Below are 144,179 nucleotides of genomic sequence, written 5' to 3'. Positions count from 1 at the left end.
CGTAGCTCTGGCTAGGTTTGCCCTGGGCTCAGCACAGACATGCTAATGACATCTTTAACACAGCCCTGATCGTAAGCTCACTGCATGGTTCACAGTCATGTTTAGGTCTGATCTGCAATATGTGGGGTCCAAAGGGACCGGAAGAAATGATGTTAGGGCTCTATATATGTTAAGAAACACAACGCAGGGCAAATCTCTGAGAATATAACCACAGAGCTGTTATGTTCGTTTAATCTGTCATTATGTTTCCCCTATTACTTCATAAATTTGCAACAGAAGCAGGAGTTTTAGAACTCTTCAACAATTGGTAGCACTTGATTGCTTTTTAATGTACTGCAATTGCTTCTCTCCTGACTGGTTATACCATCTGTGTTTTTGAAAAAGAATGTAAGCTGAAAATATAGCAAGACATGCACAGGACAAAATGTGAGAGGAAGAGTCATGGTTCCAAGGCAAAAGTTCACAAAGACTCTTTTCTTACCAAATCAGGTTGAAATGTCATGAGCCTGGAGGCCTTCTGGTTTCAGAACAAGGATGCAGAGTCAGGGCCGGTTCAAGAACCCCACTGCATGAGGTTAAAGTAAAAGCCTGCATAGTAGAAGTCCCTGTGGAATCTTTCCAAGGCTTCAGTGATTTGCCTTTTTGTGTGTGTGTCAATGAGCAAGTCTATTTTGCAAGTGCTACTCTTTTTTTCTCTTATGAATTATTGATGTTTAAAAATTGCATGTGTTGTGCACCTTTAATTTCCGTAGTTTATTTTGTCTGTCAGCTTATGTATGGAGAAACATTATAATATTTAAAAATATGTTCAATCCTAATTCAAGAAGGCTTTTGGTGCACGCTAAGTACTTACATTTGAAGCTCACTTCCCCACAAGTTCTACTGGGAGGAAAAACTGACTTCTCAAATATTCACCAAGTAATCTCAAAATAACTTAAACTCCAAGAAATGTAATATATTTTGAGTTGATGTTGATGAAAAATTGAAAGGCAATTCCATGAGAAGTCATGTTTTCTATAGGATTTTTCCCTCATTGGAGAAAATAGTCTTATTCTTTAAACAATTACTCCTTATTCTTCTATTTGACTAAATATTTTGTGTTTAGATTTCTTAAGAATTTCTTTTAAAAATTGAAGTAAAACCATTGCTAGCTGCAAGGTTTCTGAGTTACATTTCTCTAGCTGCAGCATAAAGACTTCAGGAGCATATGCCTCTGAAGAGCAAAGAATTTGCTGTAGTTCCTCAAAGAATCATTTCAGAAATATGTGAGTAGCACCGCTTTACTGCTTACTGAATCTTAGTCACTTGTGCTTAGGCTTTTGCAATAGCCACGTGAAAAAGAAAGGGTTATTTATTAAGAGCAGAACAGTTCCCTTTTAGTTCTGTAGCAATCATGTCTCTTTTTTTCCAGTCCATGGAAAGTGTTATCTCAGGCAGCTTTGTGCAGGAAGTTCTGTTTATCACTTCCTCACAGTTGCAGTTTGTCTAGGACTTAAATATATGATATCAGATTGCATCAAAATGTGGGCCTTTGTGTGCTTAACTCATCAAAGGAGTGGACCCTCAGGACTTGATATCACTTCGCTGCATATGCAGTCATGTAGCAAAACAAAGTCTATCTAAACAGGACAGAACTATTTCTGTTGGTAGTGTAGCAAAGCTAGCAGAATTGGTGTAGTTTCAGGTATCTGCACAGTTTCACTTCTTGTTTTTAAATTTATCACTTTTTTAAAAGTGACATGGTTTGCCTGTTTTTACTATGTAAACCATGATGAAAAACAAAATAGTACTTGTACAACCAAAAAAACAAAAATCAAACCCAACTGGGATTCACTTGGTGTAAACTACTGTGATGCCTGCTTGCATTATAAAAACACGCTAAAAATTTGAATCCATATGCTTTAGGCTGATAGCTATTTGAGCAAATCTCAAATGATAGATAGTTATCTATATAATCATGTGTTAAATAAGCTTAAGGTATGGTGTCCAAGACTAACAAGATCAGCAGTTCTTGTAAGATGTTGGCTAGAGCTTATGAACCTGCTCTCCTACCTTTGTGGTGGTTTCTATTTTCTGTAACCCTGATAAAGGAGTTCCCTCTTCAGTATAACAGGCTGCATTGCCAGATGTTAGTCTTCGTGGGCAGCCACAGGAAGCCTATTCAAACTGTGCAGTAATACTTCTTCTCTGCTCTGACTCTGGTTTTCAGTACCACCCTCTTCCACGCCCCATGCAGTATCTAACTTAACTGTATTGGCCCTTTTACTCAATATGAGCTGGTTTCATGGTGGCTGATAGATGTCTGTCCATTGCAGAGCCTGAGATCTGCTTGCCAGTCAGGGAAGCTGCAGCTTTGGGTGTGTTTCTGCCCCTTCCCACGTGCTTCTGGTGCATGTTTTAACCACGTGATTGACGCAAAGCTGAGAATACGAAGTTTATGCCAGTATCCGCCCTCAAATCCATGATGTAACACATTCTCTATTTACTAAAATCTGCTAGTACTATTAAAAAAAAAAAAAAAAAGTTATTCAGCAGTAAAATGTGTCTACTCTCTTATTGTCTCCTTGTGAAATAACATGTTATTAACAGAATGTGGCCAGAAAGTGCTTTTTTTTTTTTTTTTTTTTTTTTTTTTTTTTTTTTCCCTCATTATTTTAACTGCTGTATGGGCCAATGAACAAGATTAAGAGATTACTCCAAATCCCATCAAACAACTGCTGGGGCAGCCAGTCAGTGTTGTGACCTGAGCAGAGCCCTTGTGCTGAAGGAGGGGGCCCCTGAGGCCAAACCTGTAGGGATGGATGACTGGAGCTTCTGGCAGACCCCTTCCTGTCAGTCCTTCAGAGAGATGAAATAATCCAGTTCTTATTCCAGTGTTTTCCAGCCTGCCTTGGTATGCCAGGGAAACCCTGAGAGGCATTTCGTTGTGCCTTCCTGCTTGTCAGTTCCTGCCTCCCACCACATTTTCCACAAGAGAGGTTGTATAGGCCCTACCAGTCACTTATTAGAGCTAATGGAAATTCTGAAAGGTATAGGATATACGGCTCTGTGCTGCATTTTTGAACATTTTTCAGAGCTTTGTTGTGAACACACTGTTGCTGCCAGATGGAAAACAAGAAATCTCTCAAAACTACTTATTAAAGAAGCTGAACTTTCCTCCCTTTCTCTTTCAGTTTGGTTATGTACCAAAAGTGAAACTTGGGAATCTACCTCCAAAACTGTCATACTGCTCCAAACTTTGAAAATAATAGTATTTTGCAGTAAGAAAATGCATGCTGTTACCTTAGGAAGAATTATTTTCTTTTCACTATGGTGGTGGTGGGAATCTGGTTTTTGTTAGTCAATATAGATAATCAGTGCTCTGAATCAAGTTTATAGATACTAATCAGCCATGTAACATTTCACACGTACATATTTGCACTGCAAAAACTGGAAGTTTTGCATAGTTCTGCTTTGTGGAACATCACACCACCCTAAAAACGCACTCAACTGCCTTTTTGGGAAGGGCAGTGGGTGAAAATGGGGTGTTAGCGATTATTGTCTAGATAAGGTTGATATTTTCCAGCTGTTTGCAACTATAGATGTTGTTCTTGTCTATAGCAATTAATATATATGTACAAAATCTTAGATGTTCAAGTAGGTGCTGGTATTGTATGTGCCACTGGAGATGTCTGATGGGTCCACCTCTCTTGACAGTCTGTGGCTTATGGACTCTAGGGAGCATGAAAATCCTTATCATTTGAGTTAAAAGATTCACTTTTCCAATTAAGGTGAGACTTACAACTATAGAATTATTTCTGTCCGTTCTTTTTTTCCTCTCTCTCCCAGACCCTCGCTCCTCACACACACACGTTGTGTCCTAGCTAAGGAAAGCATGTAACGTGGCGTCACCTTTAAAGTTCTGTTTAAATCCAGCTAAAATCAGCAAGGCAGAAGAACCACCAGTTTAACAGTTTCTTGGCTTGGGGTTGCTCTAGGACTCCCAGAGATACTAATGCATGTTAATTTAAACTTCTTATCAGCAGACTAGCAAGACTGTTCACACATTTTCCAGAGACACCACAGGATTTAGGCTGTTGTCCTAATTGCTATTGTTCAGACTGCCAGCTATTATATTTACCACAAACTGTTTTCATCTTTTTGGGAGCCTGGTGCTAAACTGATAAACAACACCTACCTTGGCAAATTGTTGCCTTCTGGAAGGTGAAGCAATTACACTGTAGGATGCAGACAAGCTTCTATACTAAGTGTGTAAATTTTTGGCTGGGGTTTCAATAGGTGGTAAATCTGTTTTTAGGGAATCTTGTACCTGATTGGAAATGCAGGGCTCCGTGACACAAAACATTGCACACAGTCGTTCTTCAAGTTATTATCTATTATTATTATTTATTTTATTTTATTTTTTAAGGATAAACGTAGCTGATTAACCAAGATGTTTCTATGCCTGATCAGGTCTGAACTTATCCTACTAGATAGTCTAATAGTGGAATCACAGTCTCACTCTGTGTCTGATTTGCATTAATGATTCTGTCAGAGATGAGTTTCTTTATTCCATAGATGTCTTAGCTGCTCAGAAGAATACAACTGTGTTGATACTAGTCCCACAGCTGTGATGATAATAGTCTGGAAAATTTCTCCAGGCAAATATAAACAAAGGAGAGAGATCCTTCTTCCTCTCTACAGTCAAAAAACAAAACAAAACAAAAAAAAACATACACCTTGATCTGTGTCCAAATTTTCCTCATTTAATGTGGTTTGGCATTAGATTCTTTGCTTTGACAGGTATCTGTTGCTGAAAAGCATTGTACCACTCTTTGTTCTCTACCATAGTTTCATGCCCCTTTTCTTGCACTAGGAGCAGTGCTTGTCTGACCTGGCAGTTAGTTCAGAGAATGTCAAACCAGAAGACAATGTTATCAAGAAAAGCAACTTATTTTATTGCATTGTCATTCCTTTGTCCAGTTTAGGGAAGGGCCAGGAAACTTGTGTCCTGGTCAGCCAGTCTAAATTCTTGGGCAATAATTTCTTCATAAAACTATGTTTAGCACTAAGATTGAACATGTAAGTGTCTGACTTCTAAAATTGCTTTCTCCTTTCCATTTTTAGGTGTAGTTATTAACCTATATAATTTAAAGGAAATTTATATCACATCACATATTTTTATGCAAATATTGACTTGCTTTGAAAAAATTATTATACAGACTTGTCCTCAATTTAAACCACAGTTGAGGCTGTAAAGAAGTTTGGTTAGGCTTGTATTTGTTTCTATTTTTTTAAACTCTTCTCTGCTTCCTTTTTTTTTTTTTTTTTTTTTTTTTGTTGGAATACTTCCAGCCCCATCAGAATCTGGAAGTACCAGAAATAAACCAGAGGCACTCATTTCTGCAAAGGTTGGGTGTTACTGTGTTGAAGGTACTGAGATGGGATTTGGGAAATCTGTATTCAATTTTCTGCTTTACCTCTAGTTTAACATTGGGTAAACTATTTAATAAAATAAGTGTATGCTTCAATATCCCACCCATGAAATAGTTGACATTTCCTTACCCAAGAGGGTAACAGTATGTTCATTCATGGTTCTGTGATGCTCAGAAGGTATGGAGATCATTTGAGTGATTTGGAAACACAGGCTCTTGCAGAGTAACAACAAAACGCTGTCATGTTTAAACAAATGCAGGATTTGTTTTTGTTTTCCAAATCAATATCTTGTTTTAACCTGCTGGAGAACAAGCTATCTTGTTTGTTTCTGGATACACATATTGTTGCAGTCCTCAACAGCACTGGTTGTGTCACTCCTGACCTGCTAACAGGGAAAGTGATGTGTGGAATAGTCCATCTTCAGTGGTGATTTTACAGGGAGTTACTGAAGGTTTACTATTTTCATTAAGACATTCATATTATCACTTTTTCCCTTTGAGACGTACAAGTTAGCAAATTTTGTTCAATAAACATTGTTGTGCTTTTATTTAGCAGCGTGGCTTACTGGGTAGTGTGATTATATATCGTACATCTGGCTCTGTATTTGAGCAGGGAAGGAAGGATTTGACTCTGACCACTCCAAACTTAGAGATTGTGACCCTGTGAATCAGTTTGGTATCTCACCTGTTCAGTTGCTGGTGACCCACTCCGATTCTTCACCATGTACAGAACTGTTATTACCAGATGCACAAGAGCAAGGTGTATTTGAGAGATGGATTATGACTCTATCGGAATGGCAGCCACAGATCTAATTAACCCCAGTTAACAATCTGAAGATCATGCTTGTTAGGCTAGGGAATGGTCAATCAATTCACTTGCCAGTTTTAAGGAAGGATTTTTCCTCTTTAGACCCTTTATGTACGAAAACGAGTAGAGTAAGTGTAGCACAGGGCTAGGTGCTGATTCTTCAGTGTTACAAGAACCCTCATCATGCATTGCATTAAGGCTACATCAAGTCCTATGATGCCCATTATAGATAGTAAGCATGGATAAAAAGTTCATAACATGTTATTCCTCTTCATCACTTGGCACTTTGAAAATGTTGCAAGATTTCAGGAGTCAAATTTCTGAAGGGGCTAAATAAGCACACAAAATAAAACACTTAATCCTGTATTTGGCATACTTGCTCTTAGAGATGGAAACCATACAAACAAAGCTATTTGCAGTATAGTCAACAACAAAATACTCTGTAAAAGAAAGCTTTGCAAGTAATGGGATTCACAGGAGAAAATTCATCACAGCTGCCTGAGCAGCTGTCAGATGCCAGTTTAAAAAAGTGAAAACTTTACTACCAATTATACTGCAATTCATTTATATATTGGCTTCTTGATTGTGCTTAACAGAAGTTCAGTCTTTTAAAATTATTCTTAAGCAAATGACAGCTCATTTTTAAGTAACTTTGTACTCACTGAAATGCAGTCATTTTTCCTTTTTATTACACAAGTTGTCTTTTGAATAATAACTACATACATTAAATACGTTATGTACATACAGTACATTAAATACATTATGTACATACAGTAAATACATTATGGTGATACAGATACTTTGCTATTCTACTTTTATTTTTTTTGTGATACTCAATTCTTTTGTATTAAGTGGTCTTCAAAAAGACCATGTACAACAAAGAAGAACATCTGAAGTTGAACTCAAAGGCATTTTCATTACAATAAGTTTTAAGAATCAATGATTAATTACCTTGAACTTTAAGATGTTTGGACATTAAAAATGTATTTTTTTATTATTACTATATAAGCAGAAACTAGGAACTGCAATCATTTCTGGCTGCTTTGGAATTTCTAAGAAACCTGGCAGCTGAGTAAGTAAAGAAGTTGGAGTAAGAAGATGCTTACAGCACTTGGCATGTTTATAGTTCTTAAAAGAATGTTTGCCAAAGGCAGGTATGATAACCAGTTAATGTGTTGTTATGACATTGTATTTAATTGACATAAGGCTTTTGAAAACATGCAAGCTGTTGTTGGGTGCGATAAGATGTATTATCCAAGCACAGTTGTCAGAATATCCACTAGTTAATCCAATGCAGCTATATTTCTAAAACCTGATTCAATATTGAACATAGAACAGCTTTGAGTAGTTCAGATTTAGCTGCATGGTTTTACAGAACTTGATAGTAATCCTTATCAGAGTAAATTCATGTCTTTAAGTCTTCACTTGGTGAACTACGTATTTTGTTTATACTGACCAGTTCTGTTCTTAATGACTAATATAAAAAAGGATATCTATGCCCTATATGATTGTGTAAAATCTGATGTGTGAAAACTTTTTTTTTTTTTTTTATGTTAAAAAAAAGAGTTTCTGTTGGTAGCACACGTTCTTCACCTTAACCATGCTTTCAAAGTCTTTTAGAGCTGTTTTGAGGGATTGAGGTAGAAATCTGGTTGGTTGGTTTGGTTTCTGGGGGGAAGATAGGGATTGTTCTCACATTGGAGTAGGTCTCTGTACTTCTAGCTTGTCAGTATAAGATGCTTCTGACTCTCTAAAAGCCTATACACTCCTTTCTTTACAGCCTGTCTAGACCTCTAGGAATTGGGAGTGTCTAGTGACCTCTTACCTCTCAGCACTTTAAATATGAGTGACTAGGTGAATGGGCTAGCCTTGGCTAACTGCATAAATGCTGCAGGTAGAGATAACTAATTCTCTTCATCTCTGAATTCTTGACACTTGTCAATGAGTGAGTGACTCTTAAATTAACCAGCAAATTCAATGGGGAATATCCCATCAGGTCTGCTTTACCATGCCCTTAGCAGAAAGAAGATGCAAAGTGTACCAGCCTGAAAGGTCTTAATTGTGTGTGTGTTTTTTTTTTTTTTTTTTTTTTTTTTTTTTGTTATGCTTCATTATATTCTGTATAGGACTCTTTATCTCTCCAGGAATGAGATACCAGCTGTGTCCCCTTGCACACCTGAGCTCAAGTATGATATTAAAGTTGTTTAACTAAAATATGCACCTACCTTACCACTGAGGGACTTCAGCAGAGTGGAATAGTCCTGGTCTTGTCTAAAAGAGGTCTGATCCATGTACATACCCTAACCTGGTTGCTAAAATCCACTCCTCCTAACCTGTGGAAAGTTGACCAGATTCCTTCTTAACAACATTTGCTTTAATGTATTTGAAAATGTGTACTTCTGTTTTTGGAGTTTGCGAATTAAGATTCTATGTACTGTGGCATATAGGGGGAAAGAATTAGTCTGAAAAAAAATTGAATCTGTAGTCATGACTCATGATTGCATCAATCGTTGCTAGCATATCACTGGTTCAGCTGTCTTAAAACTAGGTAGATTAACTAGAAAACTAGGTAGAGTAACCAGATTTTTGTAAGGATTGTTATGAAAAAAAAAAAAGATCTTAAATAGGTAAGGAGTGGTACTGGCTATCAGATATATTACTAATGCAATCTGAATATTTTTCTCCAGAGATTATTTCTGTATTTGTGAAATGCTTTGGATGAATTTTAACACTCATTCACCAGTTTTCAAAAATGTTGCTACATGGTTTTGGCAGAGAAGATTGTAGCTGCACCCTAACATAGGTGGAGTTGTCACAAGAGATCATAGGGGGGGGGTGAAGATCAGAAATATGACATTTCTACTTTCCTAACCAGGCATTTCAGAATTTCATAAAGAGCTTCCATGTTGCCTTCCTGAGAAACTTAAGAATTAACATTAACAAGAATGAACCAAATTAGATCATTGGCCTACAAATCTGAATTTTATTGTCTCAAAATCTGTAAATTTGAATAAGGGAAAAGCAAATGAGATCATTTCCCAAAAGAAGGAAGGAATGATGAATGCTTTCATATTTATCTGGTGTCTTAATATTTATGAATTTACATGTTAACTTTAGGGAACATTAGAAGCAAGAAGGCACACTTCTAAAGGCATCCAAAAGTTGTTCAGCAGCTTACTGGCAGTCACAAAAAATCAGAAGGCATTACATCATTGTTCCTCGTGATAGAAATAAGAAGTGACAAAAAATTCTTTTTTTTTTTTTTTTTTTTTTTTCTCAATATGGAAAACAAGAACTTGTCTTCATGTACAAAATGAGAACTTCTAGGAAGATACCCAACAGGAAGAACCACACAATTCCCAAGCTCTTCCCTGAGTCACCCCCTGCCCAGGCCTGGGGATGTACAGTGGTAGCCACTGTGGAGGCCTGGCTTCTCCAGCGGGAGAGCAGGGAGCTGAGATGCCACTGCTGCCCCCCTTCCCGCTGCCTGCCTCACAGGCTTCTCTCTCTGCGATGAGGGAATTTTAAACATAATTGGGAAAAACTTTTGTTTGACTAGATTCTGCAGTGTTTTTAAGTGAGGAGAGCCCCATTACTTTGTGCTGGGACCTTGTGAAAGCTCTTGACCTGGTAGGATTGTTAGGGCAAAGGGTTGTGAGGGTACATCCTCAGCAAATCCTCCCTGCATTGCTCTTTGGGAAATGGTGCCTGTCAATGAGTTTCTATGGCCTTCAGATCCTTTGAAAACTTTGTTGTGGTGGGGGACAGTGGTCATGCTGCCATTTCTGGTGCAATTGAGACTCCAAACCGATCACAGCACCCATGGATGGACATCTGTCTGGCTGCATCTGTATGGACAAAACCAGGGAGAGGGCGCGTGGCAGCAATGTCTTAATTTTATTGTCTGTCATTCTAGTGATTTGCCTGTAACAACCAGCTATCCTCATTGCAATGCCAGGGCATATCTCAGGGCATGGCAGAGGCCACCGGCTGGTTCCTATCCTGTTACACAACAGAGTTTGTTTGGCTGTGTGGATGGGAGCTGTGCTGTGCCATTTGCCCACATAGCCCTAGAAAAGGTCCCAGCCCTGCTGTGTGTAGCCAGGTCTATAGGTGTAGCCTCTGATGTCTTAGTGAAATAGATGTCACTGTACTCTGACTGTGAAGTAACTAAAATGAACAAAAATAAGGTTTCAGAATTCAGAAGCTGAAACCAGCAAATGTTAACTCAGTATCATTTACCTCTTTAATTCCCTCCTCCCTGTCCCCTCCCAAAAGGCATACCTTACCTAAAGGATAGGTTGTGCTTAGAGGTGTGGTGTGCTCATCCTCTCAGGAAATTGGCCTGCAAACGGTGCTGCAATGACCCCTGGAGCCAAGGAAAGAGAAGTGAAAGGCACAGCAAAAATGCTCCTGAGCCCATCCCAAAGATGTTGACTACTACCTGTGGCATGAGGCTTTAAGAGACTCTAACCATAAGAAGCAGTGAGTTGTACTGAACTGTTTAGAGTGATTTTAAAATGCTTGTCATTTTCGAACCGGTAGGAAGGATGAAGTAACAAGCAGGGAACCTCGTTCAGTTATTTTATCTGGAAGATTAGGAATTGTTTGGGCTCTGACAAAGCACATCACATTGTGAAGCATAAGCTTTCTTCAACTCTTCTTGAAAAGAGTTTCAGAAGAGTTGGACTCATCCCAGACCTTAGAGTCTTGTCTCAAACTCCCTACTAAGGTTGCTGTGCTTCAGTCCATTCACAAAAATAGTTGATCAACCTAATAATAAAAAGTGAAAGTGGCATTTTAAACACTAAACTGACCAGATATGATACTTAGGGGCCAACGGATTTTCTTTTCTTTACACATTTTAATCCTATTGATGCTGAAGTATTTTAAGCAGTGCTGGTTAATGTCTTCTTTCGTATTAGAACATTAAGTAACAATATCATTTTGTCTTCACCAATTCCCCCCCATCACTTCATGCATTATATTTACTAAGAACAGCTAGTAATAAGGCAAGCCTGGCATCTGACCAAAAAGATTTTTGAGCTGGTGATTCATTAGTGAGTATAAAAATAGCTATCCTTGTTTAAAGGCACTTCTTACACAAAAATAAAAGGGTTCAATTACCATAGCTCATTCAAAGTGAAGATTAAACATCTTTACCAGGACAGTGCACTAATCCCATGAATCCTATTTATGTTGAAATGTAGTGCTATTGGCAATAAACAGCAATTTGAGAAGTCATAACCCAAGAAAATCATTGTCAAGTGACTTTAGAGCTCCCTATAAATTTCCTCTTGATGACTTCGTCAGTAGTGTTCAACAGCAGAGTTAAATATTTGTATTAGGTGCTCCTGCCTTTAACAGACTCATTAAAAAGATGGAATTCTTTGATTCTATCTCAAATCATTTTAGTTCTAATCTCTCTCAGGCAAAGTCAGCTCTATAAATTGAGCTAAATGTATTTTTTTTATGAATAGAGACTTTACAGTGTAGCAATAAATTCAAGCACTGGGAAAGTAAATGTAACTGAAGTGCCTTTAATGATGCTATTGTGTAGTTGTTATGGTTATAATCCCATTATGCAGACCTTTACCTTAAAGGTTATAAATTCTTTGAGAAATTATTCTAGTGGGAAAGGGCACTACTTAAAGCATTGTGTTAAAATACGAACAAATGGGGGAGGATTTCAGTTTGAAGAACTAAGATACACAAGCTACCGTCTAATCTGTATTTCCTAAGAAAACATGCAGTAGAATTACAATTGAGAGAAATCTATACTAAAATTATCCTTGGGATACAGTTCCAGGTGAATGAATGTTTGTGAGGATAAAAATGTAGTAGCCCTCCCCAGGAGGGGGTGGTTACTGTTATTTGCATCACAGGCATGTCTGGAAATTGTCAGTTTGGATCAGGACCTCATTCTGCTCTATGCCTACAAACTTGTGAAACAGTACCTGCATCAAGATTTATCAGTCTAGAAATCTGACCCCAAACCCAGTGGAGTCAATGGGAGACTTTCCATTGATTTTAATTATTTGGTTCAGGAGCTAAGTAAGTGTTTCTAAGACAAAAATCAATATCGTCCCACAGTGGTAATGTTTTCATGTGTTTCTATTGATTCTTTTGTCATAGATTACAGGATACCTTTGCACTGTCAAACATGCAAGGTTTTAACAAACTGATTTATTAACACAATTCGATTAACATCTGCAGTAGCAAGTATTTAGCAAATGTCAGCAAACATAAGTTCACTAAAAGGATCACTATAGAAAATGACTTGTTTCACAACGAGAGTTGAAATCTAACAGGAACTGTTTTTTTTCTTAAAACCAGTCTATGTCAGAACCTTACATGACGTGTTCAGCATAAGCTGTGTATTCAGAATTTTTTTTCTTAGCCAGCTAGTAAGTCTAAGAAAAACCTCACTTCCCCTAAAAGACTTTAACTTGCTTCCTTTCTGGATCATGGTTAAAAAATAAGAAATAAAATAAATTTCCATGACAGTGTGGTTATAAAAATAAATAAATAAATAAAATGCCAAAATTCGCAAATTAAATTGAAATTGCTTAGCTTGTCAGTTATACTTCATAATTCAATGGTGGATCTCATTTTAATTAACTAAATGAAATACATCATCCTGTTTCAGAAATACACTGCTGTATTTATAATTTCTGATTCATGCTGGACTGCTTATCAGGGTACTAGTTACAAACATGGATTGTTCAGTTGACAGCCTTGTCATTTGGCTTTGTCACTTCTTAAAACCAATCAAAACACTTCAGTCATTTCTTGAGGATGTCTCTGAATTTTGGGTCTCCAATTAAACTTTGAAATAAAGTTATTTGAAGAATAAGCAGTTCATACAAATTAAAAACTATATAACAGTAGTCTAGTAGCACACAGCTTTCCTACTACATGCCTATAATGTACTATTTTAGTACTTCAAGCTCCTTCATGTAATATTTTTTCTTAGTTCGTGAATTGTCACAAGAAAATTCCCAAGTGTAGAATATTATTTCCTTCTTCTTAGAGGATCTTTTTCCTGGAAGAAAATTTGAAGCATTTCTCAGAATTTTTCTGATCCAAGCCCCAAACTACAAGTTGCATCAGATATAGGCCAGGATGAGTCACATTCATTTGAGTTTTCCAAATCAGTGTGAAGCTTAATTTGTTAATTGAATCTGTAATCATTTGTTACAAAACCTGTTACACTAACAATATCTCTAACTTTTCAATCAATCATAACAAAAATGCAGATACAATGTAAATCTTATCAGGATCACTAAAATAATGGGATTTTTGTTTACAAGGTGTCGATTGGTTTTGGGAGCTTTGATAATGACTCCAGACAGTCAATAAATACGGAGACTTTCACGTTGCCGGTAGGAGCCGAACTAAACTATCTAATCTTTTTAAAATGACAGACAACACAATGAACTCTGAACTTAATCCCCTCCAAACACTAAGGAGACAGTTTAGTACTTAAAGTACTGTTCAAACTCAAAACCTACATTTAAAAAATCATTAAGTGTCTGGCTTAAACACACAAAACCAGGGAAATTCAGAGTTAAGGGTGCAGCAGCTCTGGGGTGGTTTTCCTTCCTATGGTGCCTGGCCAGCAGTCTGTGGTGGGCTGCAAGCTGCCAGTGGCCTGTACAAGGTGAGGAAAACACCTGTGTGTCTTTTGAAAGCAAATTTGTAATCAAAGCATAAATAAATAAATAAAAAGAATCTGAAGCCCTAATTATTTTGTACCTGTAGTGAGCAAATTTTCCCCTAAGATTTTTAAGAAAAATGGGGGGGAGAGATTGCAAGAGAAGTTTCAGTTGACAAAATTTACGCAGTTCGGTTCATAACCTCTGAAAACTACATGTGGCCTTTGGGAGAAAAAAGGAACCATAAATGTAAAGCTTATGTAGATGGGGGAGAGGGGTGGCAGGTAATGGCTAATGTAAGTCTTCCTCCCCCATCCCTCCCCATGGGGCAGCATCTCCATGCATTGCTACTCACTAAGAAAATTAATTATGGAAGACACATTTCTCCTTTACTTGAAATCTATGAAGCAAGTCAAAGTTTGTTTTAGAAAGTGACAACCACCACAGTTAAACATTTAAACATTTCTCCAATGCCTGTTAGTAGTTAAAAACAAAAAACAAAAACACTACCTAAAATTATGATATAAATTGATATACCATACATACAGATTCACCATTTATTTCATTTATTTCACTTCTACTTGTTAAAAAACAAACAAACAAATATTATGTCCTCATTGTGGAACTCTATTTTCCACTAGTAATGAAGTAATAGGTGAGAAAATATAAGTAATCTTAATTATTATCTATTTTAAGTCAGATAATTGTTTGCCTTCTAATTTCTTTACTGACACTACATGCAGTGCAAATGTAAACTTGTCCAGTACTGGTGAAGGTTTATTATTATTATTATCTTATTTTCCATGGATTACATCTTGCAAGTCTCTTTTGTTAGTTTGTCTTATAAATGTATCTGTAGCTAGTGAATGGAGGAATTAATGCCTACTAACACTTTCAATATGTTCCTCTTGTTATCTAATGTAATTCCTGAACTGATAAATGCTTTGCTTTCGCTCTTAACAAAGCCCACAAATCTTTTTCATCTTTCCTGGATAAATGGAGACAAGGAGTTGTTATACCTCTGCATTTGTTGTTAATTAATTCCATTGAATACATATTTTCTGAGATCTATATAAAGGGGAAAATTTAAATAATCATTTGGACTTAAAATCATAGCTTTTCAATGATCAAAATCTGTTTACAATGTTGAATGTAATTTGTTGGTCTGCAATTTTGTGTATTGTATTTCTTTATAGGTATACTCAGTGTCATGCTAAATCACGGCATTTACATGTGAATGGACTCGAATATTTTATGTTATTAACAACTAATTCTCAAGTCAGGAATTTCTGAGGCTCCCACTGTCTGCTTTTTGCCATGATTAATTAGTCAAACTCATCATTCTTGCAGTGCCGGTTAGGCAGACTGTAGCTTCACGTTGGTTAATCTGTCATTTAGATGAGCTATGTTATCAGAACAGCCAAAATCTTACGATGTATTTTTACTGAGAGATGTGATGTCTGTGTTCTCATGATGAGATCAACTGGGAGAGGTGAGAGTGTATTTATTTCATTGCATTATCACTGTCTGGTGCTTTAAACCTTTTTCTGAAGCCTATATTTACGTTAATCACATGATCTATATCTTGATTTTAGGACCTGCTTATTTTAATTAACTTTGCTGACCTATCACAACATTTCAAGATGCTGTAAAATTAATCTTAAAATGTTTTCCTTGGAATTTTTAAAATAATTTTGAATGACAGCATTTTGATTGTCAGTACATTCTCAGGTGGTCCTTTGTTGTAAAATTGGTGGAACTCTGTATTTCATGGCAGTTTTCCTTTGCATTACTGTATTTTCATATTGCCTTGTAATTGTTTCCTGAGTCAGAGAAGTGCTATGTGTTTTACGATGGGGAAAAAAAAAAAATGCTGTTCCAAAACCCTGCAAGGTGCAGTGCTGAATCAAAACCTATGGTTGATAACTTGGAATTTATTTTTTCCTTCTTAATTTTTATAAATATTTATTACTCTCTCTGATAAGGATTTCTTCTTAAATATTCCCCTGGTTAGTTACTATGCATTTAAGGACAAGTTCTGTAGAAAATCTAGTAGCAGGGAAGTCTGTGTTAAAGAGAGATACAAATAGTCGTGAATAACATCTAATTGGTATCCAGCAAGAGCAGAACAAGCACATCTGTGTGTTTTTTTTTTTGTTTGTTTGGTTTTGTTGTTTGTTTGGTTTTTGTTTGTTTGTTTTTTCTCAGCCCAATGACTTAAAAACAAAATTAGCTCTACAGACTAGTTTGGTTTCTATATGTCTTTTCCCTTTAAGAATTTTCCTGTGAAAGCAAAGGAGACTGACCACCTGTTAGATACTGCAGCATCTTGTACTCTACTGGGCTCCTTGGCACACGCTCTCTCTCTCTCTCCCTTCCTCTCTTCACCACATGCTCCTGTGTGTTTTTTGGGGGAATCTGAGTTACAGTTGCTTCCTGGATCAGTCCGCCATACATCAAGCTATAATTAAGATACTAAGATTCATCATAGGCATTTTTTCTTGTCTGTTTGCATTGGTGATACCTGTGAAAGAGTTTATGAGATCTAAATGACTACTGCTGCCATCATGGGCAAAACCTCCTTTGCACGGGCTGGATTGCACAGGACTTTTGGACTCAGCACGTTGACCACTGTGGACTCGCTAGAGTGCAATATTCAAACCATTGGGCTTCCCTGTCCTTTACAACAGCCTCCCTATGTGCTACAAGCCCCACTCCCAGAGGTCAGCTCTGGTATGCACAGAGGTGCTGGTGTCCTGTACGGAAACCAAGCCCTGCTCTCCAGAGTAAACCCCAGCCATGCTGTGTCCAATGAACTTCCTAATGAGAAGGTAGATAACAGGACAGATTTTTATTTTTTTCCCCCCCTTGGAAAAGAATAGCGGATACTATATTGTTAATTTCCAGCTGTGCAGTGATTTCACAGGGAGCGTTTACCAGCTTTCCAATTTCTGAATTGATCAGACCCTCCTCTTACTTTGCCAGGCTGCGTGTGTATTTTTAGCCATGTAACACTAAACCAGATCTGCCTTTGTTTTTGTGATTTATGGTTTTTTCTTAAACAGGAAAGCATTCATTATCAAATGTTGTGAGAACAATACAGTAACTGGAGGTTATTTTATATGAAAATATTGTTGATTGTTCCTTCCCTAGAAATCTCTCTTGGCAGCTCACTTCCTGCCAAATGAATCAGCAAAAGCTGCTCATGAAAGTTGTTAATATATAATACAATCATCCAGCACTGCACTTGTTCCTTATCTATGAAGTCCTTTTGTGATCAATGATTCACATCACCTTTTGATTAGTCTCTGAGCACAAACAGTTTCTTAATATAAATTAATGGCCTTGGAATTTCTAAATAAACATTCCCTTTTGTTTAGCATCATTTCCTATTTTCTTACCAAAACAGAGTCTTATTGTAATTGCTCAGTTTTCACTGGAAAAAGTGTTTGCAGACTGGAATGTTCTTAAAAAACAAATTGTCCTTTTCAGAGCTAATATTGTTGATTTACAAGGTTTAACCTTCCATGTTAATTGAATATAACTAGGAGATAATACCAGGATGCTGCTACTCTTGTCTGATACTGCAAGGAATTATTTCTGCCTTCATTTACTAGGAACAAAAAAAAGTTTTTCTCTTGAAGTATAATACTAGTTATGCTTTTTTTTTTTTTTGTATTATTTTTCACAGTAATATAAAACATGTTAGCTAAATGGCAGATACAGCTAACTTAAGACACTTCTTCCAACATTTCTGATTGATCGTTGCTAACTCTAGCAGTAGCCATGTTGTGATCACTGGTGTAACCAGGCTCTTCAGTAAACAGTAGTTCTGAAGATTTCTTCTGGCCAGGTCTAACTAATAGGGTAATTAAAATACCAGACATCATGTAGTGGTTTGCTAATGGTAATTATCCTTTCTTACAAACAGCAGTGAAGCAAGAGTGGAGAATGCAGAAAAAGCAGAAGCCTGACCCACGGAGAACTGGTGCGTTCTTTGTGATCATTTGTCTTTTTCTTTTCTCTTTTTTTTTTTTTTTTTTTTAAAGGAAATTATTTCATTTAAATGACTTAGGTGGAATTTTAACTAAACTGAAATAGGAACCTGAGAGATGGAAAATGCCTGAGAGACATCTAGTTTAATTAATTGTTAGCTGAAGGGATCCAAGAGTTCAGACAAGGGATTACTTTTCCCCAAAGTATTTAAGGAATATAGGCCAATGATAAAAATGCTCAAGCTTCTGAGTGAGTTGTTCCCGGTGGTTTCAGTTGCAGTGCTAAGCTTTGCAGCGAGGACAGGCTCAGCAGAGGCACAGTGTCACTGCAGCCCAGCTGACAGAGCACCTTGCCAAGCAGAGGTCACTTGGTCATCTCCAGTGATGTGTCCATCAGGCACCAGGTCCTAGCCTTGAATGTCATTTCAATTTCTAACTTGCTCCATGTCACTAACAAAGCTAGTGCCTGCCTATGAGGAAGCAAGGCTTCCCATGCTTCTGGGGGCAGCTTTTGGCTCGGGATTTTAACCAACACCTGCTCCGTAAAGGCACTGGTAAGTGCCCTAAGTATGATGAAGCCAATGCTCCTCTAGCTGTCAGCCAGAACTGCCTTTATTGAATCAATAGTCTCAATGGCTTAATTGTCTTCTACAAAGATAACATCAGCAGCAGATGAGAATCTTTCTTGACATTTTTAGGCACTTGTCAGATGTCAATGAAATGTCAGAAGTAGTTAGTGATGCACGGCCCTCCTAGCAGGAGAGATGTATATTGTTTTGAGTAATTTGTTATAAAAATACAGATACAAATGTGCAATAGAATGTTATTTCCAAAGTCTATAAGTGAAAATTTTTATATACACTATCCAATTTTTGAATCCATTGGAAGTTAAACAAAAAGCCATGTATTTACAGATTTTTGCTATAATTCAGGATGCATAATTCACTTAAGTATTCTGAAAAAAAAAAAAAAACAGTCATTTCCCTGCTGGTATGTAATACACTAGCAGTATCCAGTGATTGGGAAAGTCAGGAACTATAAAGGAATACATTTTATCAGATGCTTGCTTAAGAGATGTTTTATGTAGAGACACCATACCAATTCAGTTTCAGTGATGTCAGATTTTCAGTCACCATAGTGCTTCTAGCACATGAATGTTTTCCCAAACCCCTTGGCCAGGATAAATTTCAGCTAGTACAAGTATGATGTCCCAGAAATGGTAATTCCTTTCAGCATGGTGGGTGAAGTCCATTAAAAAAAAAAAATAGAAAGTTAAACACTTAGCACTATCTTTGCTGACAGTCTTTAACTGCAGCTTCTGCACACGCTGTGTATAACTCAGCTGCAAAAAAGAAAAGGTCACATATGACTGAAATCCATTGACTCTGGGCATCTCTAAGCAATAGCTGGCTTCTGAGAGAGAGATGGGGAGCAGCAGCAGCCAGGAATGGAGAGAAGGCAGCAGGCTGGACAGCTGGCAGAGGCAGGATCACCTGTAGCAGGACAGGCTTGTGCACGTATTGGCCTTCATGGACTCCTGCCCATGGATCTGTGGTCAGCTACAGACCCACCACTACATGCAATATCCTTCTCCACATTTCATCATCTAACAATGTTTTGATATGGGTATAAATCACTCCAGTGAGCCAAGTAGCTGGGCCAGGGGTGATTCTATTTTATTGTTAATTAACTTATATATTTACAGGAACTGTGATACCTATGCTGTTGTCACAACAGAATGAGTGCTGTTTATTTTAGTTGGTTTACTTTTAAAGTAAGCTTCTGTGTGAGTTTTTGGGAAAGAAGGGAGAAGAAAAAGTATCCAAATTCTATGCAAGTATCAAACTCACTTAAAATCACACAAAAATGTTCACAAGAACACTCTGTATCATGCTCCTATTGCTGTATCCTGTTTTTCTCGCAAGTCATGATGTATGGGTGTAAGTATCCAAGGTATTGAGGATTTACCTGGCTTTCCTGTGCTCTGCCGCAGTGGCTGCAGATATACTTTCTCCTATCCCATGCCATGTTATCATGAGCCACTGTAACAGGGAATAAACAGTGTTAATCCAGATAAAAATTGGTAGGCACACTGTAATAATAGCCAAGTTATTTGAAAAGAACAATATCCTTAGAAGTCTGTTATTGAAATTTATTGAAATTATTGAAAAGCTTGCCCCAAAATAAACTTTGGCACCAGGAGGTAAATGTTAAATGTCCTCACCATCAAACTCTGTGCTTCCCTCCAGGACATCTGACCTAGGAGTTAGTTAAACTATCTAGTTGACCAAGCTTTGCAAAATAATCACATACATATTGGCAAGAGTTGATCAATTCAAGTGCCCCTTGGGGGAAACAATGTAATCAGTCACATTTTGTGTTAAAGGGAACTGGATTGAAGACGAGTGAAGCGATCAGGCTCCTGTGGCACAAAAGTTAGTGCAGAGATTAATCTGGGTGACATACCTTGCACTTTAGAGGACCTCATCTTTCTCCTCTCTCTACAGGCAGAATCTAGAGAGCCTGCTCAGGTACATGAGGTGCTGAGAGCTTGGTGCCATTGCCCCACGCTGTGCTTTTCAGAAGACAGCTGATGGCCTGTAGAATGCCTACAACAAGTCTACAGCACAGACTGATAAGGCACCACTGCAGCAGGCTGTTAGTTTTCATGAATCTGGATTGCATCACATGCAGGAAATTAATTCACTGGTAATCAGTGACTTTACTTCAGGTGTAACCAGTAACCTCCTCTTAGCTGCAAAGACAAGATGGTTGCAAGGAAGCTCCTAAAAATAGCCAGCATTTAGTTGCGGTGATAAGACTGGTAAGGATGGGGTAAAAGCCAGAGGAAGTTGTAGTACTATGATTTCTTTCAGAATTTATCTTTCAGTCAGAAACATGGCATGAATGGCAGAACCTGAACAAGTGAGTGTACAAGTCAGATACCAAGCTTATTAAATGTAATAATTCTTGCAGATATTAAATTTTATTTTCACATGGTCACCCCCCAAATTGATAGATTAATTTTTAACCTGGTGTCTGTTAAGATTAGGCTGCATAGTTACAGTATCCTTTCATCTGCATTTGTGTGACATCCAGTGGCTGGATGGGTCAATCACAGGCACCTGTTTCTTGCTAAAGGTGTAAAACTGGCTCATACCTCCTTTTGGAACACAAAAGATATAAAATTATTGGCTATTAATGCCAACAGAATAATTGCTTAAATTTTATTTAAAAATAAACGGGTGATTAAAGAAGCTTGTTCCAGGGAATGCTTTTCAGATTTGTAAGCACATAACTCATTGTAGTCATTAGAGCTCCCTGCCACCTGCTACTGAAGTGAACTCACCTCCTCAGTGTTCCTGCTGGGCACAATACATTGCCCTGGTCAGAAATGAGTAATTTATATTTTCCCGCATTTAACTCTTGACTGAACCCTTAGCGTTAAGACTCATACTGATTTTGTCAGGCACTCTACTGAGATAATGTTGATTAAATCTTTTGAAATATCAAAAATAATCTAACATAATAATGCTAACTATGCCACATGCTATAGAATTTGGCTTCCAAAAATGTTGTTTATAATGAAAGCTATAGAACTCTAGTCTCATGTTTGAAATAACTGCCTGAAATTAAAATGTTTGGTGGCAGTTATAAAAGGTATTTTCTTTATCATTATCATAATGGTCATTATTTGAGCCTAGCACTGCTCTGAATATTTGTAGGAGTTTCTCCACACACTTTTTTTTTCAGGTTTCCAAGCAGGTAATGTGTAGTAATGGTATGATTTATTGCATAAAGGCACACACTCATATAAAATCTATGGTTATATCAGAATATTTTACACGCTTATAATATAAATAGCATGTGCTAATACTAAGAATGAAAAAGGTGAGAACATAAAAGTTTCTCTGATTTTCCAGTGTTCTTAACAAGGTCCATAAACCTGCTCCAAATTCAGCAAATTTTTTATATGTGCAGGCTTTTTATACAGCAAATGGAAAAATACATTTTTTTTTTTTAAGAATACCATTTTTAATCACATAATACTTAACAGAGAAATTGAGTATTGATACCTAGTGTTCGAAATAACTTTAAAATTATGTTTTCAAACTGGCTAGATTCCAGGCTTAATACTTATTACTGGTGAACTATTACAATGATGTAGAAATATTTTTTTTTTGCCAGAAAATTTCCTGTTAAAACACATACATAAAAATGACTGTGGTGGCCTGGGTACTGCAGACGAAGCAAACGTTACCAGCAGAGACAGGAAAACAGCAGCTGTGCACCATTCTTGGACACAAAGTCCTCAAGAGTCACGAGGTTAGCGCAGGATCTGTTTTTTCATGCCTGGTTCTGCTGACTGTGGAGTCACTTAGTCAACGATAACAATCAGAATAAAAGTCCTCTCCTAAAGTTAGAGTGGTTTAATGCTGATCTATGGCAAGGAAAAACAAGTCAAATATGTCAGAGCAGTATCTGGAAGAAAACAAAGATCAGATATATGAAAATGCCCTTGCTGAGATCCAGTCCTTTGAGCTGCCTCTTGGAACCACCCTAAGGTATGCATCATTTAGATACTACTATATTGTTAATGATGGATTTCTTCCATTCTTTAGCTATTCTTTCAGTCAGCCTGATATATCAGCAACTTTATTTTCCTGACACTGAAATCTACAGGACAGTGGAATTTAATTTTGGTGTTATTGGCTCTGTATGAAAAAATACAAAACAAGGGCATCTATGCAAGTCTTTACTGGGACAAAGCTTTTTGTCTACAGAAGTCTGGCTGTGGGTTCTCTATAAATTAAAAAAAAAAAATAAAAAAATAAAAAAATACACTTAAACCTGAAAATGAGGAGGAAAAAAACACTTTTTTTTTAAGCATTTTTTTTTTTACATGGTACATTTTAAAATAATTGCTTATTCTTAATTTGTAATAAATGTGACTTTCTTTTCAATCACTCAAGATGGTACTTAAAGTAAATCTTTACTATTGATGTTTGTAAATATCTGAAGATTTTAACTTTTTTTCTTTTACAGCTTATGGAAACAACCTAATTAAAAAGTGATTGATTAAATTAATAAAAAGTGCAACTGAAAAAAAAAATCTTTTGCATATTCATTCCTACAAAAAAAGTAACATATAAAAGATTATGATGTAATGTGCCTAAGTATGTTGTTAGTAGCTGTAGATGAGTTTTAAAAATAGCCTGCCTGGGACTGTAGGCATCAGGTTGCAGTGACTACCAGGCTAAAGAAAGAAAATTTAATTTACCCTGAAAAAATGTATGTGTCAATCTATTAGTTAAGTAATTTGATGACTGAAAAGAAAGGGGGGGGGGGGGGCGGTTATTACTGCATTTGAGTGATTTCTTGAAGGAAATACCGCATTAGTAGCCTGTGGGATTTTTCCTGTTTTAGTTCTGCAGCACACACTTTGTAGGCACTTGTCTGGATTTTGAATAGTTGTTGTTTTAGTAGGTGTCATCAATAAATTCAGCTGAATCAACATTGCACAGGTTAAAACCACGAGCATAGACAAGATGTACGCAGCCTCCAGTGCCCTTTGTTAACTAGCATCCAGGTGAAGTCACACCAGGGCAGGGGGGGGTGAAGAGTTTGATTACAGTAATTGGAAAGGTGGCAAACACCATTGTAGCTGGCTGGTGTCTAGACTTAGATGCACTCATGGCTGTGAACGGTTGTCAGTTTCTCACTGGCGAAGCAGCCGTATGTCACCCTGGAGTTTTACACGGTGGGCCTATTTCTTTCAGTTGGCTTCCCGCTTGCGTGCAGATAACTTTGCCCAGAAAGCAGGTGTATCCTGTTTCCTGAGCATGCAAAACCCAAGGACTCGCTCATCTTCGGCCACAAACCACAAAGTGCATAATTTAAATAGAAGATGAGCTATTCCCACTTCATTGAAAAATGAGGCTTTATTGTACACGTGCCCAAGGACAGCAGAAGACAGCCGTACCAACGCAGGAAACGATGTGCCAGCTCCTAGTGAAGCAGAAAAGCGAGTGGAAGGCAGCAAGGCACTGCACCAGAAGTGCACTCAGGGGAGCAGTGGAAGCTCAGAGACCCAAAGGGGTAAATAATGAAATAGACCAATCCCCGAGAAACAGACCAGAGCTAGCCCACAGGGGAAAAAAAGGCCTTTATTGAGTCTGCAAGGCTTCGTCTCTAGCATCCTAGCACAGCGAGGGCAGCTCCTGGGAGCTCCTGGTGAGGCAGAGCCCTCAGGCAGATCCCTCCGTGAGGGGCTGCGGCAGGGCGTTGGTCTGAGCCGCGCAGCACTGCCGGGCGAGCCCAGGCGATGGGGGGGCTCTGCCGAGGGTACCCTCGGAGCCTGGCAGAGCCCTTCTGACGAGGGCTGCGGGGCACCGAGGACCCGTGCCGGGCGGCGGGGAGCAGGAGGCGGGTCGCGGCTACCGGTGCCCCCCGCCGGGCTCCGTGGCCGCCTCCGCCCTCGGTCCCTCCCCGGCGCCTCCCGCAGCGGCGCGGCCGGCGGGTCCCTCCCATCCAAGATGGCGGACAGCCTCCCCGAGCATGATCGGATCCTGCAGGAGATCGAGAGCACCGACACGGCCTGCGTGGGACCCACCCTGAGGTGAGGGGCTGCGGGGGCCGCGGCAACGCCGCAGGCCGAGGGCCCTCAGCTCGCCCCACGCCGCCCGGCCAGCCACGGCCCGGCCCGGCGCGGCCCGGCTCTGACAGCTCGTCCCCAGAGACCCCGCGGGGCCGCCCGCAGCGCCTCCGCCGAGAACGGCGGCTGAGAGCGAGGGGGCCGCGGCGCGGACAGGGAGCGGCGCTGGGGCGGCCGCGGGCAGCCCCGGGCGGGCTGCGCTGACAGGAGGGCGGCGGGCAGGGCCGAGGCGGCCGCCGTGCCCCCGCCCCCGGCCGGTATCTCCAGCAGGGGCCGGGGCTGGGGCGGCCTCGCTGTGTGATGGGGTCTCTGGGGGCAGGGAGGTGCGGGGCGCTTCTCCGTGTGCGGGTCTGCGCTGGGAGCCGGGCCGAGCCCTCGTTTTGGGTGGTGGCTGCGTTGCTGCGAGGCGCCTCTGTGTGCAGCCCTTTCTAACCGGGCGCAGACGGAAACCGCCGGCTGAAATCTGCCACCCTGGACAGTTTCCGCGTCCTGGGGACTTGACAGCGTCCAGAGCGCTTTCCGAGTGCCGCGAGCTCGTTGGCTTGTCCCTTTTCGATGCCACACTGGCAAATGGCGTGGGATGCGTGTCAAAGAAGAGGTTTAGCTCTGTCCCGTGGGAGAGAGGCTCGCTGCTGCCAGGCCTGGAGGGAGTGAAGCAGGGTATGGGGAAGGTGCAGGGGGCACAGGGGTTTTCACCCCGCGGCTGTGCTGGCAGCCCGCTGGTCAGAGCCCTCTGAAGTGGAAGAGCCCGGGCACCAGCCAAACAAGGAGGAGATGGCTGCAAGTTTGCACAGTATCCCTTTGGGAAGATATGGAGATCTTGTGCGCAGGGAACTGGAAAAAGCGGTTTGTGGTGTCAGCGTGTGCAGGGTGGCGAGCACAGGTTGTTGATTTTCCCTGGAGAGCATGTACTGGAGAGTGCAGGAGGGGGCAGACACGGGGTGGGAGGCTGGGGAACCTTTTGCGGAGAACTTATGGAAGAAAAATATCCATTGCCCATGAAATGGGTCATTTTGCGCTTCACAGCGAATGATGTTGTGACGTGTCTGCAGCAGGTCCTCCAGTGACGAGGGGTCCAGGGGAGTTTGTGGGCAGGGGACTGGTGTGGGGCTGGGGCTAATCAGCCGCTGAGCAGCCCAACCGGGGAGTGTGTTGGAGCGGACCAGACATCACTAGTGCTGCTGTGGTCCCCCCTTACTGTTTCTTCAACACAGCCAGTACAAGGGGTGCACGTGGGGCACTGAAGCTGGGCGTCACACGGAGCTTCATCTGTGAGCTCAGGCTGAGAGACAGCCGCTGAGATGTTCTCAGACTTGAGTTGGGCCTGGAGGCAATCTAGCCATGTTTGAGCTAGCAAGCCCAGGCACATTGAAGCTGATGTCTGCAAAAATACCCACACCAAAACAAAACAAAACTTAGTAACAAAATATTAATCTAAGTGCAGTTTCACTACAGTCTCCAATACAGAGCTTATATCAGATGTGCAATGTGTCCTTATGCAAAGGACATGCAGAGAACCGGGCTGAACAGTGGAAGAAGGCACATTTGGGAACCACAAGCATGGATAGGGGAGAGACATGAAATGAGGAAGGAGCGATATGAGTCTCTTATTTTGTGTTATACATCTAAAATATATTTCCAGTTTTTACAAATATAAATATTTAGATTCTTGGTTTTTATATGCTTTTGTCCTTCCAGTTTATATATATATATATATATATATATATATATATATATATATATATATATATATATATATATATATATATATATATATAATACATATATATAAAATATATATAAATATAATATATATTATATATATATAAACAAATAAATAATATGTGCATATTGATATAAATACATCTTGTTATCTTCATGGCTTTTCAGAAATGTAGCTTTGCATTGGTGACTTTCAGAATTTTTAGAAAAGCATACATTGGTCTGATTTAGCAGCTAGTGCTTATTTACAAACCCATAAATCAAGCTAAAGAACATTTACATCTGGCTGAGTGTTTTGAAAGAAGTCCAGCTGACATCACAGAAATATTCTGCTTTTTTATAGAAAGAGACGCGTTTAAAATCAAAACTGTCTGTCTGCTCAGCTGTTTGTTAAAATTTGTGAGTTGCTGTGTGAAACTGAAAAGTCTAAAATCTCAAATCTAATTTCAAGATCTATTTCAATAAACAAAAGCTTGAACATAAAATGGAGCATTATTTTCTGCACAAGATACAGCTTTTACTTGTTAAACAATATAAACCAGATAAATGAGTTTAGTAATTCCACGTGCAGTTGCCTAAGCCTACCACATCAAGTGATCCATTGATTTCCGTCACGGAATTCATTCATACCAGTTGTGTCATGTAATGACTGAAGTTACATCCATTTCATTGTGTGAAATGGAACATTTTAGTAATTCTTGGTCTGTAATGCTGGGAGAATATTTATAGCATCATGACATGAAATGAAGCACCAACATACGTTTTAAAAATAGCAGAACAATAGAGGTGTGCGCTTTGGATAAGCAGTGTGAGGTAATACTTAATGCTGAAGATCATAGAATGTGCAAGATCTGACTTATCCTGAATTGTTCCTATCGCAATCTTAATATCTTCCTAATGCTTTACAAGGAAGTGTAATTTTTATTTTATTTTATTTTATTTTTTTGGGGCCATATGTGGGTTCCATGGAAACGTGCTTCTGCTCCTATTTTTCTTCACTGTTCTGTTTGCTCGCTTGGTGTAGATGTCTCTGCTAGTGTAGCATTTCCTGTCCTGCTGGAACAGCAACAGCACTTGTGTGTAGGGTATTGATGTATCTATTGCTGAGGGTATTTTATGTGTTACTGACAGATAAAGACCATTGATCCTGCAGGTGATTTATAGTACTGAGATGCACCTATGTATAGGAATGGGAAACACAGGTCCTTCACAGAAGGAGCAAAGGGAGAGCTGGGATTACTTACTATTTAGGACCATTAGCTCCTAAAAATTGTGCAACTTTTTTAGATATCAAATGCAGAGATTATATTTGATTTTTATTTATTTTAAGTATTAAGTGGATGAACTTACAGCTTTCAAATTGCTGGCACTTAACTTGCATCTCTAAATATAGCGGCATACACAGAGTCCTTACAAATGAGATGTAAATCAACTGTACAACATACTTTTCATTAACAAGGTAAACTGTGTATATAGCAGGCCAGGATTTTTTTTTTCCTCCCGCAGACTCTGTGACTGCTTTATCAACATCTTAACATTTTTCTAGCTTTAATGGCTAACTAAACGTGGTTAATGACAACACCTGTTAAAGGCTTGTCACTCTCACATTTTTATATAATGTGTTAATATCTTATAATTCCTTTCTTAAACGTACTATTGGGCTTTGCAAAACCAGGAAGAGATGTCAGTGAATATTCGAATATACAAAGGAAAAGGTGAAAAACACGGTGAAAAGCAATACCCCTGTTCCCCTCAGAAAAAAAATAATCCAAAAGTTAATAACAAAAAAATCTTAGGCCCTACTGAGCTTCATAGGAATACATATTAAGATTTCAACAGCCAATTTTTAAGAGTGTCTTCATACTTCTTGAATACTCTGTTGGACGCACAAGGATAATTAATAAGATCAATTATATTCAGAAGAAAATAACTGACCTTATCTGCTGGTTAGTGATATGTAGGTCCACAGAGGTCAAACAGAGCAGACAGTACTGTTCCAGCAATGTCCTGATGTACTGTACTGAAGAGTCTTTTTCAGCTTGTGGTAATGTGTAATATTTCAAAGTCCTTTTCTAAAAATGTATGAATTAACTCTTAACTCTAACTTGGCAATGTCTAGCACAAGCAGAGAGCAGGCTTATTTTTTCATCTCATCCTTCGCGTCACTGAGTTTGCGGTGTTCTGGGGGCCCCATACAGCCTGTCAAAGGAGTGCCTCCAGACCTGCAAGCAGTAGGCTAAGCAACTAATGCAAAGTAAAATTTAAAAATTATGGGGGAATCAGTGATGGGAATTTTGTAGATAGGTAAAGTTGATAAAGAGGTGCTATGTCATTGCTATATGGGATGGAAGCAGGATGTTCTCTGTGGCTTCCACCCATAATTGCAGCTCAGAAGTACTCCTCCTAAGTCAGTGTAAAAATGCTTGCAAGCAACTTTTCTCTCACCCTCTTCCTGAAATCCATCATCACAAAGCTGTTGCCTCAGTAGATCTTCTCAGTTGCTGTAAATTGTGCTGGCCATGAAACTTCTTGACTGAGTTATTGGGGGGCTTTGTAGGAAGACGTTGCTGGCATATTATCTGAGGCTCCAGGCACGGCACTGACACAGCCGTTACATTGCTGCTTTTCTGCCTGGTGCTGCAAGAGGCTGTGGTGACCTTCCACAGACCTAACACTGCCTTGCTCTGATAATGGCAACGGAGCTGCCTAGCTGTGAAGCAAAATCACTTCTGCCTGATGCTCTTTTTGTAGTATGGGTTGAACAGAGTTTGGAGGTAGAATACAGATTTGTTGCAAGCTTTGTTAAAGAATATGGGTGAAGTGTTAGAAGCCATTAATGAAAAAACTACTCATCCTGAACTTCTGTTTTTGTTTTGCAGGAAAGCTAAAGCAAAAAAAAAAAAAAAAAAAGCATACTCCAGTAAGGCAGTAAGGCATCATTTGAGGAATAAATCAAGAAAGCAAGAGTAGCAAAATGGTGCAAGCAAGGCTGTTTTGTCCTTCCTTGATCAAGATTTCTAAGAAAATTTAGAGGTAGAAATATGAAGAGAAACTAATTCTGCTTTTACTAAGTCATGGTACACAGTGCAACTGCAGACACTTTGCCCAGACTGGGGTCTGTAATTTGTATTTCAGAGATATTCCTATATCCATTGAGGGGCCTGTTCAAAGCCAAGTAAATGAAGTGCCTAAATATATAGCATATGACAGGATGCTCTGAAGCCTCAACATGATTTACTGAGAGCGTACATGATTTACTGGTAGGTATAGTTTACTTATGTGACTCTGTGTTTTTAGCAGTACAGGTAGCAGTAGCATAAGCAGTATGAATGATTTTTCTAGATGTGGGAAGACAAAACAACATCAACACAGTCGCAGGCTGCGAAATATTTTTTCTGAATGCTTGTCTACAGACTGCTGGGATTTGTGATGTGGTTATCCAATGGCAAAATGTGGTTGCCCTCATTTTTGCCTTGTGGTCATATTTGTCAGGTATGATTATCTACAGGCATTTTTCCATGTCCTCATAATTTTGTTTTTGGACTATAAGGCAGCAATTCACATCTGTTCCTTGCCAATAGCTTAGTCTTCTTTTAAAGGCAGAGTAAACATATTGATCTCTGAGTCCCTTGTTTTGAAACAGAACTTATATGGTTTAATAATGTATTTCAATTTAAAATAATATGATAATTAATATTTTAGGTATTACAAGCTATTTTTATGGTTCAAAAGTCACTCTGTAACTTTGTTAATAGTCTGTCTTCAAATTGTGGGCTGTTTTCAGGTTAATTTGTTTCATTCCTTTTCAAAATGAAGTTGCATGGTAGCCCAAAGGAACTAGCAATTACTTCTGTGTCAGCTGTAGGGATTTCTGGATCAGGTCATAGGATGTTCTCGTGTATATGTAAATATCGATTTATCTTTATTATAATAGCTATCTTGTATGTTGCAACTGGGTGCTATAGAGCAAGGAGAATAGCCTGATCATTGAGAAAGCGTATCCTGAAAAACTGGTGGCTTGCTTGTAGCCTGTCTGTTGCAGTTTTGTCACTTGGTGCAGGACTTGGTGATATTACAAATATTCATATTGAAAGGCAAGACTCAGATAAAACCACTGTCTATGTGAACAAATCTATCGCTGTGTGTATTTTTATAAAAGAATAATATATACATATATATATATTATCACTAGCCCACTATATAGCATCAAAACAGTGTAAGAATACTGTATGCTGTAGGCTAATTAATTTGACGTTTATATATTCAGTGGAAGTACTGCCTTTTTTTTTTTTTTCTGTAAGCTAGTCTGATATTTCAGAAATTCTTCAGATTTGCCACTGGTGGAAAAAAAAAAAAAAAAAAAAAAAAAGATCTTAGAAAAAGGTGAGGATTCACTTCCATTCTTGCAAGTTTCAGCACAGTACTTCACTTTTTACAACGGCTGAAACTGTTTGTGGTTAATATCTGCTTTGCATTGCATTGCATTTGTAAAAAAATCTTTAGGGTTGATGCTGATTAAGTCTGTCATGAAAAATGTCTGCAAGTCAGGCTATCTTGATCTTTTTAAATGCTTATGCATCAGCTTCTGACTCAGTTCTTACAGTGGTTTCCAAATGGACAACTGCCAAATGAAGTTTTAAACTAACTAGTAACCCGTGTGGAGAATACTTCTGACATAGATCTCTGCAATTTCATGAGCATTACCAAAGAGCTTGAAATTTTTCCCATGTTTAGGAGACGTATTTCAAAATACATGAAAGCTTTTAAAATAAAGACATCATCTGCTGAGAGATCCAGAATGGTGTACTTACTAGGCGGCTGATGTAGTTTGTATTATTGTGTTGCATCTAAATGTAACCTTCCTATCATACGAATGGCTTACTTGTTGTAATATCAGGTACATTCAGGAAAGCTAACTGTTAATCATGTAGTTTCTTCACATTCCTCAAGCTGAAGTCTGTCAACCCAGATTTTAGACCTGTCCTATAGGAAACGCATTAATTTTACATCCTGCATGAATGTCAGTCATGTGGGTAATTTCCTGCATTTTTTTCCTTAGAAGCCAGTGGCATACGCTGTACCCTAGCTTTCTGTGTGCATTTCTGAATCGTTGCTCTGCGACTTTGCAATTTCCTCAATACAGATGTCTACCTGAGGAGTGCTAGCATAATTCAATTAAACATAAGCCTATTTTTGACCAGTAAGTTCTGGACCATTTGCACATAAAAGTTAGAGCAACTGCAGTTAAGCAAGTTTTGTCATGTTGTGTTTTATGGATTATACTACTAAAAGAAGTTCATAAAAATCTGTGAGGACTAGTCTTTCTTAAATAATGCCAAACGTAGATTTGCAAATAGGAAACTATTTCTATGGGCTGTAGTAAAATATTCAGTACTAACTTGTTCAAAAACATCAAGCTAATTTTGAATCAGCATCAAGCAATCAAATTAGATATTATCTTACTTAAGGGCTTGCTATGGCTAGTTAAAAAACCTAGCTGTTGCCAGTCTTTCTGGCTATTATCTGACGGTGGATGAAATGCCCAAGCCTAATCCCTGTCACCACAGACCTTGGCAAAACAATGACATCATGTTCAATTTTATGTTCATCTTCAGGTGTGCTCAGCAACGCATCTTTTCCTCATCCTGTCCACGTCTGCTAAGGAATTGCTTGTATGCCTGGCCAGTTGCGTCCTGTACAGGAAGGAGTTAATGATCTGTGCTGGAGGCTGGCTGTGCCTCAGCTTTTGCCAGTCATACCAAACTGGCATCGAACTTAATCGCTGATGGAGGTGTTAAGAAGGAAAGAAGCAGCTTTTGGAGTGCATCAGCACTGGTGGGAAGACTTGGGTTTGACAAAGAGGACCTAAAAGATGTCTTTGAACAGTTCTGTACTGGGAGCCTGCAGAGATGGCAAGGACAGGGACTTTTCTTTTTTCCCCTGTTCATAGCATCAGATTTTAAGAAGGGTGTTCAGCTCTAAAACTGAGTGGGATTTTCACTGTCTCAGAGAAAGTAATTTACTTGCAAAACTACAAGTGAGTGTAATTCTTGCAATTGTCCCGTGAATCAGAGCAATACAAAACTAAGAATGCATATGCTGTAGTACATATATCTAGGGGCGCTTGGGACGCTTCAACTTCAAAAAGAAGTGTTTGCACTTTCAAGTATCACATACTTGAATATTAATACCCTCTACTCTCCTTTCTATTACAGAACATTGGATGTTTCTGTTGGTAGCAGCTATCTCTGGGACTTTCACAGTTTGCCAACTTCCTTATGCTTAGGGTGCCTTTGAACTATCTCTACCCCATTGATATCGGCGAGGCAGTGTTTTCAGTTTTGTTCTTAGGTTAATTTCAAGCTGAAGTTAACATAATTGTTTTATATTATGTTTGTTTTGTTTTATGACTTTAGGGAATTGTAAGCAGGTAGCCAATATGCACTCCCTCCTTTTGAAATGTGTCATCAGTGAGTTGTCGGCTTTATCTTTCTCAAAGGAATGGACATTTTTTTCTGCCATTTAGTCTGTTTGTCAAGCAGATGGACTATTGGAGTAAGTTTCATAGAATCAATTTAACAAATACTAGTACAAGTCAGTTAACACATGCTTTTACTTGCTACTCAGCAGAGAGAAGCTCTGTTAATTTTAGTTGGGCTTTTGAATTAAACTGAGAATTAAAAGTCATCTTCCATTTTCTTCAGTGGTCCTGGGAGACAAGAATATGTAATACAGACTGGATTTGTGTGAGAAAAATCATTTTATTTTTATAGAAAGAATGCATCCTGTTACCTGGCTTGCCCTGGACTGAAAATAATACATTCTTAACACAATTGTGTGTAAAACTTCAATTATTGGATATTTTATTAAATCTGAAACTTCTTGATTCCTAAAATAATATATTTACATCTGTGTGGTGTTGATATACAAAGCCAATTGAAGTAAATAACCTAGACATCCTAGTTATGTCTGTGGGCCTTTGTTACCTTAAATGTTCTGTTGAACCTTCATATATCTCACAAGGTCTGTACAGAAACAATTGGTATGTATTTATCTTGAAGGTTATGTCTAAAGTGTCGCAGATAAAGAAAGCAGATTAGTTGTAGATTGTAATAGATGGCTATTTTTGGACCATACAGAATAGAAGTCTGATCAGATCTTTAAAAACCAACTTAGAAGCTAAACTTTTCATTTCTAGATGAATCTCTGTTCGCTCCTAAAATGGAGCAATTTATGTTACAGTCTGGGGAAATAAGAAGGGAAAATAAGAATATTGCTTTATGGACTTGAGTTGCCTATTTTATTTGCTATGAAATAGCGTTGGTTCCACCTATGTCTGCTGTATTCGTTTAGGCACATGAAGCAGATGGCCAGACTTGGCATTCTGTTATGTGTCAATAGCTATTACCGAAGTGAGTGGGGCTGGCACTTTCTTTGCTGTTTTTTAATCTACTATTACAACACAAATTTGGAAAAAAATAGTAGTACAGCACTTGTTTTTCAGTTTCTTGCTTCATACATCAGTAAGTAGCACAAAGGCTTAGCAGGAAGAGGCATCTCCTTGGTCAGCAGTGTAAAAACAGGAAGGAGGAAGTCTATTGCAAATCTGGGTTTGCTGATTATCAGTTCATGTTTCACTGCAGAGGATGTCCATTAACAGCCATCAGCGTCCTACATTGCTTATCCAGAATGAACAATGACTGCCGTAGTGTTGCTACTACAGAATATGGACCCTGGTTATAGGAAGTAATGTTAACTAACAAACTGTACTCAGCCCTTTCCTGCTCATAGAAACAGGATACTATTAGTGAGAACAATTCACAGAAACTGCACATACAGGAAAACCAGGCAAGTAAAGCATACCAGCTAAACTAAGATTAATAAAATCTTTTCTCTGATTAGGCCATAGCTTTGGTTGTGCATTGTTCTGGCATGTAACATGATCTTTTAAATAGAGTGGTGAGAGGTAGTTATAAATAAGGATGGCAGAACTGGACCCTAGGTAGTGTCTGGCATAGAAAGTCTGCTTAGGTTCTAAGAAATGTGCTTATTACCATAACTCTAGTTGAATTACAGGAAACACCTGGACATTATTTTATAAAGCTTTTTAAGGGTGTATGCAGCAACCTATATGAAATTACTCCATGGAAAAATCCATACAAAGTTTGCAGTTTGTGTAAACAGAAAATATCTTTGTATATTGCAGGACAAAGGAAATTTCTGCAGTGTTTCCTGTGAAATTGCAGCTTCAATTGAATATGTGATACAATATCGTGCTTAGGGATGCCATGGTTAGAGTCAAAATGACAGTTCTATTCTAAGGGCAGGATCTTAATTTGCATGGTCAGTTTTTTGCACTTGCATAGATTCCACTGAACTCATCATGCAAATTTGACTTATTATTATTAAGTGTTATTATGTATCTTTATTCAGTTTCTCTCTTTCTCATCTACTTGAATGCCTCTTGCAATGTGTATGTGGGAGCTAGTTGGGAACTTATCTGGCCTCCTTTCAAAATTAGCATTGGTAGCAAGATATTAATTCTAAAAGCATGATTTTTCACAAGCACAGTTTGTTCATTTGAGGGCTGTTATTTTTTTTAATTTTTTTTTGCGTGCCTTGGTTTAACTACTCACTTTAATCACTTCAAATTTTATTTTTCCCCTACACTTGTAAGTGTGAAGCTCTACGCATGAACGTTTTTCTGTTGCATCCTTTGCAGTTCTGGAAGTTGCATGATTAGGCTTACGTTCCCTGTCAAACGTGTATGCCTATTGTGCAGATGTGTGTAATTCCCATTATTGTTACAGCACTCATGGGGATGTGGCACCTACCTAATGGTTATCAGTACACAGCAAGGAATGTGTGTATACAGTTTTTAATTGCTTCATGTGTCTTGTGTAATCAGGAAATGAAAGACTTTGTGGCAATGCAGGCAGGGGTGGGGAACCTGCAATTCTTCCCAGAAATGGGACAGGACGGGATGGGCTGGCTGCTGTGAAAATGGTGGAAGGAGGCATGTCATCTGCGAGGGGCTGCTGCCTTCCAAACCACCGCACTGTCCCTGCTGGGGAACTTCAGTCACATCTTTCTCTGCTTAAGTCCCGCTCCTCACATGTACCCCAACTTTATGAATTATTACTAACATCAGCATTTTCAGTTTGCATCCTCACCACCTTCTGAATGGGACAGAAATGGAGTGCAGAAAACTTGGTGTCTGGAGAAGTAGAACTGTTGTTTTCTCTGTGCTGCTTACCCACTGGCCTGGGTATTTCAAGCTCACAACAATGGATGGAGAAGTGAGGGAAAGCATCATGTTTCTGCTGGAGTGGGCTTGTTGTAGGTCAAAATAAGAACTGAAAATATTTGAGTGTCCCAATGCATTTCATACTTGAGCACTTGTAATGCGTGCAGATGTGTTTTAGCCTTTGGTTTGCTCCCGGAGTTCCGTTGCTCATCAAACTCATCCATATATTTTCATAGTCTGTAATTTGTCCCCTAAAAAGATAGATGAGATTTTCTCTCTTTTCTGATATCTGTATTTGCTATTTTTTAAATAAACTACCTCTTTTGAGAATCTTTGCTGCTGTTAGAACATGTTATTATAAGTAATTTCATTACTAGGAAGAGAATTGTGCACTCGAAAAACTTCCGGTAATGCTGCATAAGCTCAGAGATTTCTCCTGAATATAGGTTGTAATTAAAAATCAAATCATCACCCATGTAAAGCAAACCAATCAACCAGCCAACAAACAAACAAAAACAAAAAACTTGGAGAAATAATGCTTTTTTAAATTTTGCAACCCAAGGTGGATGTTTGTCTATTTGACTGTGTTAATAATGATTTTTCATAGACAATTATTTACCACCAACCAGGAAGTCACATTGTCTTCTGAATCATTATTTGCTTATGAATGACTGGAACTTCTCTTTCTCTCTTTCACTGTCTCTTTTTTTTTTTTTTTTTTTTTTTTTTTGTTAGCTTGTTTTTCCTTTTTGAGTTCATTTTTACCTGAACAATGAGTAGTTGAGTAGTTCTGGCTACCATTTTTTTTAGTTACATCTATTGCCATTTTTTTTAGTTACATCTATTGCCATAGATAAAAAGGACAAAACTATCTCATTTCTCATTCTGATTACTCTTGCAATTCACTCTTCCAAGCTAAACTCCCACCAGGTAGATGACAGTGAAAGTTGTTTTCAGGTTTCTGATTATCCACATTTTCTAGTAGGAAGATGACATAGAGACTGATGGGAGGGGTGAAAAGGAAATTTGGTGTATTGGCTGATTTCTCAAAAATATTTTTAAACTCTTCTCCTTTTACACTTCCTAATCTATTTGCCTACCTTTCCACTAGTCCAGTCAATGTATTAAATTAATCATTATTTTTCTTTGGCCTGTAGCTTTTTTTTTTTTTTCTTTCTTTTTTTTTTTTTTTCCCCCCCACATTAGTGAAATGCTGACCTTTTTTTAATCCACTTTGCAGTTGGGCATTTAATGGCTCACATCCTGGCTGCATTGACAGAAATGATCTATGTGCATCTCTAGCCGAAATGGGTTTTTGAAGCTGTACTGTAACCATCTGTGAAGAGATCTGTGATAGCAGCTCAAAGTGACAACGCATATGATGGAAATTGTCATTATAATGGAATGGATAATATGAGGGTTATATATCATAAAGGGTCAGGTGGAATTCATGGCAGGTTGGATGTTAACAGTTCTTTGCTGAATTTTAGCTCTCTGGAGATTAGCCTTTTTGCTTACTCAGCAGATGTTATTTTTGTGTGTGGAATGGTGCCCTCTGGTGTTGCAGTAGATTTTTGCAGGTAAACAAACAAAAAAATGAGACGTACTAAATATTTTTCTTAGTGTGCTTCAGTTTAAAAATGAAATTAAGAAGTTGTTTTATGGTTATCATTAAAGTGTCCAGTAACCTTTTTTGATTTTAATAGTAAATGATTGCATATGTGTTTGTTTGTTTGTTTTTTCCCATCATTTATTTGAGACCTGAGTTCAAGTATGTTTATGCTCATCATTCTCCCTTCAGTCCAGCTGGTAAGAAAAGACCTGGGCAAAAATAACCCTATTGCAATATCATGGAGTCAGTGAGGGAGAGAGAGATCTTTCTCCCTCTTTACATATTTTTTTTTAATCTTTGTGAGCATTGAACTATTACAGAAAGCTTTACTACTGCACTGTACTAAGCTCTACCTCGATATAATATTTAGAACCAATTTTTTAAGCTGCCTTCCAAGTCTGTCTTTCTCTGGTTTATTTATTTATTTTTTTTTTCCCATCTTTTGAGTACTTTTTGCACTATCTTGTATTTACCTGTTGCCAAATAGATACGACTCATATTGTCCAGTTATTGGGATGATTCAGAAATAATCTCTGTCTATAGTCAGAATTCTGGGAGCAAATAACCTGCTACACTCATTAACAGAACATCCTTCACCTCTGCTTGTGCTCTTCCTGGGTGCCCAGCTTGCCCCATCTGTTGAGAGTGAAGGTAGCACCTGCCCTGTCCTGGCAGCTTGCGCATTGCCCAAATGCACATGGTGATTTCTCTTTAGAGTTGAACTGAAAAGCACAGAATTATTATTGGAACTGCTTGCAGTGCCATAACTTTCAAATAATTATTCAAAGTTCGTAATTATTTAGCTACATCAAGGTCAATTTTGAAATGTGTGCGCAGCAAATAAACTTCAGGAGCAAAAATAAACCGCACTGTAGTAGGGTTACCTACGGGGTAAATCAGGCATGCATTCCTCAGTTCTATTTCCAGTTTTGAGAAAAAGTGTAATTTCTGTTCATGGCCAGAGGTGGCACGGCTCTCTCAAGTACGTGTACACTTCTTAAATACTGCTGCTTTAGGTCAGACTTCTTTCTAAGCCTCTGAAGTTGCATGTGTATAGTGTCCTAAGAGTGCAGAGTACTGAGAAAGTTAGGGAGCGTTTTAATTCATTTTCTTACTTATCATGGATATCAGGGAATTGTGATACAAAGTATGATTTTTTTTTTTTCTAAATACTGTGATTTATTTCTTTAAAAGTAGGCAGTTCTCAGGATTTTTTTCCTTCGTGTGCTGAAGAGGGTTGATTTGTTACTCTTCCCACAAGGTGGAGCTATTTACATTTGGAATTAATATGGAATTTATACCATTAGTGAATCTTAAGGGACTCCATTAAACTATTGGTTTAGATCACAGATTATCATTTAGGTCATAATTTTGTTAGTATCCTTCCAGTAAGCAGTATAATGTAGAACATAAAATAGTTACCCTTATTTTAATAAGGCAGGGTAATCTTGTGGTTAAGTCAGTGTACTGATATTGTTTCCTGACATTAAACACTTACTGTATGGTTTTGAATTAAATATTTTGATAATACATCTGACCTTTTATATATTAATTTTATGCACTGCAGTCAGCAGGCAATAACAAGGTCCAAAAAGACAGTGTGTTGCTGCCACCACAAGCAGAAACTTTGGTGGTACAAATGCAGCTGTGGAGTTCCCCTTCCTCCATCTTTTTACTGTCTTGTTCTCGTTTTAGGTATATTTAGTCTACTGTGTTTTACTGTTTTCACTTACAAATATGTTGACAACTGAGTACACAGTGCTAGAGAGAAGTCCCCTATTTTTGTGATAATTATACCTCTTTTTTTTGGCCTTTTTGATTTTATTTTATTTTTTGAGAACACTGGAAGGAGACCTAAACTTTGAGACTCCTCCTGCTGTTAAAAGGCTTAAGGCAGCAGTAATAAAGAGAGCTTTTTGCTTGTTCCGCTTTAGCACATTCTGGGGGAGCTCATGCATGCACAATATCTGTGAGGGCACTATCTGATGCCTCTGGTCCTCCTAATCTTTTTATTTCTTCTCCAGAATTGGTGCTCTAGAGGAAGGCAGGTGTCCCTCTCTGCCCACCCTGCAGGTTTCGACACCTCTCACCCTTTTCTTGTAGAGCCAGAGCAGAGCTCACATAACCAGCTTGTGCTGTTTTGGAGCACTCCAACATCGCTTGTTGAACCTTTTTCCTCACCCCTTTCCCATATCTTTAGAGGCAGTGTAGTCCACGTGTCTCTCCCAATTTCTCCAGATGCAAAACATCAGCTTGCCCAGCGAGGGTTCACCCAGTGCCATGCGGCTTGCAGCTTCCTCCCCCCTCTGGGCCGCAGTAGGCCGCAGGTGCGGGTCGCTTCCATCTTCCAGCCCAGCCCTTCGCACCGCGGCTGCCCTGGGCAGCCATGAGGTGTTCCTGTCAGGCAGCCTGCCAGGAACCTCGGGGAGCGAGGCTGGCTGTGACACTTTTGCTCCTTCCAGCTGTCATTTCAAACTGCAGCAGTGGAAAGGGTGAGGGGCATTTTTTTTCCCCCTTTGTGATTCATTTCATGGGTCAACAACTTTGGATTTTCCACCGGTGCTCTTAGGAGGAAAGAGCCTGCCTTTCAGCGTGCTAGCCTTCTTTTCCTATCAGAAGCAAAGGAGAATAATCCTCGCAACTTTTAGGGGTTGATTTATCAGACAAACCGGAATATTTTATTGCATGGATAATGAGAAAATATTTAGAGCAAGCAGGCTGTCTGGAACTGTCTTTCTTCCTTCACCATGTGGGACAACGTATTACCTTTCTTATTTCTCTAACTTCAATTGCTTCTCTCAATATGTTGCCCAAGGTCAGAAGGAACTAAAAAAGCATCAAGAATCTAGTTACAGTCTCTTTTCAGTCTTCCTTGAAAGGTCAAGTTCTTAGCAGACACTCAGCCATAGATTTGTTGAACCAGGTGGTGATGACCCCAGACCTTGGTGGAGCCCAGCTGGTCTGGTTAGAAAAGAGGATCTTGACTATGGGAAGTCATACTTCTGCAAGAAGACCAGAAGGGAAGTCCTTTCCCTGTCCTTGAGAGTTTTAGAGACTTTTGCTTACTGTTGCCTGGTTTTTGAACTTCAGACTGAAGTCTCCCACAAGCAGCAGTGAGACCTTTGGAACTTCAACCTTTTTCCCATTTTATTCCCTCATGTTACTATTTATTTATTCTACATTTATGGAGAAATCTTTGCAATTATGGAGAGAAATTAAAGGCTAAAAAAAAAAAACAACGGCATTTTTGAGGTCTTCAATCTCCTGTGTTTTTTTTTTTTGTTTTGTTTTGAATTGCTCACTTTCTTAGGAGACTTCATACCTTTGATTTCCAGGGTAGCAGATTAGGATTATGGTTAAAGTTAGGGGTTAGTGTGAGTGTTTAGGTTAGTGCTTGCATTAGGGTTAAGAGTTAGTGTTAGAGGTAGCATTTGGTTACGGTTAGGGATATGTTTTGGTGTTCAGGTTCAATTGTATTAGGGTTCCTTCTTGGGAAAGGGTTAGGTATAGGGTTAGGAGTTGCAGTTACGGAATGCAGTTCTCTGTAATACCCCTTTTTTGCTTCTTCTACTAAGTCTAAAGCTTTAAATTGCCCACAGTTGTCTTTGCTCTTTCTCATGCTTGAGTATTTTTCCCTGCAGCTTTCTATTTCTGATGCAGCTCAACAGGCTACACTGGTAACTTCTGGAGTCATATTTCCCACTTGAGGTTTCTATGTTTAGCACTCAACCAATCAGTAAAATAAATCAAAAGACATCATTTTAGCCATTCCTGAAAGTTAGATCCCATATAGGTAGCAGCCTTAGGCATGCGCATATCATGATTTTCCTTTAGGACATGTTTTGAGGGGGCTGGAGGATGGGAGGGGAACAGGGTGGCTGGGCATCTGGCCATAGCAGCACACTGCTCGGGTCACGCTGTCTGCGAGTACCCAACACTGGCGCTGCTGGATAACTGCTGTTAGGAGTACTAGAAAAGCAAATTTGTATGTTTGCACTTTCTTATACTGAAGAAATAGTGGAGTTTGATGGAAAAGTGATCCATGCTATTTGAAGTGGTCAGAGAAACTGAATCTTTTGTACCCGTATTTGAGCATTAGGGCATAAACAACAGACCAGTGAGGCTCAGGTCAACCATGATGTAACTGGTTAAGCACCTGGATTAATGCCATAAGGGCTGGGTTCTGTTCTCAATTTTGCACTATCTGTTTGTTTTAATGCTGATTTTGGTGGAGTGCATCACAAATGATGGTACCATAACATCAAGTTTGCATGCTTTTGTGTATTTTAGAGATATTTCAATAAAGATTCTTGCATACTGCACTTAACTGGTGGGTGGGAAAGTAAACTCTGATTTTCTTACTTGTATTTAACAGGTCTGTATATGATGACCAGCCAAATGCACATCAGAGGTTTATGGAAAAACTAGACGCCTGCATACGTAACCATGACAGGGAGATAGAAAAGATGTGCAATTTTCACCATCAGGGCTTTGTGGATGCTATTACAGAACTTCTTAAAGTTAGGGCTGACGCAGAAAAATTAAAGGTAAGGAACTAGTTTCTCAGTGTTTTGTATCATTGTCTTTGAATTCAAGGAAAAGGGACTTGACTTTTCTACTGAAGAATAGTATTTTCATGGCTATCACATACACCCTGGTATTTCCAACAGTTCTGTTTGTTTTTAAAGTGGATTACCTGGGACTTGTGACAAGGACTGTGTTGTCTGATCCAGTAATACATTTATAAAGCTGAATATGTTATTAGGTCCAATTCTGTGTTTTGTTTTGTTTTGTTTTTAATGTATGTTTTTGGAACATGTTACCAAAATTATTTTTGCCATTTCTTAAAGGCTTTCTCACACGGTAAAGAACAACAAATGCTAAAGTATCGGCAAAACCAGTATTGCTTTTGTAGGCCTGCTTTTTCTGATCATGTGTTTATATGTCAGACCTTAGAAGGTTTCAAATCTTTAATGGAAAAATAAAAACGCTGCAATTATTCATGAAAAATACATTTTATTTACTCTGGAAATGAGTAGGAGAGTAGGTGGAGTTAGCAGTTTTCTTTAGAAATGAGAACTAAGATTTACTCACAAATCAGAATGGAGGATAGTGAATTATGAGATCCGTCCCTTTTAGCTCTCTTTACACTTTTGAGAGCAAAATATGCACACCAGACAGAATGAGCATAGTTCATCAGAGGTTATGATTAGAAGAGCATTATATAAAGGATATTCAGATAACAAGAGACCAAATACAGCGTCAATGAGGTCATTGAGCATCTTTGTTCAGAAATTAATGAGATTTTTAATAAACTAGAATGTGCTTCCTTATTATGATGACCTAATGAGTCACTTACTATGTGGGAAAATCTGAGGTCGAGCTTTGCCTGCACCTGCAGCATTAAAATGTTGCTGTGGTTTGGAGATTTCCACGTTTGATGTTAATCAACCACCCAGTGTTTGCATTCAGCAAAGTATGAATGTTTAATTACCATAAAATGCAATCACCATTTCTTACAGACAATGAATGGCCCATAGAGCTCATTGAGGTTATCAAAAAGGGACCAGTGGTCAATTGGGTCAATGATTTGAATTGTTTGACAGACCTACAGAAACAAGGAAAGTTCAAAAATCCCAAGTAAATTTGAGAAGTTTGCCACAGAATCTGTTAGAAAGAACTGTCATAAGTAATTGAAGTTAACAAAAGCCCTTTGCGATCAAAAGTTCAAGTTCAAGCTGTAGAGTTAATTTGAATTTGCATTTCTTTGTTCTAAGTTTCTCATGAAGCATGATCTGATTACAAGGGTGAGCAGTCACATCAGGGCAATATATGCATATTTGTCTAACAAAGGTGAAATTATTTTTAAGGTCCAAGTTACTGATACCAACCGAAGGCTTCAGGATGCTGGGAAAGAGGTGAGAAAATGGTGCTTCCTATATGGGCATTATGAATATTTGTAGCAAATTAAGTTTATTTGCATAATTTAATTGTAATTTTCTTTTAAAAAAACAACACTCCAAGGTGATAGCCCAAACAGAGGAAATCATCCGATGTAGAGTTCAACAACGGAATATTACAACAGTTGTGGAAAAACTACAGTTGTGTCTTCCAGGTGAGTGCCAGATAGCTGAATACGATGGCAAAAAGTAAGTCAAAATAGCCAAAGTGCAAAAGAATTTTATTTTTAAGTTGTGTTCTTGTAACATCCAGTTTAGCAGAAGGATTGCTGGGTTTTAGAAAGCTGTCTGCATGTAGATTCCGCAACTTTACAGTGTTTGACATAGGGTAATTATGTCACTTTGTGAGAAGACATTGAGACAGATATAAATGATGCAAACAATGTAGCCACATACAGCTTCAAATGCAGTCATACTTTTAATATGGTAAACAATAAATTTGTTGCTTAATTTTTTTTACTGTTTGAGTTCTGTGAAAAATACTGATGAGTCCATTTGAACATCTTTTGTCTGTGTCATTGCAGTCTTTTTTTTTAAATAAACCATAAGGGCTCTAAAAAGTGTTTTAGAAAGGTGATATTGTAGGGTTACACCTAGCTCTATAATGTTTGTAATATTAGCGTAAAACAGATTTGAGAACTTTCCTTCGTTAAGTCTTGTTGCTGACTTGCTATGGTTACAGTAGATGGTACTGTTGCCATTTAATGGAGACAGGACATAGACTTGTAATACAGTTGAAGTTATGGTGCATAACAAGTGAACAAATGATGTAGTGTCTACTATTCTGTTTAATCTTAATTGTTTTTTCATTTGAAAGCTGTTAAGATATTGGCATTTTTTTTATTTGCCTTAGCTGCTTTCTAGATTTTTTTTTTTGTTTTGTTTTGCTAGTTTTACTACATTCCTGTTGTAGCAGGAATCGACTAAGGCAAATTTAGCGTATCCTTTTCTGTGGTTTATTTTGTTCTTTACAGTATACGTTGCCTTTTTTTTTTTATTAACTAAAGCCACAATAAGATCCATGGGTTAATCTGCTTGTTTTTATGCAGTGCTGGAAATGTACAGCAAATTAAAAGAACAGATGAATGTAAAAAGGTGAGTGAATTTATTTTTCTTAGCAAAATATGTTTGTAAATAAACCGGTAGATTAGCAAAAGCTAGTGTGGACAAGTCAATTTTCTAAGTCCTGTAGTGTGGTATGAATAGTCTTTTCATATCTTGTCTATGTTTCAAGAATGTCAGTACAAGTGGACAAATGTTATACTAAATAAAGACTTCTGGGACCTTAATGATTGCCATGAAAAGTAATGTTTAGTTAAAAAAGCATTAAATGCAGTGAAAATAAGTTTATAAAATGTGAAATAGAAGGTATTTTTTAATACTTGAAACAGTTTAAAATGCAAGAACACCACAACTGTTAGGGAGTAAAGACCTTTGCAGTGTACATTAATATCTGCTTAATTTATCATAATATATTTAAATCAAAATTATAATTCAAGAAAAAAGGACATTTTATTCCATATATTTTTCCTCAGATCTGTCTGGTATCTGTGCTAATTTTTTGTGTATGTAGAACTATGAGAATGAAGTGCAGAAAGTGTTGTGTTTTTTCATCAGTGTTGAAAAGAAAAAAAAAAAAAAGCAAACATAATCAAAACCATAATGAAAAATAAAATTCTATGATAAAAATAAAATTGTATTATAGGGTTTTTTTTGACTGGTACCTCACCAGTTGCACCTTCCTCTGTTGTGTCTTCATTTTCCGTTTTCTCTGAGCGCCGCTCGTTGCAGCTGTACCCCTTTATTCCCAGTTCTCTCTCCCCAGCCTCTTGTCTGCCCCTGCCTCCCTGCAGCTGTCATCCTGTCCCACAGGGCTGCTGCTGCCACCTTGTACCTCATGCACGCACACCCCAGGAATACAGCTTCTTCTTTTTCTTCTTCCTGCTTTCTACAGGATCATTGCCACTTTGTCCCTTGGTGCGCTTCATGCAGCCCCAGTCACACTGATTGCTCTTTCTCTTCCCTGCTGGATTTGCGGTCATTGTCATCGCCTCTGTGTGCTCCTGGCACCACTGCAGGGAGCTCCTGTTAACAAGTCTGTCTGGATCTAACTGTCTCCATTTAGAACCATTTGTGCATAGTCAGATGTATGCAGTGCAATCTGGAAGTACTTTTTGACTGTGTGTTTGGATTTCTGTGGTCTCAATAGGCAACACCTCTTGTCATACTGCTGGACACTTAAATATCCTAAACAATTGCCTTTGTGTATGAGTAAATCAGCTTGAAAGCCTGTGTGCAGACATGTCCAAAATGGATCAGATCTATGCACCAGATTAATCAGCAGCACTGTAGCAAATCTGATACATCTTCGTCATCAATTAATGTGGTATGTGACACTTGTACACACATACTGTGGAGGAGGTTTTCTGCAGAAATACGAGTGCTTTGAGGAGAAACTAATAGCTACGGCTTTTGCTGTATCACATTACAATCAAAACTTGCTGGATAGGACCCAGTGTGGTAGATCTCACCAGCTTGACTACTATACACAAGGTCTTCTGAGCAAAACACTGGCTTGACGTTTGCTTGAAGTAGCTGGCAGCATGCCGTTGCAGTGATTTTTGGAGCTGCTCAGCAAAAGGATGTAAACAGTCTGGTGCCCCTGCTAGTCTGCTTGGAGAATGTAGTGCAGGGTGTGCTGCCTGAGCTGCACCACTTCCTGCTGCCTTGTGCAAGGTGGTCTGCAGAGTGTGCTGCTTCTTGCACGTTGAAAATTTGGAAACACTAGGATCAAGGTCTACATTCTACCATTCCACTGATCTGTCGGGCAAAATAAAAAACATTCTGGCTGTAAAATTGTGAGGGAAATGATAATTCCTAACATCATCGTGGAGAGATCACTTCAGTGAGATAAAATGGCAGATGGCTTTTAACGTTTTCACTCTGTTTACAAAATAGATTTGCAGTTAGAGTTCACTGATATTTGATGGGCTTTCTGAAAAGCATCAGTATTTGTTAAATCTAAAACTAAATTTCCATTATTTAAAAGATTCATTCATAATTTTCCTGTGGAAGGAGTTGCTAGACTGGAAATCTTAAATGTTGCAAGCCAAATGATGATACACTGAATTGAGGGGTTTGGACATGTCCTTGTCATACCATAAAAAGATCTAAGGGAAAGGGGAGATGCCATAGCTTTGATGTACCATGCCTTGAAATCACTTGGAGTACAGAAGGTTTAGACTGTGCTGCAGGCTACTGCTCCAGCTCAGATAGATCTCATTAGCTACGGTATGGTCACTACTTTGCCTGTGACTTACAATTTTCTATAATACAGCCTAGAGGTGGATATTTCATAGAACTTGCAATTAATTCAAATGATAATTTCCTTGTGGCTTACCAGGCAACAAATCCAAAGGGTGAATGTGTCCTGGTCTTTATCACTAAGTGGTTCAGCAGTGACAAGGACATGCAGAGCATTAGTGCTAAGATTTCACAGCTGATGTGTACAGGTACAAGGAATTTCAAAACTGCCCTTCCTAAGTTCTGCTGTGAGGCTTTCTTGGAAGAGTCAGAGATACAAGCATTCACAATGCCTGACTTAACAAAATTATAGGAGTGTTTATTTTGGACAAACATAATTTTTCACATAAGCTTTCACTGAGATTTGTGAATGCAGCAAAGCTTTCATTGGTTTAAAAAAAAGGGGGGGGGGAGGGAAGACCTCTTTTCTTTTGAGTTTGTTTGAGCCTTTTAGAATATAATTTCCTTATTCCATTTTCTTTAAATGTGACACTATGAGTCAAACTAGCCTTTCTAATATTTGGAAAAAGGGAAGAAGAAAGTGTGGATGTTCTATATTATAGGGAATAGTTGTTCTACAATAAAAATTGGAATTCCATTTCTTTTTTTCTTGATGGCCACCTCTCAAGATAATGTGGGATTTGGGGTCTGGAACACATTCTGCTTTATGCAGACAGAATGAAGTTTTACTGAGGAGTCCAAAAAGTCATCGATTGGTAGCAACTTCTGGTCACTACCAACATGGGCTATGTTTGAACTGATGACCTAGAGGTGAAAGAATCTGTATCCTATTTATCTGTTTCCTGAGCCATGCATAACACAAGTTGACAAGAACTATAGTTGAGAGGAAATAATTGAGGAATCTGCTCTAAACAGACACAGTTGGCTGGAAAGATTTATGGAGGGTTTAAAGTCTTAGAGGAGGAAGCACAAGGGAGAGGCATGGTTTGTACACTGCTCTTCAGAACACCTAGTGAACTTCCTTTAGTTTTAAGTCAGAGATAAGGTCATTACATATTTCATATAGTTCTGTTGGCATGGCCCGTGTGTTTGGGTTTTGATACATTTCACTGGAAAGAGCTCTCATTTTGATACATTTCACTGGAAAGAGCTGCTTCAAGTGATTGTGGATGACCAGTCTAATTGGAATCGTTAAAACTGGTGTTTTTGCAAAAATTCTTTCACAGTAAGTATTACTAAAAACAACAAACAAACAAACAAACACTCCCAACACAAAATGAAAATAATTAAATGATTAAATCTGCAAAGGTTGTTGCTGAATCTTCTTCAGTCTGTTCTGGGAACGACTATGGTCTTTCAGACTGAGCTTTTTGCCCTGAAAAGCTTGGGTTTATTTTCTGACCTTGCTATACCTTCTTCTGAACTGTGGAAAAGACAGACTTATTTAGTCTTTTAGGTTACTAAGGCTCACTAAGAATCATGCAACCTTTCTCTGCATAAACATTCCATGCATTCAAATAAATGTTAAGACATGGAGAATACAAATAGGGAAATTTCATAGTTTATACATGTATAACTTGGTTCTCATATCTGTATGACAAGGGAAGATAGAGCAGATAAAAAGCGATGCTCATTTGTTTTTCTGCATTGTTTTGGAGTGATGTCAAAATGAAGCACTGGACTTTACCAACTACATATCAATGCCCAGTGGCATCCTGCTTCTGGCAACCCCCTTCCCCACAACAAAACAGAACAATAACTACAACAATAACAACAAAAGAAACACCCTAAAAATAGGCATTCGTTACTGTGCTGAAAGCTGCATTCTTTCTCACCATCTTCATAATATTATTTGTTTGATAATTACTGTTTTAAAGAATGGACACCTACCACATCATTATGGATGAAAAATGTATTCCATAGAACTTGTTTTTTTTTTTTTTTTTTTTTTTTTTTTTTTTAACACAGGAGGTCTTCCATATGATTTTTGGAAATACTGAACTTTTGAGTCACTATCCAGAAGTTTCAGAATAGCGGTGCCTTGATCTTCTAATTTGGTTATCCTTTGGGCAACTTTTAACATTAGTATGCTGGAGAACCTTAAAAATCAGGTGTTGAATTATAAAGACAACTGTAAGACAACTAGAAATAAAAAAGTTGTTTGTGTAGTGAAAGGTGACATATTTTCAATGTGTGAATTTGACTCTTATTACTGAAAAATTCTAATCAACTCCCTTAAATTTATTTTGTTTTGATAGAGAACAAAAAATATTGAGTATTTAATCAATGGAAATGTAATAAGAGGGATATATAGTATTTGTCTCCGAAGGAAGCACACAATTCAGATAACATCTTTTTCTTTGTAGATTCTTTCTGTTTCTTAATAAAATTAAAGTGAGAATTTCAAGATTATCTCTTCTTTTCTTTTCTTTTTTTTTTTTAATGGGAAGTTTTAGTTACATGACAGTACATTTCTGTACACAAATACTTGCACGCAAATGCTTTCTACTCAGTGAAATACACAGCCTTTGAATTCATCTTGCTCCCATCCTGTGTCAGTTCTTGACTGCTCTATTTAACGTGGAGCTTTTTTAGTAAGTTACAGTAATTCTCATATCTGCCTCCAAATGACACTCCACTGTTAAAAAATCTCCTGGTTTTGTTTGTTTGTTTTTCAGTCCCACTTTTTGCTGATTTTAGAAGTTTCCATTTTTATAGTGGAGATGTTATTAAAGGTCTGATCAATCAATTTTACAGTGTTCTGGCAGTAATGACAAGATGGATCAGTTCAGTACAGTCTTATTGTATGATCTCCATTGTTGTTTCAAACTTCTATCTTCGGTTTCAAAACTTGTAAGATTTGTTTTGGAAAACATATTCTTACAAGATTAGCTCAGAAGAATAGATAGGTGACTGCTACATTTATATGACAAAAATAACACTGAAAATGCTTCTCATTTATATTTAAATGGACAGTCTTCACCTTTATATGATAATGTATGATATAATGTAAAAATCTTCAGCATTGAGTTAAATCTATGGAATGTTTTTAAAGGAAAATATTTCATGGAATGATGTATTTGTATGATATGCAAAACTTTTTAGTTTAAATCCTGACCTGCAAGTGACCTTCAAATTAATAAGACTTCAGTGCTTTATCTGAACAGATGCTAAAAGGGCAAGGTCTTGAGCTCCATATATATATAATTAGTAAGCGACTCTAGAATGGATTTAAAGTGGATTATGTTAATTCTGAGCTTGGAGACAGCAGTCAAAAACCTTCCAGATGAACTAACAGTGTTCTGATAAGCTGATCTGTATAATTTAAATACAAACCTTTTATACGATTTTGATGCTATTATGGTTTTATTCCCCAGAAATCTCACCATGTGGCCCCTCTTAGTCATTTGCTATTTAAAAAAAAAACACACAAAAAACACAAAACAACAAAACCCACACACATAATACCCCCAGATCCATTCTTATCTGCAACATTCCTGTTGCCTTATGTATATTTTATATAAACCAAGCACATAATAAACAAAAGCACCTAATTTACACTTGAAACCTCTTTATTTGCAGTCTCCTGAAAGCAGTTGTGTTCTAGAATAAAAGAGAAGGTTTTTCACATCCTCTGCCTATGCTGAATTGTTAGCTTAGCTTAGAAATGCATTGACTGAGAAAATTAAAAACAAAAAAAAAAGTGTTTATTTCAGAACGAACCATTAAGTCAGAACTGAACTATTAACAACTTACTATTGCTTGTCTGTGGAAGGGAAACCATCAGCTTGAATTTTATTTCAGTTTGAACATGAAGACCTATTCTATCTATAAAGTCTATCTATCCAGATGAACCACAACTGAAAAAGTACACATTTCCAGTTTCTCTTGAACATTTTCAATGAACTTTGCAGATATTCTGTTTTACCCTTTCAAAATGATTCAGTAGTTTTGCATTACTGATTGTGTAGGACTTCAAAAAGAAAAAGGAGCCAAGGTTGTAATACAAAAAGCTAAAACTGGGCTAAGTACATCGCTTGGCATTTTTGGAAAGGTTTGGAACTAAACAGCAAGTTAACTGAGTTTGATCTCGGTTTTTCTCCTTTTCCCATTCAATACCAAGCTAGAAGACATTGGTTCACTTTAATCCATTATAATAGGCCAAAATAAATGCGTTTTTTTAAAAGCCTCCCGGACTAAGAATGCTGTGTAAAGGAAAATTCACATCTACAGATAATTGCTGTCCTATCTACAGATAATATGCAGACATACTAAACTCTCTGGACTAAAAGTAATAATCTTGTGCAATATTCATATAAAATGTTCTGTTACAATTTACTGGGAGTTCAGATCCTGTTGTCAGTACAGCATTTTCAGTATCATTTATTTTATGTGATGGATACAAGTTATTTTCATTTTTCCTGAAATGCTCCATAATTTCATTTAAATAACTTTATTATGAAAAAGATAAATGAAAAAATACTTTATCATGATATTTTGTGTGTAGACAACCAATTTCAGTATAGCCTGTTTCACTCTTTCCCCTACAGTTACCTATCTTCATAATTTATGGACACGAGAAGAAATATTTCTTGGTGTTTTCCTTTTTCCCCTCTTTCAGGCCACATCTTCTGTATTTCTGCTATGAATAGTCTGTAGGCTAACAGAACACTGAAGAACACTGTAAATTATACAATCTTTGTTGTTTTTCGTTTGGAAAACCTCCTGACCTTAAAGCTTGTTCAAAGCAGTCATTTTGTTGGTGGGGCATACTGTATTTTGTCAGAACAGTAAATTAGATGCATGACTTATAGCAAAATATGTTAGACTGCTGGAAAAAATGTTGCTTAAGATAAGTTATGCATGTCTTTTCGAGCTACAGATGGTGGAAGGAGAGTGGGTATGGATGTGTGTGTGTGTATTCACATACACCTAAATAAATTACATGCATGCAGGCACACTTTTCCAAGATTGTTTTTGTTGTTTGGTACATATACTGCAGTGTTAAATGATTGGCAATTTGTGTTTCAAAACCAAAAATTAATTTAAACAACAACAAAAAATCAATCTAGAAGGAGAGAGAGTTGTTAAAACTTTAATGCCTCTGTTCCACAAGTTTCTACATGTGGTATTAGGAATATATTGATTAGAAGAGCTATGTAGAAGTCCATTTAAAATCTTGACTTGACTGAGTTACTCTGATGTTTGTTTGTTTGTTTTTTCCAAATGAAAACTGTATGGACGACCTCTTGTTTCACATTACTCATTTTTCTAAGAACACAGTAATTTCATGAGATGCTTATTGATTGCATGTATGATATTGATATGCTATATCTAATAAACAATGTTTTATTAAAATTTGATAAGAAAGCTATATAATTTGCTTTTAATCTCTTTGTAGGTACTACTCTGCTTTAAAGACAATGGAACAGCTAGAAAATCTGTATCTTCCTAGAGTTAGCCAATACCGTTTTTGCCAGATAATGATAGAAAATCTTCCAAAACTACGTGAAGAAATAAAAGAAATTTCTATGTCTGATCTCAAGGATTTCTTAGAGAGCATTCGAAAGCATTCTGACAGAATTGGGGAAACTGCAATGAAGCAGGTAAGTCTGCCTAATAGGATGATTTGAAAACTGACCTAAAGCTGCAAAACAAAGATGCTGACATCTCATGTAGTTTCTTCCTCTGGATGTGAAGTTCACAATTCCAGCAGTCTGTGTCTAATACAGGAGGCAGCAGCATTACCCCTCAGTAGCATTCAGTTTTTCCTTTCAGATTTGTGTCTGTGTTCTAGACAAGAAGTATTTTCCTCCCTTGGAAGGGAAGGGAAAGTGCTGTGTATCTTAAGTTGCAATAAATAAATAAATAAATCATAAAATTGTGAAATGCTTTGAGTAGTCAGCTCCTAGGAAGTCTGTAACTCAGCTACTGCACCAAAACAGAGTAGCACATCTGGCCAGCCTGCAAGGATGAATAAGACTAAATGATGCGTTGAGATTACCGCCCAGTTCTTTCTGAAGTGCTACTAATACAGGATATATTATTGGCATATTATCCTTCAGAGGCATGGTAAGAAGGAAGAGAACTGAGGAGAGATTTGGACAGATGGAGCCATTGCCTGTTCTGTCACAAAATACTCTGCCGCATAAAAGCACTGGTGCAGGGCAAGTTCTGGGCAAGCAGTTAATGCTTTTAAAAATTACTTGGAGAGCAAGTCAAGTTTTAACTTGACTTCTTGCTGAGCAGAGTTCATGTTAGGTTGCCATTTTGTCATCTAAGATTTTTAGAATTTTGTTTTGTCTTTCAGAAACAAAATTCTTGTAAAATGCAGTGTTGATTAGTATAAATGAAACTTAACTGTGTCTCTCAACAAGGTTGTTTGGATACTGGATATTGTATTGTCCCGTGCCATACCCGAGGAAAAGAGCATCTCTCCACACTTAAATACAAGATTATACAGTGCTACCTTGGTGCATTTCTTTCAACAATACGGACAACATAGTGCATTTGACTTCTGCAGCTGACTGTTTGCTAGGGCTTAACTGAAAACAGCAAACAAATAGCTGGAAAGTTATGTTATGATAACTGTATGAAGATTTGAATTTTGATTCTGTGCTTGTAGTTTGATTGGGAAAGTTGTGAAGATGACTTTGTAATTTTTTTTCTACTACATTCTGGGGATTTGGGAAAAAAACATACAAAAAATAGCTGTTCTGGTGAATTTGGAACTAGAGTTCACCACCTGAAACTAACTAAGGACAAAATCAGCAGTATAGGTTGAGAGCACATATTCTGCAGTTACCCTGATTTGTATTCAATATCACCACCTGTTTTTCATGGCATAGCATATACTCATCAATGATGGAATTTGCATTACATCCCTCTCAATTGGTACTACTTTTAAAACAGGCACAACAGCAGAAAACCTTTAGTACCACTCTTCAGAAGCAGAATAACGTAAACTATGGTCGGAATATGCATTTAGGTAGAAGCAGAATTTGGGAATCCAAGAACGAAATTACATTGAAGCGAACATTTGAAGAAGATGATGAACATGAAGAAGAGGTGATGTTTTATTAAATCAGTACATCTTATTTAAAGTGGATTTTGTAGTTTTATTGAACAAAACTTGGAGTCTGCTGTCTATAGATGGAGCAATGTTAGAAGGGACAAGAGAACACTTTCAAGGGACACCAGACGGGATCAACATTTTAGGGGGAAAACGCAAAATATTAATTGTATGAATGACAGCTTTAGTATCATGTTTGGGAACATTCAATTGAATAGAAATTTTAATTATTCAGGAATCAAACTGCAAGTGATATTATATAGTACCTGTTCACTTAAAAGGTTATTGGACCCAGTGGAATTTTCCTCTGTTGCTAAAGCCAGCAGTTCTTTGTTCAGGACTTCAGCTTGTCTTAGAAGCGTTTCAGAACACTTAATATCCATAATTTGAATAAAATGGTAAATATTTAGACCTTTAAATCTAAGGTGGAAATAAATCTAAATGGTGGAAAATGCTGTGAAAATAATGTTTTCATAACACAAATAAAATCTAATACTGTAAAAAAAGAGAGGGGGAAGTCAAGCAGTTAATTTACTCTTCTGTGTTAGAACAGTCTTTTTGGGTTCTGAATTACTGGCAAAAAGACTGATTCGGTGGCTGTTCAAGTCATTAGTACAAACTAATTCTACCACTTTGTGTCAAAACAGCAGCTTTTATAGCCATAAAACCTGTCAACATGGTTAATTTTGCTGGACCCAATTTGGCTTTTGTCAACCCCAATGTATTTCCATATTCACTTGAAACTTATATATATCAGTCTGTTAACTTCTCACCCTACTAACTGATCAGTTCTTCCTTAAATATTTCCAAATATTAAAGAAGCCAAATCAGACAGTTTTAAAGATGAGGGCACTAAGACTGAATTTGAAAGTTAGGGACATTTCCTTTCCGGTAAGATGTCTTACCAAGTATGTAGTAAGTGGGCGATTTCTATTGGTATTGTGTCACATTTTGCAGATTATATGCTTTTTAAGATTTATAACTTTTTCCTTTCCTCAGGTTTTAACTGCTCAAGATCTTGTAGACTTTTCTCCAGTCTATAGGTGTTTGCACATTTACTCTGTTTTGGTATGTATGACTTTAAAAGACCTTTTACTTTTTTTTTTTTTTCAAGTTGAACATTCTTCTTTATTATTATTTTTTGCAAGCAAGCATATTTCTTCCAGTAGTTGTAGTTCTGGATGAACCAGATGAAATGTATATACCATGGACACAGGGCATGACTGCATATTTTATTTTATATGCATTATAAAGGACACACAGGAAGACTTACTAATTATGTAAGTGGTTTTAGTAATATGGTAAAATACGTGTCTGTTTTAATATTGATGTCACCATTTTTGCAGTTCCCCCTAGTGTTCCATGTTACCTGAATGATTGGGGGGAGACGATCAATATTGCAAAACACAGGAATATTCATTCTAATTTTTTCTACATACAGAAAAAAATGCTAAGGGCGTATAGATGAAATACTTCTGAGTATTGCTAATGCTACAATTTCAGTTGGACCTGGCTTTGACTATTCAGCCTGGGTTAGAGTCTTCCTGTGGAACACTTGCAGCTGTGTAACATGAAAGCTTTATCTTAAAATAATTTTTAGTGTTATTTCACATTTTTCATAAAGAAGGAATACAAACAAAAGTATCCATAATTACATCAGCAATTATTCATCTCAGTGAAAAGGAACAGAAGGACAGGCTGCCAGAACTGTTATAAAAGAGAAGACCATTTATTTCTACAGAGGAAATAAGTATGAAGTAACATGAGTAATATAAAGTAGACAGCTAACTTTTGCATATTCTTCCTTTAGTGTAATAAAGCAACAGGAAATAAAATTGATAGATGACATTTAAAAGTAATATATGATTATGGTCTTCACTGTGTCAAGGATCGTGATGTTGGGTCCTTGATCTAAGGATATGCTCTTTGGGTTTGCAGAGAAAGAACGTTTGCCAGCTTGCAAATTTACTAGAGGCAGAAAACAACTTTGGAGTGTTCTCTGATGTTAAAAGTCCTTAGCCCCTTAGAAAAAAGGCTTGTTGATGTCTTCAGAATAGGGTTTCTGTCTTTCCTGCCAACATCATCCAATTAATAAGCCATGGTAACAATATCAAGAGATGTGCGTTAACCACTTCTTGGATTCCTTCTCTTTTAGCTCCTATTGTAAAACATTTTTTTTTGGAGTTTACAAAACTTTATGATAACAGCAAAGGAGAGTTTATACAAAATTCATTACACTAGTATATCAAAGACTTATCTCACAGCAAACATCACCTTCTTAGTGAATTCTCTCTCTCCTACAAAGCTGTAGAAAATATTCTTTTAACATAGAACAAAAGTTTTCTACTCCTTTTTATATCTCAAAATGAGTACCTACAATTTTTTACAAGATACATACAGACCAAAAATGAACTTGTATTTATTGACAACTAAGCTTCTTTACACTGCTTAACTTCTGTACAGTAGAATGATGAGATTATTAAAAAAAAAATTAAAAGGTGAATTTCTTATATAGAAAAAAAAATCCATAGTTAAATAAGACTGACTGAAATATTTGCTAGTTGTTCAGATGGGAAGAAACTTTTATTTCACAGCAGCTTATGTTGTACTTACTAATTTTCAGTTTCTTGCAACTTCCTGTGATGTGTCTGAGAAGCATAAAGTGAGAGACAGTTTATATGGCCCATTATGACTGTATATTTCTGGGTTTTAAATGTGAGAGACATCCTGTATAATTTCAGTTGTATACTTGTCACTCTCATTATTATGTCTTAGTGAAATTTAGTCTCTTCATTACCCATTTTTCTCCATTACTCCTTTTGGTGGTGGAAGGAGTCGTATTTTTGATAGGGCAATCTTTACACTGAGACTGTATATTTAAGCAATATAGAATTATATATAACAGTATCATTGTGTGAAATGCTGTATATTTAATTTTTACTGAAATTAAAAGGGTAATTGCATACCCTTTTGTATGCAATAGTACCTTTTAACTAAATGCTATGTTAGTATAAAATAAATGTAACTATGGTGTGAAACATTTGATATATGAGCATATATTTGATATATGTATTCTTACAATGTATAACCTAGCATTAACTGATTTATTATTTCTGTTGATATAAACGCATAAACTTTTGGAAGCTGGGCAAAAGAAATACATTATTTAGGTATATTTTATCTTGGCTTTCCTTTGTTTATTTAGTGCATGAATCACCAGAATAGTTGCTGTACTCTACTGATTGCTTTAGAGCATATGTTTAAAATAGTTGTTATGCCTGAATTGCTGATCTTGATTGCATAAGATAGCGTAGTGTATAATTATTCATGATATATTTTACATCTCAGTATTTGGTGTGGATTTGAGAAGAGCACCTAGTCTTTTTCACTTGAGAAGCTTCTGTCAGGACTGAGTAGAAATTTGGCATTGGGATTAGAATTAAATAATGTCTTTGTGCATCTGAAAACTGTGTTGAATATTTGGGCTGGAAATGACTGTTTAGCATGTCTGATAAGTATGTGTTAGTATGAATTACATCAGACTAAACTTCTCCTGTAGTAGAAAGTGTCCTGTAAAATATACATCTCATTTACAGTGGGTTTATTTTTAAACAAAGTTTCTTTTTTTTTTTACTTTTATATTTTGCTAGGTTTGCATTATTTCTAAATATGACAAAATACTCGTTATGAACTTAAAATATTAAAATTAATATTTCTTTGTTACGTCTTATAAAAGAGGTAAGTAATGCTGTAGCATTACAGTAGCATTCAGTCTCTGTAATATTTTGATTCAAATATATATATTTTTGAAGATTTTTTGGAAGTCCAAGTAATGGAATTCTAAATAGCACAGGCATAATAATTAGGCTCATGATGTAAAAAACAACCTTGAATATACTAAGCTGCGTTATTCTGCTTGCATACAAATTACATTGCATTCAGTAGGTAGATAAGTGAACGTAGCATTGATTTCAAATGGACAGATGGTTTCTACTGAATGGTCATTTTAATGAGATGGTTTGGATGTCACTTGAATTCCTCACAATGTAATCATTAGGCACAGAGGGTGTTGTATTTTGAGGACTGTGATAGAAGAAAAATCCACATCCATTGTCAGTATATTTAGCAATTCCAAAGAGAATAAGCAAATACTCAGTAACTCTGTTGTGCTCTGTCAAAGCTCTTGCATTCAGATGTATCATATAAACACAGAAACAGCATTGTAACTTAGCTTTGCAATGCAGTCAGTTTCTTGAATAACCTAAAGAACCATTTTAAGAGGCATAGAGTTTCAGTTATAGAACAACAGGTAATATGCCGTATCTATTAGCATTACTATAGTCAGAAGGCTGTGGTTTAAAACATAAATATTGCTTAAAATGTCCAATACTGTATGATGAAATACAATAGATATAAGCTTTTTTTTTTTCTTTATGATACATTGTGTAGACTGCACTTTTTTTAAAGTAATCTATATATTTCATGCATGCAAAACTTCCTTGATGTCAGCTGGAAGTCTCTATGTGGAACAAATGCAAAATATGTGGCTTAGTTTAAGACAGAGAATTCTACCATTATTGTAAAAAAGTGTCTTGTAATACTGAAAAAATGTTCTTGTTTTACCTATTTTTGTCCTCTTTTAGGGTGATGGAGAAATATTTGAAAATTACTACAGAAAGCAAAGAAGGAAACAAGCAAGATTAGTTCTGCAGCCGCAGTCAAGCATGGTAACCAATACTTTATTTTTTGCATTGAATTACGTTGTACCTAATAATTAATGGTATTTTTATTCTTAATCCTTTTTTTTTTTTTTTTTCACTGTAAGCACGAAACAGTAGAAGGCTATAGAAGATACTTCAGCCAGATTGTAGGGTAAGTTTTCTAAATGGAGATTTATTTCAGATTTGCTATACTGATTCTTAATTTACCATTTTTTCTCCCATTGTCCAAAAACTTCTGTAAGATTCAGTTTCTGCACAAATCATGTGGGTGTTGGTAGCTGAATCTGAGCAATGAAAAGCATTCATATCCTACCAGTATGGTGCCCCACAGGGACCCTCCAGCACCCTGGGCTCCAGGGGGCACAAAACAAGCTTTTCACAGTTTGACTTGTGCAGGGCAAAGCGGAACACCAAACCTACCGAAGTGTTACTGCTCCAGTGGGAAAGGGTTTGACTATACTCGTGTGCGAAAGAGTTTGCGCTAATGTTAAAAGACAATTTAAGTATTGCTTTATTTTAGTTTCTTTGTAGTAGAAGACCACATTTTACATGTAACCCAAGGACTGGTAACTAGAACATACACTGATGAACTCTGGAACATGGCCCTTTCAAAGATCATTGCTGTTCTTAGAACGCATTCAGTAAGTGAAAAGATTTATCACTATTTCAGTTTAAAACCTTTTACCCAAGAATTCTGTGTGTATAAAGCTGAGATAATAAGAAAGTGAAAAATTACACCTCTCTCATGTTTTCTTTTCCTTGTGATTAAAAATTGCTCAGATATGGGAGGGAGCCTGCCAAGCTTTTGTTTTTTACCAACAGTATCAGGCTGTGATCCACAGCCATGGGCTATTTGCATAATCCTTCACTGATTTACAACTCACTGGGTCTTCCAAACGTTCTCTTAGTCCAGCAGCTTAGAATATGCAGAGTTAATCTGCTGTTATTATTGCAATCCTTCCTCATTAGTCTCAACTGACCTCTTCATTAGATCAGATTGAATAGTTCAGCACTGAAAGCACCACCAGGAAATAGTTCCTAATTATCATTCCAAATGCTGTGTTTCCAAAATAAACTCCACCAGCAAAACCCTTGGAGCTATCTCTTCAGTGCTATACTAGTAATATGTTTATGTTGAAGTAAAAGAAAAATCTTCAGGATGTTAGAATGTAATTTCGTGTCAGCTGAGCATTTCACTATATTCATAGGGTACCTCCTAAAGTTACATTTCTATTCCAGCTCAAATGATACTGTGTGCTATTTCTTATTCCTCAGTGAAAATCAATGGAATACCATTGTTCACTGAGACTGACTTGATAGTGAATTGCTTGAGTTTACCAGTAAGGGCTGGTTTGACATAATATTTGCTATCAGAAAAAGTAGAAAAGTTTTATCTTTATCTTTTTTAAAGTTTGCCAGTAGTGGTTTCTTAATAGAACGTTATTTTTAGTACAATTTTACTTTAATTTGAGGAATATTTTACTATCCATATATACTTAGAAAAACTGGGTAAAAATTCAGATTGCAGCTATAGTTTTATCACAGTAACTTTACTGATCAGTGTTATATGAGATGGTCTAATGACTTCTTAATTCATTTCAGAGGATTGGGATAAATTAAGAGATATTCATGTATTTTTTTTTAATCCAAATACTTTGCAGGTTAGTTGGCTGCATACAGATTTATAGAACTATTTAAGAGTACAGTACTTTAAGCAGTAATGTAATCTCTAATTTAAGAACTCTTCCATGTAATGTCATTGATGTAGTTGATCGTTATTTCTTCTTAAAACACATAACTCCTATCAAAATCAATTCTATGACAGTCTCTTTCTAACATCATCCCAGTACAGAATAATGTTTAGATAAATATGTGTTGTCTTATAAGGTGTTGCAAACGAAACCCTTACTTTATTTAAGTAGACTCAGAGCAAAAATTAAAGAAAGCTGAAACAGTCAAAAACAGTCTCTAACCAATTTTACACTATCATGATGCTTTAAATTATATAAAAATAAGTATTTTTGTACTTTATCCATTATTGAAAGTAATGAAGTTAAGGTAAAAATCAAGTTTCAGTCATTTAGTCGACTAAAGAATTTAATGTCTGACCTTTTTTCATCAAATCTGTAATTTGAGTAAATACTGAGAAAGTATTTTTATAGGGTTTTGCCCTTACATCTGGGAAACTGTCTGAGGTGTTAGCACTAGTTAGACCCAGGCTTTTAGTGTTCAAAAGAAATTCTTATGGAAATCTCTGATGTTAATTTAGCAAAGCATTTTGATATATGCTTATATTCCATTACAATAAATGTAATTTGCTGTTTTTGAATCTCAGCTCAACACTAATTTTTATTGCATCTCATATTTTAGTTTACTTTTTCTGAGCTTTGTACTGCTGATATATAATTTCACATAAGAAATTGAGCAAAGGCTTTTATATAACTACACTAGGTAAAGATAAGTTAGCATAAGTTGTTTTTCACCAAGGCAGTCAGTTAGGTAAATGGAGACTTTAACCTTCTGTGCTAATGTTCTTTGAAAACATATGTCCACTATCTAAAACCATTTTAACAAAACCAGATTTTCTCTCTTTCAGTCATATTGCAGTGATCCTGATCTTGTTCTGGAACTAAAGAATCTCATTGTAGTATTTGCTGATACTTTGCAGGTAGGTATTATATTAGTAATTTAACTGAAATTCATAGACTCATTTTTTTGCTTTTATGTGTAAATACAGTGCTTTGGATCTCTTAGTCACATATATGAATCAAGTACACAATAACACAATATTTTAAATAATTAATTATATTTTTATATTTCTTGCCCTTGTTCCACCTCTTCACTATTACTAACTTTGTGTATGCATTCTGGGCTATCCAGCTAGCATCTAGTTATTCATATGCATGCAAAATCATTGTTAGCTTTGTAATTTTTTTACGTTTTTGTCTTTTGACAATGTTTTACTTCTGATCTTAAGCAAGAATTAGCATTCCAGCTACTGTTAACTGTGTAACTAGAAGACCAGATAAACATCATTAAAAAGTATTCTTGCAGTGTTTAACAGGCTGATGAAGAAGATAAATTTTTGCATAAATAGCAACTTAAATGTTACAGAAAAATGGGACAAATTTCTGCTTGAAAACTGAAAGCATGGCATAAAATATTTACTAAAAACTTAATATGTAATCTTCTAATTGCAATGGTGTATTTACAGTAGAATAATTTGTTTTATAGAAGGGATAAGATTGAATGATGAGTCTCATCGCAGATTTTTGAAGTGATGTGATAGAATGAATGTATTATTTCTTGAATCTTCCATCTTTATTATTATTATTATTATTATTTATTTTTTTTACCTCAGGGCTACGGTTTTCCTGTGAATCGACTCTTTGATCTTTTATTTGAGATAAGAGACCAGTACAATGAAACACTTCTTAAAAAGTGGTCTGGATTGTTCAGGTTAGTATTTCAAAATAATTAATTATGCTTTTCATATTGCATCTATTGTTTTTGTCTTGAAGTTTTCTTGATAGAGTTTTTAAGTCTGGAAAAATTGATTGAGTCTATATGAACTAATTAAGTAGCTAATCTTTAGGGAGAAACCATTGAGGACTGTTTTTATGGTTAATGGGGAGAAGGAACCCTCCTTATTTGGGACTTGACTGGAGAGTCACCAAAGAGAAGGACACTTGTTTTTCTTCGTTAGGAACCTAATCAACCTAGCTAGGCAATTGCTATAGGCCATTAGGTTCCTAATTTAGGTTATCTTAACGTTTAAAGTTAGCTGGTATGTGTATCTCCCTGACAAGAGTCCTGACATTGCCAGTACATCATCACGTTCTTTTAATGCACTTGGGTTTCCACCTCTTCCTTGCAGTCGCTTGGTTGACCAAGCGACTTAAGTCTGGGAATAGAGTAGCCTGGAACTGTACTCAAAAGCCTGTTTGCAGATAGGGTATGATGTCTAAATATGCAGATGTTGTTTACCATAAAAGATGTTATATCATAGTGCAGAAAACCTTAAAATGAACTTGACCACTTAAGATTCTCAAGCTCTTTAGACACCTAATATAGTCAATGGACTAGCAGAGAAGTCCAGAGGATACTTCAGTAAAGCTGTGTCCATTTGTGTAAAGTTCTCTGAATCATCCCTGTTGACTCTATGTACTGAAGTGAGATGTGAGATGTGAAGTGAGATATATCTCCTTTAGTGTAGGCTAAGTGTAGGCTACCATAATTAACAAACATCTCATTATGGTTTTCCTTGAAGTTGACTAGTTGATCTAAAGTTCCTTTACTGTATTAAAGTTCCTTTACTGTATTAAAGACACACATAGTAAAATGTTTTCAGCTATTTTTGCTCTGTGATAATACATGGTTTAAAGAGTTATCATATAAAAGATACTTTCAATTTACTCTAAAAATAGTTTGGATTTCTGATATTAGAATGATCCCAATTCATAACATTTTGTGGTAGTAAAATTTATATTAATTTACGTATTTTAACTCTGGAAAGTATTATAAATAAATTACACATCCCATTTTTTTTTTCCACTTTACCAACAAATTCACCAGGGATATTTTTGAAGCAGACAACTACAGCCCTATTCCTGTAGCAAATGAAGAGGAATACAAAATAGTTATAAGCAAATTTCCTTTTCAAGATCCAGAACTTGATAAGGTAAGGAAAAGTTTTATGTTATTAAAGTTTGCCAAAATCCAATTAGGGACTCATAGGACTGTAATGATGTTTATAATTAAAAAATAATTAAAATTTGAAAAGCTAGGTAGATTAAGAGGCTAAATCACCTTCTCTGAATGTAATTATCTAGTAATAAATATGAAAATTAAAGCTTTAGTCATTTGTTCTGATGCATGAATGAATAATGAAACCTATTGTTTTGTAAACAAATTAATAATATGGTTTAACTAATACAATCTGCCTTTAATTACTTAACTTAAATTTTGTTGCAAGACATTGGGTTTTGTAACCCAACAGTATATTATATATTATAACATTGCAAAAGTACAAGTAATGATAAACAAGGATCTATGAGAGACAGCAACTTCTTTATTTCACTTTGTAAATTAATTATTTGTGTTTCGGCATGTGGGACAAAGCAGACACAAAGAAACTGTAAATAATTCTGCTCTACTGGCATCCCAGTAGGATATTCTTTCATAGCATCAGCCATTCTGTCACTAAAATATGCTTTCACGGGAAGATTGCTAGTAAGTTCTGCTTTCTAAATATGGTTTTGGTAGTACTTATCAAGTAGTATTAGACACATGGTGGAGTCTGCAGAGGGGATCTAAATATAAGAACCACATGACAATTGGAGTAACTGGTGTAGAGGGAAACTGGTTTATTCAAGATCCATCACTACAGACATCTGCAAAAATAAAGAGATATTAAGTCCGTGATTCAGCAGTTCATAGAGAAGAATACATGTAGACACCCCAAAGGACTAATTCCATTTTGATGTATCTGTGACGCCTATTACAGATTAAAATGAATTTCACTTCTGAAAATGTGTATTTCTCTACAATTAATATAAAAAGAGATGAAATGTCTAATATTGCATTATATATTAGGATGAATCAAATTCAGAGCTTTACAAGTAAGTTTATTATAGGAGTTGCTTGCAGCACATTAAGCAGAACTGAAACCAGAACAAGAGTAAATATTTAATATACCAAATCCAATCTGACTAGACAAAAAATTCTTTTCTGCACTCCACTGTTCAGAAATCTAAAGATGGAATGTGCCAAACTCTCATGGTTTGATTATATAATCTAATGTCTGCACTTTACTCCCTGTCCACATTCAGAAATGAAACAATTGGCTTTTCTTTTTTTTTTTTTTTTTCTTTCTTTTTTATTTTCTTGCTGGTTACTATAAGAATCTGTTGACTGAAAGAATGTTGTGTCCTTCTGTATTGACTAGACACTGTACAGGATTGCACAACAAATTGCTTCTCCTAGATTGTTGACTGTATGAAGGTTGATGCTCAAGCACTGCTGTTAGAACACCGTGAAGATCTTTATAGTTGAATACAATTGCCCTTGTTTTATCGTAAAAATGCATTGCTTGAATCAGATGCACATATATCTGAAGTCAATTTTATCATTAAAAATGTTTTCTATCACTGTTGAATGACACAAACGCATGCACTTATACGACATACATGTCACATCATGTAATTTTAAATAAGGAGCACTGGTTAGAAGGGTGGAAAGTTTTTTTTAATATAAAAACCTTTGTTTTGTTTTTTATGTTTTGTTTTTTAATATAAAAACATTGAGCTGCTGTTGATTTACTCTCTTATTTAGAGAAATAGAATTCTCCTGGGATGATACAGATTGTTAATTATTTTTCTCTTGGATTATGATCTTTCTGTAATAAACAGGAAATTGTTTTGCAGATTTAAAAAATTATATATTCAATAACGAAATACCTGTTTTGTATGTGTAAACATAGTTGAATTTTTTTTGTTCATCCAAATGCAATATCAACTTTAAAAATGAAATGAGAAGTGTAATTTTATTACTGCAGATGACTAGTATTTCCCATGTGTTCATCTAAATTAATGAAAAGAATCCAAATTATGTTAAAATTTTGTGAATCATCTAGAGGTAAATATATGTCTAAACATTCTTAAGATGCTTTGAATATCTCAGACACATTGGACAACTTCTGATTTTTTTTCCTATTTCCCTTGTCAAACAATAAGCATTTTTTTGAGCCTCTCATCACACTTAAGTCTATATCTTGTCTATTCAGACTGTTTTCTAATGTGTTTGTAAATTGCTTTCTACAGAGGGATCTTAAACTACCTACTGTCTCTAAACTTTATTGCAATTAAAATAAGTGATAATATATTTTGCTTCTAAGCTATTTAAAAGATTCAGAAGTTAGCTCAACACATACCACTGTTTATATTTGATGAAAAACATAAAAGCATAAGAGATTAAAACATTGATAGTGTTAAGTGGTTTTCCAGTTGTTGTGTTTAATGCCAATCTCACCTTAAAATTAGAATTTGAAGTATAAGATAGCATTGTCTTTTATTTTTACAGCAATCCTTTCCAAAGAAGCTCCCAATGTCTCAGTCAGTGCCTCAGATTTATATCCAGGTTAAGGAATTTATTTATGCAAGCCTTAAATTTTCAGAGTCACTTCACCGCAGGTAAGCTTTAAGTCTGACGAATGTGAATGGGTATAAAGTAACCTATAACTTCCAGGTGAACTAACAATACATATTAAATTGAAAATACATTTTCCTGGGTACTTTCTTGTTGTGCTTATTTAATAATTTACATGTATACAATTTTTATATTTAATCTGTGATTTCCAATGCTATAACATATTTCATATGTTTACGTGTGCGTATGTATGCTGTGTGTGTAGGTGAAGGTAGCTTGGCATGGTGAATACTCTAAAGCAGTGCTGGGGCTTTTTAAACACTACTGGCTAATTCAAATAATCTGGAGATTTTTTCTTTAACAAACCCTGTAAGATTTTGAAAATATGCGTTTATACTGATCATTTCAGAAATAATTGTGTAGAACCCCTGATTACTTCAATCTAGCTTTCCCTCTATAGAGCTTTGAGTTTTCTTAGTGATGATTTCTCTTGCAATGAACTGCTGCCTGCATGCTAATTCCCTCTTCTTTTCCACCTTTTTCTGAAGGAAAACATCACAATTCTCCCATCTTGTTTACTCTTGTGCACCTCAGAAGCTCAATTTTAATTACGTAAAATAACATTGTAGATCTGAAATCTGGGTGGTATTTGTGGCTGCTCACCCACTTCTGCACTGTTAAAGATGTAAATGACTCGCTTTCACACATTCTTAATTGATTCAGTTTATAATTTACACGTACTAATTGGCACATGTTGACCTCTGTGGTAACTCATTAAAAAACACAAATTACTCTGTCCTAACTGCTGTGTCAATAAACATGTCCAAAATCTAAAAATAACAAGTTTTGCTTCAACATTGAAATTTAGTTAATGGATAATTTGGTAAGTTAAAGAGGTGTTTTGTGTGTTAGAACACAGACGATTTGAAGCAACCAGATATTCAATGCATATGGTAATTCTGAACATGAAAAGTTCTCTTTGCAAGGAAGAAAATAAGTTTTACTTACACGTGTTGTCATGTACAGCAGAGTTATACTACATGTTTTTTTCAGCTCAACAGAAATAGATGATATGCTCAGAAAATCTACAAATTTGCTGCTCACCAGAACTCTAAGTAGTTGTTTACAGAACCTAATTAAGAAGCCTCATATAGGTTTAACAGAGGTAAGTTTTAAAATACACACTCAAAACTGTGCTTTTATAAGAAAATTAGTGCTAAAACTATTCTTGTGAATTTTGATATAATATAGAATTCAGATTGTGTAATAAAAGCAAGTTGTGTTTTCTTTAGAGATGACATTTTTAAAAGGTGAGAGAAGTATGAAGAATTGTCAATATCTACTACATAGATAAATAAAAAAAATAAGATACAGCGTTGGGTCTAGTTGGAAGTATATTTACATAAGGATGCTTACTGAGAGTTAGGTGACAATGAAAGAGCTTTGTCTCCTGTATGATAAACAGGGGGTTGCAAGAAATTACCTGAAAACTCTTACCACTTTGCTTGTATACAGGACTCAATTCTTGTGTTCTGCTTCTGTCTAGCACTTATCGGGACATTGCCAAGTTTATTTTTCCCTTTTTTTTTTAAAAAAAAAAAAAAAAGGGAGAAATAGCAAATCACTCTATAAATATTCACTGCAGGCACATACAAGGTCAGGAGACAGCAGGTACTGACATACTGTTATGTCAGTTACTATGCATTATCTGTGTTGTCTAATTTGTGAACTGAATGTGAATAAAGGTCCTTCTTGTAAAAAGATTTATATTATGTATATCAATATCTATATCATATATTTATATCAAAAGCAGGATTGTTACTATTTGGGGGTTTGGGGAGTTGGCAACCTTATTTTTGAAGTTTCCTAACTTCTTTATGCATTGTGTTTTGTTTTTTTTTTGTTTTTTTGTTTTTTAATTGCAGTAATTGTGTTTGTTTTGTTGTTTGTTTACTTGTTTTTGTGGTACAAGTTATTGTTTTTATTTTGGCAATATATTGTATTTTATTTTCCCTTTTTTAAATCTGAATTATCAGTTGGATTCATTTCACTGAGTAAATGTCTGCAGTCTTCATTTTGAAAATGGCATCATTTGTATGTAAACTGTGGTATTGCTCCTTAATGGTATTTGAAAGATAACTTAAAAATTGCCAGTTAATAGCTGGTAACTTGAAATACTGTAATTAACTTTTAGAACTACCCTTTTATTAAAAAAAATGGCAAAGGGAAAAAGGCTTTATATAATAACTGTTTGTTTCTTGCAGCTTGTTCAAATCATCATAAACACAACCCACCTGGAACAAGCCTGTAAATACCTTGAGGATTTTATATCTAACATTACAAACATTTCACAAGTGACTGTTCACACTGCAAGACTTTATGGACTTTCTACATTTAAGGTATAGTTTATGTCATCTGTTACATGACCATGTGAAAAGTTAATTCATTTATAGTGATTTTAATGTTTTTTAAAATAAAAGGGAATGAGGGGAAAGCTGCACATTTATTCATTTTGAACATCAAAAAAAACCTGAACTGTTAAGACTTAATTTATAACACTGAGCAGATAAACACCTTTTTATGTTATCAATATTATCTGAAATATGTCATTATATGAGAAGCGCATCCCATTTTTACAGATGCATCTTTTACTACGTTAAAAAATCTTTCAGTAGATTAAGCTCCAAGCAATGTAACATCTTCCATTTCTGAATGGAATCAGGCAAAAACAGCAACTGTAATCTGAAATGTTTGTAATATTTGGTTGTTTTTATTCTACAATAGAAATATTTGTAGTATATTTTCAGACTATGTAATGATAATATAAAAGCAGTATTAAGAATGTTATACAAAGCATAAATTATTCAATTCTTTTTAGAATTCATATTTCATTTATATGTCCTTTAAATTTGTATGTGCAGTAATGGTCATTAAAATAGAATATGTAGGGGTAAATATAAGTAATTATTTTAATGTATAATTATCTACAAAGAAGCTGTAGTATTTTTTTATCTTTAAATAATAAGAGCTATTCTAAGTAGGAAGGGGAACAAATTGAAGAACATTTATTCCAAAACACTTATATCTACATGACCAAGTGGTTGAGATTATATTCAGTATTGTATATTCAGAAAGCAAATCTATATATGATTGTCTATCCAAGTAGCTTTTTTGGTTTAGAATAGAAGCAAATGTGTGTGTGTCAGGAGGGATGGATGGACTTAGGGGTTTCTTTCTGAAGAAAAGATTCCTACAGAAGAATAATCCTCTATAAGTCACATTGTCCAGTTAGTGCATTCGTTAGTCACCATGTTCAGCCAGTGCATTATCTTCTTAGTCACTTGGGACTTTTATGTAGAAATTTTTGGAGGAGAAATAAAACATTTAAAAACAAAACAAACAAACAAACAAAAAACATAAAAAAGCAGCTGTAACTTAAACTTTAATGTGTATGTGTTGTTTTTTAAAGATGGGATAAGGAGAATTAATCCTATTTAGAGTAGCTCTGTTTTCTGCACCTATTATTTTTTTTCTCTTGGTACAATATGTACCCTATCCTACTATAGTATCTCCTCTGGCATACATTTTAAAGGTGGGTGAGGTAACACCAACATTGCCATGCAGTTCATATTTCCAGTTGACATGCAGTAATTTTTCCATTAACTTTTTTTTTTTTTTTTTTCAAAGGGTTTAATGAACAAGGCAAGGCAGAAGGGTTCTGACTTAGTAGCTGTAGCTAGGTTACCATTGTCCTACTAGTATGGTTTTACTAAATGTTGACCTATGTTGTAGGTATAGGCTGAGTAGTTTTTTTGTTATATACCAGTAGTGTATGTGTATATTTTAATTTGCGTGTATATGGATATTTTCTTGTAAGGTCAGCTCAAGCTCTTTTTAACAGACAAAGCAAAATGCTTAATGCAGCCATAGTCTAATTTCATTGAAAGGTAAAATGTTCTTTGTCTTTGAATTTCATCTGATAAATGCAGTTTAAAGTTTGCATTACATTTTGTGCTGATTGCTTATGCTATAAGTTATGCTAACTCTACTAAAAACTATTTAAGTTTCATTGGAGAGAATCACAGAATATTATACATGTATTTAGTGAGCATAGGGCCTAGGCACTGTGGCAAAGTACAGAGTGAACAGTGACAAACATAAGAAATTTTTTCTGTTTTCTCTCCTATCTCTTTCCCTTTTCTCCCCTTTTTTCTCTCCTATCTCTTTCCTTTTTCTTCCCTTTCTATCTTAATGAAAAACTACATGTGGTTCCCCAGCTAGCACCTCATGGAGTTTGGTATGCTATACAGTTATTAAATTCATCTCCTGGTAGCAAATCATGTCACATCCATTCTTTCTTGAGTGATCAAAAATTTCCTTTTATTAGCAGTGTTGATCAGATTTACATTCCATGAGATGATCTTACAAATACATCTACACTGTACTTTTTTTAATAGAAACCCTCAGACCTATTTCATTGCTACTATATTAGAGAACTGTTTTTCCCATGTTATTATTGTATATAAGATGTCATTTTAAAATGCCATTCAAATTCTCCAAGCATTGTTTAATGGTGCTAGAAGGAAATAATAATAATAAAAAAATGCTAGTTTATTTTTATCAAATTAAACAATTGTGTAGCTTTCAGTATTTACAGCTACACTTTCCAGCTTTGGATGACTGACTGCAAATGTGGATACCATTATATTTCTTTGTCTCTTGAAAGCAGTTTTTGATGCAATTCTGTCATCAAGTTAAGAGATGGAATACTTCCTCTGCATCTGCTTCTTGGAGTCATCTCCTACTGCTAATTCACTCTTTATCGTGCATGGGATTCACAGTGCTGCTTTTCAGAAGTAATTTCTGGGTTTCTAATCTGTTCACAGTTTTCTCAGGGAACAGTGTACAACATTCCTTGCTTAAAGTGTTGGCAGCACAGTGCTGCTGCTGTAACCCAATAACCAAAGCAAAATAAAGTAGCCAAAACCAGGCTTCCAGAAACAAAAACCAATGGGCTGGTCTTGTTGTTGCCATTTAGTAGAACCAGTTAACTGTTGAAGATGATACAGCCACTCCATAAATGACTTGGGTTTTGTTTGTTTTATAAACCAAGTAATCTCACTAAATATAAGCAGATGTATTTGCTAGCCTTGTTCTTATAGACTGTTGAAACATCATTAATTAGAAACTTTGAACAAAGAATTATCTTTAATTGAAGCTGTTACATTAATAGCCATCTATAAAACTGTGAATATCAACGTACTTCTTTGTTTGAGACATTTTCATATGTGTTAGAGGAGAGCTGTTTAGTGGAAACTTTTACAAGTTGGTTTGGCATTACAGTGCCATTTTTAGTGAACCATACCTTGATATTGTTAAATGGCAGGACCATATGCTTGCTCACTTCCTCCTGAAATGCCTCACAACCTGGAGCCTGGCAGAAAATTGAATTTGGTGCATACCTTTGGTGCCACCTTTAGGCTCAGGGCCTTTTGATTTTTCCTTTTTTTTTTTTTTTTTTTCTTTCCTTTTTCTTTTCTTATCTACACCTTGTCTGAACTGCCATGATTTTGGGCTGGTTTATCTTAGAGGAAACTTGCAATGGGAATTTTATCCACTTTTATGTTGCTCCAGTGTACCCAACCTATTTTTCCTCTCTAAAAACCCTCAGCAACTGACCAGTTCATTTAAAATTAAACCTCTTTATTGATTTGTTTCTCAAGATCACTGAAGAAAGTTTCATCCTGAGCTTGAATCACAGTATGGAATTTTTCCAGTACCATTAAATTCCAGTCTGGCAAAAACATTCCTTTCCAGCAAGATACACTTTATCAAGCATCTGTAGGTAGATCCCATTGCTTCTAGGAGGATCTGTCCTAAACAAATCAGGCAGATAGCATCATAATCTTGCTTCACAGTAAATGCTAGATGTTATCTCTGATCAGATCATTTCTACGTTGACCGGCACAAAAGCAGGATCTAGATAGTGGCAGAACAAAAAGGAGCATGAGGAAGTAGGGGAGTGGTCTGCATCAGTGTGTTATGATCAGGATATGTACGGGAGGGTGAAAAATGATGTGTATTCTTCAGATATACAGCATTAAATTAATTACATAAAAATCCTATGATTGCCGGACCTCCTGCCATAACAGATAAAATAACTACGTTCTTTTGTTATTCTCTTTTTTAGATAGGGTAAGTAAACCTTGTATCAGAGAAAAACACAAGACTTAAGTTTAACTGATGAGAACTATTTATGTTCTAGTAGTATTTTAGAATTCTGACAATTGTGCACTATTTATTTGTTTTCAGGATGCAAGGCATGCTGCAGAAGGAGAAATATATACAAAACTTAACCAAAAAATAGATGAATTTATTCAAATTGCTGACTATGATTGGACAATGTCTGAATCAGATGGAAGAGCCAGTGGATACTTAATGGACCTTATTAACTTTTTAAGAAGCACATTTCAAGTTTTTACTCATTTACCTGTAAGTGTTGAAAAATACGTTTAATTTCAAGCCATTGTAGCTTTATTTTATTTTAAAATACTGATGTTTTGAACAAATATGTGATTTTTGAATTGCATACATGCTAGCAGATTAATTTTCCAGTATTTTCAATACAGACGTGTTTTCAGATGTTTCACTATGTTGATGATGCTTATCTATCATAATTAGAAAAATGCTTCTGAATACTTTAGTAATAATTGTAACAACAGCTAATTTACAAAACAATTTGTAAATAGGTGGTTTTCTAGAGCGAGCTAGCCCTCAACTGGCCTTCTGTGTACAGTTCTGTATACACATTCATTGATTTAAAGGACACCGAATTGGTGTAAGTCCTGCAATTGTGCAGAATATTCTGGTTCTCCAAAGTTGTTTTTAGTTAAATAGTCATTTGATTCTTGTTAAATGAGCTTCCTTGAACCAAGTCCTTGTTCTTATTCAAATATATTCTTTGTCACTTTGTTCTAGGTAAAAGGGCATTGGCAACCTGTTCTGTGTGTTCATTGTTATATTCTGTTGTCTGATTTCCCCTTGCTTTAAGATAAAAAAGACAATTTCTAATTTGAGTTATCATCATAATAGTTTATACCTTTGTAAGTATGGAGTAACTTTAGTAAGTCTTTTGAGCTGCATCTGCTTTTCATCAGCTTGTCCTTGGCTGCTACCGTCACACTGATGTCTGATTGCTTTACCCACATGCAGTGCCTATCAGGAATTAGTTCTCAATGCATAGAATGTTTTGAGGCTCCAGAGTGGAAATAAAATATAATTTATTTATGTGCGCAGCAAAGTTTGAAGTTGCTGGCATAGCAGGCTTCTCAGGTCTTCTAAATCATGTTAAGTGGTTGTGATTCTTTAGTCTATTTTTTTTAATTACTCAAAGATATAACCAACTCAAAATGTATCACATAATGTTTATGTGAATGGAAGTATGAGGCATGTACTTTCATGCCAAGTAAGTCAAGCATTTTTTTTAATAAAGAATAGCATGTTTGTTAGTTAATTTCACTGTCACTTTTTGTCACTCTTTGAACAAATGGCATTGCTCCTCAATGGCCATATGCATATAGCAGCTGTGAACAATGATGTACAGCTTCTAGAGAAAGATGTAAAGAGGTTTATCATGACTGTATGTTGTGATATACCTGTTCTAAAATGGGGCCCAGACAGAAATAATGTTCTTCTATGAGCTGAAATGAAAATGTGGTTTCCTTGAATGAGATAGTTTGTTAGGAGGGTTGTGAAGATGCTACTATGGCATTAGGACTTGAAAAGCATGAAGGGAATATAAATAAGCGCCTGGGGACACAAGCCAAACTTTTGAGAAAACTAGTTCCTATGAGGAGGTTATTCTATAATTTCGAACTCTGGCCAGGTAACAGGCTGGGGCTGTACAATTGACTAGTCTGCTCTTGCAAGAGGGTTCTTCTAACTTGACTTATACCGTGCATCACTTACTGTTCTGGCTTGGCAGATTGTAGAAAAATACAGTCCTATAAATGTTGTTGTGCATGAGCTGTGAAGATTATATGAAAATGTGCATACAGTTTAATTTTGGTGATTCTAATTTTCATTATTTTCATTAAAGATATTTTCTGTGGCAAGCTCAAAAGTAGGTTCTTTTCATTAAAGATATTTTCTGTGGCAAGCTCAGAAGTAGGTTCCATAATTCAGGAAAACATTAAGTGTGGAGTCATAGGCAAAACTAGATTAGCATATGGCACAGTTAAAATTTAGAATAATTTTAGTATTCATTTTCATTAACAGAATAAGGATGTCACAGTGTCATTTCTATAACAATTTTTGTATTGCTGGCAGAAACAGCAAAATAGTTCTTCAGAACCATGCCTGTAATCAGAAATCAAAGAACAAAAGTTCTGACCACTGGTTGTAATTTTACTAAAGAAAAGAGTGGGACAAGTAGAGGAACCTCTTCTCTTACTACCATAGTGGATCCAATTGTGCTATAGTGCTAGGGCTTGGGGAACTACTTTGCTGCATTCATTCTCCATAGTCTCATTCAAGGGTTACTCACATTCTCTTTGATACTGTTTCAAAATCTAGTCTTATGGTAAAAGTGTTAGGCTATGTTCTTTAACAATTGTTTGGCTGCTGTCAAATTCCTGCCATTAGAGTCCTGTCTTGTTTGAGATGTATGTGTAAGCTGTGTAAACACATGGGGATGTCTCCTTTTGTGCTCCCACATGGGTCTATACAGAATTATTTCTGTAGAAATGTAGACACATGGAATTGCTAGAAACGTCTTACACCTCCAAATGTTTTTTCTTTCAAGTTTTATATCATAATTTTTCTTCTCTGTATTTATGCACTGTGCTTTAGTGTCAGTTTGGGGAAAGAAAATACATTTATTTAATCTTCCAGTTATAGTACCTTTTTCTTTATGTTAAAAAAATATTAATGCATTGTGTTACATTTAGATTAGTACTGTCCTAAACCATTCTAAATTTTGTGTGAAATACGTTAATAATGTACAGATAGTCTCTATAGGCCAAGACAGTAAGCATGGCATTTATTTTAAAACCAAAGTATTTTGGAATTGATTATTTGTGGTAATGAAAACTTTCTGGAAAGGCATATCAACAGATGTTTCCTAATTTGAAGGATTGCTAATTTGGTATTTTGGCATACTTGTCCTTATTACAGAAAAACATTTTATTATTGAGTTATTATTACTTCAATTATAATCTCTTTGTTGGGCCTTGACAAAATACTATAAAAGTTCTTTTGTTTTTCTTTTTTTTAAAGAAAAAATGAATTATGTAGATATAATTGTTATTTTTTGAAACTTTTCCTTACCTTTTATTACTACCAATTTTTTATTCTTTTTTTTTTTTTTTTTTGATGTTGACAGTACATCTTAATTTTTTTTGTTTTGATTGCCTTACTGGTTTCCTTCTCAGAATAACAACAATGACCATGCAGCTATGTCGGTAAGTAGATGAAAGATGAAGAAAAAGCATGTGATCTGAAAAACTATGAACTGCCTGCAGGCTTATTGCTTCAATTTTTAATCATTTAATAAAAAGATATTTCTGTTTTGCTGATGACTTGCTGTGTACCTTGTGTGATTGCATGCAGGAATCAGGTTAACGACTAACGCTGAGTTTTCATGCACTTGAAGGGCAGGAGCCCTAAAAACCTTGCAGAAGGGTGGTGGGGTGTGCATTGCATCCCAAATGAGATCATTTAGAGGAGGCTGAAACCTTTTGGAAGTGAGGTCAGGTATCAAAATGCAGCTATAAGGCATGCATACAGAATAGAGGTGGAGTGACAAAACAAAATAAAGAATCAGTGAAAGTTCCATTGTTCCTCTGCTACATCTGTCAGAGGTCAAGGGAATGTGTATGCCCAAATATATATTTGTTTAGAAGATGATGAATTACATTTAAAAATTCTTCCAAGTTCTGATTATTTTTAGGTCATCAATTCATTTGGCATAAGCATTTTAATTATAATGAAAATGTTGAAATTCATATAGTTACTTTTAGTAGTTTTCTGTGAATATAGAGTTCTGGTTTATCAGCTCTGATGTGTTTGAATCTTATTGCTGTATGCTGCTTAATTGAACAAATGTACACTGTGCCATTCACTATTTAAGTGAATAAATTTATAAGGCATTACCATACACAGTGTGGGGATTCATATTTTTACAGTTAAAATTACATCTCCTCAGGGAAGAAATAATTAACTCAAGACATTGTGTGTTTTAGATTAAGGGTAAAGACTGGAGCAAAAGCTTTGAAACTCAGTATCTAACTGTTCCACAGATCTATTCTCTGCATTCAGTAAAGCATACACTTCAAATAGATGTGTAAGAGGTGGGCAAATACGAAGCAGTCATTTTATTCTATTAATTAAAACCTTCAATTTATGTTAAAACAATTTAGAAGTAAAATAAAACATATCAATCAAAAGGGAAAATAACAAACAAACAAAAAAAAACAACAGTAGTACCAGTGTTATTGTCTAGGACTCCTTGCTGTATTTTTCAGTAATTTTCAAGAGTAGCATTAGAAAGCTTCAGTTATTATATTTGTGTGTGGTGTGGATTAGAATGTTTTATCAATGGTAGCCAGACATCTGGACTATTTTCTAACAGGACAGCACTCTTAGACTAGATGCCAAAAACAGTAGAGGGAATCTTGGTGTCCTGATTTCCAAGGAAGTTGGAAGTGGATCCAAAGTACCTTGTGTCAGAGTGTGTAGAGAATGTCTTTAAAGCTGACTAGCATACATTAAGTAGCAAATCCTGTTCCTGACTGCCAAAAAAATACGTTGGATGTATATAAAATTATACTACGTTTGCTTTTTTTCCTTTTAATTTTGGATGGTTATAATGTTTTCTCAGGATTTTTAGTTTGCACCTAAATTTATCCTGGTATTTTACATCAGATAAAACCAAAGCTTAATTCAGTTACTCAGCCTGGATAGAGCCTATCGCACCAACTAGCATGCTTCCTCTACAGTGTCATCAGAAGAGTGTGCTTTAAGGAAAGTTGTTAGAAATTAAGTATCAATTTCCAACATTAAAGGTCCTTAGTAGTGTGCTCAGTTTTCCTTTATTTCTGATGGGGTGGTCTTAAGATTGGTGATCTCATTAGAAAGTCAGCAGTGCCTTGAGGAACTTGCCTCCTTGTCTTACAGAGGCTGGGACACTGGAGCTGAAGTGCTGTGGCTGGGAGTCACTGCTGAAGCAGTTTTAGTATGTGACCCAGTAAGAGTGAATTCCAGCCACAGTTTTATTTTAGTCTTTCTGTCTGTGCCTCTAGGGCTGTTCTCATCTCTTTCCAGTTAATTTACCACTCCAAATAATAGAGAGGATGTGGGTTCCATACAGCAGCTTCTTTAAAGCTAGTTCCTGTGCCACCTTCCCTGTCAGGAAAAGTTTAGCTGGCTTTATTGAAAGACGTAGTACACGTTTCACTAATCAAAGAAAACTCAGTTCAGTGAGTAGCTTATGATCTTTTTTTCCTAACTTTACACACTTGCTTTAGTAGATTGTGGGAAATTCCACCTGTCTCATCATCACTGTAGTAAAAAACTGTATTAGGCAGAGTTCTTCTGAGAATAGGAAAAGAGGAAACAAACCTTCACATTTCAAAACCTTTCTTGGCTCAGACGGGGAAAAAAACAAACAAACAAACAAACAAACAAAAAAAGGGCCTAAACTAGTGTTGGAAGTAAACAGCTAAATGAGGCATGAGTAATCATACCTCTTGTTTTAGATAAGTTAATTTGAAATTATAGAGGGTATATAAGGGTTTTTAACTGAAGTTTAGAATGATCTGAACTTTTATTCCAGACACAATTTACATGCTTTGTCAGTACAAAGTTAGTATTGGACAACTCTGAAAGAGAAAATGAATGACCAGTGAAAAGTTAAAATTACAAATTACTTTCAATTAGGTATTTTTGACTGTTTTCATTAGAATGTGGAGATTAGAAGTAAAATTGAGTCTTAAACTCTATTTGTGATTTTGAATATACTTGTTTTTTTATCAATAGTTCAAAAATTGTATTTTATTCTTGCTTTAGTTATTAGAATCATAGAATCATTTAGGTTGGGAAAGACCTTTAAGATCATCAAGTCCAACTGTTATCATATGCGTATGCAATGTGTGGGCTGCTATAAGCAGCAAAGAAGCAGATAAAGCAAAAATTACAAAATCTATGCACTTACCAGTTATTATAACTGATGAAATCTGTATGTTTAAGGATTGGGTGTTGGTTTTTTTCCAGTTTCAGAAAGTCTTTTTTTAATTATTTGTCATTTCATAATGTTAAATTAATTCCTAAGCTTAACTTCTTAGTTTTAACAGATAAGTTTTGTTATCTCCTTTTATGCTGAGGATGGCAGTTTGTGTTATTTTATTGTTTCTGTGATTGACAGCAAAAGCCCAATTTCACAGCTTGCAGTGAGGGTGAAGGGGTGGTGGTTTTCTGCAGCTATATTCAAAAACTGTCAATCAAAAGCCTTCACAGGCTACTTAGTGAATGGTGTTTTTTTCCCTGATTTCTCCAAATGCCACTTCATGCTGTCTTTGATTGGCACAGCCTGGCAGGGAGGATGGATGAATCTGTCACTGGACGGTTAATTGTGTTGCTGGTCTCAGCCTGACATCAGGTCTTTGACTCGTAACTGGCTCAATACAAAACAAATTAGCAGATTGTAGTCATATTTCTCATTCTATATGCTTTGACTTTGTTGAATGCAGTCCATAAATCATATTGACTGACACCATAGTGAATAATGAAAGCTGCTTTTGAGACGGCTAGCGTGGGTCTTAGAAAGCAGCACCATGAAGGTGCCATGGAAGGATGCATATGGCTGACCCTTTGGGAATTTCCTAGGAGCCAAATGTCTCTTTACTGCAATTGTTCTTAGGAGAAAAGCTTTTGGGTCCTATAAAAAAGGATTTAATATGTCAGCAGATTCTCTTTACAAGCTCCTTTGAAATATAAGCAGTTTGTCTAAGGGGTTTCTCTTTTTACAAACTTGTATTTCAGCAAAATGTGAAGACGGGGTTAAAAAACAGTTGCCTTTAATACAGTTCGCAGGTGTTTCTGCTTATAGAATAGGGTCCTTGTTTCTTAAACTTTACATTGGTTGAGTGGAAGAATAGGTTTTGTAGATAGCAGCAATTAACATAGGCAGAGCAGAGATAATAGTAGTGTTTCCCAAATGGGAGGCAAAACTGGAACGAATGTGAGAAGCATCCTGAATCTCTGCATGCTACTGAATATAGGTATTTAATTGCTTCATACAGTAGCCACAGCCACCCCCTCTTAAAAATAAAAAGATAAAAATTATGAATGTTTTAAAACTGAGATTTGTTTCATTCTGGAAAAGAAACATGTTCTTTTTATGTTCATAGATCATTAAATTTCCTGCATTATGAAAATGAATGCATTATGAAAAATGGCAAGTAATTGATTAATTGGGGAAAGATGGAAATTTGGAAAGAGATTTTAACTGGAACTCATTTGTCAACCAAATTTGAATTTAATTATTTTTGGTATGTTGTACATCCAGCATATTTTGCTCTGGGAAGCCCTGAATTTTGAGGAGGATAACAGTAAAATCTGTATTTTTCTGAGTTAAAATTCAGCATTTAGGTTGATACGTTTAGCTTCATTTTTTCCTCTAGTCTTACAAAAATCAAGTGATATATCAAGTATAAACTATGCATAGTAAACTTCTATTATTTGTTGATATACCTTGTGAACAATAAGCCTGTAGTTCAAGTTGCATAGTTGGAAATAGTTTAAATGTTAGGATGTTTCCATCTTACGAAAATTGAAAAGAAGCATTAAATGTTCATGTATTGATACTTCTTTAAAGTCCAAGTAACTTTTACCATGTCATTTCTGTATTGTAACCATTATTTCTTGTGCTCCAGTACTATTGATATTTGCCAGATTGTAGAAACTACCTACAGATGTTTGTCAGAAAGATAAAATTCTGTCTTTTACTTATAATAACAGGGGAGGGAGTAAACATCATTTGCATATAAAACAAATTAAATGTTAATTTTTTTCTTGACAACCTATCAATCTGGTTGAACTTTTATTACATTATAGTGGCAGCATAAATAGGACATGGAGCTGATTTGATGGAGCAGTACATTAAACGGAGATGCACTAGTTGTTCCATTAAATCAAAATGACATTTCCATTAAGTATTTCAAACCTACTACATTGTAATTAAATGAACTGTGGCCCATTAATTCCCCTCTTCACCCCCTTTTTCTCTCCTTCCCTCTTCCCCCCCCCATTTTTTGGGCTTTTTTTTTTTTTTTTTTTTTCATTCATATTGATATTGTTCTGCTTGGGGAATAGAGCTGCATGTCTCCCAGTGTAATTAACATTGGGTTTGGGAGACTTTTAAGCATGCTGTTCTTGCATTGTTTCTTACATTCTTTGTTGTCAGTTCATCTATTTTGGTCAAAAATGTTATTTGCTTTTTTGAGATGTTCAATTAAGAAACTGACATCTCATTTTAGATATAAAGCTTCTAACAGTTCAAGGTGTCTTAATGCCAAAGAGGTATTAGCAAAAGCCCTTTAATGTTTCTGTTTGACATATGAAGAGAATGAACATTTTACATTGTATTGTCTACATTTTATTATGCTTTAACAAAGCATGGATTTTTAAAGTACACAATGTTTATGGAGAAATGTGCTTTCTGCAATATGTATACATGTACATGAATATACAATGCTACGTACAGGTTGTCTTATTAAGGGGAAGGTTGGGCTCTTCAGATGTTAGAGCAGAATTTTCCAAACTTCTGGAAAAGTGAACTGCTGTCAGTCCTTCCCATTTTTCATTGCTTATATGTGTTTCTCTGAGTCAGTAGTGAATTGATCATCCTGACCTTGCAGAAAACAGTTGGGGAACCATTGCTTTAGAGAATAGGTGTCATCACTTTGCTGATGGATATAAGGAAAACAGTAGTGGTTTGTAGTCCAGTAGGTGGATTACATAGTTACGATTTCTTTCATATAAACATGTTAATAGTTACTTTTGGTTCCATGTATACCGTAACATATGTCAATTGAAAAGCGTGGTTTAAATACATGAAACTACAGAGACAGAAATTCATATAATTGCATTTGCAAGGTGTCTCTGCTCTTAAAGATCGCAGTGCTATGAATAGCATGTTGCCATCTAATCAGGTATCTGGTCTTAACTGATTTTTCTTCTCTGGTAGAACTTCTATATTTTTCTGATTTTCTGTATGAAATTGTTAGTAATTTATCAAATTAACATCTGATTTGGGGGATTTGTTTTATTGGTCTCTGGTTTGGAAAATTATTTGTCTCAATTACATATACATTGTAAAAAGATGAAAAAACTTTACTTGCTAAACTGTGATTAGAGAATTATTTCTATTTTGTACAGCAGAGGGCTGCATTTCATTTTGCAAGTTGTTGATTACCAACAGCACTGATTTATTAAGCACCTGAAAGATGATGGATAAGCATGAATATTTAAAATAATTTAGCAACAACCTTTGAGATGGAATTCAAGTAATTAAGTGGCACAAGCTGTAATGAGAAATGCCCCAACTGAAAGCAATGGTTTTGGTTTATATATATACACACGTTTATTTATTTATTTATTTATGACTGTTGTTAAGAATATGTGGCATGTTGATTTACATTCCTGCTTTCATTTTGTTTGGGTTAAAAAAATAAAAATAAAAATCCACTCTCATGCTTCTGCAGCTTACATTGTTATTATGCTCTTCCATGTTGGGAAATGTCTTTGTATTCTTAAAGACTGTTGGATTTCTGCAAGAAGTATCAGTGATTGTTTGATTGTTTAACATACATTTAATTTAGCTCCCTAATTGATATAATAGAAATGAAGCTAATGGGCCAAAGAAATAACAAGAAGTGTGATCATTCCTCTTCTAACCTAAGTCCTGCATCATTAAGACTTTGGCTGTATAATAAATTCAAATCAGATAAGACGTTCTTTACTGACATAACATTTGTTTCTATCTTAAAACCTGTTGCTCTTTCTACTAGGGAAAAGTGGCACAGACAGCTTGCATGTCAGCCTGCCAGCATCTTTCAACATCCCTAATGCAGATGCTACTGGACAGTGAATTAAAACAAATAAGCATGGGAGCAATTCAGCAGTTTAATTTAGATGTGATACAGTGTGAATGTAAGTAGATATCTCCATATTCCTATCTATATCTGTCTTAGCGTTGCAAAAAAAATCTTTAACGTAAGCTATATAGTGATCTTTTTCCATTATCTACTAAAACTGTCTTTTTTTTTTCTTTTAATGTTATTGCATTACAGCCTCCTGTAAAAGTATTTATGATTAATTATGTTAACATTTCTGGGAAAATTTATATATATATATTTTTAAAACTTTAGTATCTGATTGAAACGTCCATCTGTTGTTACTGTTAATGGCATCATAATGAGTACATCCCATAAACAGACCATAGTCTAGCACAGAATTGCCCCAAATCACTATATAAATATTATGGTCTAATAGTTGTGCACCAAAAGGTCAAAAGTCTGTAAAATTTAGTTTTCCCTCCAGGGAGTATTTATTACAATACAAGTTTTATTTGTGTTGTTACATAGGTTTTGTCTCTCTTAAAACTATTGCCTTACTCACTGTAAGTAGGGGTATTCACTAGAGTAGTAGTACTCATTTAATAGATGTCAGACATTGTTTTATTCTCACTATTCAAAATACAGCATCAGAATTACTTCATAAAACTGGTTGAATCCAGCACTGAAGGCAGGATTAATTTTATCATGTTTTACATGGAACTCGCCACCGTAGGGTGAGCTCATACTCTGTATTAAGGAAGTTACTTTCATAACATTGTGATATGAATAGGTTTTATGGTCGATGACTGAATAGGTTATGAATAGGTTTTTATGGTTGATGACTGAGATGCAACAAAAAGGCAGACTAGGGCTTTTTAAAATTCATATCTTTAGTTTCTTATACTCTTTTTTTTTTTTCCTTTTTATTTATTTATTTCTAAAATATCATTCCTCATATGTTTGAAGCAGAGACCTCAATGATTTTGATGACTGCTTTAAAAAGTGGCAGTTTTGCAAATCCTCAGGTGTGTTTAGTGTGGGCATATGAGAAAACTGATGACTACTCAATTAGCAGCCACCATGGGAAACTGGAAATCTGTTTTCAAGTAATTTAGTGAGCATCATAAAGGATTCTTGTGGGAATAGAGTTAAAGGGCATTTGTGACTTTTTCACTACAAGTGTATCTTTCCTCCTCCTGCCCTGTTTGTTGCATTCCATCTAAACTCCACAACAAGGCAGGCATCTTTCTGACAGTCCTTCCTTGTGCAGCCTTGAGGCCTTTCAGTGCAATGTGAGGACCTGACAGGATTATCAGTCTGTTTTGAAAAAAAATATTTGTGATTGTGATGTTAAAGTTTGCCTCATGATTGCACAAGTTGGCCAAATAGAGGTATGCAGATGTTTTGACATTTTTAGTACAAATTTATATATTTTTGCATTGCAAATTTGATAGAGTTCTTTTCAAGTAGGTGAATAGGGGTATGTATGCACATTTGTGTGGTTTCTTGGTTTAAAAAAAAAAAAAAATCCAGCTGCAAAACAAATTCCATAACATTGATAATACTGATACCATAATCATTTATCTAGACAAGTCAAATTGGTGCATCCACTACATAGTTATCTTCTGAACTAATAGTATAACAGCAGAGAAAGCTTGTTACCACCATGTTATTTTTTCTAGTGCCTGAAATATATACAACTGCAAATAGAATAAACTTCAATTCTTTCTACGCTTTTAAAGCATGTTAGAAAAAAATGGTTTTGCACAGAAACCTTTTGAGTAGCTTAAAGATGGCAGCTTGGCAGAATAGTATGTTGCAGCAAATGATGCCTTACAATCTGTAAGGGATTGTCACAAGATGATGTTCAGAGTCTGCTTTGCTGTTGCAGTTCATTCATAAGGTCTGTCACAGGCACATTCCAGGCCTGGCTGAGACGCCTGTGATTTATGTTCTTGCTCATCACCCTCCCCCAGCTTTATTCTTTGACACTTTGGATGTAATGGATACAACAATGACATTTCAATTAGTGCTTAGGGTGTGCAAATAATTCACAAATGTTGGGTAATTTTCTACTGTATTTTATACATGGATATGACACTTTAGTTATAGACAGGGTGCATTCTGAACGAATAAGTTATGTGAAACATAGAAAGTTATGATTATTTGAAGATGCATTTCAAAACATTGTTGGCGATATTCTACTTATTTATTCTAATTTTTAACGTTGCATTTTTATTCTTTCTAGTATGAAATGGAGGAGACCTAAATAAAAACAGGAAAATGTGATTACTAGTCAGAAAAAGCAATCAGCAGCCCAACAAACAGCCCAACAGTCTGTTAATGAGCTGTTAAGTCAGTAAGTGCTGAAGTTCTTGAGTCATAGCAATGAGGTAGAATGATGAGTGGAATTCCAAGAAATGGAGGTGGAAGGGGTTCACAAGAGGTTATCTTGTGAACGCTGAGATTTTGTTATCCTGTGCTGCATTTCAGTGCAAAGTACCTAACTCTAAGAAGCAGAACAGAAAATCTGGGAGTACCTGATACTTTTCCTTGAGAATAAGATCAGGTGATCTTATGTTTTTAAAAAAGAATAGTGATGATCATCTTGTTCTGCTCTTCAGTTTCATGTGTTCCTTCCAAACGTTCCAAAAGCCTTAAGTTTGATTTCAGGATGTCCTGTTTTAATTGTAATGTTTTCCACTCTCACTACCTATTTTGTAATGTAGAACAGTGTTCCACCTTTGGTTTTTACGCCATTCTTTCTCAATTCCGATCTTCTGCTATGATGACTGGGTTTCGTACAGCAGTATTCAGGAAAATAGCATGTACTAGACTCCATTGAAAAAAAGCTGGAGAATGGCCTTTTGTTTGCACATTGCATTTCAGTGTCCCAAGGAGGAAAATGGATCGGTGAGGAGAGGCATTTGCCATTTCTTCAAGATGAAATTCAGGTGTGGGTTTCTGTATCTCACTTTATGAGAAGCAAGTTGTAAATAATAGCACACAGGCTTTTCAGTGATGGAGTTGACTTTGGGAATGTGTACTAGTTGTGTTCGGGAATCAAAAATTCACTGCGACCAGGCTTCTGATCTTCAGTACTTTTGAACTGCAATTGTAGTTGTATCTTTCTGATCTTCACAGAAAAGTACTGGTAAAATTCTGTAAGCCACTTAATACATTTAATACATTTACATGCTGTAAGCCACTTAATACATTTTACATTATGAGGTTTTTATGTAGAATGTATTAGTTATTGTATATTTTTCTCTTGTTCAGTCAAAATGATTTATAGCTGCACTATCAGCAAGTTGTTTTGCTGAAGAGATCTAACCATACAAAAGTATGTGTCTCTTTCTTGGTACAAATATTTTATACTTTTTTTCAACTTTCACAGAAAAAAAATCTTTTTGGGGTGAAGCTGACATATGAATACTAATTTAGACTTCTTCTGTTTGTTTTAATCCTTAAAGTTTACACTTTAAGGTTAAGTGGTCATAGTGCTTTAATTTAGAACATCATCCAGATCTAGATATCTTACATCAGCATTTTATTAGTTAAGTAGAACTGATCAGAAATTCTGATTGCTGGAAGAGTTATTGTTAACTTTTGTAATTTATGTCTGTTTTAAAGTAATGGAATTGTGAGACAGGATTAATTGGCAGAAGGAGGTACAGTTGAGTAGTCAACCTTCTTCATCCAGCTGTGAATCTGTGCGAGGATGGAAAGGTTTTGAGCCATGACAATAGGTGAGGGTGAAAGAAATCCTGAAACAGCATCAGCTAGCAGAGAACTAGCACAAAGCAAATTGTAATATACCTTCTTTACCAGCCCCACCTGGGGATTCCTGCCAGTCCCTCCTTTGTCACACACTGTGTTGAGAGCTGCAGTGTCCAAGAGCAAGAGAGAATCTTGACCCATGTACTCTCTGTTGAGGAGGCCCCTTGCTTTACCTGCCTTGTCTCCCTTCTGGGAAGTCAGGTTAACTTGGCTCACTTGAGACCATCCTTCATCCCATGGTCTCATATGGCAGCACAGGACCGAGGGTAAGCTGCAAGTCCTGGGCAGCGCTGGGGGCTGCTGCCCTGCCAGCTGGCAGCTCCCTCAGCAAGGCTCCCCTCCAGGCGTGTTTGAACAGCTGGAGCCTCCAGCAGGGCTGCGAAGTGGATAAAGGCTACTGTGATGGTCACCTGGCTTTCTGCTCCTCATTCCAAAATACATCTGCAGCTTTGCTGTCCTGCCTTTGAATCGAGAACTGATGCTATGAGGCTAAAGGAAAGGCTGCCCTAATTTAGCTTTTAATCCAAAATTTGGACGCCAATTGTAATTTTTGCAATTGAACTACAGCTATCTGTCAGAAAATAAGTAAGTGAGTACTGAATTCCCAAACAAGCACAGGCACACACAGATTGTATGTATCTAAAGTCTGGGTTTTGAGAGAATAAAATGAAGAGACTGGTTTATAAATCTAGAATTGCATAGAAATTCAATGCAACCTACAGATGTCTTTAATTCCATTTTAGCAGATGCCAAGCTTTTTCTTAAGATAACCATCAACACACATATATATCAGTTCACATACATCCTGTATACAAAATGTAATGAAAGAACCAAAATGAAGTACTCAAAAGAAAATGAAGTCATCTTTTCAATATTTATATTTATCATTCTTATGTATGTGTTACCTCAGAGCCCATTGTGGTGTTGTTACATGTTGTTTTCATTGGATCCTACCTCCTGTAAATTACCAATCTGGCTGTTACAGGAAGCACATTTTTGTGCTTAATAGTAATGAGATTGGGTATACCCAATACATTCTGCCAAAGATCCTGTATTTTATACACAGAAAAGAACTACACAGTATTAATGAAGTGCGGGAAAAGATGTTAATAAAAACCTTTTGAACACCAGTCATCTAATGCCTATTTTCATTTTTTTTTCCTGAAAACACTGAGGTTTTTGATTCAAACTGCTGAGCAGTTAGTTATTTGCCCTTATATGTGATAGTTTTATGGTAATCTTTGCATTTTCACTCTCAGGTATTATAAAATTCCTGAATTTCCTTATGCATACTAAAATAAACAACCAAGTAGCCCCCTATCCTTCCAAATCCTCTTTAAGCCTAGAATGAATGTAGGGGGTGAATATTTTAAAAGACGTTTATGTGACAATGTTTCATTACTATCTGGAAAGGGACCCCTAGGACACAGACATTAAGAATGTTAATCCTGTTCTTATAATATCTTCCTAAAATGCTGTGCAGCAGAAAACATTTAATTAGCTTTGTAAAATTGTTAGCAAAACTTAAAAGCCCTGAGCTGAGGGGGTTGAACTGTCTGACCATTACCATAAGTGGATTATCTTTTTGCCCTTTGAACTCATGAAATTGTAATAATGAAACAAATCCTACTGTAGGCACCTGTCAAAAATGACCAAAATGTGAGAATAAATTCTTATGCTATGGTAAATGTCCCCAGAGTTGTAAATTTATTTATAAAAGGAAATTGTAGTTAAAGAGAAAGGAGCATATACAATAATTCAGTTTGTTACCTTGTTTGCTCCTTGTACTATAGCTGCCACTGCAATAGGTGCTTTGCAGGGAAGCAAACTAATTCTGCATTATTAAATGCATTAGGATAATTTCCAGACGATGTTAACCTGATGAGCAGTATCTATTTTGTTAAGAGCACAAACTGAAGAGCCTAAGAAAAATTCACTTAAACTCTTTTAAAGGATACCTTACTTGAGTGAAGAAGTGAGGCAATGGGTTTTTCTGCAAATGTCTGTGTTATAAATGTGTGACTGGGGCAAGAGCATGAGACCTACCTAGTGAGGCTAAACCTTCCTTTAGCCAAGTGTCCTGTCTCCAGTGGTGGTCAGTGACAGGTCTTTAGAGAAGAGTGTAAAACCCTGGGCTGTATATTGAGTGGTCCTTGCCATTGCAGATCCATCTTCTGTAGCTTAGGGATTTAATGAACAGCTGAATTCAGACTGTTGTTTTATCACTGTTGAAGAGCCTGTATTTCACGTTGTTTGTTTGTTGTGTGGGGGGGTTGGTTTTTTTTTTTTACATTTATATTTTCTGCCTCATTTATACTTCTGCCATTCACAACTTGGCACAAGAATGAGTCCTATAATTAATTGTATTGTGTTCTATAAACAAGTAATCTATTTTGGTTTGCATAATTCTGCTGATTTATTGAATTGCCCATTATTTCTTATATTATGTGAAACAGTAAATCAATGATAGTTTCCTTTCCATCTTTTTTATGCAATTAATGACTTCCTAGAGTTTGGTTATTAGGCTTCTGCAGTGCTGCTGTCTGGAGGGCTCGACTGAGTCCATGAGTAAGTCCTCTGATTGTGTAATAGACTCTATTGATTATGTACTGTGTGCTCCACTGCACCTGATCTACTTCTTAAAGTGTTGTCATCATGTATTCTATTTTACTTACTCCCCCCTTTACATTTAAGAGACAGTGTCTGGAAATAGATTCATTTGGACACGTGGGCATATCGCATCCCAGCAGTACTAAGTGCTGCTTTTGAGTACAACCTGAAATCATCTGAAATGTCTACGACGTTTTGCTGAGCTTGCGTTCATGTGTTTTTCAAAGAAGAAAGTGGGAAATTGCTCAAGTCTTGATTTAATGGAGCTCTGTGATGTGGACAAAGGGAAGGGGCTGCTGGAAAACTTGTTGTCTTCTCTTTCCTGGATGTGCTGGCCTTCTCCGTAGTACAATTTTTTAAGTTTGCATCATTGCTCCCTGATATTTCCTGGTTGATAGTTCAACTATGATATAGTGTATTGGAGATTTATAGTTTTAATGAATTTTCAGTGTAATTGTTTTTGCCTAATAGTAACAGAAAGTTGTGACATTTCTCTGCCTTTGTAGATGCTTTTATTTTCTTTAGTTGCCATCAAATTGTACTTGAAATCAAAAAAATCTTTTAAAAAATTGTTTACAATTACTGATAATTTCCCAACTTAAATGAGTAGCTAACTTGTTTTGTTAATATTTTACTGTTTTCTGTATTTTGAAGATAGCTTTGCCTTCCTATTTTGAGTCTATTTTGGGGTTCCAAAAGAACAGAAGTTCTTGATCAATAAGCTAGCTAAAAGGCATGAACAGGCATTTCAATTATGTTCAGACTGTAGCACTTTGAGCTTTCCACCTGTCATCTGCACATTAAACTAACTCCCACCTTAGTGTCTGTCTTTTATTGCTATTTGGCTAGAGGTGGGGTTTTATAGAGCGGATGCTATAACAAAAGCAGGTGTTTAAAAATATGTTGACAGCCATGGAATTGGTATTATTTCAAAATACTTCAGTAATCATTTACCTCAGGCTGAAAATGTAAATGTGTTGGGTTTCACGCTTGTAACTTTATTACTGGTTTAGAATTTTAAGCTGAATTCGTAAGTGTACTCCTAAAGGTATTTTTCCTGGAAGGTTTTGTTTGTTGGTTTGTTTGTTTTAAAACAGGGTGGGTTAATTAGTTGTAATGTGATTGTTTCAACCTAGTTTCATTTTCATGCTAGCTAGCATTTATAATGCATGTATTGATTTTCTGTTAGATTTCAAACAATATAAAATCTGCATCCATAATATTTTTAACCTTTCCTTGCAGTGTTTGCTAGTTCTGAGCCTGTGCCAGGATTCCAGGGAGACACCCTGCAGTTAGCTTTCATCGACCTCAGACAAGTAAGACACTAGTTGTTGTTTTTTATCCTACTAATTTCCCCTTTTGACCAGTGCTGGAGTTATTAAATTCAAGAACCTTTCATGCTTTAGAATTCCCATGTAATTAGTTTTGAAAAGCAGTTATTTGAAGTGTTATTAGTGGCACTATTCCCTGTAGCTTAGTATAAAAGTTTTCTCCAGTGTGATGTTAGGGGGCACTGTGCTACTGGTGGTACTATTGCATGTATATAACATTGAAATTTGGTCCAAACAATTTTGTAAAGATCCTGTGATTTTTTTTTTTTTTTTTTTTTTTTTTTTTTTTTTTTTTTTTCCCCAAGAGTATACATGTTACCGTGTTGTGCTGTTACCCTGATTTCATTTTGAGCAATTGCTCCTTTCTAGAAAGTTGCTCCCTGGAGAGTAGAATCGGGCACGGTGTTATCTAGTGCTTATTTTCCTTAACTTGTTACATAAATTTATTTTAAACAGTTAGAAAACAGATTTATTCCATCCTTCTGATCTTTACTCTATATAAAATATAATTTTAAATGCCCTAATATTGGAAGCACTTCTACACAGTTCTTGCCAAAAGGAAGGTTTTTCTGGACTGAAATCTACTTATCTTAATTTCATGTAGTTATTTCTATGCCCTGCTCTCTAAAATCTGACACTATATCCAACAATAGCAATCACATAACACCATTATGAGTCTGCCAAAGTCATCAGAAAAGAAGAGAAATGCAGAAAGAATAAAGTATCAAATTATTTATATAGCAAGAATATTTTTGCTTTTGATGGTTTAGGATGTTTTTTTCACAGTAAGATAATTAAAAGACATTTCAGAATGGAAAATTCCTGTAGCAACAGCATTCCAGTTTCTCCTAGTAGAAAGGATTTAATTAAACTGTATTTTAAATGAGAAAGTTCAAAGTTAGAGTTGTATGTTATATTCCCACAGCAATATAATATAATGAACGATATCTACAATAGGATAAGCCTGGTCTACATGAGGAGGATACAGGATTGTGGCCATAAGATTCATTAATGTGCTAACTATAGAGTTCCAAAATTCAATATGTAAAGATGTGCTTTGCCGGATTTAAACTACTACAAGTCTTGCCTTGACTAGCAGCCACCTTCTTTGGGATTCTGTTTTATTCTCCCTTTATTGCCAGTGTTAGAATTGACTAAACATCTTCCAATTTGTACGACAACAATTTAGTTGAAGGGAAAGGACGTTGAGAGATTTTTGGCATCATTTCTTTCATCCACCTGAGTGCTATAAATCCTTGTGGAGCCTATGTTTGTTTCAAGGAAAACGTGATTTCCAACTATGCAGGAGGGCAGGGTGTGTACATACTTGCTACAGGAAATAAATAATATTTTTGTGTGTTTAAAGTACCAGCTGCTGAGCATGTCACGTAAATAAGGATTATGTTGCTTATGATAGCAGTCAGTTTATGTTAGCAACTTATATTTAGAATTCTCTTGATGCAAGTAACACTTTATAGAGAATGCTCTGTATGCCATGGGAATCTAATTGATTTCAGATAATTTATAAATAGCTAAAGTCTGGGCAGCTCTCTGTACCAGGTTGTAATGTGAGCTTGTGCGTGATCTACTATATTTGCTTTTTTGTTGTTTTTACTATATATTTTCATGCCCTGCCAGAAGTGCATACATATTGCAAGAACACATTAAAAATAACACTTACCATTTAGTATGGATTTGCAGTGTTTTTCCTCTCTTCGTTATTTGTGATCCATTTCTATCTTAATAGGGTGGATGACAGTTCTTTTCAAGAATACTTAGAAAGGCAACAGAGCCTTTTTCAGAAAGTTCTTATAAAAGGTCATGCTTCTGTTTTTTAGTTTGAATTTGATACTTCTTCATGAATTGCAGGATATGAAAGATAAGGAAGTAGGTCCAGTGGTCAGGTTTTACCTGCCCACCCGGACTGTGCCCTGAGGTCAAACTCCTGATACTGGCTGTTTGGTACAGAGGAGCTGATGACAGGTAGGGGCTGATACAAGGGGGAAAGCTTGAACCGTATCAAAGCTAAAAGGCAGGAGATTTGGGACTCAGTGAGAGACTGTAGCTAAAAGATGGATCAGCAGGATTGCCCTCTTCTTAAAAAGCAGCTGACCTGCAAGGGAAAAGACTTTATCGTCCTGCCAATCACATGCTTGCTAATGGAAGCCAGTTATCTCAACAACAGCTTACTCTCTCTGTGTTGTACCAGGACAATGTGTAAGATTAATGAGGATAGGGTGGTAGAATATTATAGCACATTTTCTGAAAGAACTAAAATGGCTTACGAGGAACCACTAGCTTGGAAGAAAAAGAGGGAAGAGCTACACTTGGATGTACCACAGGGAGAGAAGCAGCTTTGAAAAGAATTGACTTAGGTATTTGCATCCCGATGGTTCATGGAGGCAGTGTATGAACAGTATGTTTTTCTCTGCAAGCCCAGTTCCTTCCTTTTTCCTCCCACGAATGCAGAAGAGCCAACAGAAACAGTTTATGTGAGAGAGAATTGCTTCTAAGAAGAGAACAGTTCTAAGTGAGAACAGTAGCAGAAAGCTGTAAGAATCTGGGAAGGATGAAGGGGCAATCACTTAGTGTCCCCTTTAATGAGCCACCTATTTCTCCTTATATTATCCCCTTTTATGCTCTTGTACTTAACATACTCCTTAAAGAAGCTTAGTAATCTGTAGAAACACTAGTAAATAAAGATTTTTACTCTATTCCCATAACTATAGTATCTCAGCATCTTACATATATGATGTACCTGTTGCAGTTGGCTAATCACACATGGTGCATTTATTTGCAATTCTGTTTTCTGCTGCCAAGAGGAAGACTTTTATGTGCATAGACTTCTTTCTAACTTTTATGTTTTGACTGTGCTCTGCTATATGTTTTTGGCAGGCAAAACAAAAAATGTTGGGTGGACACAATTTCTGAAGAACTTGAAAGCTTCTATATCACATGAAGTAATCTAGAAAAAATGAATCCAGGATAAGTTTATATTCACTCTCTCTGCTCTGTTCAAGTGAATTACTTCAAACGGCAGAGTCCATTATATTTGCTTCATGCTGACTAGTATGTAATGAGCATAGCCAAGAACATGGTTGGCTTTTGCATCACTGCAAATTTTTGCATGGCAGCCAAAGGATATATGTAGCTATGTAGTGTCATCCCTCTGCTGGTAAGATGGGTTTGTAGTTCAGACTTGGGAATACAGGCAGTGGCTGTAGAACCACAGAATCACATACAGCAATTTCTTAGAGTTACCTGAAGTTCAGTACAGGGAGAATACCAATATACAATTCCCTGTACTAGTTAAGAATCAGGTGGCCATGACCATCTAGAAACTTGCAGCTCTAGCTAGTTTAGCACTAGTTAAAGCAGCCAGCAGCTGTTAAGAAAATTGGGATAAATTCATGGTGCTGTACGGCTGCTGTAATTGTATCATGTCTCCTGCCACATGTCTTACCATATGACCTGAGTTCATACTTGGGTGCACTCTTTCACCCCACTTAACACCACTGAGGTACAAGCCAGCTCACCAAGGCAATTATCAAAGCGGCATGTGACTCTATAAAGAAACTGGTCTTTGGCATCTCTTGAAGATGACCCATCTCTCAGCTGACCTGCCTTGCTCTCTGAAGATAAGCTCTCGCTACTGACTATATAGGGAGCCTGGGTAAATAATGTACTGGCCCAACGTGAGGTGGAATGAACTTTGGGGAATTCATTACCATTTCAAATCTTAGGTCAATTGGAATTAAACTTCAAAAGTGAACAGATGCTAGTTTGTCCTACTTGAATTAGTCTCCAAGGAAGCTCAGCCTCCTACATGAATTAGTTTTGTCCCGGTTATGATCTGTTCTTTAGTGTCTAAACACTAGGAATTTCTAAGCATGTTCTGTAATGTGAGGCAGTTTCCTGGATGTCCTGGACAGTTAAAGGCTGTGAGGAAAAGACCTGAATGTTACAATGTGTACTTTTATTCTTTGCAGAACCAGTGTAGTGTGTAGTAGACAATAATGATAACCTAATGGTAGCCTTAGAGGTCCTGCTGTATTGTGTCGATAGTTGATTTCCCAGGGCAAATTTCATGCTTCTTAACCATCTGGGAGGTAATAAATGCTTATTCTTGAAATAAAATTATTGCCTGCAGACTTGAAATTTAGGCTGCCAATTTAGTTTGACTTTTTTTTTTTTTTTTTTTTTTTTTTTTTTTAACCTTAGACTTCACAGGTGATCTCTTGTGTTTCTCTCTGCCATGAGCACTACTCCAGATTCAAACAGGCCTTCTTCCTCTTCTGTCTAATCTCAGACAAGTACTCATCTAGTTTGATGATTGTGGAATTTTCTTATTTTGGCAGGGGTGAAGAGAACTGACTCATCTGTGTTCTTTTGGCACTTAAGCATATGATTTTAATATCCTCCAGTTGCCCTTAGTGCTGGTCCTGTGACAGGGACAGCATTTTGAAGTGAAGCAGAACGATGTGCTGTTGGTAATCCCCAAGTTAAGTGACCACCGCAGCAATATCTCCACCCATGTGGTAATACAGAGTTTACAGTCTGTGAAACTGTTTAAAGACTGTGAATGATAGGGTCCATAAATTCAGGAGAGGTAATGAGAGAAAATACTCAATCTTCTGCAGCAATTTCTGTTAACATTTTGATAGAATTAGACAGTAATTATATATAAAGCTGTAATACAATCAATGCAATCAATATACAGAATAATGTACCATGGAAGCATTAGTACATACATTTTTCTTAGTCTTCTGTTTGTGTTGTGTATAAATAAGCATGCGTATAAGCGTTTCCAATAGATCAAGTTATTGTTAATATACAATATGTATTCATTTTAAAAAATTATATTGCATAATTAAAAGTATAGTATATTTCCTTCTGATTCCAAAGCATAATGGAAACTGGATTGCTAGTTTCTTGGGTTGCTTTTCCACTTAATTTGTAATACATTTTCTGGTGTACTGTTGATGAGAAATATCGCTAACCTTCTGAAATGTGGTGTTGCATGCAGCAGATGTAAATTTATTTCAAAGAGAAAATTTAGTATCTTAATATTGTCCTTCTTTTTCTTCTGCTGCACACCTTAGTTTCTCATTCATCACTGAGAGATGTTACTGTCCTGATAACTCAGTAGCAACTCATAGGTAGAAACTGTGAAACAGATGGCTGGAGTTCAATCCCAGCCACCGAGGTGTCTGCCACTAAAGGCAGACTGACAGCTTGGTCTTCTCCACTGTTTTGTTTGCAGTGTTTAATTTGATTTAATTTCTTGTAGTAGTACAGCTCTACATTTCAGCTCTGGCTTCTCTCTGATTCCCCCAGTGTGCAGCGTGCCAAAGCTCCCTGCCATCTGTAAGGAAAATGCTCTCAAGTAGACATCAGAGAATAAGTTGTAGGCTGTTGCCAAAATGCTCTAACATGATTCTTGAATGGCATGGGCTCTAAAGGCATCCTGCACAATCTGCCAGTCCATGCAGTGCCTAGGCGTTGAAGGGAGTCAGGTACTCCTAGTCCCTGCTTCATGAAAGAGTCTTGACTAGAAGGACCATCAGGGTTTTCCAAGAGGAAGAAATCCCTAACAGTATGTTTAGAAGCAAGTCTTAAAAACTTCGGAGTTTAAAGATAAAAGTAAGCTTCTCTTTTTATAAGACAGCAGTTTGAATTTTTAATTAGCAGGTATTATAGAATATTTCATCTTTCCCTTCCTGAGGGAAATGATTGTTGAGACTTTCATCTTCACAGAGGCTCTTTCACAATGCTTACTGATCCCTTTCTCCCCCCACCCATTCTCCAGCTTCTCTGAACAAGCAGAGGAGCATGTTACATCTGTAATATGAAGCCCAGCCTCGGGGTGCGATGTAATGGGATTTGCGCTTCTCTGAGTTTTCAGTGCAATGCTGCTTGTTCAGCTAAAGAAAAGAGCTCAGATTTCAGACAGCAACAAAACAGGAGTTGCACCTCTCTGGATTTCAGGTCACAAATCTTCACTTTGCTGGGGAAGGAAGCAACTCCCTTGCTGACCGTCCCCCTTTCCATAAATTGACTCCACACTAAAGCAGGAGGAGGTCTTGAGCCACGCAATGAGCAGAACAGAGACACTGAAAGGCTCAATTTCTCACCAGTTTGTGTCATATTGGGGTAACATGCATATATATATATATACCTGTGTTCAAAATAACACAGTTACAAGTATGACTGTATGGTAAATGTGTGCTATCCAGCTTGCAGGGAGCACACAATGTCTTCTGAGTACTGTAGTCTTACAAATAAATGGGAATTCTTCTCACAAACATGACAATCTGCTTGTATGCACTTATATTCCCCAGTGGAAACTCCTGGTTTTGACTTTTCCTTTTCACCTAGATTCTGTAAAGCCAGTAGGTAATCGTGGTAGGCTCAGATCACAAGATGTGTGTGTAGAAATTCATGAGGAAGATCTCAATCAGTGCTCTGTACACAGAAACCAGCTCATTACTTAGATGGGATTTATATTTGCCAGCTGGTAAGAATTAGGAAGCTTTGGAAACAAATGCATGGTAATTAGCAGTGGGGATGGTCAAAACTAAGCATGGCTTTGAATACACTATCTTGATAAGGATTTTCAGAATCAAAGCAGGATGGCATGTCAGTCACTTCCTGGCAGTAGGTGTTCTTACCCAGTACTGCCAGGAACTAAGAGACACGTGCCAGTTATTAGATCTGTGTTCTTTGGGACATTGAATCATTTACCAAATTCAGTGTAAAACAGTCTGTATCCAGGTCAGCTTCTGAATGCCCCTTTTTCATCAGAGAAGTGCAAGTAACATGGTGATATTGCACCAAGTTTTCATTCTAGATCCTGGATTATTGACAATGAGGGGACATAACTGAAAAACAGATTAAAATCCTCAGTATACAAATACTGTTACTTCAGTAGCCCTATCAATAGCTTACCTAACTAAAACAATATACATATAGCCATTTGCCTACATGATACATTATTCTACCTCTATCAAAAACCGTAACAGTTTCTCCAGAGGAAAATACAAAAGATTATATACAGAAGACTTCATGGTGATGGCTATAATGTTTAAAATGAATGGCATTTCCTAACTGACAGTAAAGAATACTGTAGGTACATGTAACTGTGGAAGTTATCAAAAATAAAAACATTTCTTGTTGTTTCTTTATGCTAGTTCATGTAAGGGATACAATTATTGTAGTTATCCACTTGTTGAACCAGAAATATGCAAGAATTATTTGAGCTGCCAAGCAATTGGCACTGTGTATTTAGAAAATGACATAATTCATGAAGCTTGATGTAGAGACTTGCAGATAACACCTTTGTATAAGATCATGAGCTTTTCTTGAACAAGTGGGGGTTGTTGTTGTTGTTGAGTGAATTTATAGTTTTTAGAATTGAGACAGGAAATGTTTTTTGTTGATCTCATTTATCATATGCAGATTAAACATTTGACTTCTTACAGCAGTGCACTGGAGCTTCTAAATGCAACCATCATAGAAATCAATAAAAACTTCACTGGAGAGGCTGATCGAAGTGGATATTACAGAAATAAAATTTAAAAAGGGCAAAAGCTCCTGTCAAGACTCTTTAGGTGGGCATATCTCAGTCACTTTCTGAAGACTACCAACTTTCACAATTAATCAGCTTTCAGCTTTTCTAGTCATCAGAACGATCAGAAGACAAGGTTTAAGAGGAGTCAATTAATTCACTCAAAAACTACAAGGCTGTTATGATGAAAACTCCGTATCTGCGGAAAGCCTCTCTCTCCAAGAAAGTTCATCTCTGAGTTACACCGGAATTCTCTTCAAGATCATAATGTAAATGGCATTAAAACCATATCCTTAGTAGTTGAAGTGCATATACCAGTTATGCCCTCTCCATAATGGCATAATGGTCTCAGTTTTCTCAAATGGAATACTAGATTTCTTCAATAAATGGCATGCTATGTGTCTGGAAAACTATTTATGAAGCAGTCAAGTTTTAATTTGCAGTATCTCCAGGACGTTATGAAAGAAAGCACAAAATAAGCCTTATCTGGAAACATTTCCATTCTTCTGCAGAAGTACCTCGTACTAGAAAGTTGCAACTGGGTTGACTTTCAAATAATTTCTCAATTAACAAATCTCATGGTTGAATTAGAAGAAATTGATCCATTTGCCTATTATATTTATTAATTCCTACATTCACTTTCTTTGAGTCACTGATATATATCCTATTCAGTGGAAGTTATTTAGTAGAATGAGGAGTTTCTGAGTTTTCTGCTGGCAGTTTTGCTCCCCAGCTGATTCTTGCCTTTATCTTAATCCCATAGGAAATTACATAAATGCAAACTGAAGGCTTTGCTTACAGGAAGATTTGGGTGCCTGACTTTCCTGAAGTTTAGGAATACATTATATCAAGCTGTTGTCTTCCTGCTGACAGCCAGTTACTGCAGGATCCCTGCCTTTGTGTCTGAGCCTTTCTGAGCTGATGGATGGAGTTCAGTTTTTGAGCCCCACACCTCCACAGGACTTCCTCTGAATCCTGTGGGTGGTATTTGGTTCCTATGACTAATGAAGGAGCATTGTTAGTTGAACAACACAAGAGAAGAAAACTGTTGTTTTCCTTCAAATTACTTGTTATTTGTATTCTTTTAACATCTATGAGCCCTAGTCACCCATCAGGGAGCTGTGGGGCTCCTAGCTGCTTCAGTGGATTCAATAATTTCTGCTCCCAAACTCCTTACATCCTCCAGCCTTAGCTAAGCAGGTAGTATCACTGATATGTAGTACTATATGTTGGGCTAGACTACTAACCCCTTAACCCTGAAGAGTTGCCTTCAATATTTTTTCAGTTGCATCTATCAACATATTTAGATTCCATTCCTTCTATAAATTATCTGTCAAGCACAGGCAGCAGGCAGAATACGCCCCCCACCCCCTCTTTTTCTTTTGCTACAATTTATTCTGTGAAAAAGAAAGTTAATCAATTCTACATCAATTCCTTGGCCATCACTATACAGGCAATGTAAAATTCTGAAAAATCAAGGAAATCTTTTATAACAAGGAATTGGGGAAGGAATTGAGGAATTGGTTTGGTTTGGCTTGGTTTTTGTTTTTAAGCACAAAATACCTTCATAAGTAAAAGGCTTCCAAAGCTCGCATAGATGCAAGATTGCATAGATGTGGCATATTCATTTGGAACATAGCTTTCCATACGTTTCGAAATGAATGTATATTCATTTGAACCACAGTGTCATAGAACAAAAGGTTATATCTTGAAATGTGTTTGTACAATATATACCATAGTGTGACATTGATGCTCAGCTGGGTGTTTCGGCACTGCAAAAATATAAATAAAACAGTATTTTCCTGGCTGTTTGACTACCTCCAGACAGTCAGTGAAAGCTGGGAGAAGAAAACTGACCACCCTCATATTTTCTTCTTGTTAGTCAAGAGATACTTAATAGGATGACAAAATAAATGAATGAATTTCATACAGTTATTTAGCTAACTGATTTCTAGATGTTGTGAACTAATTACAGTATAAGCAATTTGAAGCACTGGGTTCTTAGGCACAGTTTGATATCGTAGTGGCTTCTACCTTTTTAATGCATGTTTCTTGTAGGTGTGTCTGGTTTGAAGCAATTCGTCATCTTACAAGGTGCACTGTTTTCAATAATATTGATAAAGTGTTTTGGAACCTTTAAAAAAAAAAAAAAAAAAGCCCTCTTTGAGAGGGTGTCCCCTAGATCGTTATTAGTGAAGGAACAGCACAACTTAGAAAACCCCACAATGCACAATGACAGGAAGTGCTGGGTGGGGGGAGAATGAATAAGACCAGAAATGTGAAGAAATGGGGGAGAACATGAAATGTCAGAAGATAAGTAGATGAAAGCAGTAGATGATTGAGGGGATGAAGGGGGGAGGGAGAATTTAAAGATACTGGTTGAAGGACAAGAGGAAAAAAATGAGAATAAGTTCCTGCCTACAAATGCACTTTGTTGTTATTCTTTTTTCTTTCTGTGTTTATCATTTTCTACGGTTTTATACTGAGACCCATTAAGAACAGTGTTTTGTTTTGTTTTGTTATGTGTTTTTTTTTTTTTAACAGTAGAAGTTTGAAGAGGTGTTTTTACCCAAAGGAAAGAAAGGACTTTCAGTACACAGTTAATGGTGTATAAAGCCCGTGAAGCCGTCAGGTAGTCTTATTCCCCAGAGAACATCAGCTTTCCTGGTTTCAGTGGCAAGCCTCCAGGAAATCGTTCCAGGAGGACACACAATTAGCCCACACTCTTCCAGAGTGCACAGTGTAACATGATGCAGTTAAACCAGAAGACAGTTTTCATCTTTTGACCCTGTGTCAAACATGTCAATTGAGCAGCTTACCTGAGATCTGTAAGAGCACATAGGCCTTCAGAGGCTTTCCCATAGACAGGAACATGCGGTAGATGCACAAAAAAATGCAGTTTTAAAAATTGACTTACTTTACCTTACTCAACATGTATGAGGACAGTAAAAGTTGCTTGCTCATTTTAAGCTCTGACAGGGTATTAGGTCCTATGGAAGTACAGATTTGATCCTAATTTTGCTAATGTCATTGAAACACATATCCAGATGATAGTTTGGGGGAAGGTTATCTGTTCAGTATTGTGCCAAAGTCTTGCATCCATTCACACAGAGGACACTTGAAAAAAGTTCCTAGTGAAACAGAGTAATGCAGAATAATTCCTGAATTGAAATAGGCAGGCAATGGAGGAAAGCTGCCTAACTGGTAGGTTGGAAAAGGCAAGCTGAAAACTCAAATGACAGTGTAAAACAGTCTCCATAGCTTAATTAAATAAAACCAATAATGCGATTTAAACTTCTTTTGGTTAAAATTACTTTAATAAGGGTGTTAATTACTAGAGGATTAACACTGCTTACATGTGATAATAGATGCAGTCAGTCAATAAAGGGTGAGAATAATGTTCATTTAAGAAGCAAAAGAATCTAGCACAGGATTACTGACCAGAAGGGGATAACATTTCAAGGTAGCAAGTAAGATCAGGGGAAGAGTTTTTCAGATTGCAGGAGGCATTAGAGGCTGAATTGTGCCATCACTGCCCAGCAAGGTTCCACGTGTATTGGGATCTATTGGGGCTAATGTATGAAGAGTAACTGTTACAAATTACATACTGTGTATAGTTTGGAAATTTTCTCTCTTCTGGAGCAACTGTAAAAATAACTTTTCAGATTAAAAATTTTCAGAAAATGTTGTCACCGGAGAATTGATGAGAAAAGGAAAAGGATCAGCTTCTAAGAATAAATTCTGGAAGATGTGTTTCTTAGAAATGAAGTAATATTAGGTATTGACATTGAGCAGACAGGGGTTTTCGTAAAACATTTGTAAATATAACAACAGGAAAAGAAAGATCTTTTTCAAAAGCCAACAAAAACAAATTCTGAGTTATCCAGGTTTCTTGTTACTGCAACTTACTAGGCTCAGAGACCTTTGCTAAACCAAGTTATCTAGGCAAGAAAAACAAACAAAAAAACAAATACCAAGATTTTATATAGGCAGCAGTGTTTGCAAAATATTTTGAGTCATCTGACAGATATAAATGTGGAAGTAAACTACTTGTGGTAGCTGAAGAAGAAAGTGAAGGTTGTCCAGGAAAGAATAGGAAACTTTAGTCAAGTGATTTTGGCTTTGCTTTTAACTTGTCTATATTTACATTCCTGAGCTACTGCTTGTGGAATTCCTTGTCCAGTGGTTCCCAGGTCTAGTATAGCTTTCCCTAAGGGATGTAACTTCATCTGCTGTGAAGGGTGGGTATGCAAGCATACTCTGAATGCACTACTTTGGAAGAAACAATTATCTGTTTACAGTAAAGTCATGGTGAGCACATCTGTAAGCATCTGTGCCTTATGGATTGCATTGGATTTTTGTTTGTTCCTGGATGCAAACAAAAAAGATGCTGGTTTATTGTCTGTTATGCCTTAGATTTCGGTTCTGGTTGAAACTTACTTGTGCTACTGCTGATAATTATTTTTTTACACTTACAAATACCATTAGTATGCTATACATGTTCTTTAAAACTGAAGTGTAGACCTTATGTAACATGGATGGTATGGTGGTGGTGCTCTGAGACAGAGTCACTGAAAGTGACCAAAGGCAGAGCAAATACAGCCTCAGAGGAATATTACATTAACTTGGATGTGAAACGCTGGAGGCTTTGTTGGCCAGGTGGCCAAGAGAAGAGTCCTGAGCACTATGATTTTTAAATTTAGATTTGTTGCTTTTCAAGAACTGTGCACATCTTAAAATTAAACAAATTATAGATTCAAAAATTACTAAAACTGTTGCATTAAAACAATTTGTCCGTACCTGCTGTAAAAGCTGCAGTTACCTTTTTGGAGGTGATGTGTTTCAGTACACACTGGAGATCACTGAACTCTGTGGAGACCATGTGCTGGAACAGTCAGGAAGATGTTCATAAACTTTATAGACCTGATGTATATCCTCCTGTAATGTTGAAAGCCTCAGTCTCTTTAACAATGTAATTTCAGTATTTTCCTGAGATAGGTTATTCGATCTACTGTTTTTGTTTGAGTGTGAATATGGCAAGGAATAACTTGACAGCTAGGAAAAGGAAATATTTCATCCTGACACTAAATAGCTAACTCTCAGTAGCTAGGTTAGCTGCTTCCTGGGTCAGTTTTGCAAGCTGCAACTTCATACAAAGGGCGAACATGGTTCATCTTGGCATCCTTGTGAATGCAAGCCTGATGCCATGGCTCTGTGTCATGCTTACTTGTCTACTTGTAGGCATCCATTTACATTGGTGGGCCAAGACTGTGTTTCTTTAACTCCTTCCTTCAACCCTAGAAGTAATCAAACTGAAATTTAAACGTGAAGGTACAATTATACTTGGACAGACCACTACAGATGTATAGTTCCAGAGTACAACAGCCTGACTTTATGCATTAGGTGTACAGGTATGCAAGGACAGTTTGGATTAGTTAGTTCAAAACAGCAGTTGTCAGGAAATGACTTCCCATGGTACAATATGTATCCTAATGTTTGGTGAGATTGTCAATATCTAGGGTTACTCACATAGCTACTGCTAAATTTTAAATGTGACAGATAGGACAAGTGTCTTCACTTCCACAACACATTGTGAAGGATGTTTTGTGTGTAAGTTTTATTCCAGTTACACCGTTAGATTATTTTAACTAGTCCTGCTGTCTCTAAATTAGTTAACTTTGACATTTGATTTAAAAATTTTTGAATATACCTCAAATGTATTTGTACAGGAACAACTGAGATAAATTATAGCTTAAGTCTCCAAGAAATGCGTTTAAGGTACTGTGCCAAGTAACATGCTATTTAAGGCCTTATTTCATAGATAACCAAATAGTTGAAAGCAAGCCTGTTATAAGTATCATGCATTTAAAAAAACTGTTTATTGATAATTTAAGTTTAAATAAACTGTGCTGCAAAAACTCCCTTGTCAGATACTAGTGTTCGTGGTAAGTTTTTGTGTTCAAGCACTACTCACACACCTGTCTGTGTTTAAAAACGAAAAAAGAAAAATGAAAATGACAGCTTTAAATTTAACTGTGATATATCAAAGACTTCACGATTCTAACAACTGAAATTATATTTTCAAAGTCCCGATCACATCAGAGGCAGAAGCTCTGTTTTGGGGGCTGCACTTGTTGCTCCCTGCATGCTACTGGTAGGAGTACGCCTTAGCGTCAGGAGCTCAAAAACAAAAAAAAAAAAAATTGGTGAAGGACCCAAATATTGCATAATACGCAATTTTTAATCCACACAAATTTTACCACTGACATAGTTTTATGCTTTGTCTAAAGGCACTGCATGTACAGGCTGATGGGCTTGACAGGAGCAATTTGGCCAGAGCCCGTGCCCTCTGGAGCCTGACTGTCTGCCAGGCTTCTGCTTTTCAAACACTTGCCTGTTTCTGGGCTCAAAAGACAGTTCTTTTGCTACTAGTCCAGTTTATTCGTTAATGATGAAGAAGAACGCACTTCATAATAAACATTCACACCGTAATCAAACGAGTCTTCTTTGAATATCTATTACTTGTTGCTACATTCTATATTGCTTGGGACTTAGCTATTTATATTTGCCTCAATGACTGTACTTGAGTGACTTTCTTGGGAAGTTACATCTTTGGTTGCTTGAAGTCTTGGTGTTTGTTTTAGTCATGATAACAGCAACAAGCTTGTTCACATGTCCTCAACAGTGTGCATTTTATTTTGCAGGCAGGAATATGTTCATTTCAAGTGCCAAAAAATATTCATGTACATAACAAGATCAGGCATCTGTCAGAGTGTACCTGAAGGTCCAGATTTTAGGAAAGTATTCTGCCCTTTGGGAGAACTTAGGTTGTAAAGGATATATTTGAAAACAAGTAACTTCTCATTTTTTCTTAGCATAACAACAATTCCCAGCGGTTTGGCTGTCATAACCGCTGAGTTTACATGTTACGCACATGTGTTAAAGATTGTAACCCAACATTCAAGATAGTGACAGATATGATTTTCACTTATAAATTCGAAACAGATGTAAGCATTTAAATATAAAACTGTTTCATTCTTGTAAACATTTAAATGTCCCCAGTTTAAACCCAATTTGTACATGCATAGTGCTTAAAAAATAAAAAATAATTAAAAAAAAGGAGCGTTTTAATGCAGTGGCTTAAAAACTTAAAGAAACTGCCTTTCTAACACAAACTATCCTTCCTTTGAAAATCCGGGGCTCAGTTTTCAAAGCATTGCCTAGGAATTTAGCCTGCGACCCCCATTGACACTAATGGGAATTGCATAGCTAAATCCCCATACCATCACTTTGAAAATGCATTTGCTCTACCAATCCAGAAAAAAAGGTAGCATAAACTATAGGGAGACATTCACAGATCAAGAGATCAATTTACACTTTGAAATACAAAACCAAAGTGTGTTATTCCAGTTATGTGATCAGTAGGGGGGGATTTTAAAATTCACCACGTTCACAAAATTAGTCACCAGGAGTAAATAAAACAAAATATTTTGGCAAGTGGCAGGCAGACTTGCTAACCAGGCTAACAAGATATTTGTCAGCAGTAAAGAACACCAACTGATGAAGTGATAATTGCATTCCGTTGGTGCAGTGTTATTCTACAGTTAGCAAATGCTGTCTTTTTTTTTTTTTTTTTTTCCTTGTAAACCAGGTTTAGATACCTATGTTTAAAATACTTCTGTTGTTCCTTTGCAACATGGAAATGTTTAGAGTGAACAAGCTTTGTCTTTGTCCAGTTCTGATTCTGGTCCTTAACATTTTAGTTCCACTCTAGTAAGAGTTTTCATGGAGCGCATGCTTTTATAAATAGGGAGCTAACATTTTGTGAACTAATGGGGATGTTACCTTACTATTCATAGAGGGTTGTTTATTAATTCATTGGAAATAAGTGTATACCTGTTTAATGTATATTTGTGTGTACTTGTGCATGAAATGGAGACAAAAAAACAACTTTGTTTTGTAGCTGTCTTACTGCAGACTGAGTCCCTGTCATAGCCCATGGCCCCATTACACTGGGCAGAGTATAAATAAGTGTTTTAACAAAAGGAAGACAGTGTTGCCTTAGAGTTCACAAGCAGATGAGATTATAGCTCCACTGAAAGGTTAATACTATGTCAAAAGTTACGAAATAACAATTTTGGTTGACATGTTTCCTCTTCGGTCAGCAAACTCATTTGTTCTTCTGAATAGAAGGTGCCTATAAGTACAATATGAGCTCTTTGGGGGGGGGGGAATTTTGAGGAGTGAGATGGTTGTGAATGGCTTCTGTGAGTTTGCTGTCTTTAAAACGAAAAAGTCCCATTCATCTTTGGGGCAATTTAGCTCCCAATTCCAATACAAATACTAATAATAGTATTGTTAGTATACTTGTTATTATTTTATCTAAAAAAATTTAAATGATACATAGATGGCAGTCACAGTGATTTTTTTCTAGCTGTGCATCCTCAAGGAAAAAATTGTAATATTATTTTGGTATTCTGTTTTAAAAAAAAAAAAAAAAAAAAAAAAAAAATATTTGTAATAGCTTGTAGTTGTATATGGTTAGCATCAATCCTTTCCTAGCAGAGCTCAGCAGTGTCCTAGGCTTTGGGATTTTTTTAATTAAAGAGGTCAAAATCCATTATATCTAAATTTCAAAGAATTTACCAATTAGCTGTAGTCTGCAATGCCCAGCAGGTGGCTTTTATACTATTAAAGGGAGATTGTTTCCATCTCTGATCAAAGTAAAAAGAAAACAAAGGAAAATATAGAATATTTTTCTGTAGACAATGCAAACCACAGGCGGTGTAAATTATAGGTGAAAACTGTATGTAGGAGACTGTTCAGCTGTACCACTTCAAGCAAAATTCACTGTATTTTCACGCTGTTCCCCGTGAGCATTTCAATGGCAATGTCTAAATCTGTTTAGATCAGAGATAAGCTGAGAAGATTAGACAGTTTGCTATTTCCTAAAATTAAGATTTGAGCTTTTGCTTATTTATAAGTAAAAGTAAAAATGCACAATTAGGTAGATTAATGAATGCGATAGAAGTAAAATTAGAGAAAGCTGTCTGTGCTGGAATGCCGCAGGATTCAGGAAAGTTCCAATTTGCACTTTTCAACGAATCTAAACTTCCCAGATTTTTACCTACTTAAAAGAATGTTTGCGACCTTTTGACCCTTTTGTTATCCCTTACTCAGAAAGGCCTTTATTCTGTAAGGCTTAGGTATAAAAAAATAAAAAGAGCGTTAATGGCATAACAGTCCTTTCTGATCACCCTGTGTAAGATGTTTATGCAAAGTGTCAATAGAAGCAATTGGCCTAACAGTGTGACAACCTGCTTTGCTTGGAAATGGGCTAATCTCCTGTTTGGGTTATCCAGAGGTCAGGTAAGGATTTCTTTTTTTGCATTCCCCATAGTGTGTGGGTGCATAACCTGCAAACACTATAGGGAGCAACAGAGTCCACGGATGCCACAAAGATGTTGGGAAAAAAAAATTCCTGCCCTCTTTGCTTTTCCTGAATTTTGTTTGGATCTGCTTTTGATTTTTCCTTTACTGGTCCCATCCCAGAAGTCTACGTGAGCGTGTAACATGTAATGCAGACAAGGCCCAATATCAGTATCTGTGGCTTCACTTTGGGTTTTTTGTTTTTTGTTTTTTGTTCTGACCTCAAACAGGCATCATCTTTTTTTTTTTTTTTTTTTTTTTTTTTAAGTTCATGTGGAATCGTGCTTTAAATCCCCATTTTTCAGGGCTGCCCCCGTTGCCCTGTCACAGCAGGCTGAACTCAATGAGCGCTCAGGCAAGCGGAGCGGCCACGAAATAGGCCTTGGCTGCGGCCTGCTGGGAGCTCCTGCCGGAGTGAATCAGCTTCTGTGTGTTTTTATAACTGCCTTTTTTTCCCCCTGTTAATTATGCCCCAAGGCTGTGGAAAGACAGCATTTATCTGTTTCAACAGACGAAGCAGCAAGTGTTCTGACATGTTTATCAGGCAAATTGTACCTGACAAAAGGTAATTACACATGCAATCAAATTCAGAAGTAACAGGGTGATTAGGGGTTAATAAACTGTTTAGCATTAGAAATATTCTGCTTTTGAGCAAGGAGAGGGGGCCCAGAAGGACATAACCAAGAATTATATGTTATAAGAATTACTTTTCTTTTGATGGAATATTGGGATTCACAGGAAGGTAAGCATGATGCTGAGTGCACAACTTCTCATTTTTATCTCCAGCTGCTGAATCACTGGTGCCTACTTGTACAACCAAAGCTTTTTGCTGACGCTCTTGATAGTTCAGAAGAGATAACAGCACCATTCTGCCTTGTACTAAACTACCTTGATACTTTTAAATTAGACATCACCAATAGTGTTGGTTATACTAGAAAAATGCGAACAGACACTGACCCCATTTCTTTCTGCAAAGCCCCTTTCGTTGTCTTGTGTCAGTGTTGACTCTGTGGACAGCTAGTTCCCAAAGTTGCATTCTCTCCCAAGATTATTCCTGACAGTTGCCTGAAAGTAAAAAGGAAAGGGCATCTGTATGATAGCCAAGGATGTGACAGAGGTTCAAACAGCATTGAAAGGGCCGGATGGTTGATTCCAACAGTTTTCAGTGCATAACATTCTCAAGTAATTACAAGATGGCCTAAATACAGGAACACAGATGAGATACTCAGGACTTAAGGTAATATTAAGGCAAAGCTTTACTAAGACGTGATTACCATTAATTTCTACACAAACATGGCCGTATCACTTAGATGGGGGGGAAGGCAAGAGTTCTTGAAGAATAGATGCAAGTGCCCCATTTGAAACAGAATCTTAAAATCCTAAAATTTTCCCTGAAATCTCAAGATGTTTTTATACCCATGGCATCAGTATTGTAATGCATTGTGTCAAAAACAACAGCAACAAAAAAAACACGTTAGCTATCAAGTCCTTGAAGTGGGACTTATTTTGACTGAAAAGTAGTTTAGTATGTCTTACAATAATATCATTGTGTTTAAAATGAAAGTTTTATGATTAAAAATAGCAATTTTATCTGCATGATGTAAGAGAGTAGAAAGGGAACAGCCTTTATGTATACTTACATAAAGCACTCTAGTGCTTTATGTAAGTATATTTAAACACCTTTTTTTTTCCAAGTGGTGTATATTTCAAGCAGAGGAAGCTTACATTAGACATGCAAAAGGTATTTAGAAAATACATAGGCATGTACAGAAAGTTAGAAAATCCAAGTATTTTAGGGTATCACTCAAAATGCAATTGTAACGCAGCAACAAGACACTTAAGCTTTATCTACCTTGTCAGTGTCAGTAAGCGGACAGTCTATTGGACACTCCATCTGGTCTACTGGAGAGGGTAGAGCTTTTCTCATGTTCCTGTCTTTCTTGGTAAAGATTCACGCACACACTTCTCTGCAAACTCTTGTTAGTTGTTCCCTGTCAGAAGGGCTTGAAAATCAGTTCCCCTGCTCCTATGGAAACATATTCTGCTTCATTATAAAATTCTCAGGTATAACATTGCCTGTCTTAGCTTACTCTTACCTTCCATGGTTGTTATGGGATAAAGAGCGTGCAAGTGCACAATTGTTCTGCATAGCAGAGTAAGTATGCTATACAGGAACAATCAGGTGGCTCCTTGGGTTGGAGTGGCTGGCTTTCTAACAGCTAATGGGTTGCGCTGCTTCCAGACTCTGAGGGTAAAGGGAAAGATTTCTGTCCAGTTTGAAGTATTTCCTGGACACATTAAGTTTGGAAAGATACATGTACAAAATAAACATTTTTTTCTGTTGTAATTTAAATACAATAAATGCACATTCTAACTGAAGAAATAGCAGCCAGCAGTGCAAATGTGATGTGCTATGCTATAGACTTTGTCTAGTTTTTAAGGCAGGAATATATTTATTGCCAGGATTTGCTCTGTCCGTGTATTTCTCTTAATACAGTGCATGTCACTGTGGACTATTCCTTGCTAGCTAGTACATCATGTTTTCATTTCTTGTGACAGTAGTAACAACCTTAGTGGGTAGAACAGCAGTGGGGAAATGCTGCTTTAATTTGGCCACTGACAGGTTGATTTTAGTTGCCACAATAAAGGCTATCACTGCACGAGCAAATTCTCCTGTACCTTATACCTTACAACTGAGAAAACATGCAACAAGCTCACCTGAATTTATATTCCCAAAATGTTTTGTTTTATTGTAGCTGATACGTTTTTTGGCAAAACTAGTATTTATACAAATAGACTTGCCCTTGATACAAATAGTATTTTTATTTTTCCGCATGAGTAGTAATTACAATATTTAAAACCTCCGAAATTTACAACCTTCTTTTATTTCAGTGGAATTTAACATACCCCTCATATTACATCTCTGTAGTATGAGTTACATCAGCATGTCAAGCCAAATCCACAAAATATTTCCATTATATCTTCACCTTGAATACTGTGTAATACTACCAAAGGCTGTTCCCTTTCCTTGTGGTATTGTCCACGCCTAGGCCCTGACACATTGTAAGATTATTTTAATATATGTCTATTTTGAATGAAAATACAGCAAAAATATAGGGAAAAACTTGTGTGTTTTTTTTTTTTTTTAATTCTCTATTGAAGAGTTGGCCATGTGTTAGTTTTCTTGATAAATTTAGTGTAGCTATTTGTTTGCATGAATTAAAAAAAAAAAAAGATTTTTAGATTTTTTGTATCTTCTTGTTCTTATTTTCAAGAGTCTTTGTACATAAAGTTCAAGATATCTTTATCCTTTACTAAAATCATATTCATCTACCAAAGAATTAGGTAGGCCAATGTTTCATTATGTTCAAATTATATGTAGTAGTCCAAATATTTGTCTGTATCTTTGAATGGATGGACTGTTTTCCAGATCATACGCCTGTGATCAAGACAGTCACAGCTTAATAGAGGTCTTTCTGTTTTTATCTAAAAGAAATATTCTTTATATAAGGCACACATTTTTTATAGTAGAAGACAGTGTAAATGAGCAAAGCAGCAGAAGTTGAAGCAGACTGTGGAGTTGATGCCTCTGCAGCATGGCTGGGGGATTGAAGATAAATTCGTGACGGCACTAAAGGGAAGCGTATGGGAGGACTGAAGTTATTTCCCATACGTGTGGTGATCCAGGAACTATCATTTCTGCTAGACAGTCCTGGCTGCTGGTGGCTGCTTGCCAGCACAGTCCCCTCGCAAAGCGCCTGCGCTGACTGTACGTCTGCCAAGTGCCAAGCCAGATGCAGGTGATATGAATGGCCAGGACACAGATCCGAGGAGCTGCACACCAGGCAGCTCTTGCCCACCCACAGTGTACAGTACATGCTGTCAAAGCCCATTACACACAGCAATATGCTGCAGTGCAGAACTGCAGCTGTAAGGGGGACAAAACACACAGTATGTAATTGTGCACAGCAGCAGTCCAATCTTCAGCAATGTCTGCGGTCCTCTGTCACATTTACTGCAGCAGCAGGGCACATTTGTCATGATGTAGCCCCTAAACGTGTGCAGGAGGGAAGGGAGTTATGATAGGATAGCATGTGTCAATTGATTGCATGTCCCTGGTCCTTCACGTGGCCTGCCACATGTCATGACAGCTGCTTTAACTTAGGAGACTTACTAGCATGAGGCTGGTTGTGTGCAGCTCTGACCAAGTGCGGAGAAAAGAGGGAGCTGTGTTAGTGCTGGGCACATCCCCCTTGCTGATAGTGTTTTCAGTGCTCACTCTTCAGAGCCAGGACTGCCTTGGAGCACACAGAATGTGCTTCATGTTGTCTTGGGACATTGTTTTACCTCACGAGTTGAAAAGCAACAGACTGCATGGTCTGTTTAGAGCCCTACATGCCTATCTGTGTTTGATCAGGTGACAAATTAGGTCTAATCTTCCACCCCCACCATCAGTAGCACTAAGATGTCCCAGAGCCACAAGACAATCAGATGGCTGATTGAGATGCTGGAAGTGTGATATGAAAATCACTCATGCAAAATTGACAAGAAAGTTTCTTTGAACTTGACAACACTATCAGTGATCAGTGGCTTTGTTGCTGAAGGGACACCGAAAAAGTTGTTTAGAATGTATCCACAATCAGTATCAATGTTACAATGGGATTAAGAAATGAAATCTTTCACCTTTGATTTGCTGAGAACATTGGCATTCTCCCATGTGGAGCCCATGACAAATGGCATTGTAGTTGGTAGTAATTTATTAATACATTCCATTTGCTTCTCTGTGAGAGAGAGGGAACATGAAGTCTCCAGATTACATGGTCTGTGTTCCTGTGGCTGTCAGCTTTGTCCTCTCTAGCTTGTGTTGCACATCTGATTGTCCTACTTTCTGCTCTTTTGATCATGCTTTGGAATATAGTGCACAGCCTCTGTGGCTGGGCGCTACTGACTGGTGTAACACAGGTAATAAGTGGTGAGTAACATGCAGCAGCAAGTGAGGCCATGGGTTTCACAAATGCCACTAATTCCTGAGTTATCAGAGTGTGATAGCTCAGGCCAAGTCTGTTTGCTTAGTGACTGAAGGCATAGTCTCTTCTCTCCAGATCAATAGGAGAATTGATGGTGATCATCCTGAGAAAGGACGTTATGAGAAAGAACTGCTTGTATTTGACCTTGGACAGTTATCATGGATGTGTAGTCAATAGAAAATGAAATGGGCTCCTTGCCTTTTATATGCTTTTCACCCAAATGGGGTATGAAAATGTAAAGCTAGGGGTGTCATTGAGGTTTTTAATGGTCTTTGGTGGACTTTGGAAGGACTGAGCAATAATTATTTCAGAAGTCTGTTATAAAGCCAGGAAATATTACTGCGTGTTCATAAAAGATTTTATTACATATATGGGAGGATTAATTAATTATAAAGTAATTAATTTAAATCAGATGCTTTATTTGAAAAGAACATAAGAGGGGGGTTAGAAAGGTGACACAGTTAGAAACCATGTAAATTTGAAGCTGCAGAGTGTGTCCTTGCTGTAACAGTTCTGGTTTGGCTTAGAGGCAGCAGAAGCAAATGTTTGAAGTGGCAAGGATTCTTTATTTAAACAGTGAAATTATACAACCCGCAGCAGTCTGTTAAGTTTCTTAGAGTGGTTTTGTCACAGGCAGTCCTTTTCCACCTCACTGTTCCAGGCACCAACTCCGGGCGAGCAGGGGCTCTGGGCTGCCCTGAGGCCCCAGCTCAGCAGAGCCACCCTGGGCCCCTGGAGCTGGGACATAGCGCTGCTAATGGCTCCCCACGCTCGCTCGTTGTAGCAGCAGCTTTGGCTAACACAGGGCAGCCTGAGAACAAGCCCACATTAGCCCTCAGCACCAGCAGGATGAGGCCGGGCACCAGACACAGGGGGGAAAGCTTGGGGGTGTCCTACCGTTGATGTTTCTGGGAGCGGGGCCCCGGCTCAGCCTGCAGATAGCTGTGGGAAAGGCTCCACCGAGCGGGGCTGCCTGCACCCATCAGTGCCTGGCCTGTTTGTCTCATGGCTGTCCTGGGGGAGTCAGGGGTTTGGGCTGGCTGAGGGGTGATTTGGCTTTGAGGGCTGCTAGAGGTGAGGCATTGTGTCTGCTCATAAAAGTGAGCTGCTGTGCTGAATGGCAGCTCCAAGATCGTGAATGAAAGGCCCAGTCTGAAACTGCGGCCAGACATGGGGCTGTGCTTGGAGGTTTTTTGACACACACGCACCCCACTCCCCACCCCCCAGTTTAAGTGTTTTGAGTTTGTTTCAGCCAGAAGTGTGCCCAGCACTCGGGGCTGAGTCATGGAGATCAGTCACCATGGAGAGTCCAGCAGGGGTTGTTTAATTCACTTAATTGAGACTACCTGCCCCCCTGGTTTAATGTACTGAGAGCAGCACCAGCCGCGAGTGTCCCCTTCTACCTGCCCACGGTGTATCAAGCCCCCAGACCACCAGAGAGGGAAGCCACGAGCATCCCCTCCCAGGGCTGACCCTGCACAGCCGCCTCCCGACACACAGAGGGAGAGGGAAAGGCGCTCAGGAGAGAAACCAGTGTGGGATGCAGGGGTTCTAGGGCCTGGCCCGGTGCCTCCTGCCCACAGAGCAGGGGCTCCAGGCTGCAGCTACATACTGGCTTCCTTCACCTGCCGTTTCCCCCCCAGCTCCTGGACCTCTTCATGGTGTGGGACTGGTCCACCTACCTGGCTGACTACGGGCAGGCCACCTCCAAATACCTGCGGGTCAACCCGAGCACAGCCCTCACGCTGCTGGAGAAGTAAGTGTGGGGCTGTGAGGTTGGGGCTGGGGCCGGGGCCACCCTCCCCAGCATCTGAAAGCCCACGGCTGTGCTTGCCCAATGCTTAGGACCCTGCAGAGCTGCTGGCTGAGCCTGAGCGCTGGTCGGAGCCACGGCTTCCTAAGCTGCCGCTGCATGGGCAAGAAATGCGGGAGCTGTCGCTGTCGTGGAGCCAGGGCAAGCTTTCAGCCGCCCCGCGAGTGGGCTGGGGCAAGGGACGGCGCGGTTCCACCAGCCGAGCATCAGCCTGTTTTATACAGCTGGATCCGCGCGCTGGGATGCAAAGGCATTTTCTAACGGTGTTTTCTTTCCTCTCTGGCCTGCCGCGAATGTGTGTTTTGCAGGGTTCACAGAGGGTACGTATCACCGCTATTGTTACAAAGTATTGTTGCTTCAATTTATTTTATTTCACAAATTTCGTTTTAAACTCCTTTGATGCTGGAGATTAGCAATAGCAGTATCAGGTAATTTGATGATAACTAAAGGACTCCCGTTCACTGAGTCTGAACTTAACCTGGAGCCAAATGATTTGTACAAATTTTGTTTTGCTTCCCTCCTAACGCAATTGGTAGACTCTGTTTCTTGCTAAAATGATACTTGATAAAAAGATATTTGCTTAGTACTTACATGCAATTTGTGAAGTAATATTTGTTGAAATGACTTTTGTATGGTGGAAGTTTAATTTAAGACCACAGGTTTTGTAACCTTTTGGTTCTTATTAGCACAAAGATCAAAAGAGAAACAGAAGTAAACCTAATGAAGTAGATGGATTTTTTCTTTTCAAACTGTTTCCAATGTGTTTGTATCTTTTGCTTTTTATTTCTCCAGAATGAGAGACTCTAGCAAAAAGAACAACATTTTTGCTCAGTTCAGGAAGAATGATCGTGACAAGCAGAAGCTAATAGAGACTGTAGTAAAGCAACTTAGGAGTTTAGTGAATGGTATGTCCCAGCACACATAGGCCTGCTAAATCAACTGTATCTCATCATGCCAAGAGGTATTTCTTAGCCACTATTTCTACTAAGCAAAGAGTGGTATCAATTAGGACATTTGTTTGGCCAAGTAAAGGAAAAATGCAGTAGATTAGTTGTATACAGATTCCTCAGTAAACAGTTCTTTGTACGTATTTTTAATGGATCGAATACTATTTTATATATTGTAAACAAATGGTGAAAAATGAGACTGTACAATAAAAACCAGCTCAGTCGCATTGTACATGGAACAGCTGAACTGTAAATACATTATTTAAATGTCTGTAGACAAGATGTTCAAAATTTTGCTCTGGGTAGGAATTATTTGAGAAATGATCCTTTAGTTGCTGTTTTCAGGATGACTCCTAATTAAATGTTTGGTTTTTTTTTTTTTTTGGCGTTGATACTTGCATTTCAGATACTGCCTGTCATTTTCCTGCATTAAATGTATACTAGCCTTAACGTGATTGGACATAATTTTGTATACCACATTTTGTAGTCTGGAGGTATGAAAAAATCTTCTGATTTTTAGTACCTTTGAAAACTACCTGAGAATTAGACTTGATATTTATTTAGCGTTAGGACTTATAGGCTTTATTCTCCGAAAGGGTTTAATCTTGAGTTTGTGAATGTAAATAACCATTTGAGTTCTTTATGATGTGACTTTTTTTGTTTCTGTTCCTCAGGGTTACCATTTCTAACTGTACTTTTTTAAGACCCCGGGTTCTTTCCCCAGGCTGCAGTAAGGAGTAGACTTGCCACTGTTGGTTTCGTGCCGCATCTGTTTGTCAGAATGCGCTTCCTAGAGCCAGCCCCATCCTAGCTATTTACGCTATTTAGCGTTTGTCCCACAGCCGGTCTCTTTGCACCGTCCCCTCCTGGCTATTTTAGACACGAAGAGAATGTCTAGCAAATACAAACCAAATGGAACGTGTAAAAAATACTGTACATTTCGCTGTATTTTTAAGTTATTGACGGTCTAAATACAGTAATATAAACCTTACCCGTGTTCGTGTTTAATTTCACGCCTTAAAACGCGCCTCAGGACCGCGTTTCGCTGGGACCTGCCCGGGTCCCGGTTTCGTTGCTGATTTACCTCGGGGCGGCCGGGCGCGGGGCGGACAGGGGCCGGGACCGGGGCTGGGATCGGGGCCGGGGCTGGGATCGGGGCCGGGGGGCGACGTGCCGAGCCGTGCCGTGCCGTGCCGAGTCGAGCTGAGCCGAGCCAAGCCAAGCCATCGGGGGGGCGCCCCTCGGGGCCGGGCGGGAGGCGGGAGAGGGGCTCCGGGGGCCCCCGTCCCCGGGGGGAGCTGCCCCGACCGCCCCCGCTCGCCCTCCGCCGCCATCCCCGCGCCCCCTCGATCGATCCCCCCGGCTCTCCCGCTCCAATCACCGCACTTGGCCGCGCTGCTTAAATATGCAGCGGAGACGTCATCTCCGAAGGTGGATCGGGCGCAAGTGGCCAATATCTATATAAATGTGGCCGAGGGGCGAACCGGCAGCAGGAGGCGAGCGGGGCCGGGCGGGCCGGCAGGCGGCAGGGGCCCATCGGCGGAGCGCCCGGCCGCTCGCTGCCTCCCCCGGTGCTCGCCTGGCGGCGGGGCAGGGACCGGGCGGCCCCCGGGCGGCCCCCGCAGGAGGATGCCGGCGGGGCTCTCCTGGCCCGCGGCGGCGGCGCTGGCGCTGGCGGCTCTGGCGCTGCTGCTCGCCCTGTGCAGGCACCTGTGGGCGCTGCGCTGGAGCCTCAGCAGGGACCGCGCTAGCGCCCTGCCCTTGCCCAAGGGCTCCATGGGCTGGCCCTTCTTCGGGGAGACCCTGCACTGGCTGCTCCAGGTGAGGCGCGGGGCGGCGGGTGCGGGGACGGGACGGGGACAGAGCGTTGGGAGCCCGGGACTGACCCACGGCTCGTCCCCAGGGCTCCCGCTTCCACAGCTCCCGGCGGGAGCGGTACGGCAACGTCTTCAAGACCCACCTGCTGGGCCGCCCGGTGGTGCGGGTGACGGGTGCCGAGAACATCCGCAAGATCCTGCTGGGCGAGCACACGCTGGTCAGCGCACAGTGGCCCCAGAGCACCCAGATCATCCTGGGCTCCCACACCCTGCTCGGCTCCATCGGCGACCTGCACCGCCAGCGCCGCAAGGTGAGCCTCGCAGGGCACGCGGCCCAGGTGGTACCTCCTGCCTAGCCTTGGGCCTCAGTGGCATGTGGGTCCCCTGCTTTAACCACCTGCCTCTCTTCCCCCTCCTTCTGATCCTAGATCCTGGCCAGAGTGTTCTGCCGCACCGCCCTGGAGAGCTACCTGCCGCGGATCCAGAAGGTTGTGAGCTGGGAGCTGCGGGGCTGGTGCATGGAGCCGGGCTCCATTGCAGTTTATTCCTCCGCTAAAACCTTAACTTTCCGCATTGCAGCTCGGATTCTGCTGGGACTCCGGCTAGAGGAAAAGCAGTTCAAGGACCTGGCCAAAACTTTTGAACAGCTGGTGGAGAACCTCTTCTCCCTGCCCCTCAACATACCCTTCAGCGGGCTGCGCAAGGTACTGCCGCCTGCCCCGCGCCTTCTTGTGTGGGGGCCGGGGCCAGGCTGTGGCGACACAGAGCCCCTGTCCCCAGGCCTGCTAAGGGGACCCACAAAGGGCCAAGACCGCTGCAGCACCTGTGCCGGGCTGAGGGCCTGATGTTTTGCTCGCCCTGCTCCTGATTTGCTTCCAGCACCTCCCTGCATGGCCTCCAGTACAATGCAGGGTTGCCGTGTGCATTGCTGGAGCCTTTTCTCCAGGATGAGTTCCAGCTCCCCTGAACCTCTGCTTTCTGCTGCTGTGCAGCTGTCGGCTTGTCAGATCCCTTCTCTGGAGGTTGCCAGCATGCCCCTCGCCTCTTCTCACTTGTTACATACATTGCTAGTTTTGGCTTTGGCTAGTCCATCACACCTGGTCCTGTCCCATCTCATCCCACCTGGACTTATGCTTGCCCATGGCAGAGGCATCTTTGGGCATGAGGAAAAAGGTCACAGCAGGGACCTTCCTGTGCACCTCAGGCAGGCTGAGGACTTGAGATCCACTTACGGTCCGTGGTCCCTTGTCCCCCAGCAGCGGACAGACAGTGAGGAGTCCTGGAGGGGATCATGGCAGAGGGACAGCCTCCTCTGCCTCTTACAACCCCCAATTTCTTCCCTGCTGTCCTGCCCCTTTCTACCTGCCTCCCCACACTCCCACTCTAGGTTTTGGTCCTGTGTCCCACCCCTCCTGTCCCATTTCAATCTGTTGTCCCTCCCCTGGCTTTGGGCCATTCACCCAGCCCAACTCTCCACCTCTTCTTGTTCAATCTCTTATTTCCACTGGGAGCTCTGCCCCACCGGATCACCTTACCCGGCCAGCCCCAGCTCTCCCCCATCTTCCCTGTGGCTCTTCTCACCAGATTAAAGTTCTTGTTCCCCTTGTCCTGCAGGCTGACACCACTGTGAGCTTCCAGCTTCCATCCTGTCTCAGGTCAGCCACAGCTTGTCTGGCCCCAGACCAACCTCTTTAACTTGCTTTTATCTCTTCTTGTCTTTCCTCTTGCTTTCCCATTTCCTTTGTCCAGTCCTTCCTAACTCAACTCCCATCCTTTGCATCTTCTTCCCAGCTTCTGGTCATCCTAACTATCCGATCCAGGCTTTTGCAGGAGGCCTCTTGCTACAGATCCACACTCTGTGACTTTGCAGCAGGTTGCTTTTCAGTTGGCTCACGAAGGTCTTCCTAATGTTTTGCTGCACAGGAGTGCAACACAGCCGGAGATCAGTTGGGTGTGGTTAACATGAATCTGGAAAAGCCACTCGTTTTTTTACTGTCGGATGTGCCTTGCCTCCTGGACTCAGTTTTATTAAGTTACTGCTTCCCCCCCTGTCGGACAAGCTTCCTTTGGACCTGACAAGACCGTGAGTTTGTTCACTGCAGGCCCCCCTGGATTCAGTGCTGTGGGCTTGCTGCTGTTGTTTCCTCTCCAAATGTTTCCTAGGACTTGTATTTGATTAGCAACAGAAAGCTGAAAGAACTTGCAGCAGTTCTCACCGAGCTGCTACCTCTTGTGAGGCTTTGGGGCTGGGCAACAGGTTAAACAATTTTTGCTGTTACAGATCCTGGGATTAAAGATGACCACAGAAGGGGTCCCCTGGTCTCTCTGGAGAGGGGGGCATTCCCAGGGCTCCCCTGACCTGTGTCTGCCTCCCACAGGGAATCAAAGCACGGGACATGCTACATGAGTTCATGGAGAAGGCTATACAGGAAAAACTGCAGAGAACCAACTCAGAAGACCATAGTGATGCTCTGGATTTCATAATAAACAGTGCCAAGGAGCATGGCAAAGAATTCACCATGCAGGAGCTGAAGGTAACCAGAACCCTTCAGACTGGATGTCTGTGAGAGGCTTGGGCTGAGGGGTAGGAGAAAGAAGGAGGGCTGTGTTGGGACAAAGACAGTTGTGGTGGGACAAGGACGGTGTGGAGGGACCATTGTGAGCTGCTGGCTCCCTCCCGCCTCTTGCCAACCCCGAGGAGCCCATCCCCAGTGTGAGCAAGACAGCCTGGGCCCAGTGAGCTCAGCTGTGTGCTTGCCACAGTGTCAGCACGCGTGAAAAGCAGCTCATCTGCCTCCAGAGTGAAAAGTGCTGGGGAGGATGGGAGCCTCACCTGGAGTGGGTGCCAGGGTGGGTAGGTGTGTAAACAGCCCCTAGCGCTGACGCCAGCACAGAGGTGGTGGGTGGTGCACTACTCAGATGGTCTCATAGGGTTGTGTCTTTGCATTGCAACAGAGCTGGTATTTAAAGAGGAAACAAACACCTCTTTTGCCTTCCTCTTTGTGGCCACCTGGCTTCAGCCTGCCTTAGTGTGTGTTTAGGGTTATAAAGCTGTGCTCAGGCTCTGAACTTGGTAACCTCCCAGATAAAGTCTTGGATATACATAGGGCTAGTCGTGTGTTCCTCAGGCAACCCCTGACATCTAGCACAGTGTGGCATGGAGATCATGTCACTGTATTCCTCAGGGCTGGGAGCCCAGAAATCACTGAGACAGTACATCAAAATGGGCCCAGGGATGGAACGATGAGTTCTGGGTCATTCCCTATCACCTCATTAATTATATCACGTAGCTTGTGGATTGCTGTGATGCAACATGACTCGTCGCTGTGACTTAGGGATGAACCCAGCAGTCCTCACTGAGACAAAACCCAGTGAAAAGTACTTTGCCAGAGATCCTGGGAAAAAATTGTCATTAGCGCTGCATCATTCATATGTCCAGGTCATTCTGTGTCGGTCAACAACACATGACGCTGCATTTATGTAACAAGTTTTGAAGCAGTTTTGTATGGGTACAGCAGCTGAATATAGTTTAAAAGTAAGGGACACACAGTTTTAGTGTTTATTTAGATATTTAAGGAGAGTTATCTAAAGACAAATGTTTTGTATGTATTTTGTAAAAATGTAATCTCTAAATTCTGAAGTATTTGAAAAACATTACAGAGATTATCAAGTACAATTAGAAATAGCGTATATTCTTAAAATGGCTTCATTATATTTATTTATATTATTTATTATAATATTTTTATAATAATATAATTATTGAAAATATTTTCCGGATTCAAAATGTGATTGATAAGACTTGATTAATCTCTGTTAGTATTCACATGTATATTGCACAAGGATAATTACGCGATCTCTCATTCTGGCTCTGGCTCTGACCACAAGTGAAACAATAACAGTAGGAATAAAGGGTTGTTAAACATAGCATGGAGTGACCTAGGGCCAGCTGGTTCAAGTGACAGTATATTTATGTGCAGTCTGGTACCTTTACAGTTATAAAACTTTCTATCTTGCCTACATTTAACAAAATGACTTGCAAATCAAACGCCTATGCTTGCAAATATAGCTCTATTATCTGCTATTGTAGAGCTCTTATCCATTGCAGGTGTAATTGGGTAGAAAGTTCAAAACTGTCCTAGAGTCATGGATATATTCAATCCTGAGAGACACTGCAAAATTTGTGACACTAGTTACTAATTTGCTTTTTTTTTTTTTTTTTTTTTTTTTTTTTTTTTTTCCCTTGCATGATTTGGGAGGAAAATTTTCTCAAAAATTTTCCTAAATATGCTTTGGTTTGCACTAGTGACCTGAACTCAGAAAGAGCCTTGAAATATCAAGGATATTACAAATATATCATTCTGTCAAAACTACTTTTTTAGAAAGTTTTAAACCTTGGAAGGATAGAAAAAAGCATCCTGCATAACCATGCTGTCACTGGCTGAGTGGCTGAGCAGCAATGCTGTAGGTCCTGCATCACAGGACGGGGAGCTGGGCTGCAGCATGGGGACAGAACCGACTGTGGGAGGGTGCAGCCTCACTGTCATGGCTCATGTTGGCATTGTAACAGCTGGGATAGAAAGTAAGCAGCTGTGTCACAGCTGGGGTGGCAGCACCATCAGAGGTTGATGCAGAGAGTCATAAGGGCCATTGTTTCAAAATGCAGAGTCTCACATTGTACTGTGGTGGCTTTTAATTGCACGCTGTGGAACTGAGAGATTTATTTTCATCTGGGTCTGCTATCTTGAATGTAAAAGTTCCTACTGATGCCTGCAGGAGGTGCGATGGGGTCGGTAGGGACTTGTTATTTCAGAGGCTTCAGTTCAGCTGAAAGATGCCTTTGAGAGCTACACTTTGGCAAAAACGTGTAGTTCAGTCAATATATGGTGCTGGGGAGAATAGCAAAGACCGGTTCTTGTTACATGACCCTTGACCTTACCAGACTTTGTTCCAGGTACCTTAAGACATCAGGTGTCCTTTCCAATGCTTTTGGTTTCTCCTTCCAGACCCAGCTGTGGGTAACTCTTTAACTTCCTGCTCTTGAGTGTCGGTTTGAGTCACCTTCCACATAAGTAAATGGTCAATTATAACTGGAGATGGATTAAATGCAGCCCATTTTAGCTGCTAGTGCATCTGTTTTCTATACATAAACATGCTTCATAACCCCTGCTGGCCAGAGAGGCAAAAGCTGGCGCAACAGGGAATCGGCAGATGAAGGTAAAACCCATAATGCTTAAAGTGAATGTCACTGTATGATAAAATGTGTGTTAAAATTCTTGTTAGGGTTTGTAAATCTTGGGAGGAGAGCTGGGAAGAGGGTGAGCGGGTCTGTGGAGAGCAGGGGCAGAGGCAGGGAGAGGACCCTCTGCCCAGGGGCAGAACCTGTGAAGGGAGAGGACAGTCAGGCAATTCAATCACAACCAGCTTAGACTGACATTCAAACTTGTCACATTCCTTCCCTCCCAGGAATCAGCCATTGAGCTCATATTTGCTGCTTTTTTCACGACGGCCAGTGCCAGCACCTCTCTCATCCTCCTGCTACTAAAGCACCCCTCAGCGATCAAAAAAATCAGGCAGGAGCTGATGTCCCATGAGCTGTACCCACAGTGCCAGTGCTGCCCTGCAGGACCCAGCCCGGACACCCTGCCCACGCAGGGCAGGGACAGCAAGAAGCAGCTCCCCGCCGTGGCCAGAGATACTCATGAGGACCAGAGCCAGTGCTCAGGCCCCCTGGAGGAGGCAGAGCCCAGCAGTGGCCTCTCCCCTCAGCCCCCAGCCCTGTCAGAGCCCACACAACCCCAGAGCAGTCCCCAGCCCCAAGCCTGTCAGTGCCCCTCAGACATCAGCCTGGAGAAGCTGAGCCGCCTGCGCTACCTGGACTGTGTGATCAAGGAGGTGCTGCGGGTGCTGCCCCCAGTCTCCGGAGGCTACAGGACAGTGCTGCAGACTTTCGAGCTGGATGTAAGTGCTATGCACATAGAGGAAAGGGAGGGAGGGCTGTCCCTGGCTGCCACCATTCGCAAGGTGCCTAACATTCCTCTCCTCTGCCCTCACAGGGCTACCAGATCCCCAAGGGCTGGAGCGTGATGTACAGCATCCGTGACACGCATGAGACAGCCGCCGTCTACCAGAGCCCCCCTGGTGGCTTCGACCCTGACCGCTTCAGTGCAACCCGGCCAGAGGCCATCAGCCGCTTCCACTACATCCCCTTCGGTGGTGGGGCGCGGAGCTGCATCGGCAAGGAGCTGGCACAGGCCATCCTCAAGCTGCTGGCCATCGAGCTGGTCACCACAGCCCGTTGGGAGCTGGCCACCCCCGCCTACCCTGCCATGCAGACCGTGCCCATTGTGCACCCCGTGGACGGGCTGCAGCTCTACTTCCACCCCTTGCGGCCCGGCTGCAGCAGTGAGGCCTAAGCCATGGTGCTGCCCTCAGCCCCAGCTGTGGTGCTGATCCTTGGCTGGCTGGGTCACTGCAGAGCAAGACCCTAAAGGTCTTCTTTTTATTATTATTTTTTTTTTTTAATTTTTTTTTCCTCTGTAGGAAAACACAAACCAGGTCTGCCTAATCCACAGCATCAGCTGTAGCTAGAATAATAGTTTGTAACATGTTTTTTATTGTAAATATTTCATCTCTTTCCTGCACTTCCCATTAGAGCCAGCACAAACAGGACATTTGTTCACCAGATCATAGTAGCAGTGGCATAAGCACCATGCTGCTGCTTGGGGTCTGCCGTGAAGCTCCCTGCAGGGTACCTACAGGATGTGTTCTCCAGTCAGGGAGCGGCCTGAAGCAGGGGAGGGACCAGACCTATGGGGAATAAACATTTGGGAAATGGACATTTCTGAGTATGCCTGCTTCATGGTGGCATGTCCCATGTTCCTGCTTGTGTTGCTCATGTGGTAGAAGGGACATCATCACAGTGGCAGAGTGGGCATGGGCCTGCAATGACTGTCTGGCCGAGTGACAACTGTGCCCCTCCTGCCTGGCCCTGCTGGGGAAGTGCCAAGCCAGGAGCTCATCCATGGGTGGTCCCTGGGGCTGAGGGCACCTTCCCAGGCACTGCTGAGGCACGGGATGTTTCTCTCCCGTGTAAAATGACGTGAGTGCTGTCACCTGCACTCCAAACATCCCACTTTAGCACCAGGCCAAAACCCACCCTGCCCAGGTCTGTACTAGGGCACTGCAGTAGGGCATGTGCTGCCTCTTGCCGTCAGGGCTGCACAGTGAGCACAGTGCTACCTGGGTCAGAAATGTGGCTCCCAAATGTGACAGGTCAAATCTGGAAGAGGTTGAACCACGGTGCTGAGTTAAGTGCTGTTGGCAGCTCGACCCCGTCATGAACCAGAGCCTCTGCCCCTCCTGACCTTGTCCCGAGAGGTGAATCTCTCTGGCTATCAGAGGTGAAATCAGTAGGCGGTGGCTGCAAGTGGCAATGACTAACTCTGATGAGCAGGCACTGCTGGCGTGGCCGTGACCCGCGGGAGATGCGGGGTCCTGCCGTGGGCAGGGCTGGGCCAGCAGTACCGGGTGCAGGAGTGTGGAGGGCTCCCCCAGCAGGGTACTTAAAAATTACCATGGGCACTAACGAGCCCCACAGCCACCCGCTGAAAAATGTAACGTGAATCTGGTTAAAAAAAAAAAAAAAAAAGACTTGAAACTGATTTTGTTTTCAGATAAACACGAGCATTTACAAATGAAGTGTAATAATTGTTACTTGTAATCAAAGTTTGTTCATATTAGGCTGTTAATTTCTTGACCTCCTTCCAAGATGTTTTTAATTATCCCTTTCACTCTTTACCATTTGATTCTTTTCGAGCCGGTGGCTGTGGAGTACACAGCTGGGGAGATAATAAAGCCTTCCTGCGGCAATTATCGGTGCTCAGGCCACCGTATCTCGTTATTTTGATAGACAGTGAACTTGGCGCGGTTGCCGGCCGGGTTCACGCAGATGTCACGGTCCGTGTTGTAGGTCACAAGCGGGTCAGCGCCCGGCAAGGGGAGGGCGCCGGGTCAGGGCGCGGCCGCCGCTCCCGGGCAGCGCCGCCGGGCCCCGGGTGCCGCGGAAATGCCCCCGGGGGGCTCCCTCCGGAGCCGGGGGCTGCGGGGACCGGGCAGCGCCGCGAAGCATCGCAGTTGGAAGGAGGGTCCCGTCCGACGCGTTGGTTGTCGGAAAAGTAGTAATTAAAAATGACACCTCATCCCCCCAGCACAAACACACGCACAGCTTCCAGCGTTTATTGAGTTTGTGGTAGGGGAAAAAAAAAAAAAGAGAAGAGCAGAGAAGAGAAGAGAAGAGCAGAGAAGAGCAGAGAAGAGAAGAGAAGAGAAGAGAAGAGAAGAGAAGAGAAGAGAAGAGAAGAGAAGAGAAGAGAAGAGAAGAGAAGAGAAGAGAAGAGAAGAGAAGAGAAGAGAAGAGAAGAGAACACGGAACGGGGAGGAAGAAAGGAGGGTAAAAAAAAAAAAAAAAAAAAGGAAAAAGCATAAAAAGCGGGCACGCCAGTTTATTGGTAGCAGCGGAACGGAGCGGTCCGTGGCTCCGTCCCTCCCTCTGCAGCCCCGCAGGGACCGGCGATCGCATCCCTCGGACGGCGCATCCTGCAGCGGGACCCGGCGCTACCGCAGCGCTCCCCCAGCCCTGTCCCGCCGCTGTCCTCCCGCCGAACGGGCTCCGGGACCTGCCACCGGCCCCGGGAGGGGAGCGGGACCCGGCCGGGCTCGGTGCCGCGGCTGCAGGCGGGGTCCCGGCCGCGGCAGCCCCGACGGCCCCGGGCGAGGGCGGGCAGCGGAGCCGGGCGCAGGGCAGGGTGTTCCCTTTCCGCGCTCACCTCCCTTTCCCTCGGTGACCCGCGGGTGAACCTGCACCGGGAGGCCGAGACGGACTGCTGCCCGCCGCTCCTTCCTCCGCAGCCGGGCAGAAACACAAGCCGGCCCTTTCGAGGTGAAGCAGAGGACAGCGGAGGAAGCTCCTCCGTCGACGCGGCGGCTCCGCTGCGGTTGTGCCCGGAGCTCCGCGCCCCAGGCAGGGGCACCCCCTGGCCCCGCTGCCCCCGGCTCCGGCTTCTCGCTCCCCCGCCGTCCCCGGCCGGCGACGAGAGGACGGGCGAGAGAGCCCCGCAGCTGGCAGCGAGCGGCGGCGCCGGGCTGGCAGCGCCCGGGAGTAGCTGCCTCCGGAGCGGGGCATTTCTGTGCCAGGCGCAGCCTGCGGAGCTCCAGCGAACATCGGCGATAAATCCGAGGAGGAGGCGACCGGCCCCAGCCGTCGGCTGTCGGCAGCGTCCCTCGGCCCGCTCCCACCGGCACGGCTCGTCCCTTCCCTCCCTTCCCCGGCGGCTGTCTGCGGCGGGCAGGATGCGCCGCGCCGAGCAAACGGTTAAAGATTTCGGGGGGAGGAGCCAGGCCCCAATCCGCAATTAAAGATGAACTTTGGGTGAACTAATTTATCGGACCAAGGTAGGGTGGGCAGCAACCTGGGAAGGGTATAAAAGGCGGCCCGCGGCGAGCCCGGCCCGCGCACTCGGAGCTCCCGGGGGGCCGGGCTGGACTCGCTTCCCAGCCATGGGCTTCTCCGCCCTGCTCGCCAGCGCCCTGTGCACCTTCCTGCTGCCCCTGCTGCTCTTCTTGGCCGCCGTCAAGCTCTGGGACCTGTACTGCGTGAGCAGCCGCGACCCCAGTTGCCCGCTCCCGCTGCCTCCGGGCACCATGGGGCTCCCCTTCTTCGGGGAGACGCTGCAGATGGTGCTGCAGGTAAGGCGAGGCGATGCCGCGGGGAGCGGAGCAGCGCCCCGGCTCCTCCTCCTCGTCCTGCTGCTGCTGCTAGGGAAGGGGGCGAGCAGCGGCTTTGCCGAGCTCCCGTGCCCAGGTGGGGATGAGCCGCTGCCCCGCCTTATTTTTATTTATTTATTTTTTCCCTCTCCAATATACTTATTCTCGCACCCCTCCCGTCCACCAGCGGCGGAAATTCCTGCAGATGAAGCGCAGGAAATACGGCTTCATCTACAAGACTCACCTCTTCGGGCGGCCCACGGTGCGGGTGATGGGCGCCGAGAATGTGCGGCACATCCTGCTGGGCGAGCACCGCCTGGTCTCCGTGCAGTGGCCGGCCTCGGTGCGCACCATTCTGGGCTCGGGCTGCCTCTCCAACCTCCACAACGGGCAGCACAAGCACCGCAAAAAGGTACGGCCCCGGCGGCGGGCGGGGAGCTGGGGCAGCTGCCCTGCACAAGGTGGCTGAGCCCGTGTCCCCTTCCTCCTCCTCCTCCTCCTCGTCCCCCCGGGCAGGTGATCATGCGGGCCTTCTCCCGGGACGCCCTGCAGCACTACGTGCCCGTCATCCAGGAGGAGGTGAGCGCCTGCCTGGCGCGGTGGCTGGGTGCCGCTGGGCCCTGCCTCCTGGTGTACCCCGAGGTGAAGCGCCTCATGTTTCGCATTGCCATGAGGATCCTGTTGGGCTTCCAGCCCCGCCAGGCTGGCCCCGATGGTGAGCAGCAGCTGGTGGAGGCCTTCGAGGAGATGATCCGCAACCTCTTCTCCCTGCCCATCGACGTGCCCTTCAGCGGGCTCTACCGGGTAAGGCTCCCTGTCGGCTGGGAGCACTCCCCGTGCCAGTGGGGAGTGGGTGGGAGGGATGGTGGCACAGCACAAAGCCCACCTTGCCCCCCCACTGCCCGTCCAGGGCTTGCGGGCACGCAACATCATCCACGCCAAGATCGAGGAGAACATCCGTGCCAAGATGGCCCGCAAGGAGCCCGAGGGCGGCTACAAGGATGCACTGCAGCTGCTGATGGAGCACACACAGGGCAACGGGGAGCAGCTCAACATGCAGGTGAGGTTCCCTGGGACCAGATCCATCCCCTTCCCACCTGCTTGTCTTCCCAGTCAGCAGCTCGTTTATGTTGTGGGGCTAGAAGGAGAGAGCAGGAGGTATTGCCCCTTCCTGGGCAATAAACCAGCTTGTGCAGTGCACTGGGGTCCTCTGGGTGGACGATGCAGCCAGGCTGTTGGATGGGGTGTGCAGGACTAAGGCCATGCCTATAGTGAGCATCCCCCACCTTGGCTCCTGCCTGGGTGCAATTACAGCATTAGTAGCGGGGTGGGTCTGGTGAAGACAGCACGTTTGGGGCCTGTTTTATCCTTCCTCTGTCCTGTGCAATAAGGAACTGAAAGAGTCTGCTACGGAGCTGCTGTTTGGGGGCCATGAAACCACCGCTAGCGCTGCCACTTCACTGATTGCCTTCCTTGGGCTCCATCACGATGTCCTGCAGAAAGTGAGGAAAGAGCTGCAGGTGAAGGTGTGTGTCTTCCCCCTGAGGCATTTCACAGGGGTGGGTGGTAGGCAGCCCCCCCAAGGAAAGGTGTTCCAGACAGGGCTCCCCCTGACCGAGGAGGTTCCCAACTTATAGGGGTGGCAGGAGAATGCCACTAGCAGGGGGGCAGCCATTTTGCACTGCCGGGAGCCTCTTCCAAAAATGTGATGGTAGCATCTTCCTTTCTAGGGGTTACTATGCAGTCCCAACCAAGAGAAGCAGTTGGACATGGAGGTCTTGGAGCAGCTGAAGTACACCGGCTGTGTCATCAAAGAGACCCTCAGGCTGAGCCCTCCTGTTCCCGGAGGATTTCGAATTGCACTCAAGACCCTTGAGCTGAATGTAAGTGGGGCTTGGGCTTGCTTCTCAAATCACCTGCAAAATTATGAGCACACTGACATAGCGTACCCACCACACAGTGACCTGCAGGAAGCCAGGAGGGAAGGCGAGGTGCGCTAACATGTCCCACACTGATATTTCAGTCCCTTTAACACAGCAAGGCATTTCATGTCTTCTCTCTCTTCTTTTGGTAGGGTTACCAGATCCCAAAAGGCTGGAATGTTATTTACAGTATCTGTGATACCCACGATGTAGCAGATCTCTTTACCAACAAGGATGAATTTAATCCGGATCGCTTCATGTCTCCATCTCCAGAGGACTCCTCTAGGTTCAGTTTCATTCCTTTTGGTGGGGGCTTGAGAAGCTGTGTGGGCAAAGAGTTCGCAAAAGTCCTTCTAAAAATATTTATAGTGGAGCTGGCTCGGAGCTGTGACTGGCAGCTGCTGAATGGACCTCCTACAATGAAAACAGGACCCATAGTGTACCCTGTGGACAATCTGCCTACCAAATTCATAGGTTTCAGCGGCCAAATCTGAGAGTTCAACACTTGCCTCTGGATGAATTTCTATATAGCATCTAATATGTACATAGTAATTTTTATAGTAACAAAGGCCTTTAAATATTTAAACTTGTAAATGTACAATAGTTATTTATGTCTTCTAAGTATTTTAAATGGCTATGATATTTTTTTCCCCAAGCACTAAAATTATGGATCTCTGATTCATAATTAGATAATGTTATTTCTATAGAAATAATTTTTCCCCTATTTAAAAATCTTATTGAAAGCTGGCCAGATAAGTGTTTGAAGACATTTCACAATGATGTATGTATTAAATATTCTCAAAGGAATTTGAAACAATGGTAACTAGCTATTCATCCAAATTACTTAAACGGTTATTGTTTGAGAATGTTTTCAGTATTATTTGTGTCTAGATCTTACATTTAATATGTGAATTTTAAGTTTGATAATAAAGTTTATTTTTGAAGATCCTCTGTATGAAGATCTGCCTGTATGCTAGAGAGTAGCATAACCATCTCACACAGGTCTAAAGTGTTTGGATATGAAGTTGGATCTGTTTTTGTGAATGAGCTGTTTCCAATTTCTACTGTCCTCATACCTCTGCCCTACCCTCCCGTCCAACCCGTATATTTCCAACTTGTGCATAGTAAATTGTTGTAATAATATGGAATGATAGCAAGTGGTAGAGGTCTCTTTGCCAGGCACATAATTTTGAGACATAGTAAATAAGAAGCAAAAGAGAAGAAGAATGTGTAACAGGCTTTCTCTGGAACTAGAGAAAATAGGTTGGGGGGAGAAAAATCCATAAAGGTTCTCTTCTCCCATATTCCTACAGACTTGTATAAACAGACCACTGGATTTTGTTCTGTGTTGAGTCTGCAGTCTATGAATCTTTACTTACGAAGGTGTCTCTTATCAGCTGTTAGAGCAAATAAAATCTGCTGTGATTTCTTGCTAAAATGCAACAGTTCTGCATAGGGCAGAAATAGAGTATGCATTTGGTTTAAGAACTTTCCTGGAATTCAGCAAAGTGAAAACTAAAAGGCAGGCACTAATGTGAATTGATTAACAGGGAATCAACTGTTGAGATGTAATTCCCCAGGGGTGTGTAAGCAGGGCAGATAAAATGCCCTAGGCATGACCCCTGTTTTGGCTTAACCATAAGTTTTTTTTTGTACACACCACACCCCCACCCCTGTCCCTATTACTACACCTATTAGTCTTCTCTCAAAAGTCAAACATAGGGTGGCTCTGTAAACATCTACAAAGTAAACTCATGTAATTTGGTGTCATGATCACTTATAAAAGTATATAGACTTTTCTTTTGTTTGTTTGTTTCTGGAAAAGTCACTTTTTCATTATTTTCTCCCAAGATCAGAATTAAGGATGATGTTAAGATAATCAAAATCACTGCAGGTGGTTAATAGCACATATGATGTTTTTGGATTTTTTTAGGGACTTGTTCTATTATGTGTTTGATATGTATTTAAATGCTAGCTGGAAACAAAAACTTCTCGTGTAATACCTTAGACATGACTTACACACAAAAATGAGTGTAGCTATCAAGACTTTTTCATAGTTTTTTTTTTTTTTTTTTTTTTTTTTTGTAGTCTTTAAATACAGGAGACATTCATTTTAGATTGTGCTTGGGTCTTCTTGGCAATATTTAGAATCTTAAATAATTTTTATTATAATAACCTCCTGTACCATTATGCTCTTCAGTGATTTGATCAATAATCTCAGTTTAAGACCCCTTTATTAGCAATGCAGTAGCAGAAAATTGCAAACTGATCCTGATTTTGAGGTGATCTTGGAGTCTGGAAAGCATCAAGACTCTTGTTTTGGTATTCCTTGTTAACATTTTCCTCATTAACATTACAACACCCTACAAATCCTGATAGATGCTGATATCCTAGAATTTTTTTATTTATTCTTAATTGAAGTTCTTCATATGTGGGAACTCTTTGCTTGTTGTTATTTGGATTATTTTAGTTTATACTGGCTTTTTATGAAGAGTGGGAATCTAAGTGGTATATGGAGAATATATACTTAATTCACTGTGTAAGCCTAAGATAATATACACATTTCTGTTTCCTTATTTATTTATTTATCTATTCATTTTATTTATTTATTTATTTAAATTCTGGTTTACAAGGCTACTATATTTGTAGAAAAAAAATCATACACTTAATTCTATTTTGTCTTGACATCTGGGGGCACATCCTCAGCTGTTGTAAATCATGACAACATAGCCTATGTTAGCCACTGCCCCCATATAATTTATCTCTGCAGTTAAATGGTCTGTCACTGCTGTATAATTTAGGCATTGTGAAGCTACAAGCTATCCCAAAAAATGGTAGCAGTGTAGCTGCAGTAATATGGAGCTCAGCGTAGGTTAATTGCTAAAATATTTGCCCAACTTCTTGAGCAGGTTTTACAACCCTTGCTAATCTCCTCTATGCAGCTGTATCTCCAGAGTGTGGATGCTGGCTGCAGACCAGTTTCAGGTGAGCTCTGGACAAGTTATGCAGCTCTGCCTGCTCAGTAGCAGCTGGTGTGGGTACAGGCTAGGACTGTGGCTGCTGTTCAGGGGCAGACCTGCTTGTCCACCCTCAGCCCTCACTCCTGTTGTTATGCTGGATACAGGAACTGATCCTGCTGAAAAATTGCCTACCCAAAAAGCTATGACTTCTATTTTTTCTAGCCAGACCAGGTTCTCAGCTGACTGCAGGAGTAGTAGTTTGTGCTGGGGTGTTACAGCAGGCAGAGGAGGTAGGAAGAGGAAGCAGCTGCTTCAGCCTGCATTGATGCTAACAGTGCCCTGCTATAGCTCCTTTCGCAAATGTGGCCACGTGCTGTTGCATGTTCCCAGTGCTCCAAGACTTACAGACTGAAACACACCAAAGGGCTGCATCTGGCAGGGAGCACTTACTACTCTTGTCTTGTAATTGGGCCTTTTGGGGATATTTCATATTCCTTCTCTTCAGTAGTCTGTCATTTAAAATATGTTTTTTAGTTTCTCTCTCATTCAGGAAAAAAAAGGCACATGGCTCAGTACTCTCAGTACTACATTTTAGTCCTGGAACAAAAAGCCATGCCTTATTTGTAGTGTCCTAATTCTCTGAGGCAACTGTGACACACGCCTCTCCTGAACCCAAGTAACAGCAGCTCCTGCCAGCCTGCAGAAGCCCAGCACTTAGAATTTCTGAAGCCTCCATGCAATGCTTAATGAGGTGGTTTGTGTCAATAACGCACATTTATATCCATTCTTGAACCAAAATGACATCGAAGAATGACTTCGGTGTAAACTGACAGAGGAATGTTATGGGTAAATCAATTCGTTATTGAAAGGCAATAGTATTTCCAATTCAGGACAGAACAGGTAACACTTACTTTAGGGGACAGTTACATAAACAAGAAAAAAAAAATTGTAATTGAATGCTGTAGGTTTATTGGAAATAAGAGTATGTAGTTTGAATAATAAAAGATCAAATAAATTATTATTTATATGTAAATAAAAATGTTACCTTTAGCCAATAAATTATTTTATTTTTTTTTTTCTCTTCAGTTCTTAAAAGCACCTATTGAAGGAACATTATAACTTTAAGCCTTTTTAAAGTTATAATACTTAAGGTTTTACACTTTTCTGATGCTTTGAGTTTATGTTGTTTTATGTCTTTTCTTCAGGAGTCTTCCTGGACCTTGCAAAATGAGGGGATGACAATCAGATTGCTCTTCTTTCTAATCCATTTCAATTGCTTATATTTTCTTATTTTACTCTGGTCACTGATTTAGAATGAACTTTGGAGGGTTACCCAGAAAAATACTCAACAATATGTAAAATATTCTATCCTTGACATTCAAGTGGCAATTACCTAAGAGCTATAGGAAGTTTTTTAAACTGTTTTTGTTGTTGATGATGTTTGATTGTTTTTACAAACCAGCATCTAGTTATCTTTGAAAAAGAGAATACTGCTCTGCTTTGTTAATACTGCACGTTGACAGAAGTTTTCAGTGTAGATGCTGATGAAAGAGTTAAAACCAATTGGTTAAAAACCAATGTGCATAAAATTGGACCTTATGGTTCACACCTTGATACTTTTATTTCTTTGATATTAGAATTGCTTTTGTGAGGTATAAGTAAAAGGGGGAAAAAAAAGAAGAAAAAAAAAAAAAAAAGAGAAAAAAGCTATCTGTCTTAAAGAGAGCTGCGCTGCTGAGGAACCCTGAAAATCCAACTACTTCTCTCGAATTAAGCAGCCTAAATGCAAGCCACCCATTTCAGAAGTTTTTTGTCTTCAAAATGTTACATAGCATCTTTGCTAGGACATTTTCATAAAATCCCATACAGGACTATGTCTCTGCTTAACATTTACAGAAACTAAAGATCAATCTATATATTTCTGGTAATGTTTCCAAAGTTACAAAACGCAGTCACAGTTCTTGTGTATGGGACATATTGCTCAGTAGGATATGTTCCAGTCCCAGATTAGTTACTTTTGTTTACCGCTAAAAGGTACTGTGTTACATGTAGTTGTCTTTTCTAGTGTAACAAAATAGAGTGCCTAGGTTTGGATGCTATTTGCTAATGCAGATAGTTTTGTTTGCCAGGTGGTTTGTATTGTAAATTCTCTGTCAAGTTATACATCCAGCATGCAATGCAAAACATATACAGATTAGCAGCAAAGATTCGAAAAGTTTATTAGTTGCAACCATTAGAGTGATAGATTAGGAGAAAGGAAACATAACTGGCAGCAAGTTTAGAGAAGGCTCATTACTAGACTGGCTTGCTTCACTTGTTTAATAATGTCTTATGAAAAATGTTATATGAGAAGTTCAATGAATAATGCAGCTTTCATTAAGTTATGTAAATGAATGTAACTTCGTGGGTGGGTTAGAAATAAAATATTTAACATATCTGTTTATATTCAAAGAGTAAGAGAAGCAGAGACAGCTTTTAATGAATCTCAGATTAAAATATTTAAAAGGTGACAGATGAGAACTTTGGTAGTACAGCATAGTAGTACTGTTTTAATAGATTTTTACAGATGATCTTTCAGTTGTAACATAGGCAGAGCAATATTTTAAGTATTTTCAGCTAATTAAAGTGTTATATATTCCTTTATCAGCAGTCCCTATGATGTTGTTTCACTTGTGGATGTTGCTAGTACCCCAAAGCGACATGTACAACTTGGGTGATTTGCAAGGTAGAAGGATCATTTTAGCAAAAGTGACTTATGTACTTGTTTGCAAGGTCATTTTGTTCACAAACACACAATCATTCACAGACAGGTTGATTTCAATGCATTTTTGTTTTTCACTTTATGACTATTTAAGAAAGCATAAATCTCCATGGGTTAAGCTTACACTGCCATACTGGATAACTGCCATAGCATAAGAAAATTATAAACCAAAAACTGAATCAGCTGTTGACAATATGCTTTCCTACCACACCCACAAATGGCCAACTTTTCTCATGCCTCTCCCTGCACAAATCCTTGGATTTGGGCCTCACAGCTTACTCAGAAGGTCAAAGATTATGGGAGGCTGTTTTTGAGCAAAGTGGGGAATAAATTCCAGAGCTGAGGGCCCCTCAAAGGATCTTTCAAGAGATAAAAGTAACCAAAAGGCAGTCCCATTTGCACACGTTAGGGTAGGAGGCAGGTCAGTAACTTCTTGCAGTGGCTGGGAGCTGAAAAGATCAGTATTGATACAGAGATCTAGGTCCTGAGCAGTGGTCTAGCTACAGCTGAGACAGTTCAGGATGTGCAAATAAAATGCATATGCTTGTACCAAGGTTATGTTGTTGTCATTGTTAATGCTACTTAAAATAAAAGAGCTTCCTCCAGGAAACGACATTTTGAGGGAAAAACACCAACTTGGTTGTTTTATTTTCTGCTTTTTAATTATATGCATAAGGTCATTGTTAAATTAATATGTCTGTATCTCAGAAATATACTGCTTTTATGTATAAAATGTCAGCAGAACAAACATCTTTTCAGGATTAGACCTGAATTTGCACTGGAATGATGGTAGGTCTTGGCTTTCTTGGCTGGCTGACTTAATTGACTGAAAGAAGTAAAAGGCTGTGGCATGCTTTGCCCTAATAGCCTTTATTTCATACCAAGGCCCCTCTGAATTAACAACCTGTCTGTATCCCACGGGAGAGGAAGGAGGGGAAAGGGTGATGCCCTGCCAGCTATAGCAGCGCCAGCCTGCCTGAATAGGATTGTTTTGTTTCCTCTTGCAAGTCTACGTTGTCCACCTAGTCATAAACCACCACGCTTCTCTCAAATGTTTCCCTTGGAAGCCTGGGGACCACATAGTAAATGGAAAATGCTCCCTGACCTGGCAATAGCCTCCTTTTTGTGAATTGGTCTTAACTTCCACGGGAATACAAGGAGATAGGGTGGGAACAAAGGGGAAGGCACCGTGCCGTGCAGGGAGGCAAACAGCCCCAGCATTGCAGCACTGCTCCATCACCCTGGCTGCATGATGTACAGGTGATTTTCACTCTGGTGTCATCCTTCTTGTCCCAACTTCTTGCACCCTTGTCTGTAGTTATAGTAAATATACATTATTGATGATGCTAATGATGCTGTCTACAGCACTGTAGCAAACTAGTGCACGCATTATAAATCTTGCAGTTATAAAGTTCATTAACCTTATCAGCAGATTGCTTGAAGTAGCAGCATGTCATGACCTTTTTGATCATTGTATGAAATGAAATGGTTCAGGTTTGTGTCATTTTTGAGGGAGCCTTTCCTGTGTCTGGGACAGAGGGACTGCTGATCCCTGAAACGTACTGATTATCAGTCAGCATCTATAGAAAAGATCAGAAATTCCAAAAGAGACAGACACAGAAAACTGCATTTCATGGAGACAAATTACATGCCCACAAAGTGGAACCAACTGCATTTTATGGAATCATCATTTGCCTGTTTTGCACAGTGTCAATTCTTTATTTTTATTTTTATTTTTATTTTTATTTTTATTTTTATTTTTATTTTTATTTTTATTTTTATTTTTATTTTTATTTTTATTTTTATTTTTATTTTTATTTTTATTATTTGTAATTAGAGTATTCACTAGGGGAGAGAGAGGAGATGGACAGAGCACGCTGGGTGAGGAAAAATGAGAATCCTTAATCAGTCAAAGGTACTATTTGTTTATTTTGGTGCCTCCGTGGTGATTGTTCTTTTCACCTTTTATTAACCTGCAAATGGATTAGTCCTTGTAAACTAAAGAGGAGAGACCAGTGCATAACCCACTGCCCCAGAGATAAGGTCACAAAGAGGGGACGTGTCCTGAGCACAACCTCGGAAAAGAAATAGAAGTCTGAAGGCATTTACACTAGGCTGCCATTGCACTTTACTAGCACTAGTGTGATTTACCGTATCAGCTCAACTGCTGACACCTTTATGTCCCTCCCTCCTATCCCAGCAGGCCACAGAGACACAGTCCATGATAGATGCTGGTGAACTTTTCCTCTGATCACCTTCTGAAGAACTTTCCCATAATCTATTGTTTTCTATCACAGTGGAAAACAAAACAAGGTTTTTTTTTGACTTTCAGTTACCAGCTATTTTGCCCTAACTTTAAAGCAATGTACTGAATTTATTACATCAGTGTGAAAGAAGTTTTAAACTCCTGTCTCTTTATCTTACTCCCTGAACTTAACATGGTCCAGAGTAAATCAACGTAATTGCTGTTAGACCTACATTGTTGCAGGAATGTTTTATATTCCATGTTGTCAGTTACTTAGAACAGTTAATTGAAATTGCAAGCATAAAAGAGGAAAGCTACAGTTAAGAAATTAACTTTTTTTTTTCTGTGCCTGTGTCTACTGTATGAATTTATATGAAGCACTAATGTTAATTTCAGCATAAGACCAAAAGTGTCCAGAATACCTAAGAGAAAAAACACAGGTTGTAGATTCAAGGCAAGTCTTTCCTTTAATTAACCGTATAAAATATGAGAACTCATTCTGGATTGAGAGAAGGAGCTGACCTAGCATAACTCTAAAATACCTATCTGGTCCTTACTGAATGTTGCATTTGCTTCTAAATAAATAAATGCGATGCGATGCACCTGTTTTTCTCTCATCAAAATTCAGCACCAGTACTACAGCATGAAGGGAAAAGGAAAGTCACAGCAATGTTACATGTATTGAAGAGAGTGCACTTGAAAGATAAAAGAGGAGAACTGTGCTGCAAACTGTCTCCTGCAAGGGTATGTCCTGAGTACGCCCTGCCTCAGCTGGCCTCCTTGCTGCCTCAGCTGGCTGAAAGAGTGAGCAGAGAGATGCGTGTATGAGCAAGCTTGTCTCGCATACAGAGGAATCGGTATGTGTGTAATGGTGAGGTAACTGGCAGCTGCACTGGGGAGGAGATATCTGAGAAATTACTGGCAGGCACTGAATCAGCCTGTGCTGATCAATTTCAACCTTTGAGCAGAGAATTATATTTGAGGAGGTCTATGCTCAAGGTGCTTCCAAATATGCTTTTCCTGTCTTCCCCAAAGCTCTCTGCACTCTCTGGCTTGTGACAATACAACAGTACATTAATCTTCCAGATCAGGTATATGGAGGGCAATGAGTAATTTCTGCCAAAACGGAATTTTCACTGCAGTGGCCTATGAAGCCATACTTTTAGTGTGAGACTCTTTCCCTTCAGAAGATCCTGCTCTATTGTGGGGCAGTGGTGAGCTTAGGAAAGAAGTGGAAAGAACAGTGTCAAAGACTTGGGCAGGACTTAAAATTACCTCTCACTTTCCCCAGAACTGGGCAGCCAGTCTTACTAAACCAGAATGTGCCAGGTTGCCACCACATGTCCTACCTCTACCCTGTGCATGGTAGAAGTGGTGCCACAGCCACAGCGTTCCCCTGACAGCGGACATGTTCTCAGTGAGCCCTCTGATTTACGAGCAAGACTTGTTTTCCCTGAAGGCTGGAGGAAGCCCAAAGATTTCAGAAGAAGCTTCCAGAAGAGATGCACTGACCTTGCAGCTGAAGCAGGGAAGGGACAGGAGTGAGGTCAGACCACCAGCTGGGGACAACAGCCACGAGGGGATGAGGGCCTCCTGCCTGCTCAGCACCTTTGGACAGAGAGGACTCAGGTAAACTGAGGAAACAGTAAGCAGGGAGAGCAGAAACCTGGCACTTGCACACTGCTGCTCCTGTAGCGGATCTGGGGCAGTGTGAGACCTCACCTCCCTGTCAGCTCCCTGTGCCTCCTTTCCAGTCCTTCCCTGGCCCCTGCACGTCCTCGGTACCTGTTCCTGCACTGTGCTGCCAGTGGTTTCCCTGTGCTCCCTCAGATCCCTGGGCAGAGGGTAAATGTGGTTTCATGTCCCCTCATGCTCCCTGCACCTTTTCTCCCTGTAGCAGGCAGGCTTTCCTACTCACAGGCTTTCCCTTTCCTCTCACAGCCCAGAACAGTGCTCTGGGTGGCCCTGGCTGCCACCTCTGCCAGGAGGCTCCCATCTGAATTCCCAGTCTCCTACCCTTGCTGAAGGCAGTCTCTCCAGTCTTTATTTGTCTGGGAAATAGCTCATTTAACTGGGACAGGGAGGATGGGCAGAGATGAGAAAGAGCTATTGTTATGCTGAAAGCAGTTAATGGGTGCCACCAGACACTTGTGTGATCTACAGACCGTTGCAGAAGTCCCTTCAACTGTGCTGGTGCTGCCCAGGGCACTTCTCCCTTCCCGTTTCTCTGATTTTTTTTTTTTTTTTCCCCGTTGAAGAAGGGTCTGGCACTAATCTACATCATTCCTTGGCATTTTCAAATGGATTGGATGGGGTAGTCATGACACACCATAGCAAAGGGAGAAACACCCTTAAGAAAAGGTCTTACAATGTGTCATCAAAGACCAGAGGCCCTGGATTTGGTGATGGCAGGAGCTGCCCTGCCTGGGAATGACTGATGGCTGTAGCTGCAGACAGGGCTCCCACCATGTCCCCTTGGAGCTAGCTGTGCACTTGCTGGATGTGTGGAGGAGAGTGTGGTTTGGTGGCCTGGAAGACCCTCACTTTCTCTTGAGTGTTTAAACAAGCTATGACGAAAACAAACAAACAACAACATTTTTTTTTTTCAAGAGAAAATGCGTTTTTCACAGGAAGATGCAGAGCCTTCAGCAGATGTGTCTGTCAGCTGTATGTTTGCTTATTTGATTAAGGAAGTCTTTGTGTTTCTGTATAAATTTGTCTTAACTCTGGATTGAGCACTGTCAAATAATTTGAAAGCCTAAATTATAATTTAACTCAGGCTTTTACACCAAAAATCATTCACTGTCATATTTCTTCAGTTTTTCAGGGGTCTGCCTCTTGGAAGCAATGTGAATTGACGCTTCTCAGGTTTTCAGTTCTGCTGTCTGAAGACTTGGAAATGACTTACATTTTCCCCCTTTCCTATTTTTTCTCTCCTTTATTTTCTGTCTGTCTCACAAATGTTGAATATGGTATTTATTCCTCCACAAGTAATAAGCCTATCAGAGAGGCCAACAGTGTTTTCCTTGTGACCAGAAATATGGAATATGGGTAAGACTTTGCTGGTCAGAAATTGAATGTTAGTGATTCATCGAAACAAACCCAAGTGGCTGGTGGGATGTCTGTAAATGTGCTGTAATGAACCACTAGTGACCTCTAAGGGGAGAATAATGTGTCAGAGATTGCCCACAGGTACATCTTCTAGATTGGCATGGAAGATGGTTGTTTCCAAATTCTCTGAGAGGGACATGAAATAAATCTTGTATGAAACAGAGTGGCTGGCATATGGTGTCAGTCACCTACGAGTCACATCCAGCCCAGCTCAGCAGTGGCTGAAGTTGTTAATATATCATTGCCCTTTAATGGTCAATGAAAATGAACTTTTGATCCCAGTTCTGTTTTAAGTAAACAGATGACCCCATCAAGCAACACCATCCCATTTGGGAGCTCAGCAGAGGCTAAAGCTAGCAGTAAAAGATCTGCCATTTACAGACATTACTAGTCAGCTGTGAACTTTTGTCCAGGGGTTGTGGTGGTAAAAGGACACAGGAGGAAGAAGGAGGAGTGAAATTTGGGCCTGATAATTTCTGGCAGATTTTTTTGACCTGTAGTTCCTTCTATCACAAGATACTTTGGAAATTAAAAACATTATTCATGGATATGCTCTGGAGGCAGAAAAGGTTACTCTCCCTGCTGTATCTCCTAAAGGCTACCTGTGTGGTGGCAAGAGAGAGGTCATATGGTTCAACTGTCCTTTGCTGAGAGGACTGTAGTGGCAGTCTAACATCACTGCTTTTAGTTAGAGGGATGCTAAAAAATGACAGCACACGTGGCTGTGGCCTTGCTGATCTGAACTCAGTGATGAAGTGAGTAAGTGTTTCTATCACAACTGGCCTGCAGATTGAACTTTCCCATTTCAATGCTAGGAACCAGAAAGGTATTGCAAGATGCTGCACTTCAGGGATACCACAGGCCACTTCTAATTTGATCTTAAAACCTTTTTTTTTTTTTTTTTCATGAACAAGAAAATTCACTGTCTATAAACCAATTTTTGCAGATTGCAGTCTTCTTTGGTAAGCCCAAGTCACTAGTTTAAAGTTAAGAACTGCCTTGTACCATAAAGCTGGATAACCCTATTTTGCTGGGGGGAGGGAAGGGAGCTGCACGGCCTTTCACCCTCCAGCTTTACAAGCAAAGCCAAACTTCTGGGCAATCACTGCGTTTTCTCCCTCCCCCCCTTCCAGTGATGGCTGCAAACAAAGGTCTTTAGGGCTGGCTACCCCAGACTTCAGGACTTTTAAGGGTCTTTACTTGACTGGAGATCAAAGGTTTCTCCTTAAAGAGTTTATCACTCAGACAAATACTCTGCAGTTAGCATTTCAAACTGGGTTTACAAGTCAAATAATTTAGCAATTTCTTCCAACCATGTGGCCTTATGCAGAGGCTGCTGGATGCCAATTACAGCACCACTTTGACATGGAGTGCAGCAGTATCTATTGACAAATGTGTGCACCCTTTTCACCATTCTTTGCCACGGGGAAAAGTGTTTTCCACATGTTGTGAGTAGGTCCCAGACTGCTCAGCTGGGGCTTGAGTTCCCTTCCTTGGATTGCTGATTCCTTACTTGGCACCTTCACGATGTCTCTTCACCTCTTTCTCCCCCCTTCAGAAAGCATTTTTCTCCTTCAAAAGCATGAGAGCTGTGGAGACATAACTGGATGGTTGGCAATATTTTAGTAGGTGTACAATGCAGTAATATGACTAAAACGTCTTAAATATAATTGCTCAGATTTCCCTTACTATGAAGCTTTCTCCGCTGAAAGTTATTAGAATGTCTTTCATGTTAGCTGCCTGAGTCCAGAGATCCATTTGTGTTTTCTTCTATTATTGTCTAGGTAGATTCTCTTGTCCTGCTTATTACTTTCATCATCTTTCAGAAGTGCACTGAATTATGACACTAGCACCTGTCTTGGATTCGTGTATTTTTTTCACCTCATCAGGCAGAGAAATGAAGTCAATGGCTTGTTTTGGGGAAGGTAGAACTTTATTTCTCTTTCCCATTTTTTTTATCTTGCATCTTGCTTCACCAAAAAACAAACAAACAACAAACACAGAAAAATGTGTTTACACATTTTAATCTGAATGTAAAATTATGGTTGGGATATCAGCTCTCCATAACATTCTGAAAAGAGTAATAGAAGACATTAATTGAAGAGAAGGTTCATATGTTACATGTTGATATTAGACAAACAGTGTGCTCTACCTGCAGCTGTAGGTATGTGAGATGCTGGTTAAAGATTGCTTTTCATTTGGAACATTTTTTTCTTTGGGGATATTAGGTACAAAACACCACCTCTAGTTTTGTATTACTACGGTAGTTACCAATGCTAAACTTGTAGGATATGTTTTTGATCAAAAGATCCTTTCCCACTCATCATGTCTCACAGACAGCATGGTTATTTTCTCATTTATGGAAAACTGCATGGCTTTCATTCCCCAGTCTAACAGTTCCTATAGGAAGCTAAGGCCATTTATCCAAATGCATTGGCTAGACGAGAATTGCAGGTTGAGGAGCACACTGTTGTATTTTGACTAACTTCTTGCTTTCCTTATTCTGTTCTTGCCTTCTCATCCATTACACAGGTCTCCCAGTGCCATATCAGAATGGTGTCTCCACCATGCTGAAGGCCTTAGCAAAACAAGTTGAAGCGGATGGGGTAACTACATCACTTCAAAACCAGGACGATCAATTTCTGGAAAGCTTTCACATCCAATGTAGTTTCTGAAGATCATAATGAGATCAAAATCTTGCTTAGTTCTACTGAGAAAAACTGATGCTCAGTTGTTTCATTTCTGAATTATGAAGATGTATTGGGATGGCCAGGAGGCAAGATTCTAACATGGGAGTTGGGGTGCTCGTCTGAAAGTGAGGGGGCTTGGCTACACCTTTTATAAAGTTGAATGCCTTTTGATGAAAGCCTGATTATGTTGATGATGATTTTGTTGCTGCCATTTTGGCTAGCGTGGTGGTGAGAGGTACAGAGAAGTGTGGAGCTGATGTTTTTACCTCTATGTACTTTTTACATCTACCGTAGCACTGGAAAACACCCAAACATATTAATGATGAGTGGTTTTAATTTTTGAGATCAGAATATTTCAGAGAATGAAAGCTAACCTGCCAGGACAGTGTACTCCCAAAGGCTTAAGCCTTACCCTCCATGACTTAGTTCAATTTTTTCCTATGATGACATTAAAGACCAATGCACAGGAAAGCATATATGCACATCGTGGTCATGGGAACAGTAGTTAAAACTGATGAAAATGTGTGAGGCAAAAAGCAGTGACACTGGCTTACTGTAGATGTACTCAGATTTCCTAATGGACTGTCAATGTTTCTGTGCCTGAATACAAACATTGTCCACTTTATTATCTCTGTCTGGAAAGAGGAATTGAGTAAAAAATATTCATAGACCTGAAGCTTTCAGAGTGATTTATCAAGTCATAGGAGAATGTGGAATATGAGGGTTAAATCTGGAAAACAGCTGCATTATGGACTGAATCGATGCAAAATATAAATTCCTAGTGCCTTTATATCCTATTTGGTTTGTTCATTTCATTTCAATGTAGTACATAGAGATCCAGTTTTGTAGTCCTTAATGAAAAGCACAATTAATGTAAAAGAATCACAATGTCTGAAAAGGAGTTATGATAGGTCTGAGTTAAATAAGACAGGATGGGGTAGTAAGTCATACACTACAGATTAATAACTCCCTAGCATAATATTATTACATGCCACAAAAAAATAGAACTAAAATATTCACATCGACTGTAAAAAGATCTTTCTACATCCCACCACATCCTAAGCTATGTTTTCTTTTGGAAGCAATGACATATTGAACTTTCAATAAAACTGGGTCAACATTTTGCATAATATATTCCTATCATTGCTATTGCTTTGTGAAATGTTTCTTGTCAAGTTTAGTACCTGCTGAAGCAAGTGGTGAGAGCAAGAACAGTTGTTCCTAGGTTTTAGCTTTGAGAGGTACAGTATGAGTATGTAAATACTTTGCAGTTGTTATTTTACAGATAACTTTATTTTGGCAATGGCGTAGTAATTTTTATATCAGAGTTAGTATGTTTTATCATAAGCAATATTTTATAGTGATGAGCTGGAAGAAACCCTCTTTGATACTGCTGTTGCAGGTAACTACTATCTGGTCACAAAACCCATCCTCAACATGCATCAAACTCAGCCTTAACAACAGTAAAGATTTTTGGTGCTTCTATTCTTAATGGAAAGTTCTTCTTGACTGTCTCTTTTCTAACAGTTAGTACCTTCTTTGAAATCCAGGAAAAAAATGCTGAGCTAGATTATATCTATTTATCCTTGCATTAATTTTTTGTTTGTTTGTTTGTTTCATTTTGAGTAATATTTTTTTTCATGTATTTATAGAGAATCATCCTAGTAGCCTTCACTCTGTTGCACTACACAAGCCTTTTCATTCTCATCTCCTGGATACTGTCAGTACAACAAGTCTTCTCTCCAGTCATTCAATTGTGAACGAAAAATAATTTTAAAAGCGGGCTAATATGAACAATATTCCAGATGAGGCTTGAACAACACCTTCTCCAGTGTTCTGATTATTTGACTATTTCCACTGGAAATGCCTTGCCTCATATATTCCAGGATCACTTCTGGCTTTTCACAGCTGTATCATGTTGGTGACTCAGTCTTTCCATGAACAGGTAATACCTCCTGATCTTTTTTTTTTTTTCCCCTCTGTTGTTTCCAGCTGATGAGCCCTTCAACTTAATTTACTCTTTCATTATAAGTTTTTAAATATATTCTTGTACTTTATATATTACTTTTCATCCAGCTTCTATTAGGTTAAACTTCATGAGCATCTGTTTCTCTCGTGTTGTTCTGATCATTTTTATGTGCATACCCTCGCCTTGAAGCTTTTTGTCATATTACAAAACAAGATAGGTCACAAAACTTCATAATTGAAAACTTACAGTAGTAAAGCACCTCCAAGCAAATATTCCTCCTTTCGGCACCTCACCCCTAGCAACTTTTCATCCACCTTACAACTCTCTCTGCTCCACACTTTCTCTACCTTAATGACCAACTGCTCAAGACAGGACTGAAGCATAGCATCAAATAGTATGCCATAAGCCTTGCCTGTGCCCACAAGTTGTACTATTTTCTGAAAACAGGCTATCATAATGTGTCTCATCCACTCTGGTATATTTACTATAAATTCTCACAAGTAAAGCTGAGCTTCTTATGTTAGTTCTGTACAATCTCCCAAGACAAAATGATCCTTAATATATCAAGAAAATGGAAATCATACAAGAATTGACTCAAGACTACCACAGAACACAAAAGAGGAGAAGAGATTGCTTTCTGTCAAAACAAATGATACAGATTCAATTTTATCAATGTTTTCAAGTTTGGAACCTTATCATATGTCCTACTGGGACAAAGACATAACTGAAAGGATATTCTAGTGAATGTTATTTGAGATGTGCAATTGTATGCATTTCAATTATTGGTGATAGTATTATTAGCAGGTACAGCTTTGCAATATGTTAGTGAAATATTAAAAAAAAATTATTCCATTGTAGAGGGGATAAAATGTGGTAGCAGGATAAATATTATTATTATTTTTTTTTCTTTTAAATGCTTCTCTGACTTGCTTGTTGTCTGGTGGTTTCTTCCAGACTGTGTGATGAAATTCTTTCAAAGCTGATGAAGAAATTTTCATGACTAAATATCTTTATTTACTGACTGACAAAGTCTTTGTAATAGCTGGTCT

The 144,179-nt window shown here is 38.8% G+C and overlaps 3 protein-coding genes across 3 annotated transcripts; all 3 read left to right on the top strand.

The window, feature by feature from the left end:
• Positions 1-24,400: 24,400 nt before the first annotated feature.
• On the top strand, positions 24,401-114,884 carry EXOC6 (exocyst complex component 6). Its single transcript, XM_032191264.1, has 23 exons — positions 24,401-24,494; positions 41,487-41,658; positions 42,982-43,029; positions 43,136-43,226; positions 44,121-44,166; positions 51,737-51,941; positions 53,248-53,403; positions 54,407-54,475; positions 58,051-58,134; positions 58,233-58,279; positions 58,649-58,769; positions 60,725-60,796; positions 61,490-61,587; positions 62,704-62,809; positions 65,209-65,318; positions 66,328-66,439; positions 67,539-67,673; positions 71,587-71,766; positions 81,342-81,483; positions 89,022-89,095; positions 112,777-112,889; positions 113,255-113,266; positions 113,739-114,884. Exons 1-23 carry the CDS (start codon positions 24,412-24,414, stop codon positions 113,869-113,871), a joined length of 2,409 nt encoding a protein of 802 aa, XP_032047155.1. The 5' UTR covers positions 24,401-24,411; the 3' UTR covers positions 113,872-114,884.
• A 638-nt stretch (positions 114,885-115,522) lies between these two features.
• LOC116491322 (cytochrome P450 26C1) lies at positions 115,523-125,124 on the top strand. Its single transcript, XM_032191188.1, has 8 exons — positions 115,523-115,714; positions 115,797-116,021; positions 116,139-116,414; positions 118,089-118,244; positions 121,174-121,668; positions 121,764-122,112; positions 123,527-123,690; positions 124,225-125,124. Exons 1-8 carry the CDS (start codon positions 115,523-115,525, stop codon positions 125,122-125,124), a joined length of 2,757 nt encoding a protein of 918 aa, XP_032047079.1.
• Positions 125,125-125,231: 107 nt separating this feature from the next.
• Positions 125,232-128,238, top strand: LOC116491460 (cytochrome P450 26A1). The gene is made up of 7 exons (XM_032191436.1): positions 125,232-125,454; positions 125,660-125,884; positions 125,989-126,276; positions 126,383-126,532; positions 126,864-126,998; positions 127,203-127,355; positions 127,547-128,238. Exons 1-7 carry the CDS (start codon positions 125,266-125,268, stop codon positions 127,886-127,888), a joined length of 1,482 nt encoding a protein of 493 aa, XP_032047327.1. The 5' UTR covers positions 125,232-125,265; the 3' UTR covers positions 127,889-128,238.
• The last annotated feature ends 15,941 nt before the right edge of the window (positions 128,239-144,179 follow it).

This window comes from Aythya fuligula, chromosome 7 (genome assembly GCF_009819795.1).
Source record: "Aythya fuligula isolate bAytFul2 chromosome 7, bAytFul2.pri, whole genome shotgun sequence".
NCBI lineage: Eukaryota > Metazoa > Chordata > Aves > Anseriformes > Anatidae > Aythya > Aythya fuligula.
Note: the sequence above shows the minus strand (reverse complement) of the source record. Positions and strands in the feature narration are given on the sequence as shown.

What these genes read in the sequence shown, in the direction of transcription:
- EXOC6 (XM_032191264.1), top strand. Translation starts at nt 24,412, where the DNA reads ATGGCGGACAGCCTCCCCGAGCATGATCGGATCCTGCAGGAGATCGAG. An exon ending in TGCGTGGGACCCACCCTGAG is followed by an intron (nt 24,495 to 41,486) that starts GTGAGGGGCTGC and finishes TGTATTTAACAG; the next exon opens with GTCTGTATATGATGACCAGC. An exon ending in GAACAGATGAATGTAAAAAG is followed by an intron (nt 44,167 to 51,736) that starts GTGAGTGAATTT and finishes ATCTCTTTGTAG; the next exon opens with GTACTACTCTGCTTTAAAGA.
- LOC116491322 (XM_032191188.1), top strand. Translation starts at nt 115,523, where the DNA reads ATGCCGGCGGGGCTCTCCTGGCCCGCGGCGGCGGCGCTGGCGCTGGCG. An exon ending in TGCAGACTTTCGAGCTGGAT is followed by an intron (nt 121,669 to 121,763) that starts GTAAGTGCTATG and finishes CTGCCCTCACAG; the next exon opens with GGCTACCAGATCCCCAAGGG. An exon ending in CTTGCGGCCCGGCTGCAGCA is followed by an intron (nt 122,113 to 123,526) that starts GTGAGGCCTAAG and finishes ATTCTTTTCGAG; the next exon opens with CCGGTGGCTGTGGAGTACAC.
- LOC116491460 (XM_032191436.1), top strand. Translation starts at nt 125,266, where the DNA reads ATGGGCTTCTCCGCCCTGCTCGCCAGCGCCCTGTGCACCTTCCTGCTG. An exon ending in AGCACAAGCACCGCAAAAAG is followed by an intron (nt 125,885 to 125,988) that starts GTACGGCCCCGG and finishes CCCCCCGGGCAG; the next exon opens with GTGATCATGCGGGCCTTCTC. An exon ending in TCAAGACCCTTGAGCTGAAT is followed by an intron (nt 127,356 to 127,546) that starts GTAAGTGGGGCT and finishes TTCTTTTGGTAG; the next exon opens with GGTTACCAGATCCCAAAAGG.